This window comes from Streptopelia decaocto, assembly GCF_964273445.1.
Source record: "Streptopelia decaocto genome assembly, chromosome: 3".
Classification (NCBI taxonomy): domain Eukaryota; kingdom Metazoa; phylum Chordata; class Aves; order Columbiformes; family Columbidae; genus Streptopelia; species Streptopelia decaocto.
The window spans coordinates 47,247,115-47,391,293 of NC_138656.1; the positions used below are offsets into that span (position 1 = coordinate 47,247,115).

General features: G+C 39.6%; 2 protein-coding genes across 8 annotated transcripts; one reads left to right on the forward strand and one right to left on the reverse strand.

Moving 5' to 3' along the window:
* Nucleotides 1-1,459: 1,459 nt before the first annotated feature.
* CEP43 (centrosomal protein 43) lies at nucleotides 1,460-37,251 on the reverse strand. 3 transcript variants are annotated; one of them, XR_014183520.1, is made up of 13 exons: nucleotides 37,138-37,244; nucleotides 29,010-29,063; nucleotides 27,040-27,094; nucleotides 26,309-26,397; nucleotides 24,349-24,483; nucleotides 23,467-23,550; nucleotides 18,862-19,079; nucleotides 16,147-16,256; nucleotides 14,756-14,824; nucleotides 13,992-14,031; nucleotides 13,252-13,345; nucleotides 3,015-3,114; nucleotides 1,460-1,773 (listed from the first exon to the last, which is right to left on the reverse strand). XR_014183520.1 is itself a non-coding variant. In XM_082047475.1 (12 exons), exons 1-12 carry the CDS (start codon nucleotides 37,225-37,227, stop codon nucleotides 12,781-12,783), a joined length of 1,113 nt encoding a protein of 370 aa, XP_081903601.1. In that variant the 5' UTR covers nucleotides 37,228-37,251; the 3' UTR covers nucleotides 12,208-12,780. The 3 variants fall into 3 exon arrangements, 2 of the variants coding, with proteins under 2 accessions (XP_081903601.1, XP_081903600.1); XM_082047475.1 differs by lacking the exons at nucleotides 1,460-1,773; nucleotides 3,015-3,114 and adding an exon at nucleotides 12,208-12,855 and having other exon boundaries at nucleotides 37,138-37,251; XM_082047474.1 differs by lacking the exons at nucleotides 1,460-1,773; nucleotides 3,015-3,114; nucleotides 26,309-26,397 and adding an exon at nucleotides 12,208-12,855 and having other exon boundaries at nucleotides 27,080-27,094.
* Nucleotides 37,252-44,122: 6,871 nt separating this feature from the next.
* On the forward strand, nucleotides 44,123-71,477 carry RNASET2 (ribonuclease T2). 5 transcript variants are annotated; one of them, XM_082050110.1, is made up of 10 exons: nucleotides 44,123-44,415; nucleotides 49,135-49,239; nucleotides 51,756-51,822; nucleotides 57,642-57,697; nucleotides 58,620-58,677; nucleotides 59,458-59,528; nucleotides 63,544-63,657; nucleotides 65,540-65,585; nucleotides 65,731-65,805; nucleotides 68,245-71,477. In XM_082050110.1, exons 2-10 carry the CDS (start codon nucleotides 49,151-49,153, stop codon nucleotides 68,434-68,436), a joined length of 768 nt encoding a protein of 255 aa, XP_081906236.1. In that variant the 5' UTR covers nucleotides 44,123-44,415; nucleotides 49,135-49,150; the 3' UTR covers nucleotides 68,437-71,477. The 5 variants fall into 5 exon arrangements, with proteins under 5 accessions (XP_081906236.1, XP_081906238.1, XP_081906235.1 ...); XM_082050112.1 differs by lacking the exon at nucleotides 44,123-44,415 and adding an exon at nucleotides 44,515-44,659; XM_082050109.1 differs by lacking the exon at nucleotides 44,123-44,415 and adding an exon at nucleotides 44,634-44,768.
* Nucleotides 71,478-144,179: the final 72,702 nt, after the last annotated feature.

Below are 144,179 nucleotides of genomic sequence, written 5' to 3' on the forward strand. Positions count from 1 at the left end.
TTTCTGTGCCTGAGACTAGATACAAATTTGTGCTTGTGTAATTTTATCTAAACATGCAGTTTTCTGCAGGTAGAGGTTAACACAAGGCCATAGATGATGTCAGTGTCTCTGCACTTATCCACTTAGGTAGGTTTAACAATGCACTATTGAATTCCCCTCCCCTTGTGCAGCCTTGTCCACAGCGCAGGCACTGCCCCTTTCCAGCCAGAATGCATGGTGGGGACAGTACCCTCAGCTCCTCATGCTGATGGGCAGTACGTTAAGTGGCAAAACTTCCTGTTTCCCTGGGAAATTCTCCACTGTGTGAGATTTTTCTGCAGTGCTGCATCTTTGAGCTGGAGCATTAAATTCTATGAAATATTGTATTTGTTAAACTAATGAATTTAGCTTGCTAACAATCATTCCAAATAACTGTGTGCCCCTAGCTGGTAGCAAACAACAGACTACTGTGGTTTTAGATCAAACTCTCAGGTGTCCTGGTTTTGTTAAAAACAAGTTTCTCTTTCAGTGAATTTGCCTGTCAGCTAAAACTTTCTTATTAGCTGCATTTTCCTGGAGAACCAGATACATGTTTTGGTAAACATAGCAATGCAATGCGAAGTTATTGATAAGCATGGATGGACATCTCGCGAGAGGGGCAACGAGAAACAGGTGACCAAGAAACTGACAAACCGATTATAACATCCCATTCACATGAATACTTCATATAAAAGTGGGAGATCACGAGGACCGCGCCCCTTTCCCTTTTGCTTATGGCCGACATTAGGAGAGGACCTTGCTAGTCATCCCTGCAAAGTGAGGCCTAGTGACAGACTGAATCCAGTTCCGGTTGGCTGCAGAGTCCAATCCAGGACTTCAGGTGCCGGCTCTGCAGTTGCTGAGACTTTCAAGATTGGTTTTGTATATTTTGTGTTATTTTCTCTATTCTTATTAATAGCATTAGTAAAACATTTTTAATTTTTCCAACTCTCTTCTCTCTGTCCTTCTTTCCCTCCCAATCACCTGTCCTTAGTGGGAAGGGGGGAGAGGGAGGGGCCAAAGGGCAAAGGGTCGGGGAAGGGAGGTTAACAATACATCTGCCACGGTTTTATTGTCACCCCGCAATCAAAACCCTCAGCATCAGGTTAAAAACAGAAGCCAAGCGGGGAGAGGGGCAGCTGTTACTCAAGGAAGGACTCTGTCTTTAGCTATGCGGTTGGCTTATCACAGCTCAGCTTCTGGACTCCTGTACTGTTGGAACCAAGGAAGGAGAAAATAAGCTCCAATGGATTAAGTTTGCTTGGTCTGGATGATCTCTTTTATGTTCCTACCTGTTGAAAGTTTGTTTCATTTCACTTTCCCAACCCCTCAAGGCAGCACAGGGAGGACAAGCAGCAATGGAATGACTCCTTAGCAGAATTCAGCTCTATTGTGCAGGAAAAAAACAGTCAACCTGAGCAAAGCATGGTAGTGACAAGAAAATTTATAAATGCTGTTTATTACAAAGGACCATGCAACTGGACAGTCTTCAGTCTTCTTCCCATGACAAACAGATCCTTGGTGATCAGTAAGAGCATTGCAATACAACAGCATGAGTCAGGATGCATCCTTTTTTTTAAAAATTCAAAGACCACAGAGCAAACCACATTGGGAGACGAGCAAATGAAAAAGAAAAAGGCTGTTCTGCAAGATTTCCTGTTCCGTGATGCATGGGTAATTGGCCTATATTTGTGACCCCATTTTTCTTTCAGGTTTGTGGCTGTACTGCAGAGATTCGATCCTTTGGTACAAAACCTGCGCAGTGAAGGAGCAGGAATGGTCAATGCTGGGTGCCGAGTCTTGTATGAGGTTCATGACTCTGTAACTTGTATGCTTTCTGGCTTCCACACAGCCTTAAGCCTGAACCGAATCTTAAATGCTTCTCTTCAGCAAAGGGACAAAGGAAAACATAGAAAGAGACGATCAGCCCCCTCTCTCTCAGGCACCTCCTTCTACATTGCACCCAAACCTGAGCTGCTTGGCAGAGCCAAAGCCCAAGGTGGGCTGGGGCTGTTGCTGCATGTGCTGGTGAATGTGCTGCAGCGCGGGCAGAGGAGCTCTGTGCTCCGGCTCCAACCACTAACAAGGGAGACGGGAGGAAGTAACCTTTGTGGAGCTACTCCTAGAAATGGTGTGTTTCATAGGCAGAACAACTCCTTCCATGGTTTGCACTGCAAATAAGCCATGCCTGCTTTGTGCACTGCTAGAGCTGCTGGGTTGTACGTATTTCTGTTACACAAAAACCAGCAGGTCAGAGCTATGAGATCACATAGTCTACATGAGCTGCTAATTCATGTAATTCTTCATCTTGTCCCCAAAAGCATTTTTTCTAGCAAGTCCCCTACAAAACCAGGCCACAGCCAAAGTCAAAGTCCCCTTCTTTTTTTTTTTACAAATGGGATTCTGACTTTCTGCTTCGAAACCAGAGTGCTCCTCACAGTTAATCTCTAACGTGCTGCTGCTATTTCTTCAGTCTTTTTAATGTTTAACTCAAATTAATCCCCATATCTGCCGCTCCCTGCTCTAAAGTGCCCAAGCCAGTATCTGCTTCACTACACAGAGCATGGCGACCCAGCCCAGGGAAGGGAGCACAGCTTCAGCCACCCCTTTGGCAACAAGAAGGCAGTTTGCTGCGCCAAGCCACAGCTCTCATGCTGACTGAGGACACTCTCACCATTTCAATCAGTTTTGCATATCTTGCTCTCTGCTACCACCCATTGCTTTCTCAGCTTCACTGTTCTTTGGGCTACTTTCAGCTCATGGGTATGCACTTGATTTCTTTTCCTTTGTATAAACTGGATGGCTTTGGATTATTTCAAAGTGGTACTTGGCATTCATTTCTGCTCATATTTTTAGTACCTCTCTGAAATCCTTTGCATCTTTCCACAGTTTGGCTTAATTCATGTTGATATTTAATGCAAAATGGGCATCCATGCAAGGAAACAGTGCATAAAATTTACTGTGTGTTAACATCAGACTGGTTTATTCTACCTTACCTTCTCAGGTTAGACAAGACCTATGGCTCCAACGCATTCATTTTTTTGACTGGTACTTTCAACTCCTTCAAATTAAGTAGCATCAAATTAGCACATGAAACTAAGGGAAAAGAAAGTATTAATATTAACAAATTTTATTTTCTCTTTCATAGAAGAAGTCCACAAGAATTTATCTTATTTCTCTCTGGGAACACCAGATTTCCAATGTCCTCACCTTCCCACATCTGTAACCACTCCTTAAAGTGACCTGCAGTGCAAAAACCTGCTCTAAATTCAGACTTTCTCATAGTTTCATTAAACAGTTTCTGATTTAAGTGCCTAATTTAAAATTTCACTTAAGGCTTAATTAACTTAATCTATTAAGTGTAATGGAGGAACACCAGTTCGGCAGTGCTACATTTTACAATAGCTGAGGCAGGAGGCAGGGCTTGCTTTGTTATGGCAGCACCCATTACTTAAATCTACAATTCATTCCTTAAAGAATTTATCTAAATTTCGTATTTCACCTATTAATGTGTGTTAGACTATTAAGTTTAAGTGTAGATAATTCTCATCTCCAAGGTCCCTTTAGTATTTGAAAAATAAAACTAATATTTTGTAATCCCCTCTTGGTTTGCTTGGAATTTTTTTTTAACTACTTATCTTTCAGTTTTATCAGTTTCCTTTTAATAAATGGAGCACAGCCCTCCTACTTTGCAGTTGAAAGGAGATGAAGAAAACATCGGCCAAAATGTCAACCACTCATTTGAAACATTTAGCACTATAAGGGTACCTTTTCTCAAAAAGATTGGCAGACAAAATTTAGGTTAAAACCCAGCTCTGTAAAACTCTCCTTAGGTAGGAAAATACTACATTGATTTTAAGGAAATGCATGCTTCAAGATTTTGCCTAAATTCATCCCTAATTCATCTATAACCCACAATGATTTAGACTGTTTTAAGCACCTTTATTCATGTTTAGAAAGGGTTGGAAGCAGTGCTCAGGGTGGAGGCAGGACAGACGGCGCTGGGCAGTGACAGGCACGGCCAGATAAGCTGCTGCCCTGCAGCCTGTTTGCACACAACCTGCCCCTTATACCCCTTTTCCCTCTGTTGGCCCACACTTGCTCCATCAAACCACTGTGATCCCTCCCTTAGTTCCCTTTTGGTCCTGGCCCTAAATATCCTATGACAGGACTTCTCCACTCCCAAATGGTCCTCACTGGCATCCCACCATGAGTCCATGCCTCTGTAGGTGCCTCAGCACATAAGGTGTCCTAGGGACTTGCCTGGGTGACCGTGGGCTGGCTTCTCTCTTGTGACAGTCCAGGGAAGAGACAGGGCAGGGGGCTTTGGGGGCTCCAGCTGCGTATTGGGACCCGCTCACCGTACCACCCCTTCTCCTCGTTCAGCATTTCCCAGCCACGTTTCACCTCCTGGGAGGGCTGCACTCCCCAGGCAGGAGACCCAGTGCAGCTGCAGGTATCTTCTCAGGGGCTCGTGCCTGCGTGGCTGTGGCGTGCAGAGCCTCACAGCCGTGAGCGTCAGGACCAGAGCTGCAGCATCAGAGCTACCGAAGTTACCTTATTCCCCATCCTCCTTTCCGTTTGTGGAGACAGACAATCACATAACCTAACGAAAACCACCAGAATTATATGCCTAAAACATAACATGAACATGAGTTTACAAGTATTTCTGCCACAATCACCCAAGATAAAAATGTAACCGGAAACGCTGCTCTGCCACATGCCATCCCTTTCCCAATAGTGCACCTTGCAGTGTGCCCTGAAGGACATCTGCCAGCCAAAACGGACCACACTGTGAGCATGAGGTGGAAGTTTTTCCATTTCAGAGTAAAAAAAAAAAGCTGAAGCACCTTTCTTGCTATGAAGATGTATGTGATACCTTTGCAGGGGAACTGTGTGACTGACCTGATTTTAGTATCTCGTATTTGCTGTGGTTTCCCCAAAGCATAGAGCAATTGAAACAACAAAGCTGCTAAGAAACTGAAAAACAACTTTTAGAAACCTTATGACTTGTTTTTAAACACAGTTAGATCCAAGGGTAAGGATGAGCTGCAGTTACTCACACAGTGCTCTATCCACTTACGTTCTAAGTTCATATTTTTTAAGAGATTCCTTCAAGGACATATGGTTTAAAACTCCATAGTGGGGTCAATGTTAAACAAATTTGCAAATGCTGGCCTTTCTCTGTAGCACAGTTTGCATGTACATGAACATCTTCACCAATAAAACGTGACAAAACTGTTTCTACATGCAAACAAGGTAGTTTGCATGCAGACAGCCAGATTGAGTCTATCTGTCCTCATAATAACTGATCTTGCATATAAAGGCCCAATGCAGTAGAATCCTGGAATAATTTAGGTGGAAAGGACTCTCAGGAGGTCCACCCTCCTGCTCAAAGCAGATCTAACTTCAAAGCTATATCACATTGCTCTGTGTCTGTCCATTTGAGTTTTGAAAATTTCCAGGCACAGAGAATTGCCAACCTCTCCTTTTTGTTCTGTTTTGTTTTGGTTTTTCTGTTTGTTTTTTGTTGTTGTTGTTGTTTTTATTTGACATATGAAGCTGGAATTTCTCTTGATGCTATTTGACTGTTGTCCTTTTAGTGGGCACTCCCAGGAAGAGTCCAAGTCTTCTCCCTGTACACCCACCCATAAGTGTGGAAGACCACAGCTTAACCACACACTTTTACCTTCTTCTCTTCTACAGGCAGAACAGCCCCAGCTCTTCATAGGTCACTTGCTCCAGCCCCATCACCCTCCTCTAGTTCCTCCACTGGACTTTATTGGCATCTCCACTGGATTTTATTGGCATCTCTTGTACCAACAGAGCCAAAAATGTACACGGTGCTCCAGGTCTCGCAGAGAAATGGATATTAGGGAAAGAACTGCTTCCCTGTTGGCTACATGAGCACAGCCAGCAGGCTGACTGAACTCTTCAAAGCTTTCACCCTTCAGAGCTGTCCCCAGGACTTTTTCCGCAAAACTGCTTTTCACCTAGCTCATCTGTCCACAATTCGGCTACATAGATGCTTTGGGAGACTTTGGCTAAAGCCAAAGAAAATGACAACCACTATTGCCTGCAAAGCCAATTACTTCATGACAGGTGACCACATTGATGAGGCAGAATTTGCCCTTCATAAACCCATGTTGGCTGTTCTCACTCACTTTACTTTCTTTCACACACTTATAAGTGGCTGCCACAAGGATTTGCATCAGATGTCCCAGGGATTGAGGTCTGTAGCTTGCGGGAACCTCTTTCCCACCTTTTTAAAAGGTTGATGTAGCATTTTCCATTTTCAAGTCATCAGGAATGTCCCTTGATCACCATGACCTTTCAAAGAGGCTTGAGAGCAGACACTGCCAGCAAAGACAGAGATGAAGAAGGAACAGTACAAGTCTGTTTTCTTTACATTCATCACCTGGTCACCCACTTCATTCAGCAGCAGGTCCACATTTTCTTTCATCTTCCTTTTACTGATGTCCCAATTGCAGAAAACTTTCTTACTCCCTTCACATCCCTTGCTAGTTTCAGCTCCAGTCAGCTTTTGATGTCCCTTGTACCATTCCTGCACACCTGTGCAGTTCCATAGTCATCCCTAGTAGCCCACTCACACGTCTGCCAACCATACAGTTTTCCACATTTGAGCTCAGCCAGTAGTTTCTCAGTCAGCCAGTCTGTCCTCCTGCTATGCCGATGCATTGTTTCACATGTGGAAGGAATCCTTTTGAAAGACAACCAGCTCTGGCCCTTGTACCCCTCAGAGCAGCCTCCCACGGGCTCCTACCAAACAGAACCCTGAACAAGATAAGAGGTTCACTTCCCTGAAGTTCATGACCATTACTCTGCTATTTGTCTTCTTCTCTGCCCTCAGGGTTTTTAACTCTGTCATCTCATGGTCATTGTAGCCAGGGTTGCCACTGACTATTGCATCTGAGCACTTTTTCATTACTCCTGGATAACAGGTCTAAAGTAACCATCCCCCTTTTCCTGACCAGCACCCAAGTAAGAGATGATCCCTGACACACTCTAAGTCTCCCAGCTTGTGTTCTGCCATGTTGCTCTTCCTACAAAACAGAAGTGGTTAAAAAATCCCCATGAAAACCACAGCATGCAACCAGGAGACTTCTTCAAATCGTTTAAGGAAGGCTTCATTCTCTTCCTTTTCTTGATCTAGAGGTCCACTCCAGGTGCCTACCACAATATCCTCTTTGTTGGCCTCTCCTCTAGCCATGATGACAAACTCTTGGCAGGCCTGTCATCAGGGCTTTTTCTATGCTCTGCACATTCAGAGTACTCCTCTGTGGACCTCCAGCCCTCCATTTTTCTTCCATGCCTGCTTTTTAAGCCCATGTCCATCCACCGCAGCACTCCAGGAATGCAAGCTATTCCACCATGTTCCTGTCATCCCAGCAATGTCACAGCTTTGTGACTGCACAGACTTCCTCTTTCTCTTGGTTACTCTGTTGCACATTTGTTTGAGTAAAAGAACCTCAGCTGATCCCAGTCACACTGATTTCTTGCAGAGAGATGTCCCTCCCTTCTTCTCTTGTGTGTGCTCCCTTCAGCTCCCAGATACCCACAAGCTTTGGTCTCCACTGTGGGAACAGCAGGACATGTGGTTCCACACCAAGCAAACTGAGTTTAAACTCTTCACAAGGTTAGCAACCCTGTCAGCAAAGACAATCTTCATCAGGTGCATTCTGTCTTTTCCTAGCAGGCCTCATTCCTCAAAGAGGGTCCTATTGCCATACAAAAAACAAAGCCCTGCCCATGACAGCAGCAACATACTAGAGATGGGTTCAGGCAAGGAACAAACAAGTATGATGGGCAAGGAGGTGCCTTCATACCTTTGAAGAAGGAAGTCCCTGATTACTGTTACCTGTCACTTCCTCTCCACCTCCATGCCTTCAACAGCATGACTAGATGCATCCCCCAAACAAACTCACTCCCTTTCTTGTTGTCAGGGCTCTACAGATCTCTCAGTAAGCATCTGCAGCTGGAGAAGAAAAAAAAACCCAAACTTACTTTTTCCTCCATGGGAATCCCAGCCCTTCCCTGGTTAAACATTGCCTCTGGCCTTCCTCTCCTTCCATGCAATGGGGGATTTGGGTTCTTGCTTTTACAATAACCACAAAGTACCTTTGCCTTTCTGTCGGCATTCCTGATGCCACACAGCCTGCTTCACCTGGCAGCTCAGTGACCTGACCAGAGCACAGCTCCTGCAGGTGAGGCTACTGTCACCCTCAACCTCAGAGAAGCTCCAGGCACAGCCTGCAGCCTGCATCTGGACAGCCACATCCTTCCTAGGGTTATATTTGGGTTGAGGTCTCCAGTATGCTGTGGTAGTTGTTCCAGCTAGTGCTAAGGACTGTGGCTTGTGGCTGGTCACCATCACCACTGTGTGATCTACTGGTCTCAAGGGCTATCTGTGCCCTTGCTGTTCACCCTCTTCCACTGACTCCCTCCTATTCGCACAGGCTGGTCACAGTGGTCCTCAGGCATTAAGAAAGAAGATGAACACAAGACTGCTCTGCCCCTCCATACTCAGCAGACAGCTTCTCAGTCTCTGTTCTCAGCTGCATTTCTCCCACCCTCTAAGCCCCAGCACCTCCAGGCAGGCAGCTTCCTGAGGCACCAAACAGGACACAGACACCCAACACACACCTGCTTTGGCCCCTCTGGATGTCCTGCTCAGGATGCAACTCCTCATGCTGCTCCTTGTTCCCAGCTGCAGTTTATTCAGCTTGTAAACATCAAGTCCCTCTCCTGCACTGTGCTTAATAAAGCTTTAAAAAGCCTTTTCAAGTAGCTTACAAAGCATTCTATTCCCTTATGCTGAACAACAACATGCTTAGGCAAAAAAACCCTCAACTCTAAAAGCAAATGTTCAGTTCACTGAACAAAGCAAGTGTTTGCCAAAATAACCTTTTAATTATATGCTCAACTTCGATGCAATGTCTCTACTACTCCTCAACTACAGTACCACGACAATGCTGGAAGACTGCACTAGTAAAAACTAATGAAGTTCCATCCTCTTACTGTAGTTGAATACTCACTATTCAATTTATTGACTATTTTTCCCCAAAAGGTAAAAAGGACTTTGTTGACTGAGGCAATTGATTTCAAGGCTTAGGAGAGAATATTTTGCAGCACATCTCTGAACAGCAAGGTATATACTTATTTTGCCTTCTGAAATATTAAAAATAATAAATTATTGGAAAAAGTTACACAAGAAGTTTAGAACTGTGATTGACTTTAAAAGACATTATGGACATGTTTATAAGAAGTTATATATTGTACACGCAAGGGCAGTTAGATGTGCTTTTCCTGTTACCCTGTATTAGAGAGAGGGGAAAAAAAAAATTACAGCAGCAACAAATTTTAGTACTTCAGTAGCCCCAAACTAGAAATTGTACACTAGAGGTGATTGGGCTTTGGAGCTTCATATTTTCTGTTTTCTTTCTCATTTTTATTAGGACAATGTAGTACTCTTCATGATACATAAGCAAAAGAATTGACACTTTTTGATGTTCATTGCAGTTTCATCAGAGGTTCAGTCTGGACATTGAATAGCCCGGTTCTTTTTTTTTTTTTGTAGTAATCAAGACAGTCATGTTGCAAGTTATGTGTTTGTAATGAAAACGTCAAACCAAGACCAACCGAAAAACTGCATCTGGCATTTCCTGAAATGAACACAAAGCACTGTAGTCACCTTGCAGAGTTTTAATTCCTGCTCCATAGACAACACTAAAAGTTTGTTAGTTTTTATCTACAACTGAACTGAAACATCAATGGCTGCATTCTTTCCTGAAGAGACACCTGGGCTTCGTAGAATGTATTTCATCAGTGAAAATTACTATGCTAAAAAGCAAACAAAGAAGTAAAACACTTTGTTATCGTCATCACCCAATCACCATGTCAGTTACAGAAGTGTTTTAAGTTGCCCCAAGAGCTAGATACACTCTCTAAATAAGGACCATATTGTCAAAACAGTCTAGAGCTCAGAGTGTCTTTATTCTAGCTGGGGAAAACATCACTTACAAGGAAATACTGGATCAGATGTGCTGTGGTTTCTCACTTAGTTTAAAAAGGAAAAAAAAACCCAACAGGAGACAGGTATAGTTTTTGTAATCCATCCTTATTACCACAGCCATATTAATGATTAATGGCATGGAACTATCAGCCATACCTCAGTCCTTTTTTTTTTTTTTTTTTTTACTTACTTACTACTTTACTTACCATTTTCTTACTTCTGGAAATCACAGGATTTGTTAAACAAATTACAGGACCTAAGTGTTTAACAAAACAGCGTGTTCCTAACCAGACCTAGTTGGTACAGAACTGCACAGACCAGTCATAAGGAAATGCAAGATCCTTTGTGCCTAGAAGAACCCTGAGCACACACACATTCTCCACTGCGGACTGGACTAACTCCAAAAAAGACATCTTTCAAGAAAACCCCCCAAAACCCACAGGGCTTCCTGAACTTCCCAAATGTTAAGATTTTTGATTCAAGAAATTTCAAAAACACTATTTAGCCAGCACAGGAGCTTTATTTTGCAATTTGAATTATTATACACAATTCAGTAAGAGCCCACAGGAGGAACAGCGTGGAAACTTACCACCACTTTTTGGCTTTTTCTTAAATTAGAGCCAAACTGTGAGGTCTCCAATTAACCCCCAAGGTAAGAGAACAACACTTTGCTGTTAACAAGAGTCATGTTAACAAATAAAATATGTAATTAGATATTTAAAAGGCCACATCTTCAAATGCAATTAGAAATAATTTAATAAAGTTTTTGCTTCTTTTGGTATGATAAATTTCCACATATCCTACCACTAACAGAACATCATGTTTTCCTAAGACATGTAAAAAAGCAAACAACTCACTCTCTACATTATTCCATACTCCCTAAAAATGAATGCCAGAAAGCAATTGTTCCCAGGAATTCAAGTGGAACTTTATTTCCTTCATACATGGTGTTGCTCTTAAAAAAAAAAAAGTTCAAACTTGTCATACATAGTATCTTGAGGCACAGGTTCCCCCACACTTAAAGGATTTTTTTTCCCTACACAGGATGTATCATACGTTACATCATCGTTGCTATTCAAAGTCTATGGCACATGGATTTTCTTTTTGGGAGGTAAAAAAAAAATTCTCCTCTGTCTTTAGTTGCAACAGTATGGCACAAAGAACTCAACACCATTGCTAAATACTCTGACTTTTTTCTGCTGGCTATTTTGGGGTGCACATAAGTTAAAGGCACACTTTTCCCCTCTTCTCTCAAATTATTTATGTACTGTACAAGCCTAATTTTGCAGCACTTTACCATGCCTGCTGGCCCAGTGCAAAAGAAGATTTAAGTTAGCATCCAACACTAGTAGCAGCTCTATATGCTTAACCAATGGCTTTAGTCTAGCATGCTACTTCCACTGTGATGACCATTGATGACAGGCCAACAGCGCTCCAGATAAAAATTACAAAGCCTAAAAAAAAATTAAGTTATTTATATTCACTTACATGTATATTTTCCAAATGTGTTCACAATGTTCAAAAAGTGCACATTTTTAAGTCTTTTGTTTCAGTATTACAAATGTCCATGACCTATATCTTATAGCAGCGCCATGTACAACAGTATCATTAAAGAACTGACAATGATTCCGTTACTGACCCTGTTTTGCAAAAGTGTAATTGAAATCACAAGAATTTGCTCTTAGCTAGAACTTAGTGTCCATAATGTCTTCGGTGTGGTATTTTTAAATATTTGGATTTAATTCTGTACAGCAGTCAGAATCTGAAGAACAGAAGGTTAGTGGCTTCACTTTTTGGCGCTCATTTTTATGTAACAAGGATTTTCCAGAATGAAAGTGATTTTACAGCACATGAAGAGCCCTCGATCATAAAAGCTCCACAAACCATTACCATACTGTTAAATTATCAAAAAACAATAAGATTTAGTTAAAGATTTGTGGATTGTTACAAAATTACTTTTAGTGATTCAACAACAGATAACATTGATGAAACTATCACACACAAAAAACAGCTTAGGTCTTCACATCCGTCTGACAAACATATTTAAACAAGAATATTTGGACTTGAGACTAGTGCTAAATTTAGCTCCTAAATTTAGCTATATTTTTGAGAGCTTAGATACTCTCAACTTGATAGGCCTTTTTTTTTTAAAAAAAAAAAAAAAGTCCAACTTTCAGAAGAGTCTGAAAACAGCAGTTTCAAGTAAGTCTGGAGCAATTAGGTATTGTGGCTAGAGTGACTATAAATATGTACTACATGCTTGACAAAACTGTCTCAAGAGAAGTGCGAGGAGAACCACTACCTCTGAAAGTTATTGCTTTGGTTATCTTTGAAAAAAAATAAAATATCAGACTGTTACATTAACAGTGCAAGTTCAATACAGAGCCACAAGCCTCTCTGTAGATGCTCTCCATTAATTGTTTTTTTTTTTTTTTTTTTATTATGCCCACTGCCAGCAATGGACATTTTGCTTCGAAAATCTACTTCCTGCTGTAAAAGGTTTAGCTGGACCAAATGAGGAAAATAATTCCAATATTAGACTCAAATGGGAACACACTATTTCTTTTAGTTCTTGTTAAGAATATTTAAAAGCCTTCTCCAGCCACAGTCTTTTTGAAACACAAGGCACAAATAGGGAGTGGACATTTCAGCAAAAAGTGATTGTCTGAAATTAAGAGTCCACAGCAGTCTTCTAGTCCAGCACAATGAAACATTTTTGCTGTCCAACTCTATGCCACGTCTTCTAGATAGTCTGCAACATCACTTAACTGAGAAATGGTAAGGTCTTGCGTGATGCCTTCAAGCTAGAAAATAAATGAAATAAACTCAGAAGTCATAGAAAGAGTAAGTATTATTTCTTGTACAGTCCTTCATATAGCATCGCATCCTTTTGGCCTCAAGTTCTTTCAGTGAAATTTCAACTCCTTTAAGAGTTGTTCAGACAGATCTTGAGATAGAGGGATAAGACATCTCTATGCTGGATACTAAACCAGTCTTAAAAACAGTTTAAATGCTTAGACACAGGCAGTCAACTGTGCTACCAAACAATTGTGGGATTTTTGTTTTGTTTCTTTAATCAGCATAGTATCTATCTTGGTAGGAATACCAGGTGTAAAATGCCATGATAATGGCACATTCCTTCACGGAAGGAAAAAACAGAAAGTCAAGACAAGATCAGATGAATGTAAAGAAGAACATACTTTATCACTGGCATTTGACTCTTCCGTTTCCACAGAAATTTCATCTATTTCTTCACCAATACTGATATCACTTTTTTCTGAGCGATGACTAGTACTAAAAAGAAAACCATAAACATAGAAAATATAGAAAAGACTTTCTTTCCAAACATCCATGTATTACATTCACCTTCCCTTTATATCTCACATTTGATTTGTATTTCACTTCCTAGCAAGTTAAACATGAAGTTACTTAAAACCCTGTAACAACTAAAGGCTTTCTACCTAGACGAAGCCATAATAAATACTGATAAATACTTAGACCTCAATCCTGCAGCTTACAACACCAATACCTTCACATCCTAAGGATGAGGCTGTTAAATATTTATTACTGACTACTCATGATTTATTTCTATTTGAATACTTCAGTATACACCATATTAATTGCCTAATAGTATTAAAGTGTTGAAACATTGCTAAGTTCATGGTTCAAGAAAAAAACCTTCCACAGAAAAACTAACTTATCATCTAAAAGTTAGCACCAGGTTTTTAAGGAACTCATTAACCCTACATAAAAAGGATTTTTTAAAAAAGTTTGTAACTATATATAATAAAATATCAAACTGAAGTTTAAAGGTATTCAGAGATACTGACATATTCCAGCAAGTGACTAGTTGAAATGTTATGAAATAATTCAAATACGCCAGGGGATATGCTAATAATGTATTAAATACTGTGCTACTGCAATATCATCCTTCTCTTACCTGTTGAAGTCATCAGCATACTCATCGTCATCTCCATTTCCTAAATAATTTTTAAAAGGCATTAATCAAATAAGTTCTCTCTTCAGGAAATGCAGAAAATAATCTATTCCTTCACCAAAATACATGGTTTGAGAACCAGCAAAAGTGGGAGCAGGTTACATCACAGATTAGGAAGAAAAACTGAGTTTGCAATTAATCTCAGTCTCATTTACATAAACTGTTTTGAAACTGAACATACATTTTCAGGATGTTGACTACATTACTGAAGACAAAATTTATATACCTGGTAGCTCTATTTTGAGAGAGAGTTGATAATTCTTGTATCGCGTTATTTTCATATTGTTCCTAAAGCTTACAAGACAACTTTCAAAGGTGAAGAAGGCAAGTAAATATGCCACAGAAAAACAGTAAGACTTGTCTATCTTTTTCTGCAAATATAAACCTCCTCTTTTCTTAGAAATGTAGACCACAAAATTTATCACTTGACATTAGCAAAAAAACACACAGAATGAATGTAATTTTTGCTCATGTGTAATATACTAATCCACATACAAGACATCAGTTCTCTTTTCTGTATTCCCTTAGATCAGATCTTGCTCTTAACTCCAGTAAGATTCACAATGGTGTTAAAGAGAGTGACAGAAGTAAAAGCTGAAGATTTTACTTTAATACACGTATTTCAGTTTCTCAGATTCCTCTGAGAAGCTGAGCCAGAACTTAGAGTTAAAAACATCAGATCTTACTCATTTTTAACAGTTACTTGCCTAATTCTAGAGAACTGAGTTTTGCATTCGCCAACCGCAGGTCTTTCAAAACAGAGTTTCTATTCAAACCTGTGACAACACAAAAACCTTATATCAGAAATTTGACTTATGACTAATAAGATCCTACTTAAACATACCCATCAACAATTTATAATGAGTGTTCTTTTCATAGAACAGTTTGGGTTGGAATGGACCTTTAATGGTCATCTAGTCCACCCCCCTGCAGTGAGAAGGGACATCTTCAACTAGATCAGCCCCTTCCAGCCTGGCCTTGAATGTCTGCAGGGATGGTACATCTTCCACCCCTCTGGGCAACTTGTTCAAGTGTTTAACCACCCTCACTCTAAAAAAAACTTCTTATATCTAGTCTAGATCTCCCTTCTTTTAGTTTAAAATTATTACCCCTTGGTCCTATCACAACAGGCCCTTCTAAAATGTCTGTCCCCATCCTTCTTATAAGCCCCCTTTTAAGTATTGAAATGTCACAATAAGGTCTCCCCAGAGCCTTCTCTTCTCCAGGTTGAACCACCCCAACTGTCTCAGTCTGTGCTCACAGGAAAGGTATTCCAGTCCTCTGATCATTTTTGTGGCCTCCTCTGGACCCCCTCCAACAAGTCCATGTCTTTCCTGTACTAAAGGGCTTTAGAGCTGGACACAGTACTCCAGATGTGGTCTCACCAGAGCAGAGCAGAGGGGCAGAATCACCTCCCTCAAGCTGATAGACAAAGTTTCTTTTGATACAGACCAGAAAACAGTTGGCTTTCTTGGCTGTGAGTGCACATTGCTGGGTCATGTCCAGCTTTTGATCCACGAGTAGCCCCATGTCCTTCTCTGTAAGGCTGCTCTCAGTCCCTTCATCCCCAAGCTGATGATGCTGGGGGTTGCCCCAACCTAAGTACAATAACCTTACATAATTTTATAGTATTGTATGGTAATATTATATCCATTTTCATCTCTGAACTCTGTTAATACTTAAACTTTAGCAGCAAACAGGCACAATCTCCCAGTATTCAGGATCAGATTTTACAACATGAAAGCAAATATCTCTAAAGAATTTAAGCAAATAATGTAAGATAATAAAAATTAGTTAATTTAGGTTAAAAACTGAGCAATAGAATTTTATACTGCTATAAACTGCTTTACACACACACAAAAACAAGTGCAGTGAAGTATTCAGTGCTCTAAAACATAAGACGCCCCAATAGCAGCACAATATATCAAAACCTGTATGCAATCAGTGAAAAAAGCATCACTACGAAGCACATCACAACCAGGAGGGGGCCACATACAGTCTACTTAATCACATTTGCATCTGAACATGTACCTCATTAATTACCTTACAGGAAATATCTCCTACATTCATCAAAACACAAACACATGTGAAAACTTACTATCTGGCTCCTTTAGTGAAGGTGCGCCTGTCAGGGAGCTTAACCCACTTTTTAGAGGCGGTGCATCAGAAAGGGATGCTAGACCTCCTGCTTTATTAGCTTCAGTTTTCCTGAAACAAACCAAATAAATAAGTACTCCACAGAGCTGTAAAATGTGCACAGTGACTTTCTTTTCTGTTATTTATTAAATTGTCATAAAACTAAGCCAGCAATATTTACAGCAAAAAGAGCAAGGGGAAAGGACTATTCATTCTGCAATCTTAAAAACAGGAGGCAGTTTACTGGCACAAGCATCAAGCAAGACATTCAGTAAGAAAGTCACTTTCTCACCTATGCAAAGACTTCTGTCTGCCTTCTTTCACAGACAGAGCTCCTGCACCTTCAGCAGCATCACTATTTTTATCAAGGAGCCTTTTATTACCCCCACATGTAAATGCAGCCAAAAGAAGAAAGATTCAGATATAAATCAGTATTCAAATTGTTTGATTTAAAACTAAAAGAGAAACTATTCATACTAAGAGCAACCAGTTCACTGAGTGAAAACAACCCAGTCATTGCAAGATAGACCTTATCATTACAGGTAAAGTTTACTTGCCTAATATCTATTCCATTCATATATTTTAAGTGTTGAGTTCAAACACTACTTGCAAGTAAACGGTGAAGAAACGCTATTAAAAAACATCGAGATTTTCACATTTAGCATTACCAGAACTGTTTGTTACTATTCTATTGCTATCAGCAATGGACAACATTTGAATCATTCGTTATATTTATAGCATCATGCATATCATATATTAAAACACCTCAAAATTTTGAGCAATGGGTCAGAGATCTAGGGACAATGAAAGTATGCATCATCTCTTACTCTGTCCTTAGTAACTGCTTTCTCCCTTCTTTTCTAATGCACCCTTCTTACAGGAGTAGGCAAAGCTCCCATAAGGAATTTACCTTTTTGCAAACCAAGCAACCCTGGTGCCTCTCCTTACTCATCACCTGGGAGTCAGCACATCAGCACAACATACCACAAAGGGATTTCACCTGAACAATATGTTCTTTTTACTCCTCTAGAGGAGCTGCCAGGAGGGTAGAAGCAAGAGACTCAGAGACAGCTCAATTACAATTGGTTGCTAGCTCATTCATTAGTAACATACTCAACAAATCCTATTATGGAAAATTACTATATCTACATCACAATAACATTATGAGGTACAAATTGGTGGACTGTGGACTGTGACTCTACTACAGATGCATAATTTGAAAACAATAAGGAGTTTCTCTACTAGAAAAAAAATCCTTATTTTACTGAATAATTAAGTCTTTTTCTTGGACAACATGAGGGAAACTACTGTCAAACTGACTTGCAAATGCTTCTGCAACCTCTTCTGGTAATCTCCATTAAGCTGAAGAAATTCTCCAATTACTGGAGCACAATGAAAGAACACCATGAAATGGTCTTGCAGCATTTCTCAATAGAGATATTTAAGCTAAGCTTTGACGTAACTTGACATAACACAAAGATAGGTTTTACAGTTTTATAACAAAGATGTTGTATAGTTCAGTCACTAGTTCTTGTTTCAAATTGTATTTTTCAGTCACACTCCATAGATGAACAATAAAAAAATGCCCTTTAGAAGCATCTGCAAAATTGACATATACAGAAATAACATTTGACTGAAACCACAGAATTGCACACAAAAGATGCTGCGATGTGATGAGTAAACTCCCCACTGTGAGAAAACTTTTTGTACTCTCATGTCCTGGTTTCAGCTGGGATAGAGTTAATTTTCTTCCTAGTAGCTGGTATAGTGCTCTGTTTTACATTTTAGGATGAGAATAATGTTGATAACACATGGATGCGTTTGTTGTTGCTAGGTAGCAAAGGACTTTTCAGCTTCTCATGCTGTGCCAGGTGCACAAGAAGCCGGAAGCAGGCACAGCCAGGACAGCAGACCCCAACTGACCAAAGGGATATTCCTCACCATTTGACCTCATGTTCAGCATATAAAGCTGAGGGAAGAAGAAGTGGGGGACATTTGGAGTGATGGTGTTCGTCTTCCAAGTAATCGTTATGTGTGAAGGAGCTGTGCTTTCCAGGAGATGGCTGAACACCTGCCTGCCCATGGGAAGTAGTAAATGAATCCCTTTGTTTTGCTTTGCTGCATGTGCGGCTTTTGTTTTATGCATTAATTGATCTTTGTCTCAACCCACAAATTTTTACCCTTGTACTCTTCTGATTCTCTACGTCATCCCATCAGGGGAAGCAAGCGAGCAGCTGTGTGGTGCTAAATCACAACATCACAGTTTATGGGGACAGTTTACACATTCACCAGATTTTTTTATATTCCTTACAGGTACCTGAAGCTCTATCCCTGTCATTGTCCACTTCCTTTTGTGCTGATCACCACTGCAGCTCTGCTGCAAGAAGAAACACTGATGTCTGTGCCTCATACATGTTCATTCCAGCTGGGGACCTTACATAGTCTGATGCATCTTAAAGTGATACAGGTTTTTCCACTCATGGTACATCCAAGAGATGCCAGATGACATTTCAGAGACCAGAATCATAGAAATGCACATTTCAGAAATAAAATGTTACGGATCTCAGCACTCACATTTAGAAGTGCCAATAACCAAACATCAGCTAGCTCTCAGAGGCCTGTGAGCATATTGAGGACAAAATACACCCATATTAAGTAGAACATCCACATTACTTACCAGCCATAAGTTCTTTCTGGTTTGGGTATAGGATCATCAAAAAAAGAATCTCCCTCTACATCATCTTCATCCACACCTGGATCACTTTTTTCTTTGGTATTTATGTCTTTGTTTTCTAGTTGAGGATCTAGTTTTGTTTCATTAGGCAGAAAATGAATGCTGCTTTTGCTTGCTTCTCCTGATGAGACACTTCTATCGCTTTGAGTGGTTTCAGAAGCCTTGAAAGATAAAGAAAAAACTCTCACTGAAAGAAACAATTTATCTTGAAGAAAATCCATATAAACCGGGTTTATGTCTTGTAATACTGCAAGGTGCTAATACAAACACACAACATAAAATATACACCTACCAACACTTATAAAAATTTTTCTCAAATTAATAGTACTTCTTAGGAATGTATTAGTATCATCAGCAATCACACTAGAGAAAAATGTCATTTTATTACTTTAGAAAGTAAGTGCGCTTTATTGTTGCTGCCTTTAAAAAAATTCTTCCATCCTCTGCATTGCTTTACTATCTGGATCACCTTTATTATAAAAGCAACCAATTTTTAAAAATATTGGTCATCAAATAAAAAAGTCTACAAACAGACTGATTCTTACTTCCTAGCTTTGACTATAGGGAAGCTGGTTTGTTTTACAGCCTGAAAGATACATGATGCTTTATTGGTATTATCTTGCAACTGGTCTATGAAAAAAATGTTACAGCCACAATAAATCAATTTAAATCCATGCATATTTCTCTAACTTCCATAACAAATGGTAATCTCTGCAGTACAATATTAGGTTTTAAAGTAGCAAGTATAAGACGACTGCAGTTAGTGACACTTTGTCCCTCCAATATTTTATTTCCTATCTTTGAGAAACAGAACTGTTGTTGAAAAGCAAGCACTTAGTTGTACCCTTACTGGATTAAAAGAGAAATTACAGCTACTTTTCCGTTCCAGAGCATGAGAGAGTGAGTTGCTGCTATCTCATTTGAGAAATTAGAGGCACAACAGTTCGCCTTTGCTTGAATTCACATATTGTAAAGTTTTCCTGAAGTGAAATAACTACTTTCAAATTGTAGTGATATATTAACCATGACTAAGGATTCAAAAAGCAAGATGCCTACCTTGGGTTTCAGACTAATGGTGTTAATAAATCAGCCAGTGGTTTCACACTCGCACTTAAGTTTAATTCTTTGTAGCTGCCAAGAGCTGTGGTCTTGGTCTCTCCTAGCATGCTCCCTTCTACATTACATCTGTTGGTTGCCAAGTCACAGTCAAAGTCAGTTCAGCTCACAGGTTTGCTCAAAAAACACCAGAGAATCTCAAGTTTCAATCAGGAAGTCTAGACTGTTCAGGTAACTTCCACCTTGCTCCAGCCAGGACTGGCTAAAATTTCTTCCCTCTGCATTATTTTTACTCCATGTTGCATGGGCAGAATGTTGCCCCATCCTGCCTTTTCCAAGGAGAGAGAGGACCAGGAAAAAGAAAAACTAAACAAAACAAAACACTAATAATTATAGTCCTATTGAGATTTCCAGTACTTGTTCTTAGAGGCCTATGAAGTCCAAACACCAGCTGATGCTGTTTCTATCAGGAAACATCCATACAGAAACAATTTTCCCCTGTTTCTGAGAAAAGTGTATTTTTGTGGAGGATTCAGCAACACATTATGAAAAGCATTTCCAGAACATAAAATCATAGAATATTCTGAGTTGGAAGGGACCCACAAGGATCATTGAGTCCAACTCCTGGCCCCGCATATGACAACCCACAGTTCACACCATGTGTCTGAGGGCATTGTCCAGTCTCTTCTTGAACACCGTCAGGCTTGGGGCCGTGACCTCCTCCCTGGGGAGCCTGTCCCAGTGCTCCACCACCCTCTGGGTGAAGAACCTTTTCCTAATGTCCAACCCAAACCTCCCCTGGCACATCTTCCTGCCATTCCCTCACGTTCTGTTATTGGTCACTAAAGAGAAGAATTTGGTGCCTGCCCCTCCTCCTCCCCTTGTGAGGAAGCTGCAGCCACCATGAGGTCTCCTCTTCATGTTCATCTGTCTCTCACTGTAATGGAATTACCATTTGCTTGCCATTGAAAATGGGTATAAAGAATGCAAAAAGCCTGATCATAAATTGCAACTTATTGGAAATTATATTCTACTTGCAATCTTATAACATTAGAATGAGGACTTAAATAAAAGTGTTATCAATGCCTCAGCTGCTGCTGCATGCCCTAGGTATTTGACTCTTTAACAGTTGTGTTCTGACAATGCACAAAACTCTCCTTAAAAATAAAACAAAACCAAACAAACAAAAAACAAGCAAGCAGAAAACATGGTTCAGTGAATGATCTTTTACCACACTTCCAATACTTCTTACTCAGAATTAAATACTCCCATCTGGTAGTTTCTCTGAAACTTAGACCTTAAAATCACTTTCTTATATCCATATACTTATTGGGCATTAAGTCTATACACATTAAAAAAATGCCACTATTAACTGCACCAGTCAAAATCACTATTATTAAGCTAAAGTCAGTCAATAAGAGGAGCTTTGCATCTATGGACTAGTATATCTAAAAACAGTTGACGGCAGCCTGAAAAATAATTCTGAACGTCTGAACACAGAGAAGAATACAATGACGGGAACACAGTATCACTTCTGGAAAACAGCACTAATGTTTGGAAATCATTTTGACATTGTTTATTTTTATCTTCTGCCCAGCTTGGACAGCACTATTTGAGCTGGGTACAGGAATTCCTGTTTTGTACAGGCCCAAACAACTGTTATAAAAGGACTAAGACTGTTATTTATCCTTGTTATAACCTTAAACAACAGAAATGACTGTCACTGCTTTACTATATGGCCTCTATAGCTGAGTTTCCAGGCATGACTTAACACTCATTCTTATCAATCTAGTTTCCTAATGAAACAAGTCTTAAGCACTTCTCTGTGCTTATGTCTCTGCCTTCCTTTAACTAAGGTACTTCAGACTCGCTGGCCAAGTTCAACCACTACAAAAAGGGTAAAAGTTTAAATAAACAAACAAAACACAAAAAAACCCACACTTGCATAACTGGATTGCAAAAAGCTCTGTCAAGAACAGACTTCAAGGAATAAGATTCATAACAGAGATTAGACCAGCATTGAGACATGTGCATGCATATCCAGGAAAAAAAAAAAAAAGTATGAAAGCTGGTTCAATTTAAAAGCTACTAGAACTACTTTTTTCTTCCTCTAGACAAGTATTATTTTCCTGAGGAAAAGCCATGTAACAAACATTTAGTTCTTCTCTTTCTGACCTACTTATTTAAAATAAACTAACTTAAAACTCAAGATGAAAGGTAGTATATGCAAGGAAGAATGGAATATTTATGACTTCTAACTCATCATCAGTAGTTGTTCTTAGCTAATATAGAACCACTCTATGACAAAAGCAGGGGGTCAGGTATGAAGCAACAGTATTAGTAACAGTGATATTTAATCAGCATTCTGATCTTTTTAGTGTATTTGTTTTGTTTTAAAATCTGGTACCAAGCAAGAACTATCCTCTCCTAAAGCAGGTCTGAAATTATTAGACTTTCTATTCAAAGATCAGTTACAGAAATATTAGCTTTTAAGATACCATCAACAAGCACAGCAATTAATAAATTAACTTAATCTTGAAATGAAGCTTGCTTTCCAAATAGTACAGTTTTCTGGTTTTGCAATGGCAAAAAACTGAAGAATGAGAAGAAAATTAAGCAGATCCAAGCTGAGCTGTCATTTTATTTTCTTTTATCCTTACCACTTCTTCTCCCAAATGAATACATTAACAACAAAACCCATGCAATGTTATATTTCTCAACTTTCATTAGTGAGTTGGAAAGCTTTTAAGTTATTTCCAATAATCCTGAAAAAAAGCTGTTTTAACTTTGTGATCAGATTATATCAATAATTTGAACAAACTTTAGTATTTGAATCAAAGTTGTTTTGCTTTGGTGCTTCTGTTCTTTTTTTAATTTTGTTTTGGGTTTTTTTTGGTTTTGTTTCAAGGGGTATTTTGTTTAGGGGGAGGAATAGGTTTTTGTTGATTTTTGTGTGTTGTGGTGCTTTTTATTGTTTGTTTGGGGCTTTCGTTGTTTTTTTGTTTGTTTTTAATGGGTGCAGTGAGTAGCTGGTTTCTTCTGGAAGAGAGGCTCAAGTGATTATGCCCATTTCTGTGCCCTACACTTCTCCATAATTCTCAACCTGTTGATCAGATTGAGATCCTCTGGTCAAATGTAAAGGAGTTTTAAGAGGCCTGGAAGATGTTACTTAATACAGACTTTATGCTAACAGGAAGCAACAGTGAAAAGAAAGCCACAGGCCCCAACAAATTGACAGTTGTATCCTAACAACTTCTCAGTGCAAGCAGTAATCAGCCAGATGCCTGATAAACAGTCAGGTTATAACAACTCCAACCTGTCCATGTCTCACAGAGACTGTGTGTGCATTGTCACCTACCCAGTCAGAAATGTACTTTGCAGATCATTTAAATCAATGCAATCGTATCCACAGTTTCGTAGGACTTCTCTCTTTCACTTGTCTTGTTTCATGTATGTTATGTAGCATTTTCATTATATATAAAAAAATCCTACCTTATTTGGTATAGGGTGCGTACTTGATCTTCCATCAGATGATTTTGACGTGGGACACAGGCTGTCACTTAAAACCGGAGCCACCTAAGAAGTTTCATATAAACACTTATTAAAAATACATTGACTTGTGTCATAATACCATTCAACAACAAGGCTATTGTCCTCACTCACACAGTAGGCAAACTGTGACACCATAATGCTATTTTAGGAAGTCTATGACAACTACTTCTGAATTTAAGCTTTCTTTGGGGTACCAAATGCATGTTGGGTGCATAGAATTTTCTTTCAAGCCACAATCATGACAGAGACTAATCAAATGCTACTGGCCAGATTTCATTCATATAATTAACAACTATATTATATATTCCATTAAAATATTACTGTCATGACCTTCAGGTAATTCAATACTTCCATATATTTAGTTTTAAATGCATATGCTTTCATAAAAGCTTTCAAGCTCTTAACACAACCAATTCTAGGCTTTTCAGGTAATATTAAACTTAGAATCACACTAAAGAAAAGAGGTACAGCCAAAAGTGTTATCAAACTGCACTAGAAATCAGAAAATAAGAAACAGTGTTTTGTTGTTTTGTGTCATTTGTCTGAGTTCACTCTGTGTTACTATGTTGTAGCAGAATATTATTAAAGAGTACTACGGTAACATTAGAAGTAATAGAATAGTCACAATCTTTACCTTTCAGCATTGTTTTCCGCTAAGTTATGTCGAATGCATTTCCTATTATACTAACTATAGTAAAGACTTGAAACAGTGTAATACTACAACCACAGCCGAGTATTCTTAACTCCAGTTTAATTTTAATTATTGAAACAAAAAAGAAAAAAGAATTATGAAGAAAGAAACTACATGTTAACACTACTTACTTCTCCACTGCCTGAAATCTTTTTCTGCTGACATTTTTTAACAACTTCCAACAGAAGGGGACCACCCACAGTACCTTCTGCTTCTGTAATTCCCAAATCTCGGGCTAAGTTTTCTCGGCCATCAAGGCCATTTAGCTGGGGAAGGGAGGGAAGAAAAAAAAAAAAAAAAGAAAATCACAAGATAGAAATAACTGTCAGAAAACATATTTTGTAATGTAACTACTAATGATTTTTAGTCAAAATATTGCTATTTAATAAGACTAAACAGTGATTATTTAAGACTTCCTGTTGCATGCAGACTACAGTAATGATAACCAGTTGCATCATTTACTTCTCATCTGTACCTGAACTTATCAGACCAACCAAAGTAGTTTTAAATATGCAAATATTCATCACGAGCATGCTTCAGGATTTAAGGATTTACATGGGCCAGTTACTTTAGCCTATCACATTTAAAAGTGGATCTGAGGACACCTAGCCAGTGGTTCCAGCAAATTCATAAATGAAGGAGAATCTCCATTCCTCTGCACATGGAAGCATACCAACATAGGTCACCACTCAGTTTCACTTCAAAAAACCCCATGCATTTGGACATAAACAGCGATGAAAGTGATTCGATATCAGTCAAAAAAAAAAAAAAAAGAAAGAAAGAAAAAGACACTTTTAAAACCTGAACTTTACATTATAGCAAAAACAGAATGCTGCAGCAAACCCAGGTTAGTTGGCATAATCTCAAAATGGCAATACTGCAAAGAGTTAATCTTGAAGCCTTATGATTTAGAGGCACTTCAATATCAAACCACTGGTCAAGCAAATACTGAAGCAAGCCACCATGAGTCAAACACACTGAAACATGGAGGATAAAGAGACAATGCAACAGACTGCTTAGAGACAGGGGCTAGAGGAAGACAAAGTAAAAATCTTTTAGCACTATACACAGTAGTCTTGGCAAAGTTGCTTAACTTTGACCAAACTTCATATATGCACTGCAATAGGTGAAAAAGACACTTCTGGAAAAAGGAAGGGGACATTTCAAAGTGCATAAGATGCTTTACAATGCAAATGAAGCTCCCAAGAGTGAGTGGCAACATAACAGAAAGCATGACTGTTTCTATTTGGTAGCATGAACATGAATCTTTGTATAGACGTGTCCTAGTGCAGTAAAGGTAGCTAAGGCTATTTGGCAAAGGACAAGGGTGTATGAGACTTTCTTTGATTAAGTCCCTAAACAGAAACACAAACTTCTGAGGAACAGAAGATAATTAATTAACAAAGTTGGATTTTTAGTAAATTAACTATTTAAAATGAAATTGAGAAAAATGAGTATTTGAGGTGTAAAGATAAATTCTTCAGTTAAATTGAACTGTTTCAACCCCAAATTTATTGTTAAAACCTTTGTATCATAAAAAAACAGAGGGACAAACATGATGAAAAACCCTGACCCAATATCAAAAGCCTAAAATCAATCAGTTGGGTTACATGATCATCATAGGTCCCTTCCAACTGAATTATTCAATCACTTTTTGTCATGTGCATTTCCATGAAGTCCTTTGTTTCACTGAAATTTTTTTCTGAGTAGATTATTGATGTTATTTTAATTTTCATGTAACAATACTAACTTAATATCATTACATAGTAAAACTACTGGCAAAAAAATGTTGCAGGAATATTCTGTTGCATATACTATTACGTGATTTCACAAAAATTATTAATTTGTTAATTAAGAATTAACACATTATCAAGTATTGACTTTTCATAAAGGGAATTCTCACTTGTATTAACACACTTTCCTAGAGTAAGCGTCTTTATGGCAATAAGTACCTTTTACAGACTAAATACTTAAAAATACATAGAATAAACACAAGCCAATGGCTTAAACAAATCTACGATAGCTTCTGTATTCATTGCCATGCACACCAATCAAACAGCATAGCATACAAATAAAACCAGTATATCTTACTGTGCTTGATTCAGGCTGAAAAACAGCCAGTGTAAAATCAAGATTGAAAAAACGCAGAAATTCTGCAACAAGACCTGCTACCAAGCGACCTAAAAAGGAAATAAGAAGATTAAAAATATACCACCCAGAAATAATTCTTACTTCAAAGATTTAACATTAACATGGTTTCAGTATGAACATCTACATTGATTCAACACTCCTACAAACATAATTTGAACATTCAACAAATTACCACCCACATAGCTAACCTGTATACCAATTCTCTAATTCCTAACTCAGCCATCATTTCAAAATTATTTAAGTCAGCAATATTGCAGGAGCATAAATAGATACTGCTTGCCAAATTCAGGTGCAATAATATTTTTTAAACTATTCAGCTGTTTTAAAGACATCATTTTGGCATTTCTCCTATGTGTGCATTCACTACTGCACCACGACAGTAAGTTTTCACTGGTTACTGTTTTTATTGGTCTAGAATGGCTCTGAGTTAGCATAATCATAACTCAAGATGAAATACTCATTTAAAAGCATTAGCCACCTCAGTTAAAAACACAACTTCAGCAAAATTAACTTCAAAAATTATAGATTGACTTCTACTCTGAATGAATATTAATTATGACATTTAACAGGAACATGTCATGAAGATTGCACTGTTATTAAAAGATGCAAAGATTTAATCCTTTGTTCCCTATTTTTATTACTTTGAGAGGTATACTAAACAAAGAACTTACCATCTTTTGTACCCAAAAAACTTTTCAAGCTTTCATTTACCAGAGGTGTTTTGTTCTGTCAAAAAAGCAAAAACCAAGCAGTAATTAATATCATCCTCATACTCACAAGAAACTGAAAAGCACAGCAATTTGGTGTTTTGGTGTGCACTGTTCCACAGTGATGCATGGCACATGTCATTCACTTCTTTAAAAAAAAAAAAAAAAAAAAAAAATCTACCTTCATATTAATTCTACTACCTACCAGCAAAACCTGCAGAGCCATTTACTTAAGCAAATTAAAATTCTGTCAGTATTTCTACTATAAAAAAAGCTAGAGTATTTTCACAAAAATTATTAATAGCATGCTGATTTTTATTTACTTAATGATTGAAAAGGTGAATTAAGCAGTTACCTTTCCAAATTGCTCTTCTAATATAGTGCCAAGTTTGTTTAAGGAAATTCAGTCCCATGTTTTAAAAAACGGGAATTTATAAATGATCTAGAAAGAGCGTGGACCATGCTCATTGGTGGTTCACAAATCAATACTAATCTTCTATTAATTAAAAGACCTTCAAAGATATTATGAAAACGTTTTTTCTCCCTTGTTAGATTTGCTCTCCTCAACTTTGCTTTTTAAGCAGAGATAAGTCAATGTACTATATTTGGGTTTGCCAATATTGTTCAGGGATTTTTCAAAACAAATTCTAAATGCCATTCCTATCATATCAAAATATCCTGGGTAAAAACCTAACTCAAATAAAAGGTAATAGGTATTTATCATTATAGTAGTAAATGCTAACACACAGAAGAAAGCTGTGTGAAAAATAAATATATCTTGCTTAATACTTAGGAAGTCAGAGTACTGATAATACATTTTCAGTGTCTCTAGAATGTAAAATTAAAATACTGTGATATATTTAAGCCTTTTGAAAAAATAGTGAGCAGAGATCACCTGCAGCAAATCTCTCTTCAGCCCTATTACTTTCCAGATAGTCTGAGAGGTTGGTCTCTAGGTAATCTATAATATGCTGAAGCTTCCCCTAACACATGGCATTGTTCTGTTATATCACTCTTCCATTATATCTTTTCAGTAATCTTATGTTAGATTATGAATATGGAATATAGAATCTCACACCATAGAATAACTACTTCCCCTCCTTACTGAAGTCACAATAATGTCTGTTTCAGCTCTGCAATTTTCCAGTAAGAGCACAACCATCTAACAAATAGAGGAATAGGACAGTTTTCCATTCCTCTTTAGAAACAGAGCCTGGACATACAGCATTCTCTCCTTTCTAGTTCTAAAGAATGGAGAGACAAAGGCAACAAGGCAATGTCAGCAGTAGAAGGGGGTCAAAAACTAGTCTCTGTATACCACCCCAGTACTGTTACTTAAATCAAGTTAGTATCACATATCTTTAATATTATTATATTCTCAAGTATCAGTACATAGTCCATCTCTTAACACAATTCTTCCTTAAAAGTAAGCAAATTATCCTGAAGTAAGCCCACAATATCCTCATGAGAAATACCAAAACCATTAGTATACTTGGAAAGTTGCTGCATTATTTTTTTTTTAACAAGTGTATTGTGAAAGCAAAGACCTGCTAGAATATTTTACATTTCAAAAGATATTATGCCAATTCAATAAAATCTTGATCAGTCAACTAGATTTTTTAAAAAGTATTCAATGGAAAAGATATTTTGTTATTCTGATCAATTGGACAAAAGCAATATAAAACCAGCAGAGACAGTTAGTTAAAGCTACAGTTTCAAAAGGCTATGTAACAATTCCTATTTCTAAACATCAGAAAGCACCCTGATGGTCCTGTTTTGTGTTCTTTAAGCATGACACTCTTATGCAGCAGTACATAATTTTCTCTTGTTACATTTCACAAATATAAACTCTTAAAATCATTATATAAAATTCTACACAAAGAACTATCAGGATGCTGGGGTTTTTTTTAATTTACTTTAAAATGTTTTCTTACCTCTACTTTCTCTTGTTCTTCTAATGCCAGAAAAACAGCAGCTCGCAACTCTGCCTGCCAAACAAAAAAGAACAAAACAAAGAGCATTTCTACAAGCACAGTTTTCCCTATGCAAATAGCCAGCAAGTAGCTTAGTAGCTATTTGTTTCTCCTCAAGCAACTTGACACTGATCGTAATCTTACATCAATGCAACTAAGATATTTAAAATTACAGGCAATGTGACTTGAGGCCGAGAAATAAGAGTTTTAGTCTGAGAACAAGCTAGAGGAAGGGTGTTCAGCAAGAGGGGGTGCATTTGATACAAGACTTACTACATTATTTCTTTGTACACAAAAATATTCCAAATTACCTACATTAGCTCTTATTAGTTTCTTCTGAGTTAAAAATCCAGCCCCTTAGGGCAGCTTTGAAACACCTACCCTTCACATACAATTTGCTCAGGAAACATGAATAGGTTGTGATAATATATTTTTAAACTTAATGTTAAGATAATTAAATTCCTATGATTCCTTGTCAGATCACACTCAAAGAAACTGAATTTCTACAGGAAGAGAGCATAATTCCAGTAGCTCAAATATTCCTGAGGTGAGGCTTTACCTAATCAACTTCAAATATCTTAATATCAAGGATCAAAATGCTTTTAAAGACTATCTTGAATATTTAAGCTTAAGCCTCACCTAACCATTTTAAAGCTTTTTTTTTAAACCCTCCAGTTTCTCTGCTTCTTCATTGAACATATCAAAAGGACAACATATATTACATTTGACTAAGTAGTTTCTGAAGTAGCCCATAGATAACATGGCAGTAAAAAACTATAAAAGACAGTGCTACACCATATGCCAGTTTTCTCAAAAGCAAAGAAGAAATCAAGCTTTTAAAGGACTGATTTCCATAAGATTTTCTAAGAATAAGAACAATATGAAAAGTGTCTGGATTCTCTCATGTATATTACAAAAGGTAACTAAACATGTATTTCTCTGTAACTGTTCCTTCCCACGACCAACAAAAAAAATCCTTCATTGGAAAAAAAACAACTTCCTTTTTATGCATAACCCTCTTTGGGCACCTTTTTAAAGGATAGAAAGCAGTGCAAAGAAAGTTTAAAAGATTTCCCATCAAAAGAAGTGCAAAACACTTACCACAATTGTATGCAATGGTCATACTGACATCGCAGTTAGATTTTTTCAGGTGCTGGGGTACAGCATTTGATCAACAAATCTTCTTATAACTCATTAATTTAAATATTATTATTCTTGCAAAATCAGTTTACATTTAACTTTATGACCAAGAGCTGATAATGTGTTTATTTAGTCTAATGTCCCTATTTTCATATTCACTTCAAATTGATAGAGGGAACTAACTAACTAACACTTTAAGGGTGCCTAGTTGAGACCTTTATATAACCAATTATGTTAAGAAAAAACAGAACCTTGTCAAATGCCAAGATAAGAAGTTTTACAGCACCTAGATGTAAACTTAAGGCACCTAGCTGTAAACTTGAGAAGACGAGATAATGAAGATCTACAGCAAAAGCAGGGAACCAGTCTGGTTTCAATTGACTTGGCAGCTTGGATTCTGGTCAATTCAACATAATGAGCCAAAGGTAAAAAGTTCACTGTGACGAAGCTGAAGAAGCCTTCATCTAAAGACCCCCAAAGACCCCTCCTCAAGAACACCAGCTGGCACTGCGCAGGCATAACAGGGAGGGGTCAAGGAGGAGACTATGGAAATTATTACCTAGGACTCATGTAAATAAGAAGCGGGGAAAGTTTATGAATATATATATAGGCATTCCTGGGGCCATTATGAATATGTAACACCTTACTGTATTTAAACACACCTCATATTGTTAGAAGTTGCGCATGAATGGTGGAATGATCCCCCTTGCACCCAAAGTCGAAATAAACATATCTGCTTTATAACCTTGTGAGTTGTAAAGTTTTATGACCTTATAGGTTGTAAAGTTGTTTCTGCACGTCAAAATAACGGCAAGCCTGCTTTGTGTCCTGGTTTTGTTAAAAACAAGTTTCTCTTTCAGTGAATTTGCCTGTCAGCTAAAGCCTTCATATTAGCTACGTTTTCCTGGAGAACCAGATGCATGTTTTCATAAACATAGCAATGGAATGCAAAGTTATTGATAAGCATGGATGCACCTCTTGCAAGAGGGGCAATGAGAAACAGGTGACCAAGAAACTGACCAACAGAGCATAACATCCCATTCACGTGAATACTTCATATAAAAGAGGGAGGTCACGAGGATCGTGCCCCTTTCCCTTTTGCTTATGGCGAACATTAGGAGAGGACCTTGCTAGTCATCCCTGTGAACTGAGGCCTAGTGACAGACTGAATCCAGCTCCGGTTGGCTGCAGAGTCCAATCCAGGACTTCAGGTGCCGGCTCTGCAGTTGCTGAGACTTTCAAGATTGGTTTTGTATGTTTTGTATGATTTTTCTCTATTCTTATTAGTAGCATTAGTAAAACATTTTTAATTTTTCCAACTCTCTTCTCTCTCTCTCTCCTTCTTTCCCTCCTGATCACCTGTTCTTAGTGGGAAGGGGGGACAGGGAGGGGCTAAGGGATGAAGGAAGGGAAGACGGGGTTAACAATGCATCTGCCACAGTTTTATTGTCACCCCGCAATCAAACCCTCAACACCTTGCTTTCCACTGAAGCCACAGAAACCAAGTATACTTACCTAAGAACAATAACAAAGCATTTGTGAAACGGACTGGCTACTACAACTGTTCAAAACAAGATACCAGCCACTACATGTGGGTAGGGGTAAACTCCCTTAAGGGTCTTGATCATAAGATTGAAGAACAAAGTAATTGCCATTACATCAGCTGATCCAGAATCCGACCTGTTTGAGATTTTGGAACAATATCACAGCTGTCACTCCTTTTCACATAACTGTGATTGTTTGCCTGGTCCACTCCTCTAGGTCCAACTCAGTGGCTCTTAAATACAAACTGAGGTGCTTTTCTAACTCATCTATTTAATGACACACTGCCAATTTTTCCAAGATGTTGCTATTCCCCATTCATAGCAGGTTCACCTTCTATTTCCGTTAGTGCCCAATTAATATCCTTAAGGTCAGGACCTCATCACTACAAGATAATGCCCGTGGTATTTACTGCATGTCCCTTTGCCTACCTGCATCATCCAACTACCACCCTACAGCCTCTCCGCAGATGAACAACCCTCCAATTGGTCTTTCTGTGAGCATCGCTGTAAGTTTGAAGATAAACACTTCTGTGCTATCTCCATAAGGAAGGTTTACACCATTCCAGCACCCTGACCTTCATCCTTTGAGGTCAGATCATAGCAAGATATTCTCTAAATATCATCTCAATGAATTTAGACACAGAATCATGCACCTGAACCTGCATGAGATTAAAGCAGTAATTCTCAGATTCATAAGAAAGTAAAAAGCAACAATAACAAAGCTGAGGGCAAAGGAAAAATCACCCCAATACAAGCATACGAATCATAGTAGACAGTGGGATGGAAAATGCCATACAGGTTTTTCAGGACCTGAGACAAGTCACAGAGGATTTTAAATCCAGAGACAGAGACCACCATCACCAGGTAGGTCACAGAATCTTGTAAAGATTAATCCATTTACACAGTGTTGTTCTTCCCCCCTCCTTTGTCTTCGCCGTAGTACCCTTTAGCACCAGCCCAACCTGTGTTCTATACATGGTTACAAAACTGCTCCTGTCATTCATTTCCCTATTCCAACACACTGTCATTCTGCTAGGAGTTTTCAACCTGCATATGTAAAATTTTGTGGCACATGGGCACCTTTCCTGCACAACTTCCAGCATTTCCACTTCCTAACTCCAAGTGACTGCCATATAGCTTGGTAGATACAGAGCAAGACTAGCATAGCATTAAGCAGTCTAACCACTGGCAATCATCTCTGGCTAAACCCTGTGTGCATCAGGCTAACAGCCTGTACCGGTCTATATGCATTACAGATCCAAAGCTGGTGGAAAACCACAAAAAAGCAGCCTCACTACCAACATCACTCCCCCCACCACTCTCCATCTGTCAAGTTTGTGAGGTTCTCATTAAAGTGGGACCAGTAGTTTGTATAACCACTTTTTGTTCACTTCAGTGGAAAACTCTTCAACTTAGCATCCTTAACAGGCCAAGAAAGTTACATTTGGTGGTAATGCAATTGACATGATGAAGAACACTGGAAAAAACAAAAGAAAAAAAAAAAAAAAGAAGAATCCATACCACAAAGGAAGTAGAAAACACCTAAACCTCATAAGCTCTAAATAACTGCAGCTACATTTATCATGTGCTTATTCTGCCTGCCACAAGCAGTTCTCACTCTCACATTCCTAAAGGTAGGACACATCTACACCATTAAGAGGACCATACCAACATTTAAGTGCTGAACTTCGGTTAGTCTGAAACTATTATAAATGGTTATATTTTACTTAATTTCAAAACAATAAATAGATGTTACATTAAAGAAACTATTTCCCATGATTCCAAATTAGTTCACTTTCTGAGATGAACTGCTAAAAAATAAAAACAAAAAAACAAACTAAAATCCACAACATCCAGAAAACAGATTACACTGTAGTGTGCTGCATGTTCATCACAACAGTTAATAATTCAAAGACATTTAAAAGTAATGTTCATTATAATATACTGAATGAAGATAAAAAAGCAAACAGGACACTTTTAATTGACCCACACATATGCGGTTAACAAAAAGTATTTTTATTTTATCTAACAATACATTATTTGCCAATACATCTGCTGTCTAGCTTTGAACCAAATTAGCAAGAAATTAGCAAGAACAGTATCAGCTGGCCAAAAGCACTACTAGTCATATGTTATTAGTGATGCTAGCCTCCCTCATATTTGTAGCAACAGCAAGTTCCAGAGAAGATTCAAAATTCAGGTGGCATAAATTTATTTTTCCAGAAAGAAAGAGATTAAAAGATAGAAATCAAAACAAGATAACAAAGTAACACAGTAATAAGCATAATGGCTCTTCTTGCTCAGATGATGACAGCCTCCCTAGGAGAAAGATCACATTCTTTTCAAAACAGAAGAACTACTCTATTTTTACAGAATGTATCACACAGTATCAGTGATAATTTTCAATGAAGTACAAATATCCACAGTTACATTCTTTATGTCTACAGAATTCATCAGGAAGCAGTCTTATTCAGTTTAATTCCAATGGTTAACAAATTATATATACATACACACACTGCAGCTTAAAGACAGGAAATTTTCAACTGCAAGGGGCAAATATATTTACACATCTTCCAGTTTTCACAGACTTCATTAAACACTCCAGTGTTCAAAGTCTAAGGTAAATAGAAAAATCATGAACAGAATTTTTAAATGTCATACAAGTAATATTTTTTCAGCTCAGCAACTTGCATCAACACAAACACATCCAAGAAATTAATTTGGAAATAAGAATAAGAAAATAAACCACATCCCATTATAAAATCATGTAGTACTAGAGACCACCGGTGTCACCATAGATTTCTTTCTAAAAATTACTCAGTCATTATGTTATAAAACGTACAAGCTGACAGCCTGATACATTCTAGCCACTGAAATAATTCCACTTGAATTCTAATCCTTCCAGAGCTGTCTTCACCTGTAGTGCTTCATAACAACTCAGCTATACATTGATCATATAATTTTCTTTAATGTATCTACTTCAGTTAAACTCAAATACCTTTTATAGCTAGCTTTCTAGCCTCATCCATCTTGAAAAAAATGGTCAGTACTCATTTTGAAGTATAAAATCAAACAACTGTTTTGATAATATGTAATTGTTTTTTCAGGTCTACCACATAATAAAAAATACTGACACACAACAGATGAAGAAACACTATTGATCACAACTATAATTAATTTATTTTAATGACAGGATGATGGCAGTTGTTTTTTTAATGCAAGGTGTAATCTAAGTTAAATCAAAAGCCAACAGTTCAAGAAAACTGGTTCGACCTTAATTCTTCTGGAAGACAAAGAGTTATTTGTCAGGTACCACTACAACAAATTCTCTAAGTCATTAATGCTGTTAATTAACTGACAGCCAGCAAAGTTGTGTGCCAATTAAGGTTTATGGCTAAGAAAAAAAAAAAAAAGCCACCAAAAATTCCTGTGCAGACTTAACCATAAGCATACTAGTTATTAACTGGTATCTCCTAGTACTAAAGAGAGACATAACCAAACAACTAGGATGCAGTTTGTACTCCTGCAAGTTATTTGCTACTTTGCCTTACTGATACTTCATACCATATTCATTACTACACACTTTTACCATTATAGAACAGCAAAAATGACAAATACATTTACATAAAACTCAACAAACTGGCAACCATAGTACAAAAACTTGCATACTACACAAAAACAGGAATTCAGAAACTACAGCTCGCATGCTCAATATGACCCAATTGGCTTGTGATGTTCTAATTATAATTTTATTATCACCACACTTCTCTCGGTTAACACTACATGGGAGATTAACAGGTGGTCCAAAAGGCCTATTTCACACTTATCTCCCTACTCATGTTACAGCTACAAGAGCTAGAATCTTCATTGACTTCTGGAATTTAACAAAAGGATCATACACTTGAAATGTCACAACAACACATTTTTAATAATACTGCTTTGTTGAAAAGTATGACAACTAGCCCAAAATTCAGTGGACTTCATAGTACACACACAAAGATGCTCTCACATCCATTAACCACCTCAGTTGTTGAACTGCACCTGAAATATGAGCAATGATCATTCACCTCTTGAATACTTAAAACAGAATACTGTGGATAAATGTCACCATCCTTGATCTGAAATCCAAACTTCATTTCTCCTATAGCTTAGAAGGGAACCCAGCAGTTCTTACATTTCCATATCTGTATAGCTCTCTACAATAGACAAAAGTTATTCCTAGAAGCTTCTAACTTGAACAAGAATCCACGGAACAAATTTTTATATTCTTTCTGACATGAGCTCACCCTACATCACAGGCTTAGAAGTAGTGAAATCCCCACTACAACACTATCTTGCCCAAATTTTCTTAATGTAGCATAGAATCACAGAATCATTTCAGTTTGAAAAGACCCTTAGGATCATCGAGTCCAACCATAACCTAACTCAACTCTAGCACTAAATCATGTCCACAAGAACCTCTTCTAAACACCTTTTAAACACCTCCAGAGATGGTGACTGCACCACTTCCCTGGGCAGCCTGTTTCATTGCCTGACAACCCTTTCTGTGAAGAATTTTTTCTAATATCCAATCTAAACCTTCCCTGGCGCAAGTTGAGGCCATTTCCTCTTGTGCTATCACTTGCTAGTTGGGAAAAGAGACCAACCCCCTCCATGCTACAACATCCTTTTAGGTAGTTGTAGTCAGCAATAATTAGCATGTAGATAGCATGATTTGTTCCCTCTAAGGAGGCAGTATCTCCAGGGTTCCCAGGTTTAGCAAACCTCCAAAACAGCTCAAGCAACCCGTGTTCAAAAAGAACGTTTAAACAGAGATCCTCAAGGACATCTGCTTGAATTTTTCAATAGGTGCTTTTTTGTACGGGATAGAAACTCTGCCCACCCTATCTCACACCACGAGGTGGCTGAATGTCTCCAACAGGTTTGGCGGCAGCAAGAGAAATCTTGCGGCCACACGGTATCTACGGCGGGCGAAACCGCACAGCCGGGCGCCGAGCTCCCTGTGGCGGCCCGGAGCTGCCCATCCGCTTCCCGCCTGGGCGGCCTTGCCAGTCCCGCGGCCGCCGGGCAGCCCGCGGGGGGCGGTCAGGCCTCGGGCCCTTGGCTCCACCTCAAACACGCACCGGCTCTACCGAGCAAGGCAGGCGCCGGACCCGGCACCTCGCCGAGCCCCAGGCCGAGCAGCCGGGAAGCACCACAGGGAAGGCAGGCGCCACCGCCAGGCCGCGACGCCGAGAGAGGGCCCCAACCGGGAACCCTGGCTGGAAACAGCAGAGAGAGAGGACGAAGCCCGGAAAGTCTCAGCCCGCCCTCCCCGCCCCGGGTTCGGCGGGGCCGTTAACCGCCGCCAACCGGCGCTCCCCCCATCCTCGTGTGCGCGGACGAGAGGCTCTCCTTCCCCTCACCTTAATCTTATTAAGCACCCCGCTGCTCTCCAGCGTCTGCACCAGCAGGTCCCGCAGTTCTGTGTCCTCCTCCGTCGCCGCGGCCGCCATCTTGTTTCTCCCTGACAACCGCCCAAACTGCGCTAGCGGTAGGATGAAGCCGGCAGATTCGCCTCAGCCACAGGGAGAGGCATCAGCCCAACACCAGACCCGACCAAAGGAGGCGCGATAGACCGGCAGCGACTCTCGGTAGCGAACCCAAAGAGGACGCAGCGAGTCCGCGGCCGCCGGGCGCATTTGCCCTCTGCGGCGCCTCGAAAGTGCTGCAGCAAACCGACAGCACGGGCGCTGTAAGTAGAGGGCGGGAAATTTAAAGCGGTGTTGGTGTTAATGGCTGAACGGCACGGCCGTTCGCCCCCATAAGATGCTCCTCAGCCCCTTCGTTCTTTATTTCTCTCTCCTCCCCGCTTAGTGCTTCCATCGTCCATACCTAGTGGCCACAGCTGCTCTTTATTGCCGCTCTTTTGCCCTAAAGTGTGAGGGCAGAAGCACTGAAATGGGTTTAAGGAGCAAACAACCTCCTCTCCGGGGCTGAGCTCGCTCCGGCAGCGAGGAAAACGCAGCCCTGGTCCCTGAGGGGGAGCAAGCCGGTATCCAAGAGTATTAAGGGGGCTTCAAGAGTCCTTGGTTTATAATAAGCATGTTTGTTACGCTAAAAGTGTTGAACAGTGTCATAGGTGTGTGAGGCTCCAACATTATTGTGCCTTAGAAAAAAGAAAAAAATAATATATAGCTTTGTAAGTTATAATACTTAATTTGCAAGCCTACGTGTTCCTTTCCGGCCTTTTTTTTTTTTTTTCCCACACTGAACTTTCTATGACTTTTCTTGAAGACAATTCACGTGATAAAGAATATCAGAAGCTACGAATATTCAAAGTGAGCAAGGAAGTCTGTCTCTTGGATGGGGTGAGACGTTGCTGGACCTTCATTCTCAAAAACGCACAGTAGGTGGCACTAATTCTTCAATGATGCCCGCACGACCATATGTCAACCCTGGGAAGGCAGGTGACATTCCTACCGCTCTTTTATGCCGAACCCACTGAAGATACTGCTGGATGGCTGAGCCTGTTTCTCTACCTGCCCAAAAAATACAGCACTGTATTTTGAAGTCCTGGAGTTTAGAAACGTTAGCAGTCTTTCACTTCAATACAAAATTGTGTTAAAATAAACCCACAACACTGGACTTCTTAAACAAGATCAATAGTTTCCATCTTATTTTTCAGAACCCTATCAGAAACAAATCATAAATGCAGAAACATAATGTCTGGTATTACAGTTACCATTTTTATTTGTCCACCAAATCTCCAAACTTAATGGAAAGATCTAGAAGGCACTCAGGCTTGCAACAAGATCATTAATAACTAGGCTTCAATCTTGGTATTCAAGTACAATTTTAAAATCTCTGTAAAACACAGTTAACCATTATTTGCAGTAATCATATGAGCTTTCTCTTGTTATTAGGACCAAAAGAACCACCCTATCCCAGGTTACAAGCCTCTATGTGCTATCACATGTCTGACAAAAGGAATAATGAAAGTTTCTTTGTTTTGCTGAAGCCTGATGGCACTTACCTTGATACAGGGAGTCTTAAGTGATCAAAGGGATCGGTACTCTTAAGAGTCTAAGCTGGTAAATAAGTTTTAGGCTAAGAAGGGGAAGGGAAGAACAAAGACCGGAAAATAAACAGCAAAATAAAGGTGATATTCTTCTATCAGTCATACAAGCCTTGAAAAGGGGATGGCATAAGAGAGCTCTCCTACACGAATAGATTGGGGTCCTGTTGTAGTAACCAAAAATGGTCATTTTTTTGTCAGTCGCCCAGAGGAAATGCATTTTGTGCCAGCTCTACAGTTGATAGACACTATTTTCCCCTCCAAGCTCAGTGGCACAAGGACCTAGACCCAAAGGTCTGTTTGATTACTTACACACATTCAGCAGTTTTGGGAAGTTTTTACTGGAACCTCATAGATTATTTTCTCTCCCAAACTGCCACATATCTCTTCATGGTGTCATGGGAAACCCTGCTGCTCTTCCTGCTTGTCCAGGTCTAAATTATCACCAGGTTAGCAATTTATAGGTATTTCAAGCTGTGAATAATTGAGATGGAGGGAAATTAGTAGCAAAGTGGATAGATAGATAGATAGATAGATAGATAGATAGATAGATAGATAGATAGATAGATAAATAGTTGGTATCAAAAGTAGCAAAATAATTGGCTGAATAACAGGGTGAGCAATCCTCATATCAGTCCACAAAGCTAAATACCTATTTGCACAATGGTTTTCTCTGGGATTAAATTAAATGAAATGTGTACTTTGCATTCCTTTGAAGAACAATAAAACCCTTCTAAACTTTTAAAACTCAAGTTTTGAACCACTGATACTTTGTGGATGACAAGCTCAGCTTCTGAGCTATATGTTTATTTGAGAGTATTTATTAATTTTGTCAGCTGGTTCAAATCAGGCAGAAAAATGTTGTTTCTTTAATTTGATCTAGCTGGCTTCTTTTCACAGTACAAGTTCATTCACTCCTTTAGTTACCTTCCCAGCTATATCACTGGTACCTTCAGGAAGGCTACTGTCATGGAGCCACAGCAAGGGTGGCATCAATGGGGATTCCTGTGATACCACCATGCATGGGGAGATGGGGGCACAACAGCACCCACTTTCAAATTTTCACAATTCTATATAGTATCCAAAGGCACGGGAAATGTTTGTTTAAGCCAGCAGCCATATTGTGGAATCTGGCATTAGGTCTGTACTTTCTAGTATATATTTGACAGATATAAATCCCCCCACCCCCCTCAAATGTTTTGGAATATACCAGCATTCAAATATGAATGTGACTTAGATATTGGCCTTCTGTGTCACTATCCTGACAAAACCCACTCGTGAAAGTGCTGGATAGAGATTGCAAAGCAAAGGAGAAAAAGAGGAAAAAAAAAGTTAGTAGACTTAGAAGTTAGTTCATCAGTGGAAAAACATTTGTGTTCTTGTAAAATTCATTTCAGCATTTCCGTTAACGTTGGCTTCCTGCTCTCCCATACATGTAGAATATTTCAAATCCACTCTGCAGATAACCCTTTTTGAGTTCTGCAAAATGCCAGGGTATTACTTAGATAAATATTTGTTGCCTAGAGGGCAGCAAATCATTCTAATTGTCCAACTTCCTATCCAGCACACAATGTGCTCTGTCAACCTGTCTCATGTTTGAAGATGTTGCCATTTTGAATGTATGTAATCCCCAAGTCTACCTTTATGGAAATCATAGAAACTCATTGCAAAAGAGAAACCAAAATTATTTTTACTGTTTGTACAGCAATGTAAATGTGACTAACATGTTACCACAGAAAGAAGGAGAAGAATTTTTCATGGGAAACTCAGTACAGCTTTTAAAAGATCCTGTAAAATTAACACTGTACTGTTAAAAAAAAAAAAGCTCTGGTGGCATTGCTGCAAGCTGTTAACACAATTTAAATAACATTTAAGCTTTCAAAATCATGCATGGACCAAGTCTATTGACTTAACATTAGGACACAGGAATATAAATACATTCCAAAATTTTGCTTCTGCTCAGAGTATTGTAAATGACTGCCTTGTCAACATGCAATTAAGAATAAAGTCTATCTAGATTTGTTTGTTCTACTTGTGCAATGAGAATAATTAAAGCAAAACAACGCTTTATGGAGTCAAAACTGGAAAGTCTGTATCTTGACTCTTAAATTGTAATCTGAATGTAAACTGCTGGAAGCTGGATGAATGTATTCTTCTGACGTGTTTCATATAAAATCTTCAAAGAAGATTAATCATGCCAACCTCATTTTTTAGTTTCTTTGTTTATTTTGTTTTCAGGCAACACGTTCCAGCATGTAAACATAAAAACCTAAGATATGACTACATGTTTTCAGAAATTCTTGAGGAAAATATTTTCATGAAAATTTTAAAATAAACTTTTCAAATGTTTTGACATTCCCTCAGTTTTCCACCAAGTTCTAGTCATAGTGTGATCAGTGTTAAGGGGGAGCAATCAGGAGAGAAAAGTCAATATTGAAATAACAGATCATAGCAATTTTAATAAGAAACTCCCCAAATTAGGTCTATTATTTTTCACTACAATGCTTCTCAGATTTAGGAGACCAACCTGTTCTCAGAATTAATTATATAGTTATAAAAAATTCAGTTTAACCCAGCTCATGACTGAGATTTTAGTTCAGGAAAGCACTTCAGTACTTTTTAGTTTATCCCAGTTCAGAAGCGTATTCTAAGCTTGTTGGTATGTGCTCGTGTCCTAGGACTCGAGTGTGTGTAAGTCTGTGGAGAAACATCCCCATAATGCAGGACACAGCCATGGGTGATGTACTGAGTTTCAAACTGGACAGCCAGTCTGTTGACTGGGGAAATGGCTGCAGCAGATCTTATATCTGAGCATGCTGCCACACTTCAGGAAAAGCCAAAGGTCCCAACAGCTTCCATGGCCTCTGAGCAGATATTCACACACACTAATTTCTTCTCCTTTCATTTTGACTTATGTGGTAAATTCTTTCTGCCTTACTCCTAATGAACAGTCTCTTATCTTATGAGCAATTCCACCAAAGTCAGTGGAGGCTACCAGTGGCATAAAGTACAGCTCAAACTGCCCAAACTGTCGGAACATAGAAGAAATACTAAATTCCAGGCAGTAATTTCTAAATGAAGTCTTAGCACCACTTTACATCTTATAAATCTGGATATTTACATATGCTTGCCAACAATCCCCAGTATTCTGCGTTGTATTGAGATGGCCTATCTACCAACTATTGATGAAAGATGAATGTGTTTTTGTTTCCCAAATGATTATTTGAGGAAGCAGTCTTATTATGATTGGTTTTATTTTTCAAACAGGTTGCAACAACAGCTGTTCACATTACTGAAGTAATGAACTTCTTAAGAGTGGAACATTTTCTAATCTGTGCTGCTTTGGCTGAACAGAGGTAATTTTCCATCAAATTGGTTAATTTTCTTGTTGATAGTTAGCATGATCCTCTGTTTTTTTGAATGTAGTTCAAGAATAAGACAGCACCTTGGGACTGAGTTAATGCTTTCTTCCAGAAACTTCCCAGTGTTTGAGACTTAGCATGAAAGAATGTAAGAACTCACTGATGTTGATACTTATCGATAGGGAAGTTAAGGCTGTCCCTCAGTTTCTCATGTTTTGCAAGTAAGCAGGTGTATAATGTGGGGAGAAGCAGATTCAGGACAGCTGACTCAAGCTGGCCAACAGAAGTATTCTATATCATGAAAGTCATGTTCCATATTTAAGCGGGAAGTTGCTGGGAAGGGCCCTCTTTCTTTGATGGCTGCTATCCCTGAGAAGGTCCTGCTCCTGGGGCCTGGTTCCAGTACCTTCCCTGTGCCCAGCTGCTACTCTCCACGCCCTTACTGGACATGCTGTGCTCACAGTGTCTGTTTCTGCCATTCATTACTGGGAGCACATTCTAGTGGCTACATGTTTGCTATGTATCGTTTTTCCTTCACTATTCTTTTATTAAATCTGTTTCTGTTTGAGGCACAAGTCTTTCCTCCTCTTTCCCTTCCCTCCAGAGAAGGAAAGGTGAGTGACCAACTGTTTTGCTGTTTAGCCACCAGCCCATCACTAAAAGGCAACATAATCTTAACGTAAAAGGGTTGAAAACAATGAAAGTAGAACTTGGCTTTCTCATTATAGGTGTCTGCATCTGACACAATGTTTGATTTAAAATTATTGGTTTGTTATCAATTCTCTTGTTTCCAGTATGTAGAAAAATATTAAATGGAAAGTCTTAAGGTAGTTATCCAGCGTAGGTCTCCATTGTCTTTCTCATGTTCCTCAAAAACATTCTCTTTAATAATAGTGTCCATTAACATGCACATTAATATTACATTAACATTGTAATGATATTCTGACATAAAAATATGGCTTCCTTGTCCTAATATCTTAAGAGCCTACATCATTTTAGAGATGCTTTGGCTCTCTCTTTAAAACCACCTTAATGGGAAACTTGCCTTTGGGCTTCATTGTCAGAGAGCGATAAGGGTAAATTCAGCAGCCTTGGAATGTAAATCCCTATTGCACCTGAAAACAGGACTAACATTGGAGCATATGACCTTGCAAGACACGGGCAGTACAGCTCACTTTTTTCATCCCTAGTCTGCAGACAAAGATAAAATCCAAGGCTGAGAATAACTTAGTGTCCATGTCTCCTGACTCCTCACGAGCAGTGACGACTTCAGTGCCAGATGGAGCAGCGATGCCCTCAGCAGCAGGAGGAGGAAAAGCAGTACTGAATACAAGAATGTGGAGAACTTCACTATTTTTAACTCTTCAACAAAATTTCTGAAGCTTTTGATACGTCTCAGACACTGTCAGAGACAACAGCAGATGGATCAGTCATTCCATCCGACAGGACATTTTCATGTTTCCACAGAAAGGTGGGCAAAGAGATAAGTTTTGCTTCATCCTCCTTCTTCACATGTAAATATGTAAACATAACTACATTTTACCAGTGAATAATACTGTAACTTTGAACAAAACCTTATTACACAGACTGCAATTAATCTGTTCAAAACAAATGTTGTTTTGCTTGTGGAAGTAGATCTGCCCACATATTTCTCAAGTGCGTTAAAGGAGGATGGTTATGACATATCCCTTCTAGTTCAAAACTATACAATAGTAATTAATAATCACGCTTTTTATTTGTGATTCATGCATCAGCAGAGAAAAAGAGGTTGGAATCTGTTTCAGGGTTTACTGCACCACTAAGAACACATGATCTAAGTCTCACCTGGGATGTTTGTGATTCACCCCTTTGGGTTGCTTCTCCCTCAGAAACTTCCTACTGTTGCCAAACACGAGTGTTACCATTTCAAACTTCCCTCATTATTTTGGAGAAGTACACCAAAGACGCATGTGTCAGCACTCCTCTGTTCCCCTTACTGGACTTGCTTTAGTCAACAGTCTCCTATTTGAATAGGTTACTTAAAATACGGACTGTCCTTATTGCACTCCTGAAGACCTCTGTGCTGCACAAGTTTTCAACAGGAATTCCAAGTAATTAAAACCTACAGTATGCTAAAGAAGAACCAACCAAATCATTAGGATGAGCAAAACCATGCACGTCAATGGTTTCCTCTGCGGTCACCCAGCGTTTCTGCCTTACCCCCGCACACCCGGGCCTGCTCCCCGGGGGAACGTGTCTCCAGCGGCGTCCGGCCTCGACTAGGGGTAAGCCGAGGAGCGCCGTTGCCCCCCGAGCCCATGGGGCAGGGGATCCGTGGCGGCGGCGAGGCGCCGGGCAGGCCGCGGGACACCGCCGGGCAGGCCGCGGGACACCGCCGCGCAGCCGCTACCGGAGGGAGGCGGGACCGGCGCCTTACAACCTTGCGGGAAGGCGGCCCTGCCGCGCTGGGTCACGACGCTGCTCCGCCCCTCCTGCCCGCAGGTTCCTCCGAGGCGGGGGCTGTGCGAGGTCAGGTCTGCCGGGAGCCTGTCGGTGCTCGGTGCTGCGCCCGGCCCTGGAGAGGGGCCCGGGCCCCGGGGGAACCCCTGTGGGGCAGGCCGGGAGGCGTGGGCGGAAGGTAACGCGGGGCCGGCGGGTGCCGGTCCGGGCCCGGTCGGGTCCAGCAGCGGCGGGCTGAGTCGAGGCGAGGTCTCGAGTCCAGGGCAGCGGAGGTCAGGTCTGAAAGTCTCTGCTCCCGCGTCCCGGCTGTTCCCTCTTCCACCTCCTGACCCGCCGGTGGCTGAGCTGCGCTGGCAGCTGCCGCGCAGGAGGAAGCCAGCGCTCGGCCTGTCTGAGGTGTTTCTGTGTTAAGCTTTGTTGCCTGTTGCCTCCAGTGAGATTCCTGCCTTGCACAAAGCTAGGTGGGATTTGCAGGACTGGTAAAGGCTCAAATAGTATCGTTTTCATTTATTATGCCTTAAATTCCCTGTGAAGCAAATCAAAAGTCAGCCAAACAAATTGCAGCATTTCTCAGAGCTGGAAAAACTCTGTTTACAGTTTGTATGCCTGTCATCAGCTTTTGCATCCTCTTGTCATTTACAGGCATTCCACTTAGGTTCTCTGCTCTGTTGCATTCTTTATGGTTTATAAGAGTACCCTTGTAATATACTGTGATGATTGTGTATCTGGAGCAAGCAACTTATATTGTCAGGAAGTTAAATCTTACAACACTGTGCTAAAAGTAGAGCAGCACAGTGGGGTGTGTGTGAGGAAAGTGAGGTGCCGCCTTGCCCAAGACTTCCCCAGGAAAGCAGTGCAAGGACAGCTTGTAGCACAGCACCGAGCTCCTGCCAGGCTTGCCCTAAAACCGCTGCTGGGCAAGTTCTGCTTTGAGTTGTACTTTGTGAGAGAAGTTGTGAGAAAGCTCAGCTAAAAAACTTGCTGTGTCAGTGGACGTGAGTATTGCATCTGAAAATCTTGAAGGTCCTTTTTGTAGTTTATTCAGCACTCAGGCATGAAACGAATGGGTTAGCTGGGAGCCGGCTGTGGAGATAGAAGTTGCTGAAGCTAAGAACATTGTTATGAATTAAACTAATGCTTCTGGCCCACGGTTTTGTAACTTGGCTGTCTAACTCGTTGTGGCAGAGGTAGAGTGCACTGTTTTGTGTGAGATGGCACCTAAACCCGGGTGTTTGGTTTTTTTGTGCTTTTAGATGCCAGGCCGGCTGCCCAAAGTCTCATCTCTGGCTATTGTTGCCAACACTTAAGTGCGTGTAGGCTGTGCTGGTAGCAGTGGGAGTCCTCTCTCTAATGTTTAAGTGCTGTTCTGCACCCTCTTTCTGTTCTCCTAGTCTATGAACTAATATGTAAGCCAGGAAATTTTATATAAATTTATATAAGTGTGGGGTTTATTAGTGAAGATAGTTGTTAAAAGCAAAAAATTAAAATAAGGCAGTAAAATACAGTTAACTAATTGCTAGTGTCCAAAAGAAGCATGTGCTATGTCAGCAGCCCTCGCAAGATGGTACATTAGAATTCAAATAATAGTAAATGTGTTAAAGATTACATCACTATTTTTTACAAGTTCTCCGTAGTGCTTTATAAGCCTGGGCAAGTAGTTTTGATACCAACATTGAACTGTCTTAACACAGCTGAAAGGGACCTTGTCCTGACTTGGTTACTGGGACACACATGTGTTGTGCATTTGCATCCAGGCATAGTAAACCAAGAGTCATCCCAAACCTATTTGTATTCTTCGGAATTATATCTCTGAGAATGAGTTGATAGCCTAGTTTCAAGTAATTATGATGTACCTGTACTGGTTTCATGTAAGTTTTCTTCATGATGAAGTCTTTTGGAACAAATGACTTTATTTATAACCAACTTTCATAATATTAAATTCCCATTTCTTCTTACTGGAGTACAATTGGTGTAAAATTTGTTAATATCTTCTTTCTCATATTTGTAGAATTAGTAATCCAGTGTAATTTTTAGTAAATGGAAGCATTTTTAAATTTAAAATTAGATGTGTTTCATACGTCTTAGTTGTTAATGCAGTTTTAATTTGGATGTGTATTTTCTCAAATGTGCATCACTGGGATGCTTTTCAGGTGAGACTGATGCACTTTTTACCTCCCACCATCAGCGTCACAGATGAATTAAAGGTCAGCTTGAGTAAATCCGTGAGTCTGTCATTATAGTGCCATGATAGCTGCAATTTTGGCTTCTAAGCTAGATCTTACAGAGAGTTTATGTATTGTTTATCCACGGAAAAAATGTAATTTGTTACAGATCGGAGGCTTTTAGATCTGCTCACTGTCTCTGTTGTCCCTATGTCCTGGTTCCGTGGTGCAAAGCAATATGCAGAATAAATCAGTACATTACGCTGTTCCAATCGGAGCATTTTTTGCAGTCTCCCTCTGTCTCTGGTCATTATTTGATCAAATGTAGGAGTCCATTGAGAACGGGAGATAATTGCCTTTATGTTTTTTTGCAACTTAGTCACTGGAAGAAAACTGTTTCTTTTTGCCTGTCATCTTAAGCCATACCAGTTTGCAAAATAAATACCATAATGCTTGCTGGCTTATTTTCCTTCCATAACCTACTTCCTTTAGAGATTTTTTTTCCAGACCCTTGTACAGTATAGCCTTTTTTTTTGGTGATGTGTGACATTATTGTCTCTTAAGTGGTACTTTGTCCTCTCTGGAAAAATGTGCTTTTTACAGGTAGGGAAGAATCTTACAGTAAGACTTCTTACATCTCAGTGTTTATCTTGGGTAGATAGTTTATCATTGCAGAAAAATAAAGTCTTGCTTGGTTGGTTCTCAGTTGAAAACAACAGTAGACGCAATCATAAGCACATCTAAAAGGCAGAACTCCTGGGATAATTTGGTGCCCAACAGTTTATTATTTATTTGTGTTTTTTATGTTTTGTATGTTACATGAAAATATCAATTTCTTTAATACTGAAGATACACATCTTGCTTTAGCTAGCTTTTGATAAGGATTTGTTCTACATTATCAATTGCTTTTGTGTACAAGTAGCACGCTCCAAATTATTTGAAATTTTTTGTGCTCATCTTGCCCTGTGAGTGAAAATGCTTGAGGCCTTTTTTAAGGAGCAAGATCAGAAAATTAACAGTTGCCAACCAAGTAATATCTTCTGTTAGGCCAAGCTGTTTACCTTGGGAATATATCCATTATGAATTAGGGAGACATTAACATATGAAATAGAAGGATAGCTTAAAGCCTACAGTTTCTTCACAACTCAGCCAAACCCTGCGATAAATGTAGCTGGTTAACTGCTACTGTTGTTGCCCAAACCTCTCACCAGTTTAGAAATTTTGACGGGTTTTGCGGCTGGGAGGCTACCTCCTGTGTACGTCAGCTCTGCCGCTGCATTTGTGGGACTGAGGGTACAGTTTCTGGAGGGGCTGCGAGTGGAGCCCAGAGCCACACCACGGTGGTGGGAAAGTGGGCTCTTGTTTATAACGAGCTATAGATCAGTATGGCACTGAATTTGCTGAAGTTAGCCTTTGTGGCTGAATCAGCAGCGTCTTTGCTGGTCTCAAAACAGGCTGTTGTAAGAAAGGATTAATTTTAAAACCTTCACAGAGAAAAGGACATGACTTGTGTAGTGAGCGATCTTAGAAGAGGCACACAGGTTACATGCAGCGCCTCTACTTGCAGTGCTTGTTTTAGGGTTCTCAAAGTGAGAATGTTGGAAAGTAGGTTTATTGAGGCATTAATAATTGCATGCAAATACATGCCTATGCATCTATTTCTGACATCTAGGAGGTACTGTTTGAAAAGCTGTGGTGTGGCTGGTGGGTACAGGAGGCAGCTGGGGTTTTTTGACCTGTGCCAACTGAAAGTCCTGTTGGTGAAAGTTAAGTTTATTTGTTTTATTTCTCTCCCTTGCTTTCTAGGGTTCACGGGGTAGTAGGCAGACTGTGCATGGTTTTGTAGGGGCGGTCACAGGTTTATAACAAGAACAGAAACTAATCTGGTTTTAGCAGCTATTTTTTTTAATGTCAGTTTAGTAGTCAGCTGGCATTTACAGAGAATTTCATCCTTGGACATCATAATTCACTTCCAGTGAGTTTCTAATATCAGCCTTGGTGAATCCTTGTTAAGCTCAAAGTTTCTTTAATTAATCACTTTGAGCACTTAAACTGAACACAAGCAGAGTGTTACAGTACATAAGGTATGGCTGTATAGAAAGTTCATGTATTTATTGGAGAGTGGCTCTGTTGGGACTGTGTGCAAGTAAAGAAAAAAAAGAAAGTCATCCTTGTTGCCTTTAGTTTATGAAAATTAGCATACAAGCTGTGGAATCAGACACAGCTGAGAAAGAGATCCTCATTTTACCCACAGTTGTAAATCTAGTCTGGAGCTGATACTAGCTGCTGGTTTTGAGATAGTTGTGTTTTTCTGCATTTTAACGCTTGTAATTTAGTACATTGGATAAGTAACAGATTTCTTCTTTTGACACCTTTTTACAGCTCTTTGATTAACAAAATGAAGCCTGCGAAGCTGCAGTACTGGATTCTGGGCTGGTTTTCTATGGCATTATGTTGCTGGTGTATTTCAGATAAATTCCCTCAAGGGTAAGTGATGCTTTAAAAAGAAATCTCTGACAGTTATTTCTTACATGCAGAGCATAATAGTTTAACTTCTAATGAGTGTAAATTTTCTTATTTTATTATGTACTATTTTTAATATGTTATTCTTCCCTGAGGTGGTTGGTAAAATGAGGCGTCTACATTAACAGGAGTGGAGGTCATGCCTAAGAAAAGCTTTCCATTGATTAATATGACAGCATGAAAAAAAAGGGAAAACTAACATTCATTGCACTTAAAAACTTTGCAGTCTTGCTTTAAATGAATCATTTAGACTTTTGATGCAGTAATGACAAAAATCAGAAATAATTCTGGGATCTATAATAAAAAAACTGGCATCATCCCTAAGGCATGAACTGCACCATTAACACTGTGTACCTCTTTTTATACCCTTTTTTTTTTTTCCTTGATATTTTCTCAGCTCAAATAATTTCAAATTCCCTTTCTTATAGAATCCCGACTGGGGCTGGATCAGTGCCACGTGGCCTTTTGGTGGTTGTTGCCCTTGGCAAAATCTGGGTTTGAATACCAATGGGCCATGGGGCAGCCCATACCCCAAATCACAGCCTTCTGTGGTAAAGGCATAAATTCTGATTGCATTATATTAGGAAATAAAGTTTTCTCCTCCCTTTCAGTGTTTTGGCAAGAGGATGGTTAAGGGTGCTCAGTTCAGTGCTGAACTTCATATAATGGCTACATTGCAGCTTTTCTGGAGCCCCCAGGTCTTGGGCTGTGCATTGGTTGTCTTGGCAGTGGAGGCAGCTCTAGAGGCACAGTGCCCAACTGCACAGGGCAGGGTAACTGAGATCCAAAAAGGGGTACTTCAGTATAGGTATTGAAAATGGCTTTCCTTGGATTCCAGTTCTGAGTTGAAGTTTCTAAAACTTGCTGTATTTAATAAGCAAAATTTTCTGACCTGTCCTTAGCCAAAAAGTGTGTTTTAGGAGAACTTGTTTTGGCATGATTGTTGTTGCAGAAGTTCAGCTGCTCTTTCAGATACAGATGAAAGATGGTATTTTTCTAAGCAAAGTGGGCTTGTTTGTTTGTTTTTAAGCAAGGAATCTAACTGCTTTACAATATTGGGCAATTCTTCTATTCAGGTTTCCACAGCAGCAGTAAAGACCAGATAGAACTGTTAATATTTTTCACTGTGGCTATACCTGATCTGTACCAGAGGTATTCTGCTAAATTATTTTAAAACCACAGAGAGAGGTGAATGTTTAAGAGAAAATGTGCCCATTGCAAACTAGCAAAACTAGAGGAAAAAACTGGGAAGTGGTGTAACATGGGAGTATCCGTACTTCCTCAAGTTGAGAAGAATTAGCCTTCTCATATATTTTTTAATATAACCTCTGGCAAGCAGTAACAAAGGACATGTGGCTATTAACTTCCAGAGAATAACAATTTATTTTGACAGTACTACGTACAGTGGTGTCAGTTGGAACAATTTACGGTTCTGTTTCTTTTTATTAGGTTTTTCCCACTTGCTGTTCTATTTATTTACTCAGTGCAGTTGCTTAATAGCTAAACATATCTGCTATAGTGTCTGAACCAACAGTTTTTTTATCTCCTTCTAGTTTATCCAGAGCAAGCCTGTTACAAATTGTTGGAAAATGCCTCTGTAAAAGTGGCAAAGACGTGGTATAGGCTTCCAACACTTTTTGAACAAATTTGTTAAGCTTTTATTTTTCTCCTCTGCACAGGAATAAGATAGGACTGATCCCTCTGTTAGTTATAGATCTCTTTATTCTAAGACTTTGAAACACAGGTGCTTTTATAAAATATGGAATATTCTTTTTTTAGTTCTTCCTTAGGTAACCTTAAAACTGTATCACAGTTTACTTGTTAAATGTTTACAAATGACTTAATTTATAGTAAGCATTTTAAAAATATGGTGTTTGAATTACATGTCTGTAAAATGATAAAATCAGCATTTTTGAGATTTATGGTGTTTACTTTTTATTCTAAAATGTTGGAGACGCTTGGAAGATCAAATTGCATCTCCTGCAGTGTCAACTACACTGCTTGTGGTTGGTTGTAGTCTTTCTTTTTAGAAGAGTAATTACAGTTTCAAGAATGTTGTATATTTTCTTTTCAGTTAATATACCCATCAGGTAGAATTAGAAGATTCTTAACATCCTAAACAAATATTTTGGTTTTTTATTATTGTTGTAAAAGCTTGCTAGCAAGCGCTATCCTAAACATAAATCAGAACATGTTTCTTCCATATTTAAGAAATGGAAAGCATAGGGAGATAGGATGCCAGGAATTGTGTTTGTTTAACAGTAGGGGAGGTATTGGCAGGTTTCTAAATATGTTATTTCTATGTGAGTTGTTAGTTTGGTCCTGCTGTGTGTGGAGTTCTCAAGTACTGTGATAGAAGCTATAAACAACCACCAGCTCTAAAATCAATGTGTTATACCAGTAAGCATTGTGCTGTTGGCTGAAGGTGTTGCACTTTTTAAAATGCCTGAGGAAAAATAGATTTGTCTGTCTTTCTTCAGTGACAACCAGCCTCATACCTGGAAGAAGCTGTTTCTTGCTCATCACTGGCCAGTGACTGTATGCAAGGTGAGATTTTTGTGGTTTTTTTCTCTTTTATCCTGACAAAAGTAACCTTGGACAAAAAATGTTTTAAAACAGAATGAACAAAGCCCATCAAGCATTTAATCTTGCTAATGCCCTTATATCTTTGTAAAGGCTTTTGCTGATCTTGGTGCAATTCTTGCCTCTTCCCTGTGCTTCAGAGTAGCAGTAAACAAGACAGGGTTGTGGTGTGTTACAGATATAATAGTCAGTGTAGAACATACTGTACACTAACCCTTAATTGCTTGTTATATATTTTCTGACGTCTTGTTAGTTGTAAATTTAATCCTAGACTTTCACCAGACTGTAAGGAGACTTGCCTGCCTTGTCTGACTGAAGACAGCAGATTAGTACTTCAACATCTGCTGTACAACAGATTTTAGCTTTGTAATGTTGGCACCAATGTTTTAACAAGTCATCAAATACAGATTCAGTCAGGAAAAAAAGAGCCATAAAGCTTTTATGGCAGGTATCTCTGAGCATTTCTGGTTGGAGGGGTGGGAACCAAAACTGAACCGGAACTTCCAACGTATGCCTGTCAAAAGCACAGCTAAGAGATGTACAACTTATGCCTGTTTTGCTATTAAATACTTACTACCATCTGATAAGTAGAACATTTTTCTTGTGCTGAAAATACTCCAAGGCCTCTTAGTATACAGCCAAGTTAAAAATATTATGTGCTTCAAAATGGAACATGTGATCAGATTTACGGACACAAGGATAAAGAAATCTGTGGGTAATAAAGAAGCTTCAGTTTCAGGCAAATGTCTTTGGAGCCAGAAAGGTCCCAATTCTGGTTACAATATTAGAGTCTCTTTTTTGTATGCTTTAGGTACTTTTTGTATTTCTCATTACTTCTTTTTCTGGAAATACATATAAAAGCAGTAGCAGCAAAAGTCACATACTGCCTGATTTTTGAGGAAATGTAGATGTACTTTAGTTAGTTAAATGTGGAGGGGAAGTATCAGTAACAAAACTCAGGTGTGGTTGATGAACTGAGACCAAAGAGTGGCAACAGTTATGTTTTTTATTCATTTGCCTGATTTTGAAGGGAAATAAGGGTAGATTTGATGCAATTTGTGTCTGATTTTCTGTGGAGCAAACATCACTGTTAGTGACTTCAAGCAGAGATGTTTGTGTTCAGGAGTTTGTAGTGCTTGGCAGGAGCGGGTGTTCATAGTCAGCAGCCATGAAAACCCCTGCTTACATGTATGAGTTGCAAACAATTAAAAAACCAAACCAAAACAAAACCAAAACCACAGACACACAAACCAACCAACCAAAAAAACCCTACCAACCAGTTTTCCTACTGTATATTCATACTGGCTACTACTTTTAATTCCAGGGCAGTGAAACTGGCAGTAAACTGACAAATTACATTTATAGCTTTAATTATTACCTTAAATAACCTTTATAAACTTACAGTGAAATTGTAATGAATAATTGATGATATTAAGCATCAGAAAATTTAGGCTTTCTTAAACTTGTGATCTTCTGTATTAAGATGTGGAAAGAAGCATTCCAAAGGAGTAAAGAAAAAGTGAAATGAAAATCACATTAAGTGACTTTTTGCCCAGTTTCACATTACTGAGTCATATGAAGAAACAGAATCTCAACAGTACTCCCGTAACAGCTTTCTTTTTGCTAATGTTAGTGTAAGAAGAGTTCCCAAATTCAGCTGTGGGCTTTTTTTAGATTCTTCTTCATGTTCAGTGTATTTATATATGATTGCTATGTTATTTCAGTGAGGAAATGTTTTTGATGTCATTCTTCAGTTTAAAACTGTGGATATGGTGTTGAAAGGAAAAATAACTAGGTGAAGGAAACTGCAAATCTCATTATATCATTTATGTAAAAAAAGTTTGAGACACTACTTTGTGCAAGTCCTTACTAGTTTATGCTTCCTATGTAAAGGAACCTGATTATATTAATAGGCTAATTTGCTACATGCTGTGTTCTTGTTAGGTGTGTGGATGACCTACATCTTAATTTGCCTATCTATGTGCAAAACTTTTTTCAGGCTTTTGAAGGCCTGAAGGGCCTTTGTTAAAATGTAGTGGGCACAGTTCAGCATGCCAGAAATTTGAGAATACACATCTCCCAGCTCTTCCTGTGCTTTCAACTGTATGTGTTGAGCTGGTGCTTTTTAATACTGAGTGTGATCAGCACAATTAAACTGGGAAGTGTTTTGTAATCATACCTTCTAAACTAACTTATTGAAATAAACCAGTGAGTATCATGGAAGCAATAATAACCCCATGGCTTAACTACTGGCTGCTGCAGTGTAAGGAGGAAGAGAGATCTTTTTCTTCATCATATGATTAGAAATTCCGGTGCTGTATAATTGACCTACAGTGACTATGTCTTCTGCAAAGATATCCAAGCTAAATTCACAGACCTCAAGTGATTATATGAATGTTCCCATAATAAATTTTTCCTGCAGTGCAATTTATTTAACTCAATATGGCTGATTCATGTCACACTTTAACTTTCTGGTCACAAATTGATGTGTGTCCTGTTAGGTGGAAATAAGAGCAACTTAAGGGCAAGAAGAGGGACTTTCCCCCTCCCTTTTTATGGAGTTGTGAAGATCTTTATTTCAAGAACTTAAAAAGGGAAATAACATTGCAGTTTTTGCAATACTAAGATTGCAAAAAGATAGTCTTCTGTGGGTGTTTCCTGGTGAAAGGGGGAAAACCTGATGCAAGTTGGTAGGCTGTTCAGTTCCTTCTCTGTTGAGAATGGGAAGGATGATAAAGAAGTGGGTACTAAACACTGCTGTGATCTGCCTTTTACTGCACATACATGCTGATCAAATAAAAGAATTGAAGAAAGGACAACAGAATAGGCTGACGAACAGGGCAACCTGAATTGAAGTTTGAATATGGTGTTAAGCAACAGGTCTTTTTTTTTTTTTTTTTTTTTTAAATATGAGATAAAAGGTTTTCCTAATTTCAGGCTTTTGCAATAAGTTCATAGCAAAGGCTTAAGGAGTAATAGAAACACTTTTTCTTTTGGTAAAAATAGAAGTAGTCACATAATACAGAAGGAATTCAAGTGACTTAGGTGAGGGCAGTACACTGTTATGATCTAGCATTAGATCAGAAAGTTCCTTAGATAAAGGGATGCCTTTATTTCTTCGTTTGTATGTTAAGCCAGGTGTGTCAAAGTGAGTCCATCTCTTGACATATGCTATTTTGGAACAAGATAAAGTTGTTTCCTAAATGCCCATGTAACTCATAACTCTTAATCTATGCCTCTAACTTCTCTGTGAATAAGGTCTGATTTAGATGGTTTTGTGAGTCTTCTGTAAGAATAAACACATGAAAGGTTTTAGCTTATCAGCTCATGGTAGAGAGGTGTTCAACAAGTAAATTTATTTTATTTCCCTCCTCCCAGATTTTTTCAGCAGCCTTATAAATTTGTTTCGTTCATTGATTGGTTTTACCCCAGGGCAGAGGGGGAAGGAGAAAGGAATAATTGCAGACGGTTTGGGAGAGAGAAACTGAAGAGGTGAACACTCTCCACAGTTGTTATATATTTTTTAAAAAGAACACTGAAATTTTATATGAATTAAACAGATGGCCTACTTAAACATTGTGGTTGAAAGGGAGAGAAGGATTAAATTGAAGCTGACCTTTTATTTAAACTTGGGGTATATCTGTGTGATCCAGTAGCACCGCTCTCTCCTATGCACAAGCTGCTGCACCAGGGGATTTGTAACGCGGGCAGCTCTGCAGGTGATGCTTCTGTGACAGTTAGATGGCGTTTCACTTTCGGCATGTCAGAGGTAAAAGAGCTCCCGTGCTTCTAGCAGCCCTGTTTGTCCCATGTATCGCTGTTAAAAACATGCTCCTATCTCAGCATGGTGGGCACTGTAAAGGTTCAGTGGTGCTTTTCTCAGTGATGTAGATCATGTGTGGTTAATTTGGATTGGTTTGATTATCAGATTGCTTTAAAATGTGAGAAAACAATGTTATTTTTTCAAATTAGTAGAGATATAGAAGGCTTTCTGGGTTGCAATGCCTACTTACAAAAAAGCATTTGTAAGTGTTTCAAGTCAAGGTTGCCTGAGGTTGAATTAATCCTCCAGCAATCAGTATATGACAAACAGGAAGGCTGACAAGTGTTTTTGCAGAAGCAGCAGGGGTACCCAGCTTCTCAGGCTAGTGTTTGCTCATTTTATGATATTGATTTAAAATCGACATTGGAAAAATACTATGGCTAGAACTAAATCAGAGGATGGATGAAGCTGGCCATAGCATGCACAGAGTGAGCTACTGCGTTACAGGTTCCATTGAACTCGCATTTGTGCCAGCACACAGCAAAACACCGAGAGCCTGATGAAATGTGTAGAAGAAACTGCTCATAAGGTTAGTGCCATGATAGGGGAGAACTGATCCCAGATTTAAACGACTCTGGGCTTTCTTTGCTTGTGTCTGAGAGCTGCAGTGAAAGATTGGGTAAGGAGCACAGTTCCACTGTTGTGATCGTCCTCGGTTGAGCAAGCAGGTTAGTTGTCAGATTGTTTTCCAGGGGATGATGCATTAGCTGCTGGCTATTCATTTGCTGTAGTTCAGATAGATAGCTGAACCCTTTCAGCTCTACAAAGCCTGTGCCATGACAGGAGCAATATTGTTTAGTTGTTTGCAGTGTGTGTTTGTTGAAAATATTCCCTTCAGGAAAAAAGCTGTCGCTGGGTTTAATTGCTTCTATTATTGGTGGCAAGAGGGGAGAGGAAGGAAATGGGCAGAGAACTAGAAAGCCTTGCAGAGTTTGCAGTTTTGCTGCCACTGGCCTCTGGCACGTGAAAGGCAATTAGTGGGATTAAAGCTCTCTCTCTGCTCTTGTCTATGCTTTACGCTTGCTCTAGCATCCCATAAAGGCATGCTGGCATAATTAAGACTGGATGCAGAACCGAAAAGGAAAGCTATTATTATGGAGAAAGAAAGTCTGAGGAGCTTGTTATTTAATGGCGAAAAGTGTGTGTTAAAGAGAGCCATAATTATTAAGCAGAATAATCAGGGAAAATACAGTAATAGTATTCTGTGATTTGCGAATATGGATTTTTTCTGTTTTCTTCAGGAATATGTACTCTGCTCCAAGCAATAATTGTGTAGACTATTTCTCTTGCACTATCAAAAGTTTTGACTGTAGGTTTTTTTGTTGTTGTTGTAGGAATGTGTATAGTTTTTCTTCTTCTCTCCATTCCCTTGTATCTCAAGTCAAAATATTTAAAAATATATATTCTAACAATTTTACTTGGAATAAATAACCTATTGCATTTCTTTGTATTTTTCCCTTTTAATACAACAACAAAACTACTCCTGGATCCTTAAAGATGATTGTGTTCTTGTCTCATATTATAGATTATTTTGATAGTTTTTGCTTTAGTGGCTTTATACTCCTTGAAACAATCTGATGCTGAGAAAAAGAGAGCTGCCACTTGGAATATGATAAATGCATATTTAGCTCTATTCATTTAGCATGGGTCAGGTTACTTTCTGTTACCTCATAACCTGTTGTCTTCTTTTTACACTGCCTGTTCAAGATGCCCCCTGATAGTCACTTGATCTGCTTCAAAATTATAATGCCAATTGATCTCTGCTAAGTGGCACAATACATGACAGCTTCAAGTAACTGCAGTTCACCAGTTTCTGATTTGGGCAAGCAAAACTTCTCATGTCTCACTAGAACCTTGGACTACCAGTGAATGAGCTTTTATGTTTTCCTCTAAACCATTATAGCTGGACCCATATAACAAATATTCTGTAATTTTATTATTTTTTTTTTTTTTTCCACAGATGAGTGCTAATGATTGTCAAGACCCTCCAGACTACTGGACAATCCATGGACTGTGGTATGGTCATAGAATAATTGTATTTCAGCCTGGAACGGAAAATCAAGCTCTGTAGCAGGATGTTTAGTGCCTTCCTTTGAGGGTTTAATCTGTCTGTTTTTATGATTCCTTGAAGTGAAAGCCCTCATTTTGTTGGAAATGAAAACCCTATGGTTTGTTATAAAACTGAAATATACTTCTGTATCTCATGACTCACTGAACTCCTGAAATCTTCTTGCCACATGAGCATTTTATTTATAAATCTCCCTATAAGATCAGTTATGTTCTCAAACAGAAAGGGAAGTGTAATTGCCTCTCCTTTTTTGTCCCTGAGTACACAGAGTTTTTTAATGTCATGTGATTGCTTGTGGCTTTAAGGATCTTAACTCAGCACAAATATTGCAAAAGTACAGGAAAAACTTACTTTCTTCAAAGGAATCAGTTCACTGGAATTGGTGCTAGTGGTAGCAATTCAAAGATTTTCCTGACAAATGCAGGGAAAAATTCAGTACAGGAGTTTGCCAAGCTATGCATCCTGGAAAGATGAACAGCATTATGTCTACGTTTCCAGTGACTGTCTTGGTGATACTTGCAGAATCATCACCTGGTGCAGTGGTTCAGGAGGTCAGTGTCATTAGTGAGATCATATGCAAGACCCTTCCATATAATTTACTCCCCCAGTATGTCTTTCACAGAGAGTGGGAAGGACTGGAGGGCTTAATGAAGGGCCTCTGCATTGGAAATGTTTTGGCCATAATTAATGTCTTGAGTTTTTACTTATAAAATGCTGTAGATGCTGATGAGTTACTTGCATTTTTAAACAAATCCTCTAGCTATAATCTTGCATATTTAAAATTCAGACTAATGATATAAAATAGGTGCTGTTAGTTAGCATTAGTGAGTTAGGAGACATTTTTTTTTCACTCTTATTTTGCTTCCCTAGGCCTGACAAAGGTGAAGACTGTAACAGGACGTGGCATTTCAATGTCACCGAGATTAAGGTATTTATTTAAAACAAAAACGGTTGTACCAATCAGAGCTGAGTGCAATTACTTTTGCACATGCTATACACACAATTTGTAGTTTATAATGTATCAATATTAAAGTTTGCTGAGTGGTATGTTCTTTTAAGAACCCCACAAATTCATTAGGTGCTTCTGGTACTACTTGAAGTTGCAGTGCTTGTGATCATTAGCAGCTGTTACTGCTTGATTTTGTTGACATGTGGTTTGGCACATTCAGCCACATCCTCCTTAAAAAAGCCACAGTGGCAAAAAGTGCCTGTGAAAAAGAAGTTACAGTCAGTTGATGTTCTCTCTTCCATTTTCTACTGCAAAACCAGAACACTGAAAGTAAAATTGTTCAGAGTAGGTTTTTCTGTGTTTTCTCCCAGGCCATTAGTCCTTTATTATTATTATTATTTTCAATTAAAAATTTTTCCTTATTTCATTCAAATGTGTTGTAAGTGGGTATTGGAGGCTTGAACCAACAGATATGGAAAGCTACGTGGTTGAACCACTTCTGCAGGGACAGTTGAAAGAAAATCTTACTTTGAGGCGGTATTGGTACGTTGATATTTAGATAGTTGTACCCACCTATTACCTCTGACAACAGCATTTTCAGAATATCGGGGAAAGAGACCTTTTTCTGTGAGTAAATGTTTCAGTTGGGGATGTTTAAAGATGAGGCTTCTGTTCTAGAAAGTGTATCAATGTATGTAGATTGTGTAAGAAATAGCTTTTCGCCCCTGTAGGTGCATTTTTTAATTGTGGTATTTTTAGGATCTTATGTCAGACATGAGACACTATTGGCCTGATGTGCTTCATTCATCTCTGAATCGCACTCAATTCTGGTGAGTACAAAAAAACCTAAGTAGTATTTTGGATATTGCTTTATTAAAAATCTGAGTTAGTGATTCCTCAGGTGAGATGTTGTGCATGAGAAGCAGTGTTTAGGAGGCCATTGAAAGCAGTGTACCTTGTCAGTCTCACAAAATAAATCTGTTTTCTTGTTAGAACAACTGCCAAATGCAGCTGTTGAAGAGAGGCAGAGGTTCTGGAGAAATGAAACTTGCTGAAAGAGAGAGGGAGAGTGTGTCTCCTCCCTTTGCCCCCAGGGAGGAGAAGCAGCTGCTGTTGACACATGAAATCTGAATATCAGCAGCACTCCCAGGATGTCACAGCTCACTGCAGGAGCCACTCGCAGGCCTCATTTCCTCGCTAGATTCACTGTGTTGCTGGCTGTCAGGGGCTGTTCCTTTTGAGCTTCCTCACAGAGGAGGAAATGGAAAAATAGGATGCATTGGGTCATCCTAGCCACTTCTCTGCAGAATTCTCTCTTTTTACTTGTTTTCCTAACAGCCTAAAATTAGATCTGGAGATTTTAGATATCAATCTACTTGGCTTCTGGGAAAGGAAAAGGAGATTTTGATCTCTCCTGACAACAGTACTCTCTTCCTTCTCCATTTTTCTCTTTGCTTCTGAATAATCAGATATGTGGACCAAAGAGTTTGCACAGGCTTCAGTTCAAGTGCATTATTTTTAGCTAAAATCAGTGGCCATTCAAATTGATTTGCTGAGCCCTGAGTTGCATCAGCCAAGTTATGAATATGCAGTTTGTTCCTCCAGATCTTCAGTGAAAGTGGTAACACCAGGTAGGAAGCAGAGGACATAGCCAGAGGCTATGACATTTAAAGACATGTCAACTATAAGTGCCCATAAGTTTTCCTTTGGATTGGATGACTGTTTCCTCCCTGTGCCACTAAGGAAAAGCTTTGAAGGGAATGCACATCTCTTTTAGTCTTGTCCTTGCTCTACAGAAGACACTTGTCCTCAGAGTCTTAAACCGGTTCTACAAGTGTCTGATGGCAACCTAAACTTCAATTGTCCAAAGTGGTGGTTCTCACTTTTTCCACCTTCCACTCCTGTCTTTTTGTGCTGTGCCAGGGAGAGCATGACTGCTTCTTTCTGCGGTAGCACAACTTATGCCACCTGAAAACTGTACTTGGAATTAGAATAAGAAAAATACGTTGCAAATCTAGCACCTGCCATACCTTGACCACATACCTGTTCATAAAAAAAGGTGCATACCACTCCTTACCTACTAACAGGTATTTTGGTAGGCAGCAGGTACGAACAGATATGATCAAAACTTTTTCCCTTTTAGTTCAAGCCTAAGAAATAGGACTTTTTTCAGTACCTGGAAATATAATTGCAAATATTGTAAAAGCAATACAAAAGTCAGGGTATAACACTGTAACTAATATTTTGATTGACAGAGTAATTCACTCCCTTTCAGTGAGTTGACAAGTGCACTGTAACTGGCAGGTCTAACTGCAAGTTTTGTAAATGCAAAGTTTTAAGCCAACTGAAAGCCAGTACGATCCTGTTGTATGTCTCCCTTTAGTTAAAATACTGTACTTCAAAATTTGAAAAAAAAAAATCCCTATATTGTAAAATTCTGATACAGCAGAAATAAGAATTTGAAAGTAAAACTGACTATTTACAGTTTTCATTGTTGTAGCCTAGAGGCATCTTAATTGGTTAAAGAGTATGAGCAGTGACAAACAAAATGCATATAGAATATTGCATTGGGGTTTTTCCTAGATTACTATTGATGTATATTATGTTTCTTCCTGGTTTTACCTCTAATTGTGGCCCTGGCTTAAAAGGACAGGTAAGGAATCTTCCTGGTAATTTTAGCATGACTGCAGGTGCTTCTGTAAAGATAACTGCATATCTCTGCTCACCTTGTTAACTTAGGAACTGTGACAATTGCCACCCAAGAGCTTGAATTGGACAGGATAGACCACGTTAGTACCAGACAAAGGATTATGGATGCTTTGTATCTCAACATTTATTAACTGAAACCATCCCTTTTACAGTAGTTAATGTTTTGCACCAAATAGAAATTTCTAGACAAAGATACTTCCCTTCAGGATCAGTTTATATATGTGATACAGAAGGAACCAGGGTTTGGTCTGTGGGACAGCTGGGTGTCCCTAATCTTCTATATTTTGTGGGCAGCACCTGCAGCTGTGCTTTACAGACCTTCTTTGTTCCTACCCTAATAATAAGCTAGTTTGCAAGCTGGGTGGTTTCTATAATCCTTGAACCCACCTGATATGCTCCTGATGTTGTCTGTGACATGTCGCGGTTGAGACAGACAAACGACATAGACCAAATTCTTCCAGGATGAAAGTAGTAGATGCCATTTATTGTCACAAGTGCATTTTTATATAGTTTTACCCATTCATGTGTCTCTTTGCTATTGGTTACAAGTTACAGCAGTAACATCTCATTGGCTAATTTGGCTATCATCAACGTTAATCTTCTACTCCCTTCTCTCTCACGGGTATGCCTTAATATCTCTGGATACTGCTTTACTCCCATCTTTCTCACGGGTAGGCCTTAATATCTTTAAGGCTAATTTCTGTTCCCATGCCCTCCATCAGGGAATCCACGGACCCACTGTAGTCCCCCACAGTGACATCTGTGTGACTTTGTGGTTGGGGGAACTCTGTCCTTGTTGTATTTAACAGGAAGCAAAATCTCTTTGAGGTTCAGCTTCCTTTCCACATGGCTGTGTTGTACCAGTCTCGTTCCTTTGCATTTCTGCAGCCCCTTAAGACTTCATTTGTGGGACTTAGCTTTGAGGGTTGCAAGGGTAACATTTATTCATAACACCATAGAGAAGATGGTGAAGGACAAGTTGTATAGTGGAACCCAATCTAGTGCTGTAAGCCCCACTCCTGTGTGCCTGACAAAGTACTTGTGTCCTACAAGGAGGAAAAAATGTTCATCAAAGTTCTTGACAAGCAGCATGTGTGCTGGGTATGGGAGGTGCAGAAGGATGGGTGGCATTGATCAAAACAGGCAGCTGTGTTCTGTATCCCCATGCAACCCAGCTGTGAGCTGAGGCTCAAGTGGAATTACCTTGTCTTATTGTGGTCTAGGTGAAGAATAATGTGTCTCAGTGAATAACACTGAGGCATTAATTCTTTTGATTTCCAAACAGTTTCTGTTTTTTTCCCTGGTACCCGCAGCTCCATTATTTCCTAACTGCTTCAGTTTGCATTTAAATGGAAGAGGTGAAGTTTCATATGCCTGTGCTGAATGGTCAGGATTAGCTGTGTCTGCATCATTTTATTTTTTTTCATGTGGCTCTGCTGCAAAACCAAGTAGCACTGTCAAGAGTGTCATCTTAAAGTTTCAGTAATTGTTTTGTAGTGACTTTAAAGGAGTTCTTCATTCTGGAAGCTCACAGGACTGATTAAAAAAACTTAGGCCTGGTGTATTCTTGGCTTGGTGCAGCTGATGGTGCGTGGGCGCTGTCTGTGGGTAGCTTGGTGTATTTTCACGTGGGATCCCCACAGCCCCATTGCCTGGGCCCTGTGATCAGTGTGAACTGAATCAAACCACTCCAATGGCAGTTCCATATTAGGAAGAATACTTTTCTTGAGCACTACCAGATCTTTGGCCGTCTATTTCTGCCTTCTTTCTGGAAACAGCAGGACATTTAAATACAAGTACTACTGAAACCTTTAAAAGACACAGACAATGCTTACCGTTAGTTTTATACACATGTATGCATATACTCTCTGAAGAAAAGCTGTCATTCATTACTCTCCTGATAGGTCCAAAATCTCTTGGTAAATGAAAAAAACCTATAGCTGTGCTGTACTTGAAATGGTGGGAATGATCTTTCTTGGTTTTGCTTTTTGCATATGCAATATTATTTGAGTGTGTTGTTCTACTTCACACGTGTAGACTTTAAGATACTTCGTTCAAGTATATTGGCTAGCTTGTACAGCACATATATATGAAAATAATGTTTTCTAAAACTTAAATTTTGCTTTCATCCTATAGGAAACATGAGTGGGACAAACATGGCACTTGTGCAACCACACTTCAGGCTCTTAATTCTCAGAAGAAATACTTTGGTAAAGCTTTAGAACTCTACAAGCACATTGATCTTAACAGGTACATAAATTAACTTGGTGGTCTGCCTCTTAATTCGAACAGTTTCTCAAAGTTTCAAATCTAGCCTAAAAATAAAAGTCTAAAAATCTGATGGCAGAGGGGAAAATAATATTAGTATAAATTAGCTTTAGTACTGGAGTTCAGAAGAAGGGTTGTCTACTCTGAGAAGCATGTCTTGTCACTTCAGAGTCTGGTAAGCCAGCAGCATTCTTCACAGCATCATTTTATACAATGTGAGCCAGTAAATTTGGAGAAGCTGTATCAGCTATATCTCCCTACCAAAAGCTGTAGTACCTTTAAACTTCTAAATCAAGTGACAAAAACCCCCAACCTTTTAAGTCATACGGAAGCCCAGACTCTTGTTTTTTATAAAAAAGAAACAGTGCTCTGCTCAGAGAAAAGGACAAGGTCAGGCATAATTGTGCAGAACATCCTGGGAAGAGGCTGAGAGGGAACAGCAAGAAAAGATTTCCTGAAGGATGGTGTTCAGTCACTGGAGGCAACCCTCTGTTGTCCATTCAGACAACCCCGATGTGACACATTTGCTTTGTCCTAGGGGCCGATTCCTCCTCATGGTTCCAAAGCCCTGGCCTTTCCAGATACAAAATCATGTTGGGAATGTTGTGGCTTGTCTGAGCACTGTGTGTACACATGCTGGCTGCAGGTGAAGGCCAGAAGGTCAGAGTCCTTTCCTGATCAGTGCATGGTGTGGGTGGGAGAATGTTTGACTCAGATTTGTTGACCGTGAAACATCTCCCTGTATAAGACAACAGTATCTGAGAGAGAAAATAAATTCTTTGGTATCTAGAAACATATAAAAAAAAAAAAGAACAGGATTTTTAATTTTTTTTTGTTTATGTTCTATGAGTGTCTTGCCCAAGCAATGAAGTCTCATTCACTTTGCATATGCACAAAGGAAATAGGTCATTCTCCCATCCCACTTCCTATTTCTGTAGGTGTCTTGTAAAACTTAGTCAGATTTTTCAAGACACAGTCCTACATGTCATATGTAGTGTTAAAATTAATAATGTCTGATAAGTCAATTGCCTAAGTAACTGTGATGGTGTGACTAAAACATCTTACAGATGGCACAGTGACCCATTATGTGACTCTATATCAGTGTGTGTAACACTGAAAAAGAATAGAGACTGAAACACATTGAAATTAATTGCTCAGAGCATAATCTCCATTGTAAAAATGAACATAATTAAATTAATTTTTACTGAAAAGAATTAAGACGGATAATGTTCTCATTGTACTTCATTTATACTTGAATGAGAAAAAGTACTTAGTGATTAAAAGATTGTTTCCCAAAAGGAAATTATTAAAAAGAGGACATTATGCAGGCTTCTGTAAGAATGACAGAACATCATCTATTTTATTAACTTCTTTATATCGAGTCTCAATTGACTATGACAAACAGCTGGACATTTAGTCAACTGGGTTTAATCTCCCCTGTGCAGAACCTGACCTCAGAATGGCTGAGCAGAATTAGCACTTGTGGATTAAATCCTGCAAGATGCTGAACATTCCCACTCCTTACAGAAGAAATGGGGACTTAAGAGACTCAGCACCTCTTAGGTCCTGAGTCTTGTTGTCAACTTAGAAGTGTGGCCTTCCCTCAGGAAGACTTTAAAGACTCAGCTCCCTCATCTGCTCTAGAGGCGTTGGAAAGGGTTCTTCCTGACCCTGCTGAGCTAGATGGGAAGTGGCCTTTCAGAAAAAGGGAACTTCTCCTACGCCTGGCAGAGGATGGAACACAAGTTTCCCTTGCTCCCCATTGCTGTAATGCTCGCCAGGTTCTCACTGTCAGTTTAACTAATGATTATGCAGTTATGCCTGCATATAGGAAACATGGAAAAATGTTTTATCTTTGTTTCAGCTGTCTCCTGAAAGCTGGGATAAAACCAAGCAGTTCCTATTACCGGGTAAGTGGCAGTCTTTTATAAAATGAATCATGTGCGTGTACTTAAGGTTGTGCTTTATGTAAAAGTTTTAGTGAACTTAAGTGTGGGAGCTGTTGGAACGTTTGCTAGTGACTTACCAATTTATGTAAGCTTTTTAATTTTTCAGATGACTGACATAAAGGAAGCTCTTACAAAATTTTATGGCGTAACACCAAAGATCCAATGTCTTCTTCCAGAAGAGGTAAAAACCCCGCAACAAACACACATTCCCTAACCCCAAAAAATCGAAATACAAACAAAATATCAACTGAACAAAAAAAAATTCAAAAAGAGCACTTTTTTATCAAAAAACAAAAGCAAAAGTAGAGTGAAAAATCTTCAGCATGGTGAAACTTAAGTCTGGGTATTCCTTGTGTATACAGCTCTTTGCAGATTAGATTTTGCTCAGTTCTTGGAGCTGAGTTCATAAAAACATTGCTAACACACTGGCACTACTAAGTTCAGCTTATGCTAGTTACTATTGCCACAGCCTTTACTTAATGTAGAAATATTGGTAGTGGGGGAGGTGTCCATTTTATACCTAATAACTTTACTGTTATTACACTTACCTAGAAAGTGGGAGCACTGGGTTTTAAAGGTCTCTTTGTGTTAAAAGATTTGGACCTGCATCTCTTGCATGAATGCTGCAACCACCACACCGGAGGCATTGCTGTAGCTGAGTACTTTTCCCTGCTTCTGCCAAAGCTTAATTGCCATATAGCAAATTGCTAGAGCAAAGGAGAGTGAGCTGAATGGAGCCGGTGACTGTTGGCCTTGACAAGCGTACTGCCTGTCAACAGCCATCTTCTCTTCACTGGGCACAGCTTGTGTGTTCTGCATGAAGTTACTCAGTGGGCAGAATCCTTCAGAAATACAGCAGGTCAGAGGCTTGTCTCTAAGGTTGTTCTCAAAACCCTCTACCTAAAGAGGTACAGAAAGGCATTTTGAGCTTCACTGTAGTTCAAGATAACTATAGTCCTTCATTTTGAGCCAACAGTGTCTAAAATCTCCATTTCTTTCAGTTTTTCATTGCCAACAATTGTACTGTGAATCATGATGCAATGAAGAATGTGGTACACAGAGATGGTGTGTTATAGCATAAAATACAGGTCACCGTAGTGTTCTAAACAATTACATGGGTAGGCTGCATAGCTGGTTTTCCTTTTTCAGCTAGGTTACTCTGCTTTTATTCAAAAATAAACCAAAAAAAACAAAGCCACAAGATAGCTTTCCCTCTTACTAGTGGTTCCTTATTATCTCAGCTTGATAAAAGTGGTTTGTTACAAAACACTTGACGGAGTTATTGCCCATACACAGATGACAATTTTATGAAAACTTGCCAAGATACAGTTGCTGTTGGAGTTTAATAGTTTGTGTGTTATCAGCTCATTTGCTTTAGTAGTGCTCTGAGATTTTTATACTCAGATGTTTCTTCATGTGAAAAAGAATTCTAGGTTACAATTATTTTTGAAATGTTTTTACATTACTGTAAGCAACAAGGGAATATGAGTTGAATGTGGGTTGCACACTCACCCACCTCTTCATGTTGAAGAAGTACAGAGCTAACACAAACCCCAACTTCTGGCTCTGTTTGCTGTAGTTCTGCCATTGCTTTTAGTACAATTGGGATGCTGCTCAAATTAGGTGAAAGTAATATACAGTTTGAGTCTCCTGTGCTTAACGGCTGAAGCTAATAGAAAGGAAAAAGTACACCCCAGTTACTCAAAGCCTCATTGATGCCTGAAGTGCATTATGGGGATACTTTGCTGCTTAAAACATATTACATTCTTGCTGTGTTCTTAGAGTTCTTTGAAATAAAAAACACAAAAAAACCCCACCAAAAAAATGCAAAAAAAAAAAAAAAAAGGACCAAAAACCAAACCAAAAGCTGAGTCAAAAAAACCGAAACAACCAACCAAACCAAAACAGAAAAACTCCACCACAGTTACTTCTGTCCTGTACATGTATTTTTGTCCCGTTTAGTGGTTTTTCCATCTGCACTTCGTCACACCTGAGCATTTTGGGAAATATTTGTATAATGTTCTTACCCACATGAAAGGCTTCCATGCCTGCCTGCCTTACATGGCCAATATTTTTCTTCCTAGTTTGTCCTGTAGTCTGAAAGTGACATTTTTGCTACTTTTGACAGCTTACTTCTGTATTCTTTTCAGTAAAAGCTATTATAAAACCGAATTCCTTTTCTCCTTTTTCAAGAATTTTCTTTCCCTCAGTTCTTGTCCTACTACAAAAGAGTTGGTGAAAGGTGCTTTCGGGTCACACACACCTGTCAATATTCACAGAGTTCAGCCAGTGCTCATCATTAAGGTGAACAGCTTCTGTGTACTGTGCAGATTTGGTATATGCTAAAATAATCTGTATCACAGCATTCCATAATGAAACTTAGTATTTGGGCAGATTCCCCAAATTGTTACTGAATTACATTGTTAGAATGTGTTTCCTTGTCTGCTTGCTCCCTAAAGTATGTGCTGTAAGGTGTTCAGAATGGATGCCTCTGGTACCCGTCTCCTTCATATTTTTTAAGTGGCAAATATACAAATAAACACTACTGTATTCTATAGCTATATCAGTTTTTCAGATATATTTCCGTATTTTCTTCTGATCTCTTCCCTCATGTTTCTAGGGTGAAAAAGCACAAACAATTGGTCAGATTGAATTCTGCTTCACCAAAGAGTTTCAGCTGAGAAACTGCACGACGCTGAAGGGTGAATCTGACCCAATGCAGCATGCTATGAAGCTTGGAACCAAGGAGTTGTCTGTCTGCAGTGATACCCTCCCAACATATTATCCTTCAGAGGTCCAGGATCACAAATGAAGTCATAAGAGTTTGAAAAACTTTTTAAACAGCAGCAAAAAAAAAAAACAACCTTAAACATTATACCTTGGAAGGCAGTTTCAACTTCGGAATATGACAAAGCTCTGTATATTACAGGCATGCTGTGAAGATTTCTGCTGGAAAACACACTTCTTTTGCCATTCAAGAAGAATGGTCCTCATTGTAATATTAAATAGACAGGCTGAAGTATTGAATTATTGCATCAATATTGATAGGATCAGAATGTGATTTACAGTTTTGTCTGGACTTTTTGGCATGCTTGTAGTTTGAATCAATGTTCAAAGGAGAACTGTGACTTCTTAGTTTCACTTGCAGCTAGGTTTGCCACTTAAAACACTGGTTTTGGCCAGCAAGTCAGGGAAATTAAGTAATTCTTTGTTTTGAAAGGATGCCTGTCTCTGTTAGATGAGATGACAATTTCTTGAGAAGAAAATACTGTAAACAAAAACAACTTAGAGAACCACCTGGGGGTCCTTTCCCAGAAGTAATACCCATTGCTCTCCAGAAGTGTTGAACAGAGGCCCCATCCTCTGAAGCATTAAACCTTTCTTTACTCAGAGATCACGGTGGGCCAAGGATGGCAACTTTTGCATAACTTCTTAGTGAATGAAATAACATTCACCAGATTTTGGTACTTCTGCTAAAAGGACCCCAGAAAGACTGTATTTATAGCCTTACCTATTCTTTGATTTTGTTAGAGTAGCTGCATACAGTCTTGAAGAACAACCAGTCTTAGAATTTACTTGCTAGTATAGGAAAATGCTAGGCCCTAGAAATATGTTACTATTTTTTTGTTGTATTTGAACATTTAGCATTACCACACAAGTGTGACTCCACTTGTATTTAAAAATGAGATTGTCACATAATCACTTTGTTCAAAGAAACAGCTTTTTATAGGTGAAACAGTAATACTACAGGATTTTCAGTGAAAAGTACAAATGCTAGCAATAGTGCACATAGCCACAAAGCTGGATGTTTCTAAGGGGGACCAAATTTGGATGATGTCCTCTACACAGTGCTGTGTTGATATGTCTCAAATTGACTTTCAAAAATTAAGACAATTATGGCTCAAAGAACCATCTGTTAGAATAATATTACTGTGAAAACATGAAATGTGGTGTGAGGAACAAATTTGTTATGTCTTTTGGGGTTTAGAAACCATCCACATTTACTCTAATTTTTTACTTTCCCTGATTCTCTACTACCTTTCATTTAAGGCTGCATTACCTTGCCATTCCAGAATGCTGTCAGTTTTCTAGTCCTTTCCTTAGAATCTCAGATATGTATTTATTTTCACAGCTAAGAAATTAGTATGATCTACACTCTGTTGTATCTGTATTTCAGTAGAGCAAGGGCTTCTCTTTCAAAATTTGTCTTCTTCCCAAGGCAGGGAATATACTAATACTATACTAGAATATTAGTGGTAATCAGATACAGTGTTTTTATACTAGCCATGGCATGTTCAGTTCATGTTGAACATGACCAGAGGCATGACCAGAAGAATCACAGTTCTTCATTCCCCTATTTCTGCCATATTTTTCTAAGCAAGAAAAAGTAGGGAGACTGAATTAAAATGCATGAAAAGACTAGAATGTACTTGTCTTTTTGTGGAATCTTTTTGAGATCAGTAATATTTTTTTTTTTACTTGTAGTTACAAAAATTGTCTTAGCCTAAAGAAAACATTTCTCTGTAAAGGAGCAGCCCAAGGCTTACGTACTTTTTTAAACTCTCTCTCCTGCTCTTTCAAATAGTACTTAGATGGTGCATAGGTTTTGGGTGGACTACTTACATGAAAACAACTTAGAATGAATGTTAATTTACAATTCCCATCAGACTTCTTTTTTTTTTTAAAGAAGGAAGACTCACCTTTTTCTCAAAATTGTGCTAATTTTTTAATGGTTTGGATTTTTTTGTCCTGTGAAGTTGCTTGTTCTCCCTTCCAAAGTTCTGAGTGTGGTGCCATATTTTTGCTTGTTAAGCTAATCAGCAGTGAGGGAAGTGGAAACAGAGGTTGGTAAATACTATCAGAATGTCTCTCAGACATCTTGCTCAGTGCTTTTCAGTCACCAGTTTGGTAAAGAACACAGTCCTTAATTAGAACACTGGGTTTCCCAAAATCTCCCTATAAATTTTGCCACCTTGGATGAGCAGGTGCACTGTTAAAAATCCTGTGAAATCCACGGTGCTGTACTGCCAAATGAGTGAGTGTTGGGTTTGCCTGTTTCTCTGCAGTTGTTTTGTTTCCTTGGTCCTCTTCACAATTAGAAGAAAAGCTCAAAGTTGGAAGCAACGGTGGCTTTGAGACTTGCACAGACATGTGCTTAATGGAAGCTCAAATCAATAGCCTGCTTGTTTGTTTGGTTTTTTTTCTAATTGCACTATAAATTATATTTTCTTTTATAATGCCAAGTGATGCTTAGGGAAACAAATATACCGTATGAGTTCCTTTCAGTCCAAGTGTAATGCATTAATTTAAGCAAAGCCAACAACTGCAGATATGTACTTTACAAGAAGTGCCACAGACACTAAGAGCCTTCACAGTGTGAGGCTCAAAGGCAAAGCTGACTCTTGCCAGAGAGAGACTCAGCAGAGGCAGACAGGAGTCAGAACAGCCAGCCGCTGCAGTGGAGTAGATAGTGTGGCTTCCAGGTGTTTTTCAGCCTCATTTTCAAATGCAAGAAATGTGGGGGAGCTGATAAGTTTTAAAACTTTGATGAGAAAACTGGTGTAATCTGAAAAGAGAGGAAGGGAGGGAGACAGCAAAGGCAGCAGCATGCTGAACAATGGGCAACAACATGCTGCCCAGTAGAAAATGGCTGATGAATGTTAAGTCAAGGTTGACTAAAAATAATGTTACAGACTTTGAGGTCTTGCTTAAAGGGATACACCTGAGGTACTGCATTTACCTTAACAAAACCACACCTACATTCTTTTGATTTTGGCTACATTATCAGACATTAAATATTTTAATTTGCTATGATTAATTGATTAGTAGTAACAATAAAACACTATATATGACTGCTGTTGCTTGGTTTTTGACAATCTCACCTTCCCAGTTTCCTTGAATAGGCAAATGTCTTTTAAAAGGTCCTGACTGATCTTTATGCAGAGAAGTCTTAAGTGATAGATTGAAGCGATGCTTTAAGGACTATGTCTGGATGTGGGCAACCAGGAGAGCAGATGAATGAATGATAACACCACTTCAGATCAGGATCAAATCCAGCCCTTTATGTTCTCTCCAGCAATGGCTCACAGCCAGTTACCAGCCTTGGCAATTGCTTTCCATCAGAATGTATGTAATTTCAAGAGCTGGATTAACACAAGTGAAATACAAGAGGTAAGCAAATGTATATTGGGAGCCTTAAAAATCGCTTCAGTTCTGAAGTGTCACTTGTTTTCTTAAGCAAAATAAAATCTATCAGCCTTGAAGATTCACACAGCCTGGGGAAGATGGGGACTATATTCTTTTCTGCATCATTAAATAAATTAAGTAAATCCCAGCAGGGGAGTTGTTTGTGCAGTCTCTGTGCTTTAAAACAATAGTCAGCTCCACAAAGGAACTTGGCTTGTTTATACCCTGTGTTGGTGTGCTCTCTCATGTGAACTGCATAAGCATCACTTGCCTTATCGGTGAGGGCACAGGCTGGCTGTCCCCTTTCCAAGGAGAGCCCCTCTTCCCAGACCATAGGCAGGTTTTCTCTGTTATTCACTCGCTCTCTTCCTGCTCTGCCCTAGGACTTTCTCAGCTGCACAGGAGCCCAGATTCAGCCAATTTTACGGTAGGAGGAAATACAATATTGAAAAAAAGCAGCTTCTACTCAGTTTCTTTAGGTAGCTACCTATGTGCATGCACATTGTGCTTAAGGTCACGTCTGTCTCCCTACCAGCAGCCAGGGACGGGAGATGGGAGAGTCTGACGGGACATTTCACCATCGGTCCTGTTCATACTGGGGGCAGTGACCGGTTGCTGTTGCCCAGCTGACAGCCAAAGCCACCTCTGTGGGCTGAGATGCAGGTGGCACAGGCTTCTGTTGTGTCCCCACTCTGCACCCTCAGCGGCTGGCGAGCACTGGGCTGTGCTGCTGGCCCCAGACACTGCCCGTCAGAAGGCAAAAAGCGGCAGGATGGCAATTCCCACATGGGAGATCAATACACGGCAAGTCATGTCCCACAGATGTGGGCAGCCTGGATATCTACAGCAACAAGCAGCAGGTGCTGGCTCTTAGAGTGGGGAAGGGGGGGTTTTCACAGGGATGTGTTCATGAATCTGGGCACCTCAGTTCTAGTGTGGTTGTGCTTCCCGCAGCTGTGCTCTCCTTTGATCTGGCTCTCAGCACCATCAAACCAAGGCCATAGAAGATCAGTGGCACTGCTAACAGTGTTATTGATGCCTAGTGATGGTAATGATGATACAGTTGGAAAATGCCAGGAGTTTGCAAGTACTTTCCCAGGAATGGAGCAATCGATGATGAGGATGTTGTATGCATTTGTAAATTTAGTTTTGCTTCATAGGCAGCTTCCTTCACAAGGCTCACTTCACGTCTTCCCTTCCTGTGTGTAAGTATTCCCTGCTTCACAGAGTTGCTGTAGATCACCAAGGATTGATATTAATAATTCATTTTAGAAGGGATTTCAATTTCTTGTGCTTTGAAGAAAAAGAGCTTTAGTATACAGGCTAAGTGAGACTCAATGTGGGAGATGGGCAAAGTATTTTATGTTTGTATGCTGTGGTCTTCATTGTTCCTTAGCCCAAAGTACACTGGACCATCACAGATTGGGTGAGGATTAGATAAGCCTCAAGAGCAACCGAGCCCAACTGTGGTATGAATCCTATGAATAAATTCAGCATGAAAATCACAGGGCTGACATTCAGATGTAGTGTTGAGTTTGAAGGACTGATGTTTCAGTAATCTTTTATAAAAAAGAAGCTAAAATGACTGTATTTTATAAGAAAATTCTTAATCAGGTGGTTGAAAATTCTTAAGCAAGCTGAAGAATGCCATTGTGCTAAGTCCAGCCTCAGCAGAAAACAGGCTGTTCACTTAATATTTTTCTGTAACTCACACAACTGTTATTTGTGTTAGAGACCCATGTTCTGCATGTAAATCAGAGAAGACGAGCCAAAACAACATTAGCAAGAACTAAGAGCACAGCAGTTGCCCTGTAATAATTACGATCTTTATAAACAAGTGTGATGCATCCCAGCAGGTACTTGCCATTAGATCACTTACTTCTGCTTGGTGTTGTTGAGTCGTTAGTGTTGACTTGCCACTGTCAGCTTTGGAGAGGGGCTTCTCTCTTTACAAAGTGCTCAGTTGAGGATAGAGAAGCTGTGCATACTTCCAGCAGAGGCTGGAAGAGCTGTTGCCTCATCTGAGTGCTGTCAATTTAGCCCATCATCCTTAGATTATGCTCCTGAAGGCTACTTGTGTCCAGATGACTTGCCCTACCAGTTCCCAGTGCCAGCTGTTGCAGGTTCTGTTCAAAATAATATTCTGCAGGGACTGTTTCTCCTCAGAAACCCTGTTTTGCAGGTATCTGCCAAATGCCCGGGCCATGCATTTGTCAAGGATTTATTCACGAGGAGGCTGGCTGGCTGACGGGTGAAGTGGGAACCACTTTCTCGTCTCCTGGTCTCTCAGGTGATTGAGGCTTATGATGCTGTTATTCGACTGAGGTAGTTGTTCCACACAGAACAGCCAGCCCTGCCTTATTTATCCTCCAGCCCCTGGATGTCTTAAGAGATTTCAGTGTCTCAGTTTCTGTGGGATTCAGTGAGCAGCTTGTCATTTTTGAAGCCCGCTGCAGGATGATCACTAACAAAATAGCTCTGGGACACAAATGACCCTCTAATTTGCAATGCCTCATGTTGTATTCTCCTCAGTTCCCTTCATTATCCTCAGTGACTTGAGGGATGAACGGATCACACTCTTTGATCTCGCAGAGTAACCAAACCATTCATGAAGGCAAAAATATTGTAGCAGAGAAAAATCTCCTAAATCTCATGAACAAAATAGACTCCAAATAAACACCACTTTCCCCCTGTTTTTCACCCCTCTGTTACTGGCTTGAGAGATTCTGACTGCAAGGATCACTGGAGGCCTGGAGGAAGGTAGGCATGGTGATGGATAGTTTTTAATCCTCTATTTGTTATCCCTTTGGCACCTGCTTTTTGGCATATCTGACTGATTAGCAGGCTTGCAGTTACACTCACACTTGACCAAGAACAATGTATCAAAAAGTTAATTAAAAGAGATGGTGAAAATGGATATTAATTAAATCAGTTAACAGTCTGGGACCTCCATAATTACTTAAACAGAAATAAGGTGTTGGTAGCCTGGTCTGTCTGGGCAGATGGGAGAACAGGGAAATTGGAGTATTGTGTTTTCTTTCTCAGCTCTGCCACTATTCCCTGCAAGTGAAATTCAGCTTGAAATCTGATGAGAATTAAGTCCCACAACCAAGCAAGACTTCCATGCACTTGCTGTCTGCAAAGGGGCATTTCATCCTCCCTGCCCTGGTGTCGAGGGTTAAGATTGCGGGGTGACAATAAAACCCTGGCAGATGTATTGTTAACCTCCTCTCCCCCCCACTTCCCCCTTTTTGCCCCTCCCTCTCCCCCCTTCCACTCAGCACAGGCGATCGGGAGGGAAAGAAGGACAGAGAGAAGAGAGTTGGAAAAATTAAAGATGTTTTACTAATGCTACTAATAAGAATAGAGAAAATAATACAAAATATACAAAACCAATCTTGAAAGTCTCAGCAACTGCAGAGCCGGCCACCAAAGTCCTGGATTAGACTCTGCAGCCAACCGGAGCTGGATTCAGTCTCTCACTAGGCCTCAGTTCTCAGGGACGACCAGCAAGATCCTCTCCTAAGGTCGGCCATAAGCAGAAGGGAAAAAGGGACGAGATCCTTGTGATCTCCCACTTTTATATGAAGTATTCACGTGAATGGAATGTTATACACAATTGGTCAGTTTCTTAGTCACTTGTTTCTCGTCGCCCCTCTCACGAGATGTCCATCCATGCTTATCAATAAGTTTGCATTCCATTGCTAGGTTTACCAAAACATGTGTCTGGTTCTCCAGGAAAATGCAGTTAATATGAAGGCTTTAGCTGACAGGCAAAATTCACTGAAAGAGAAACTTGTTTTTAACAAAACCAGGACACCTGGACAAGTAATTAAAGTCAAAATACTTAAAAATATCATGGCTCTGGAAGACAATTAGAACATCTGGTCCCTACAGTGGAATTAAAACCGTGGTTTAAGCAGCTGTGCTTCTTGTGCTTACATGGTGGGAACTATGTGGTGCTGCGGAGGGATGACTACTGCAATAGTTGGGCTGGGTCTTCAATCTGGCTCCTTCCCAGGGTGAAAGGTCTGGCGATTAGAAACGACGCATACCAGGACGCAGACAGAAATTCACGCAGATGCAGAGGTCTTGTTCAGGAAGGGGCGCAGAGCCTGGCCAAGCAGAGAGCTGACCTAGGCCTAGGCTGCTTTCTTTATTCGCCATTGACAATTTATAGGATTTACAGGTACAGGCCTGGACTAAGATGTTTACAAAAGGTGTTTTTCCACTAATTTTTATTAAAAACACACTAAACTCATGTGATGTTTGTCTCACTTGTTTTTCCACTCATTCACAGACCAGGCCCAAGGACGTTCACACATCCCATGCACTTGGGGGCGGTTATCTGGCCCGAGATACCATTCTCAAGAGTCTGGGCTATAACTTTTTACAATTATGAGAAACATACTTCAAAGTAATCTGTCCAAGGCCCGTTATATATTATTATGTTAGTATTATGTCTTTGACCATCCAGATGGTCGTGTTAGTATTGATCTTCCTTTATCATCCAGGTGGCTGGAACCGCACATCTTGCTTTCCCACATTTTACTTTCCATCAGACAGGGGGACATGTCCTGCTGCTCTAGGGCAGCCCCCCTAACCCTCTTGGTATTAAACCAGGTATGGCATTCCTGACAGGAGGCCAAATAGCACTGGTTTGTGTAAATATGCACCACTGAGCTATATGGCACAACCACACTCTGCCAGGGACCCGCAAGAGGTTTCTGCTGCTACAAATGGCCTCTGGAGGAAATGCACAAGCAGGTTTTGGAGCAGGTGTAAGAACCCAGGGCTTCTCCCTGCTTCAAGCAATTGCAGCCCATTTTCTTCACAGCTTCACAGGGAGAGACTTGGAGGAGGCCCTGTGCAAAACAGCCCCCAGTCTGGTGGTTTGGATGCTCAATGTTTAAAAAGAAGTCTTTGTCCTTGTTTTACCCTGCCAAGGGGAGAGTACAAGGGACCTCATCTTCTCTGGCTGGGACCACTGCTTCACTTGCTGGTGGGTCCTACAAAGAGCACCGTGACTTTCACCTCTGTGTTAAACACAATGGTTGTTGTCTTTTGCAAAGAAGTTCCTCCTGTCAGTATAAGTGACACGGGCTCTTAGGAAGCCATTCCAAGGGACTGGCAGGTGAAGGAATATCCTGGCCAGGCAGGAGTGCATTGGGTGCTGATCTCCTCCTCACCAGACAGGCCACCCTCAGCAGCACATCTCCAAGTGCCTGGGGAACGTCAGAATAAAGTGGTGGGAGTGAGGACCTTGCAGGACTAGGTGCCCTGCAAACCACAGTTGCCCAATATTAGATTTTATTATTTGCATGCCTCAGTTCCCCCAAAGCTCACAAGAAGCACACAGGCTTTTTCACATCCATCTCTTAAAATCTGATAAGCAGTGTTTCTGATCACTCATCTTCTCCAGCCTAATTCTGCTGGAAGCCACCCGTGGTCAGTGGTAGAAATTTTAATTACTGGCAGCTTGTTTTATAAGCCACTGAGGTCCAGATGTAGCCAGTTCCATAATCCTGAAATATAAATAATGCATTATTTAATACAGATTCTGAAGTCCCTTCAGGCTTGCAAATTAGCCAGTTAATAGCTTTTTGGGTTAGACGTATTGAACACTGTAATAACCTGATGTCATTTTGAACACAGTGATTAAGTATTCAGTTTACAAGACAAATGGAGGCTCATTACAATCAATCAGGGAGGAATTACATGAACCTAAATTGCAGGTATTTATCACAGTTTCTCAAAAGAATATTTTACTAGTTATTTGGAAAGAAAAAGCTGCTGCTTTGTTATTCTGTGAAAGTACTGCCTCCTTTATAAAAAAATTCTTAGGCAATCTTTTTCCAATCCTAATGTTTTATGGTAATCCAACTGCACTGTATTATCATACGTCATTGTGAAATTAGATAGCAAGTGTGACAAATGTATATTCTACTGACAAGTTCTTAGCAATCTGTTTTAAGTTTTTGCCTTTGTGGTGACTAGAATGAGAGAAAGCTTTACTTTAATAATGCAATGGCAATGGTAATGCAATAGGAACGGATTCAACAGCCAGTGAATTTCACTACACTGGCCAAAAAAAAAGAAAAAAAAATACAGCAAGACAAAGTAATATCTGATATGCTTAGTTTGTTGTGTTTGCTTAATGTGGAAAAGATTGGAAATTTGCCACTAATTTAGAACTCAGTGATATAAGTAATACAAAGTACACTTAGCTAAATGCACCCAGATTCAGTTTTTTATTATAGCAATTCTTAATCATTTCAATTCCACCCATATATTTTATACTATAGTTTTGCACTATGGTTATCTTTTTTATGAGATTGCCTAAGCTGTAACAAGGCTGCCAAAAGTCAATTACCTATATTGGGGTTATACTAATACATTGTAGTAGATGAACTGGAATAAAATAATACCCATTTAGTCAAGGATTTCAGAGTGATATATGAAGTAGCATTATTACTAGATTTAGAGAAAGGAAGCCAGGCTGAGGCTGCCTTTCATAAGCTTGTTTAACATTTTTTTCCTGTGAAATTCTTTACAGAACATGAGCCAAATGCTACCAGCTCCAGTTATAGCACTGGGGGCTCCTTTTGCTTTAAGATAAAGTTTTATTACCGGTTGAACGAAACACAGTCCAGCTCTGCTAATCAATAACCTTTGCATCACAAATGGATTACAGTAAAGCTCCTGTTTTAGCTCCCTGTTTTCAGTAACAGCATGTTTCTCTTCTAGATTATTTGGCATTATCCATATTTAGACTGAGAGGCTGTGTTTTGTACTCACTCCTTATGCAGATATAATTTATATGAGCATTTCCTGAAATGTCACAGTCAACTTCAATTTCATTAAGAGACGTTGGTAGTTCAAGACAACTGGAATTTGTGTTCAAGCAACAGAGCAGAAATGTTGGCAGAGAAAAGCATGTTCATTGAGTAGTTTTACCTTTAAAAGGTAGTTACATTTCCATAGGAAGAAGGATCCAGTTTTGTCTTCATTTTCTTTATTCCACACAGTAAACCAGATATAAAGTCTCTGAGATAGTGAACATGCCTTGATGCAGCCTGACTGTGCCAGACAGTGTATTACTAAATTATTTTTCTGGGTTTTACATGTTCACTTGAATTAACTACCATGTGGCCTGCTCTCAGAAGCATTTCAGAATAGTTTAAAGTAGAGAAAATTATATAGTAGGTGTAATTCCTGTGAGACAATAAGCAGTTCTATTATAATAGATTCTGCTAGTTGTGATTATTTTGGGGAAACATTTTAGTTTTGGGAAACCTTTTCCAGTTTGTTAGGCAAAAAAGTGACATTTGGTCAGAAGAAGAGACCATCAAACAAGCTGACATGCCGTCCAGGTTGGACGAACAGCCAATTTGTTCCAAGATTCATTCAGAACATTTCTGAATCTCAGTTGCTTACACGGAGATAATTTGCTACATTTTCATTTCCGTCCTGCAAAAACAACTTCTCAAGCCAACCATTTTCTGCAAGTCAGGATTTTATTTCCCAGCGAGCCTTTTCTAGACTTCAGCAACCACCAGAAAACATTCCTAGTGCAGCCAAGATACTTGCAGTTCCAAGAGTATCACAATGCAGAGCTGTGCTTTATTCTGTAGCTGGATCAAAGCATCAGCAGTTCAGACAATTCAGTTCTGGAATCGTGGAACTCCTTGTACTTCTAATTTGAACTTCTGCCCTGTTTACATTAGCCACCTTGTTCTGGTTTGTATAGAAGAGAGGAAGAAACCAAAGAATAAAGTGACTTGCTGCAGTAAAACCAGCTGTGACCAGAACCTCATTTAGTCCCACATGTACTAGGTAAAATTAGATTTGTAGCATTGGTTGCTCTGTTTTGCTGCATAGTATTGTAAGGGATTTGGCAGAAGGATGGTTTATGTGACAGAGAGCCAAGTTATAAATGATAATGGTTTGTTCCTACAGGTGGTGGTTTACAAATAAAATGACTGCAGGAGAAATAGAGTCTGAAAATAAAGTACTACATATCTGAGTTCAAAATGTAGTAATTTATAACATTAAGGCAAATCAGCACGCATCTTGAAATGCTTCTTAGAAGACTTGAATTTCCCCCAGACAATGTTCATTGCCCATGTGGGAATGAATTGTCACTGTCCTTGAAAACCTTGAAAAGTGGAGCTGGTGGAAAGCTGTGCTGTCGGTCCTCCCGAAGAGCACATTTCTCTGAAGTGTCCACCAACTAAGAACACTGGCCCATCAGAAAACTTTCCTAAACTTCATGAAGGGCACTGCCCTGTGGGAGACACTGCTGCAAATTTCTGTTCTGCTTGATTTGGGTTATTCAGGAGTGAAAAGCTTTCCTACTTAGCAAGCAGAATAAGCTCTTGTATTGAGCTCTCCCAAAAACTGAGATCCCACCTAGAGGCTGTAAAGCCTGATGCACACATGGGCCATTTCCCATAGAGCTTTGACAGAGGTTTGAGGTTTTCTTTGAAATAAACTCTGCACCTTGAGAGCTGCTGTGAGACAGGAGAGTGTTTTGCAACTGGGAGGGATGGATCAGAAACTGCTGGTCTTCCTGGTGGATATTGTACTTCTAATTCTGGGTCTTTGAGTGTCAGAGTTTCAAAAACAGGTAGCAGATTCACAGGTATTCATCCAGTCAATTAGATCCAGAGATAAAGAAGTAAACAAACTGAGGAACTTTTTGATAGCTATTTGCTTATTCTGTGAAAGCAGCATGAGCACGATGAGTCGGCTGAGCCAAACCTGAGGTAGTTATTTGACTCCACTGATGATCTGTGATGGAGTTTGTATATTTTGATCAGGAATGTATTCCTCTGGCTGGAACTAAGCAGAGCAGGAGCCAGAGGAGAAAAATTGTCTCTCTTAACACTGTTTGGAGGATACTGTCTGAGAGTTCTAGTAATTAGATATACATTTAAGCCAGGGCAGCTGTTTGCATGGCTTTTGTTTGTTTTGTTTTTTTTGTTTTTTTGCTAAGTGACTCTTGGCTTCTTGGTCATGTTCTATTGTAAAATAACACAGCCACAGAAATGGTTTAATTGCTTTATGTAAGAAACTTTAGTCAACCATGTCACAGTAATCTCTCGAGGCAAATTGCAGTAAAACTTGTAAAAATGTTTTGCAAACTATTTAGGATGTCATAAACAACATTTATCTGGCTTTAGTGATACTGAGATATAATTATTCAGGTAAGCCTTTGCCTCTCCAGTGATAATAGACAGCTGATTAAGACACTTTGAAAATAATACTATGTTTCATATGCCTTCTTCTCATATGCTTCTCAGCAAGGATAATATGTTTTTTTCTTTCAACAGGCTATTGTGAGGCTTTATTATTGCTTATAATGAGGTTGGTGATATTAAAGTGGAAATTGTACCAGTAATTACTCAAGTCAGAATATCCTGACATGAGAAAATAACATTTTCCAAACCCCAATTAACTGAGCTAAATGAAGATTCAGAGATACATACAGGACTTATTCTTTGTGACCTATAGAAATGATAGGTGTATAATTATTTCTAGAACATTTAAGCCGGCAGTTCAGCAGTTATTTTAGCCATTTAAGCAGCGGAAGCATTTACAGGAACACTTTCAGTTGGAGAAGTAAAAGAAAGTAAAAAGACCATGTTTTAACTATGAAGTAGGAACCTAGGGGTTTGGAAAATAGTGAATTCTGAGATAAAACTACTTTTTACAAACAATTTAAAAGCTGAAATGATGCAAATTTACCATTAAAGTAGCTACAGCAAGTGTAATTTTTTCTACATTAGACAATACACAGTTCAGCCATCATTATGGTATTAAAATCAGAGGATAAATTAGAGGTATTTAATAACCACATATGTATCAACGTTATTGAACAAGGTGCCTAAGAACATGTATCCAAATATTAAGCACTGCAGAATTTTTGTAGAAAACATTGCAACATAACATTTGCATATAATTAACTATAGGACAGTGGTCAAAATAGTAATCATATCCTTTATGAAATGGGAGGACAATAGACAGACAGAAATACCCAGCACAAAGTAGGCTCCAGACTTGTAGTGGCTGTGAATGATATTGAACTCATTTGAATTCTTATTCTTTGCCTAATTTCCATCCACATACATCCCAAACAATCATCCCCAATCACGATAAAAAAACCCCAAAACATTAAGTGGAATACTTTTTAAGGACCTTTGGGAAAATGAGACAAAATCAATTTCTGAGAAACTGGTTGTGCCCTTCTTTAGAAGAGGAAAAGGGCTGGATTTCACTCCCTGCTGTATCTATGCAATTACAGGAGAACAGAATGTGCCCAGTAATTTTATAATTGGGTTTATGCCATCTGCAAAGTAATTCTGATCCCTCCAATATTGTCTTCTCCTATAGTTTTATGGGCTAGAAATGATATATGTAGCAGATTTTATTAATAGTTGCTAGCACAAAGTATTTGTCAATTTGGTTTTACAGAAGTGCATGAACTGCTGAAACATTTGAAGGTTGTTGGTTTGACCCATTCTGTTCAGCTGCAAATCTACAATTCTTGTTCACTACACAAGACTAGTTTACTAGAGAGCTTTGATTTCTCTTTCTCCACTTTTAAGTGCAAGGGGTTAAACTGGCTCAGATGGTCCAGGCTGTACAGATGACCCCTGAGGTCACTTGTATTAATCATGAGGCCATCATATGCAGGAGGTTATCCAGGAGGACTAATGGTTATCTTGGCAAAAGAATAAATTTTGAAGCATCTCAGCAAGAATGCAGGGCTTCCTGCTTTTTTCAGTGGTTGGCACAGAGTATCAGGTACAACAGGAAGGAAGTAGAATACGAGTTTCTCATTTAGTAGCACTTATTTTTCAAGCCAAAATTTAATTATCAAAAAAAGTCTCTAAGACAATATGAATCTGTACCTAAATGGATTTCTAGAAGTAAAGATTCATACATCTGAACAGTCCCTCCAGCCCATACATGAGCCTCCGTTCCTATTTTGAAAACTTCTAGAATGTAGAAAGACTTTTCAACAAGTCTGTTTTTTTTTTCTGTAATGATACAAAATATTTATACTAATATATTGCAGCATTTGAGGGAATCTATGCCAGATAAATATAAATAGTTTTCTAATTGCAGTGATGTTTGGGTCTGTATGAAGTCAAGCAAGTCATTAACACTAACTGCATTTTCCTTGCTGTATTTCTGGATGATGCTGAAATTGCTAAATCTGATAAAGGAACTTCTGACCCTCAGTTTCAAGTCCTGTTTGTAGAGTCCTCAGGCAAGTCATTAAATCTGAAATTTTGTTAGGATCTCTAAGCATCATTTTCCTTTGTCGTATCTTAGTGCTACTAGGAAAGGCCTAAGAAAGGTTGCACGTGTGTAAAACAGCCCACATCCTAAGAACATTGACACTGATTTCAGTTTGGACAAAGATGACTTACATAGCAGCTTCACTTGATTGGCATTGAACAGTGGATTTAAGAGTCCTTCTTTACTTGGGAGAAATTCCCGCTTACCTTCTGTGCGGTTAACATCATTTTGCAGCCTTCTAGATGCAATATGCTCTGATCCTATGATCTTATTTGGTCTTAAAGCTCATTTTCAAGGCCAAGATAGGTAGGATTTAATCCTACCTTTACCATAAAGCATAATAATATTGTGTAATACTATTCCCTGAAGACTACTTAGGAGAGTTAAACAAAGGCTTAATTTGGGACAACTTTGGTAGGAAGTCTGAGGATGTGTGAGACAAAGCAGTACCTCTGATGTGGAGAGGTGGAAAAATACTTCAGTTAATGCCGAATGGAAGCATGAGATCCCAATTACTTTGGAAAGTAAAAATACTCTTATAAAGATTGATATAAGTAAATAATATGTAAAAAAAAGCAACACAAGTACTAAGAAATCCCCTGTGAAGGGACACTTTGTTTTAATAAAGAGGCTACGTGCTCAGTCAGGATGGAGGGATCCTTCCTTTAGCTCCCTTTTTTGCCTCAAAGGATCCATATTTCCCACCACTCATAAGAGTCCCTCACGTGGCAGAACAGTCTGGTTTGGATTACATTGGCTGTTTGTATGGCTGTTTCCCTTTGAACAAGATCAAGTCTTTGCTGACAGGGCTGGGTCTCAGGACTTGTATCCATCTGTTGAACATCTGAGACACTAAACACAGTCATGAATGGCCTCTTCTCTACTTCTTGGTTAATTTTTAAATGTTTTATGAGAGGTTAGGCAGCTTTTTCAGCAAGACTGAGGTGTTTCTCCATCCAGACAATAACAATTAAGTACACTTGTCAGGGTGTGGAGAGTAGGAAGTGTGGGTTAAAGTGTCTCCAGGGCAACGAGGTGGCAGCAGATCTGCATTGCCAAAAAGGAAAAGCAAATCCTGCAATCCACTTTTTTGTTTGCTTCCTAGATTACATTTTTATATAAAAGAAAGAGGTATGAAGTAAAAAGGTGCTGGAACTAAGCACTGTAGATAAGGTAGGAAGTACATATCAACTAATCTGGACACTCATTGTTTCATAAATGTATTGTTATAGGTGAACATTATTTTTCTGTCTTCCTGTGCTTTTGTTTTTTTAATCTTAAAAGGGATATCATTCTGCAATGCAAATAATTTAGAATCCAGTTCCCCTTCACTGAACTTGATAAATGCCTCCAGAAAACTTAAAAATGCTTTAGAGTTGGAAGGATGGAAAGAGACTCAACTCATCATACTGAAAAACTTCACAGTGATAGGCTCCATGGCCTTGTCATTGCGCACGTGTTACAGGAGGTATCAGGCAGCCCATGCCAGGCAGCAGCCAAGGAAGCGTGAAGGTGAGAGCAGGTTCCTGTGATGTCCTTTAAGATGCTGGTCCAATGTGCACAGCCTGTAGAGGTGGACAATAGGAGCTCACTCCACTCAAAGGCTGTATTCAAAAGGGACCAGTGCAGCCTGATGCTGGAGAAGGCCCCGTGGAGAAGAGTAGATTGAATGTGATAAGGTGCACAGGAATTCTGCTATCATTATAAAAGCTCTAAAGTCCTTTCCAGTGGCATTTGTGTGGATAGCCCAGGTTCGCTGAATGGTTAAACATTTGGGGTTGATTCCCAACATTACCCTCAAAAAATCAGTTGAAGGCAATCATTCTTTATAGGAGTTAATTAAACCCTGAAGATCCAGGTAGGTGTAATGAAGATAGAGTAGGGAAATACTATATCTTTGAGCTAATCAGTTTGACTGTGGACATGTTAAATGAAGCTGGGGAACAAAGGGGGAATTATCCTTTGTATTTTGTTTTACTTCTTATTGAGGATAGATTGAGGATAGAAATGCTGTGAGGGACTTTTACCAAACTGTTCAGGATTTGAACTGACTGAGAGCCTGTGCAATCCACCTAAACTTGAACCTTTTGTGTTTATATTGCAGTTCTAGTGGGTAACAGCAGTTCTGAGCCTGCAACATATGCCGTGTGTCTGTTTGAATGGCTCTAATGAGGCCAAGGGAGCTTTGTTTTGAAAACTAAAAGCATGACTGCTCTTGCAGAATTCTGCTCTTTGCAAGGAAAATTGTGCCTCATTTGCACAAAGCTGAGACCTTTGTTTTGCCTCTGGTCGCCATCGACCATTGCCCTGCATTCTCTGGTTGAGCACTGCTATGGAAGTGCTAAACTCTGGTCTAATTTCTGGCTCTTTCTGTTAAGCCTTTGGCCAGCTGATGGTCAGGCTCATTTGGTCACCTTGAAATTTTCTTGGAAGTGACCTCAAAAGTAATTTATGATAATAAATTCTGCTATTCTTGCAGAACAACTGTGTTTCTTTTCTAATACAAGTAAGTTGTTATTGATCAGTACTCATACAGCAACTTTGGCAGGCTTTTGCTTTTCATGCCTTGCTTCACAAATTGTGCTTTGAATATTATTTTGAGAAATACAAAAGCAAGCTAGTGACATGGTTCTTGAAGCAGAATGTGGAAATTATCATTTATAAGGGGACATAAAACCTAAGCCAAATATAAAAATCTACTCCAGGCTTAATTTTATTTACAGTCAAGAAAAAAAAATTGGAACACATTTATTAAACTATACTTGCTCCAGAGCTTTTCAAAATCTATAGATAGTGAGATAGCAAATGGATGATAAAGGAAAACTGAGGAAATCAGTAACACAGAACATCAGATTGTTTTATTAGCTGTGATTAATTCTATTGTATCCTTTTTTCAATAATTACCGTTAGCAACACACCACCACTTTAAGTTACTATTACTATAATTTAACACCCATCTGAATAAAAATAGCAATGAGCTAGTGCACATCTGACTGACACCCCCACATGCCAGATGTGAGACTACATGGGTGCCTGCACTCTGTTTCTTCCCTTACAAACACTCTATACCCTTGCTCAGGGGGAGGATGTGTGCCTGACCCATAGAAAGCAGGACCATGAGAAGTCCAGCCTGGTGATGCAACAGGGAAACAACTACTCTAGTCTTCCCAGGAAACTTCATTCCTGGAAAACTCCAGCCCAGAAAGCATTCCCAGCACTAACACCACAAAGTACTTTCCCTCTGGAGCCCAGGAGCAGGTGGGCCTTATGCAGGTGTCCCTCACTACACTAACAAGGGGATATACATTAGTGCAGCTGGGGCTGCTAGACCTTTTTCTGCTTCTCTAGCTGTGGTCTCTGTTGTAGCTTCTACTGTTTTTGTGCGTGAAGGCAGTATCCTGGGGCAGCAACTTTGCTGATTCAGTGGACGTGGAAGTGTGACATCAGTGTGAGCTCCTGTACCGCTGCAAGTGACATGTGAGTAAGGAGGTTTTGAACAGCCCCATTTCCTTACTGCTTCTCAGGTGGGGGAAGGAGGGCACTTAGCATAGGAAAGTATGTGCTACCAACCTGGCTTATTCATCTTGAAAAGCAGTAACTGGTGTGGAAAACATGTGCCTTGTGCAAGCAGGCTTGCTGTTTCTTTCTGGGTTGTCTTGCTGTTGTGCTGGTGGGGAGGGAGACTGGCTTGTGTGCCATGGTTGCCCCACCTCTGGGTACCCCTGTTCCAGTCTGTGCCTGTCCTGCTGGTAGGTAGGAATCCTGGTTTGAGCATGTAACTCTTTTTGGTGATACTGCTGTGGGAAGTGTTTGCTTGACCTGGAATGTCTATTTTGGAAAGAGACGCTATATTGCAACTGGTATCTCTTTCTGCTAGTGAGCAGTGCAAACGATAAATGGTTTGGTCCCTTTTGTAGTGTGCATCTAGCTTGCTATCAAGCTTTTTTTTTTTTTTTTTCTTTTTCTTTTTTCCCAGAAGAAACACAAAATGTGTGTTATGTGGTGGTGGTACACTGCTGTGCTGTGTAGCCTGGTTTTCTGTTCACTCTCACAGCACAACAAGATAGTAGCTCTGGCCTGTGGCTTATCTGTTCTCTTCTCTCCCCCTGCTCTTGCTTTTGCCAATAGCAACTGCGGTAGAATCACACAGCTGATGGGTGCAGCTTGGGCTGCAATCTAAAAAGCCTTCAATCATTATCCATAATATACTTCATTTCTTGAGCTCAGATATTCAAATTCAAGGCTGTACCTCAATCATCATATATACTTGTCTGTAAAAATAAGTGGCTACTGTGGTATTCATTTGGAAAAAATAATCAAAATACAGCATGTAACACATTAAAAAAAAAACCCACAAAAACTGTTCTGTGTGTTTAAAATTAAAAACAATGAAGAAATTCACTCAAAAAAAGAAGCTGGTTTTAGTAGGGTGGGGGTTTTTTGTGTGTTATGAGGTTTTTGTTGTTGTTGTGTGTGGGGAGTTTGTGTGTGTAGTGGTTTTGTTTGTTGTTTTTGTTGTTGTTTGCTGTGTGTTGTTGTTTTTTTTTCCTTCAGAACTGGACACACAGCACCAGCAATGTTTAGTAACTCTATTTTGTTTTCTCATCTTCAAGCTAAGCTCATCTTTAAAAAAAACAAACAAATGCTAACTGGTTGAAGGAGAAGAAATCTTACTATGTATTTGTATTTGGGTTAGAAATTCTTGATTTCCTATTTATTTTGTGTATGCTTTCTGCAGCCTTTATTGATTTGAATGTCGTGACTTCTGTTTGAGAGGTAATAAATCCCTTAGAAACTAAGGACACTTGATGTTACAAAGCTTCTGTAATAATAGAGCGTTAGTTCTACTCAGTTTGAATAGACTTTATTAGTTTCCTGACTGTAGATTAGATCACTTGAAAAGGAATTTGTATGGTGAAGTATGTCACCATTACTTCAGTCAGTGCTGCCTTTGCTCCTGTTTTGAGTGGGTGAGATCATGATTTACTGAGTGAAAACCAACCAGCGTGCACAAGCCTTCAAAGTAAACTGAGAACAAAACTCTCTGATGTCTTGGTTCCTTCCCTCCGCTCAAGGGAGCAGCTCCCTCAACTCTGCCAACACCAGAAGCGTTCTGTGTGAATCTTTTGAACAGGTTTCCCACTGTTTCTGCAAATATCATTGCTGAAAACTTCAGTATCTGTCAAAGAATGGATGAGTTTATTTTGTCTGAGTAGACATACTAAAAGGAAAATTAAAATCTACAGTTAATTTGTCTTAATGTGTTTAAGTAGGTCCATCTTTAGCAGGATCTAAATGAAAGTGTGCCCAAAAGTGAACTGGTACACTTGTCCTCGGTCACCCATAGTGTCTGTGTCACAGTTATTAGCTGAATTATTGTGTGGATTTCTATGACTCAGTGTATAATCTACTGTCACAGTAATGTAACCCTTGTTGATTTATGCTTGAAGAGTATTGTTTGCAGTCTCCTGATATCTCTCTGCGTATTTCTGGGCAAATCTGCCTCTGTGCTATCACAATGTTTCCTAGGCTACTTATTCAATTTTGTTTCTGTAATGTAAGCTTTTAGTTGTCAAATCATTTTTTTGAATTTTGAAAGCTTATATGGAAAATTTAGTTCTTGAGCGTTCTGTCACCAGAATAATGTTGTTCTGTATCTGAAATAATAACTTCATATATAGTTAGCTTGATGATTCGCTTGTACTTCTAAATGTAACTACTAACAGCAATGGTGACCTGTGCAAGAGTAGTCTGTTCCATAAGTGAAGGCTAACCAAGACCTAAATTTATTTTTTGGGCTCAATTCCCTGTGGATATGCTGGAGTAGGACAGATGATCTTACCTTGTTTCAGTGTAACCACATCCACACTGGTGAGGTGAGCCTTGCTGCCTTATTATCTTCTTGGTGTTTCTGCCCAAAATTGATCTTTGCTTCCTTTCTGCATGGTCTAATTGAGGCAGCAAAGCTTTTCCTGCTCCTTTCAGAAAGGGAGAGTTTAAGCGGTTGGTGGTGGAAGCTGACTTCAGAGAAGCAGTGGGTTTGCAGCTACCATCTCTCTCTCTTGTGCTTTTACAATGGTCTTGTGGTCCTTGTGGTCCTTACAATGTACTCCACTGCTTTGGCATTGAGGGGGCAGGCCTGAGGCTTCCCTTGGTTCTTGGGGAGCAAAGGAGAGTATTTTTGGGTGGTGATGTCTCAGCATGGTGTGAGCATGGAAGAGAGGGTAAGTAAAGCGAGGCCCTGGCTCACACTTTATTCTTGCGTCACCGGAATTACTCTATTGCTTCCAAATCAGTCTTCCTGACCCCAAATTGAGGGCAACGCAATTGCCCTTTTCCCCTCTCACCCCTCATTTTGGCTGCAGCAAATGTTCAAGCTATGCTGCTGCTGCTGAGAAGCTTTGATCCAGCCTGACTTGAGCTACTGTGTTCAGCTCTCCTGCCTCTGACAGAAGGGGCTGTGTGCAGCAAGCAAACAGAAGCCTCTTTGTTCAGCCAAGGTGCTGCTGCTGCAACAGTAACTGGCAGAGTCCTCAGCTTCCCTGCCCTACTGTACTGTGAGCTGCTCTTTGAAGACTTATGCAATGTACTTTGGGGAAAACATATCCTCTTCTGTGCTTGTTACCTGAAAACATGCAGTCACAAAATTTACTGTGGCCTTGTGCAACAGGAAAGCTTTCACTCAGCTCATTTTATTTGAACTTGTTTAACTGGTGTTTTTTAGTGTAATGGGGAATTACTATTCTAGTTGGGGATATCCCAGAAGCTTGCACAGGGGATTGCTCTGTAAGACACTACTTGACTGAATGCCTCTGAAAGTCAGCATCTTTGCCACAAGAGTCCCTTAATTGCCTATTAGGTGCAGGGGGTAGCAGGTAAGACTATCCTATGTTGGTAGCTCAGCCCTGTGGTTAATGTCTCACATGGCAAGGAGGCTAACAAGGTTTGGGTGTTGGGCAAACTGTGAGCAAGTCAACTCAGGTGTTCCAACTGTGCAGCCCACCCAGTGCAAGCATGATGCAAAAATCAGATTGCTTTCAGAAGAAACCAGTCACCACCTGGTTTAACGTAGGTGGCAAAATTGGAGTATCTAGCTGAAACAGATCTTGGCTGATGCCATATGATGCCACTTTGTGCAGTTTTCTGCACTGGCTTACGAGCCTCAGATCACACAGACTGTGAAGCCAGGCCCGACATTGTACCTCAACTACATGTAGAGCACAGTGCTGGAACACAGTGGGACTCCTGCTGTACTGGCCAACTAGACCTGCTGGGAACACCAGCTAAGCCATGTACTGAACATTGGCCTACTCCAGATATCTGACCTATGCAATTCCTCCAGTATTTAACTATTCAGTGACATAAAGAACTGATTAATGTAGGATGTATCAAGTACCTGCAGCCTTAATGCAGATAATTAACAAGGATTGATGTGAAAAGTGTTCCTTTTGCTAAAGTTCTGAGTAGCCTTTGTCCCTGTTCTGCAGGGCCACCAGGTTGGTTGGTAGTACTGAGGCATGGAATCACCTTACAACTCTTGAGGTTATAAAGAAGGTATGTATTTATTTACAACGCTGGACACACGGGGAATCATTTCACCTAATACGTATGTAAAATTACAGTAGCTGTGTGTTGGAGAATGGCTAAAAGAGAAAGGGCATGGGCCCAGAGACCCTCTCTACGAAGAAAGTCTCTTCTAGTTAACATGAGTAGGCCTCAGTTAGCATGAGCTGAGCAAGGGTAAGTGGGAAGGTACTGACCGAGAGAGGCCTCGGTCACACTCAGTCAAAAGAGAGCCTCAGTGAACAAGTTTAGGAGGCAGCTCCGAGATAACGAGGGAGTCACATACCAGAGAAACCACAGAAGGGGATGGGCTCATTATGTATGCTGGGATGGGCTCATTATGTATGCTATCAAATCGGTGTCTGACGAGTAGGCATAATTAATAGAATTGCTTTATAAAGGTCTGCTATAAATAGAATTGCTATAAATAGAACTGCTATAAAGGTCTGTGCTCTGCATTGCTATAAAAGTCGGTGCTTTGCATCAATAAACTGAAGTATGCTTATCACCCACATTGGGTCAGCTGCATTTCTTCCTCTGTCGCCGCAGGCCAGAACCCATGCCGGGGTCTCGATCCCCGACAGCTGTGAGCTTGGTTAATGCAGTACAGTGTTACATATTCATGAAAGGTTTAGGAACACCTATACATATTCATAACCTGTCCCCGAGAAGGCAGTTCTTATTACAATGAGTTCCGGGAAACCATTTCCATGATCTCCACCTCCTCCTGGTTGCAGCTGCACAGTGATCGTGAACCTGGGTCCTCTTTCTCTGTACGTGGTCACCTTTGGTCCAGTGTGATGAGTTGGTCAGGTCTCAGACTGCTGAGCTTGTTAAAACTGACGTATCTCCTGTCCTGTGCCCAGGTTTCTGTTATCTAGTTCACCCAAAGATGCACCCGAGGATTATTATTTTTTGCAAGGTGTCAGTGAAGTCCTGTTTTTCATACAATAAATTACACAGAGTTAAGCAAGGCTAGGCAATAGTGATGTGGGTTAAAGGGTTAGCTCTCTTAGTGTCTTTAGTGATGTGGGGAAGGGTTAGTTCTCAAATGTCAGTTCTTTAAGTGCTAATTAGTTAATTGTCAATTCCCTGTATCATTCCCCCCTTTTCTAAGAGGTTAGTAAATTCTTTTACTAATGTGATGATTCTTTATTTGTGTTTTATCTGGCCACAGGTAAGAAGGCTACTTCTATCTGAGAAAACCCATCTCTATCCTTAAACAGATTTTTAATGTTAATGCAAAAGTCAGGCTCCTGGTGTTTGTCTACTGCGCTGCTGAGCTCTTTTGGGGCAGCTGACAACCATATGGCTGGTGCTCCGGCAGAAATGGCATCTTCTGGGCTGCAACAGGAGCTTACATTCTTTGGCGTGGTGACCCCGCTCACTGCAGCTGTAGCATTTTTCTTCTCTTTTGGGTTTCTTCTTGGTGAGGTAGTAAGTGCCGCTCGGGACGGTTACCCAGAAGGACCAAAAGGTTACCCAGAAGGACCAAAACATGTCAAGGTGCACATAACCTAATTTCTTTGGTAGAATTTCAGAAAGGTTTTGGTTAATTACTACAAATTTAAAGCTCTCTACTGCAGAAGTGGGCAATGTAATATATATACTCTGATTGTTTTGATTCCAAAGTACCAGTTTAAAGCGTCCCCCCATGGTTTGATTCAGATCTTGCTCATGCCAGTTTTTGTCCCACTTGTGTGCTAAGGTTATGACTGTAAGAAACACCATTTTCCAGGTTGTGCCTGGGTTACGCTCCATGGTGCTTTGCAGGCTTTCTTCACTCTAGAATGATGGATCCTGGCATTCCGTTCTTTAATCTTGATAGCAGTGAAGTATGTCGGGAGGACTTGAAATGGACCTTCCTATTGTGGTTCCAAAGTCCTTTTCTGCAAGAGACTTCACATACACATAACCTCCCAATTGGATGTTAGGTACTGGCCCATCCAGACCCCTACTCCAAGTTCCCAACATGTTTCCCAATTTTGTGAAGTTGTTTACCCAATACTACCATATAAAAGTCATCATTTTATCCCCTTCTTGTGCAGACATCCCCTTCTGTATACTATAGGGTCTCCCATACAGGATTTCAAAAGGATTTAGCCCTTCCTTTGCCCTTGGCCATGTTCATGTGCAAGAGGGCCAAAGGTAAAGATTGAGACCAAGCCAAATTATCCTCCTGCCTCAATTTTACAATTTGTTGTTTAATTAGATGGTTCATTTCATTTCTTTTTTTTTTTTTCTACCTGGCCATTGGATTAAGAATGATAAGAGGTATGTAGTTGCCAGTCTATTCCCAAGTGCTGACTGATTTGCTGTACAATTTTTGAAATAAAATGTGGTCCTTTATCAGAGGATCACAGTATCACAGTATGTTTGGGATTGGAAGGGACCTCAGAAGATCATCTAGTCCAATCCCCCTGCCAGAGCAGGAACACCTAGATGAGGTAACACAGGAACATGTCCAGGTGGGTTTTGAATGTCTCTAGGGAAGGAGACTTCACAACCCCCCTGGGCAGCCTCTTCCAGTGCTCCGTCACCCTCACTAAGAAGAAGTTTCTTCTCAAATTTAAGTGGAACCTCTTGTGTTCCAGCTTGATCCCCTTACCCCTTGTCCTATCATTGTTTGCCACCGAGAAGAGCCTGGCTCCATTCTCATGGCACTCACCTTTTATATACTTATAGACATTAATAAGGTCCCCCCTTAGTCTCCTCTTCTCCAAACTAAAAAGACCCAGCTCCCTCAGCCTTTCTTCATAAGGGAGATGCTCACTCCCTTAATCATCTTTGTTGCCCTACGCTGGACCCTCTCCAGCGGTTCCCTGTCCTTCTTGAACTGAGGGGTCCAGAACTGGGCACAATACTCCAGATGGGGTCTCATCTACTAACCACCCCCCTTCTATTACACCCCAGGATGCCATTGGCCTTCCTGGGGTGTATTAGAAGGGGGGTGGTTAGTAGTAGGATATATCAGCTGGAACTCCAAACCTTGGTATTATTTCTTGTACTAATGTTTTAGTTACTTCCCGAGCTTTTTCTGTTCTGGCAGGGATTACTTCTGGCCAACCTGAAAAGGTATCAGTACCAACCAATATCAGCACCCCCGTTTTCTTGGGAGTTCAGAAAAATCAATTTGCCATTATTGCCCAGGTCCATTTCCTTTCCGAATTTGACCCATTTCTGGCTTAGGTATATTCTTAGGATTAGTCTGGAGGCAAAGATTGCATTGCTGTGTCACCTCTCTTACAGTAGTATACAAATTTGTAACTACTATTTTTTATCAAATGTTTATATAATGCTTCTGCTACTAAAGGCCAAACTAAATAGGGGATAACAGTAAGTTTTCCCTTGTGGAGTGTGAGCCCACCCTTCCTCATTATATGATTTCTCTAAATCTATAACAAGTTTTCAGTCTTCCTTAGTATATTCTGGCTTACCTTCTAAAATAACCTGCCCGTCAGGGACTAGGGCACTTTCTACTTTTACCTTTTGCTTAGGCACCAGTTTTGCCTCTCTGTCCACCAGCTCATTTCCTTTTTCCGATTCTGAGCTCACTTTCTGGTGCGCCTTGATATGCATGATTGCCACCTACTTAGGAAGTTTCTTATTTCTTCTGCATGTTTGATATGTTTGCCTTGAGAGTTCAAGAGTCCTTTTTCTTTCCAAATTGTTCCATGCACATGCACGACCCTGAAAGCATACTTAGAGTCCATATAAAAGTTCACAGTTTTACCTTCAACTAGTTCTAGAACACAAGTAAGGGTAATTATTTCTGCCTTTTGTGCTGAAGTACTTTTAGGCAGAGGTCCAGATTCCATCACTTCATGGCTAGTAGTTATAGCATAACCAGCATGCCTTTCACTGTTCAGGATATTGCTGCTTTCATCCATAAAACAGTTCTCAGTGTTCTCCATAGGATTGTCCTTTAGATCTGGTTGGCTGGAGTATGTTGCTTCAATGGTTTCCAGGCAATTATGATGAACTGGTTTTCCAATGTTACCACTGAGGAAAGAAGCTGAATTGACAATGTTAGTGACGATGATGTAGCCTGATATTTGAGAAATCTTTGTGGGAAAGCCAATGTCCCCTTTTTCTTTTAGAACTGTAGACAGTGTGTGGGATACTAGCACAGTCATTTTCTGACCCATAGTAAATTTCTGGGCCTCCTGTATGTTCAGTACCACTGTTGCAACTGCCCACAGGCATCCAGGCCACCCTTTTGCAGTTGCATCTAATTGTTTGGAGAAATAGGCTGCTGCTTTTCGGTACGGGCCAATATCCTGTGCCAGTATACCTAAGACTATTCCCTGCTTCTTGTGAGAGAATAGAAAAAAATGGTTTACTCACATCTGGGAGTCCTAAAGCAGGTGCTGTCATCAAAGCTTTATCAAATTCTTCAAAGGCTCATGTAGCTCCTTTATTCCATTGCAGGTGTTCCTAATATGTGGCTGGTAGTACATACAATGGCTTGACAAACAACCCATAATTATAAATCCACAACCGGCACCACCTTGTCATGCCCAGAAAGGGTCCGTAATTCTTTTACAGTTTGAGGCTTTGGAGTTTGGCATACAGCCTCCTTTGGAGCCTGTCCCCAGAGTCCTCTGCCCTGCACTAATTTCATAGCCAAAACAAGTTACTTGTGCTGTATCATCTGGGCTTTCTTCTGTGATACCCAGTGTCCTTGGAGCCCCAAAAAATTCAATGACCTTACAGTTCAGCTTATGCATGTCTTCTGTGTCCTGCTAGTGATCATCCACATATTGTTGCATCTGTCCTTCATCAGATGGGTCTTCCCAAGATTCAAGATCTTTAGTGAGCTGATTTAAAAACAGCCTGATCATATTTGGAAATCCTTGTGGCAACACTGTCCATGTGAGCTGGGTTTTACATAAATATTGTCTGGCTGGCTTCACAGAGGGAGAGGAAAAAAGGCATCTTTTAAATCTAAAACAGTAAAATAAAACAAATTAGAATTAATACAGTCAGAAAGGTGTTTGCTACCACTGGGTAGAGGTCCTCTGTTATTCTGTTTATAACCTGATTTGTATGAATTTCTCTACTACTGGCCAAATTCCTTCCCTGTCCTCCCTTTTCTAAGGGCATTGTTTTATCCTTACCAGCTTTTCTCCTTTGATTTTTAACTTGATGGGTACAGCATTTTTGCCCTTCCAGGTACATCAGTAGTCTATATCCCGGGATACACTTGGTGCACGTCTTCTTCATTAATCTTGTCTTCTGTGGGAACAGTTGCTAAAAGCAAGCTCATTATTTTCATATATTGCTGATCATTTACCTCCAGAGTAATTTCTCCTTTTTTGAATCTGATTACAGCATCCATTTGTTCCAACAAATTTCTCCCAAAAAGGTTTCAAGGAATTGGGCATATATAGAAATTTATCAATACCTACTTGTTTACCCAATTTGTATTTCAAAGGTTCACAAAAATATGCCCTTTCACTTTGGCCAGTAACTCCCTTTACCTACTATGTAATTGTTACTTATTGTCAATCCACCAAAAATTCCACTTGTTTCTGTTCATTCCAGGTTCCCATCAGTCTTTTTCAAAACTTGCTACTGTCTGTTTCTCTCTCTGCCTACTTCCTCTGTACCTTCCCCAACATTCATTTTCCCGATATACACTGATCTCTCTCTAAAGGCTTTCAAAGCCTTCCAACCTCTTCAGTTCCAGTTTCTTATCCTTTCAACAATCTTCCCTGTTACTGAATACTTTGCAAGCTTCATCTAACAACATTTCCAAATTTCTACTTTCTGTTGCCCTCAGTTTCTATTACTTCTCTCGGGGAGGTCGCACCATTTCAGGTGTCAGGCTACCCTGAGAGGCATACGGCTTGACATCCCCCTGGCTCCTTCCCCCTCCGCCGCTTCTAGCAGTGTCTTTTTCTATTTTTCTCTCTGTCCTTGCTGCAGTTTAGACACAGGCAAGGCCACATGGACAGGGGAGGCTGAGTTTATCTTACAGCTTGGCACAGGCTTGTAATTTATGTTACAACACAGGCCTGGGATATTTTGCTTTCTTGTTTTTCCATTTAATTCCAGTCATAATACACTTCATATGCAATTCCAATTAGCTCGGCGATAGTTACGTTCCCTTGTCCCATTTACCTTTTGCAGATGTCAGAAAAACAGCATATTAAACAAAAGTCCATTATTTCTATTTTCCTAGATCCACTTCAGTTCATATTCTAGCCACTTACAAACTACTTTTAAATACAATCTCCCAAACTCACATCCATCTCACATTTAGTTTGTTGTTTTTCCATATCTCCGACTAGCATATAAATTCAATACAGATCAGAGTAGGTAAGGTTAGTTCTCAAGTGTCAGCCCTTTAAGTGTTAATTAGTTAATTTTCAATTCCCTGTATCAGTACCAGTATATTTTTCCCTTTAAACTGAAGGAGCCCAATTACCATTGTTGATCTCTAAGCATTGATTTTCAATATTCAGTCTAGACCTTTTCATTAAATACAGATGGGGAAGCCAGGGCATTGCAGAGGTTAAGAATTAAGCTGACCTCTCTGGTGCTGAGCATTTTGTATTTCAGGACACAGTAGACATGATTTTGATTTGAAAAACATTAAGCTATGAGCTTTGCAGGGGAGAGATACATGCTAATTTGATCCTGAATGCCTTCTTTTATCTGCCATTATTTCCTTTTGTGTTTCTTGAGGATGTCTAGGCATGTACCTCACAACTAAAGAGCAAATTGTTTTAACAGCAGTAGGGACACCTCATATGTTGGAGTAAGCAATATTTTCCCTGTGCCTTATGCACTTAGCAATGTGTAGGTGGTGTTTTGTGCTTCTTTCCATGTTCTGCACAAGTGATGAACATCCAAGTGCTGAACTTGAAGTAGTTAATGCTAAGGCACTGAACAAACACAGCTTCTGCTGAGGAAATGTAGTCGTCTTGTTTTAGTAATGAGCTTAAAGCATTTCAACATCTGTTTTTAGGGAGGCAAAAGCAGTGTGGGGGATTTTGTTTGCTTGCTTGCTTTCAATCAGGAAGAGGAGCTTTTGATGACTTTAGTATAAAATCAAAAGAGCACAAGCAACTGAGACTTCTATCAAAGAGTGAAGCATGGTTTCTATGCAGTTTAAAACCTGCCCTACTATTACTAGTTCACTTCTAACATTTGACACTTACCCATCCACTTCAGATCTCATCTATCTAATACAGGCCTGATCGTACAGATTATAGGAAACTGCTCATGGACAACATGTTTTTATTGATACTTGAGACAGTGTAGTGACAGATTGAGGCTAATGTGGGACTATGGTCTTGCTTTCTACTTCCCTGCCAGAAGGCTATATTTTATGGTAAGCTAGAGAGACTGTAGATAGATCTACACGTGACAGTGGGCTGTATGAATCTAACGTGGTCACTGGGATGTGCTCAGACACCTCCACTTGCTGTTGAGATTCTGCCTGTGCATGCGTTGCCTTCTGCCATTGTACACCAACAGCAGCATTGCCTTCCTCACAGGATGTAACCAGTCCTTCAGCTGAAAGGTCTTCATCAGCAGGTCTTCTGTGTTGTTTTCTTCCAGTTTATGCCAACCATTTACTGTCAAATTATGTATTTTGAAGTGTTGTTGAAGTGTGCTTCAGTCTTTCTATATACCTCCCAAATCTATGCCTGTATGTTGGAGAGGACAATATATGTGTGTATTCTGTAAGCATAAGTATCCTACAGAACAAGAAGGCTAAAAGTCAGCTGCTTGCTTGAAACCTGTGTGTGTATGTGCTGCAGGGTAGAGTTCTTTCTGCCCCAGGAGGTCCATCTTTTCTGAATGAAGTATGCAGCAGGAAATACTGGGAAGGACCAGATAAACTCTTTTTTTGTACCTCAGGAGACTGAAGTAATCTACAGGAAATTTTGCTAATTCTCTGCTGATATTGTTCTTCTCTCTTAGGCAATCTTTGGGCAAACTTCACACATTCCATTGTGCATTCTTATTGCTTTGTAGATTAAAGGATGATCAGTGGTTGAGCCTCTTGTAGTTGAGCATTCAAGGCTTTCCAGGGGCCCTTTGGCAACGAAAAATGTCTTTGGACAGGTGGCTTGATACTCTGTAGTGCAACATCTGAAAAGGATGGGGAAGTGTTGCTACTTTGCCCCTAGCAATTTTTTTTTGCTCTCCCTTCTGTTAGTGCTCTTAACACTTCAGAGACATGACCTTTTCTCAGTGCTGCCACTTGGGGTAATCTGTTCTTTAAGAAAACATTACTTGTAGTTGTGTGCCTGGGAAGTGCTGAATATGAAGTTTTACTGACATGGTGCTGCAGCTGAACAGACAAGGTGTCAGCCTTGACCCAAAAAGTGAAAGGAGGCTTTACTTGGGTCACGACTTGATTGAAATGTAAAAAAGAAAAAAAAAAAAAGTGAGGCAGATGGTGCTGGTGTGGCCAGCCTAATAACAGGTGATGTTTACACTGTGGTAAGCAGGAAGAAGAGGGGAACCTTGGGAATGCCCATGAGGGAGGAAGGATTTTTTTACTGGCTTCTATGACAGTAGTACAAGTTTTGGTCATATTCTAGGTACAACTAGCCTGGCAGAAAAGGTTATCTAGCTTAAGCTTTGGGTGAACATGAGTGTGTGCAAATGAATGTATGAGTTTTGACACAGAGTGATTACATTAAATTTAACACTGAAGTCATGAACCTAGAAGTGTGAGCTACTGACAGAAAATGTTTCTCTGCACCTCTTCCCTTCCATATATCAAATGAGAAATAGTACTTTCCTTTTTCACAAAGAAGTGGAGGTGTAAGTTATTAGTGTAAAATATCTCCATACAATTTATAGACAATGTTCTTAAGAAATTTTCTTCTACACGTATGTACTGCCTGCTGGCGTAGGAGTTACCATAAAACAAAGCAGAATATTGATGTGTTTAATCCTGAACTCTGCATCTAGCAGCAGCCATTAGCTAGTACTCGTGAGACAGGGGGAAATAGATTAAAAGTCACCATGTAAGTAGTCCAGTGCTTTGTTACACAGGAGATAAAAATACTTTTATGCTCTTGAAGCAAGCTGAACTAAACTTGCAATTCTTGGCCTAGTTAGCATATCTGTAAATATTACTTCTGCTAAACCATGAATGTTGTTACCTAATACTGCCTTATGATAAGCTCCATAGCTACTTCTTGTTCTGACCAGGTTTCTTGTGTGTCCTCAGAGACCAATTGCTTTGAACTTCTGTCTGCTCCCTTGCTTGTTTTCTGTCTCTATGTTCCACATAGGCCATTCTACCTTTCCCTTCTGTTTCTTTATCCTACTCCTAATGTGGTATTTTTGGAAGTGGACTGTTCCAAATTTTGTGATATTCAGTCCTTTTTCTGACTCAATGTCTTTGTAAGATGATCATAGGGAGGTCTGAGAAGGGCAGCATGGATTTTTCTGCTACTCCATTCATACAAAACAATGTCAGTTCTGGTTGTCATATATTACTATAATGGAAATGACTGATCACTTTGTAGTGACATGATTATTTATATCATTGCATGATTAATATTTCGTTTCAAATTCTTCCTAATTACATCAAATATGCCAGTTTCTAATATGGGAGAACTTAGTTTGTCAAATACTTAGGAATCTGAAGCTTGTGGACATCTAAAGATGCTTTTCTCCATGAATGAAGATTCAAGCAGAATACTTGAGTCACTAAGAAGAAAATTGGTAATTTTATTTATGAAGGAGACCCGGTTCTTGCAAAATCTCTTTTCAAAATAGTTCTGGAGAGTTCAGTGGGATTACTCTGAGTAAATGCAGCAAAATGAAGGGAAATATATGACTGAAAACAATGTTACTTGAATTTCTTTATAGCTGAGGTTGAAAAATTCTGCTTTTTTTAGATAGGAATAAGGGATGGGATATGAAATGCATGCTTTAGTTAGTCAGACTTGAACTCTTAATATAGATCCAGTTCATATCTTGGTGCTGAAAGAGTGCAGTAAGTCTGCTTCAGGATACATGCGTTATGCTTATGACAGAAGTATATACACTAAAGCAATAACAAGATATCATCACTTGGTTTTCTTTTTGTTTCTGCCTTAAGTGTGTTTAGACTGACCAAACAGACCTGGAAATATGCTGTGAGGTGTGTTGTGTTTTTTGTTTGTTTGTTTGTTTTTGTTTTGTTTTGTGGTTTGGTTTTTTTTTAATATCCCAGTTTGGTAATAAATTAATACCGAAGGAAACATGTAACTACATGTCTCAAGAATTAAGTTCTTAGAAAAAAGATGTTAAAACACAAGATTTGTATGCATGTGCTTTTATCTTGAGTGCAGATGCAATGATTCCAAACCTATTACCTTGATTCACCCCCTCTAGGACTACCTGGGCATATCGCACTTCCCCAGTTCACTGCTCTTACAGATGTTCTGCTATTGCTCTCAGCCTGTGGCATCCACGCTTTGTCCCCCAAAGGCTAAAATGCAATCTTGTAAGTTTGAGCTAAACAGAGTTATTAAAAATCAAGATGACATGCACAATATGATCATGTACAACCTTCATATATCTTTTCTGGGAACATGTGTCTGGTTGATGAAGGTCTCTGGGTTTTGTAAAGCAAGCGTGGTTTGTGCTCTGAATTTGTTGCCCTTGATGTTGGCTCTGGCCTCGCAGGTGTTGGCACTATGAAGCTTTTCGGAAGATCCTGTCTGTCGAGTTACAGGCAATAAGCCCGTCTGTTTCTGCCATGTATTCCTGGGGGTGGAGCAGAGGCAGAACACAAGAACCAGGGACTATGTAGCAGCCAGATACTGTAGCTTCTGATTTCAGGTATATGTCTTACATGACTGACATCACTCCCACTACACTTTTTTTGTGAGCAGTGAATAAAGCCAGTAATCTAGATATTTAATTGCTCAATCTGTAAAGCAGATGAAGCTGCATAATTGATGTTAAAGCTGTTAGCTCAATGTTGACACAGATGTCAAGAAAAGTGTTACTAGTCTACCACAGAAGTAAAAGACTGAGTTCTTGCAGCAGTATCTGAATGCACAGCTCTATTTGTGGCTCTGGTTGAGGTCTGATTTTTTTTTTTTTCCTTCTCTTTATTATGACCAGAGAATTTGAATCTCTCCTAACCCTACTTGACATTTAGACTTACAGGGCAGCTTATTAACGTTAAACAGACTTTGAGGGAGCTGAGATGAGACTGGAGGAGGAACATTGCTTGAATGTTCTGTTGTAAACTGGCAGAAGAGTCTTTGTTTTTCACTAAAACTTGCTCTGAATTTGTACAACACTGATGCTATGGAAATAAACAGACTTTTTGAGCATGGAACAGAAGAAAAATGCACTTTACACACTGACTATTTGTTCTGAAATGTTTGTGTGTGTTTTTTTTTTTTTTTTGAAGAGCAGTGATTTATTTAGCAATAACGCCTTTCAGAACATTATAATAAAGTTGCCCGAACAAGGTAATGTGCTTGTTTTGACTTCAGTTTGAGGAAAATCTAAATCAACATCTGCGTAAATCATGGTCTCTACAGCTGCATATTGGGTGTAATGTGTCACACATGTTATAGTAAGGTTGTAATAGGCTGTGAGAGCTAATGGAGGAGGAAATGGCATCTGAATAAATAAGCTTTCTACATGCTTCATAGTGAAAAGAAAAAAAAGATGAAGCAAATGATAAGACAAATGTTTTTAAGACTGGAATGGTATCAGGCTTTGGTGAACTTTAGATATCCTTCTGTTAGCTGTGCTCTGTATTCAGATACCAGCGCTTTGAATTAGGAGGAAAAAAATTGCCAGTTTAGTGGTGTGGGGTTTTTTGTTTTTTTTTTTTTTTTTTTTTGTTTATTTTTTTGTTTGTTTGCTTCCTCCTTCGCCCTCCCTCCCCCCCCTCCCGCCAGGTGCCCAGCGGGGTCACTCGGGCGGTGCCGGGCGGGGGGACCGCGCTGCCGTTGCCATAGCAGCGCCCGCCGCCGCCGCAGCATCCTCGGCATCAACTTTCGCCCCTCACTTAAAAGCAAGCCGGGGCGGCGGCGGGCGGGGGTGCGGGCCGGGGCTGCGGGGCGGCTGCCATCGCTTTGCCCAGCCTCCGCGCCTGCGGAGCGGCCGCGCCCAGCCTGCGGGCTCCCCCGAGGCGCGGCGGCCGCGGGCAGGCGCGGAGCCATATTGCCGAGCGGGCAGGGGGTCCCGAGCCGGGCTCCGCCGGGTGACCGGGCGCTGGCTGACACTTCTCTCCTGCTTCCCTCGGCGGCGGCCGCGCTTTCCTTCAGCTTCATCCCGGCTTCTAGCAACCGCAGGGCAGCATGCCGATCGCCCACTTACTGGAGCTATGGAAAGGGATAGAGGTGGAGCCCATGGAGACAGAGGTGAGCGCGGCGGGGGATGCGGACGGCCGCAGCGGGGCTGCCAGCCCCCGCCATGCCCTTCCCGCCGGGAAACCACCTCGGTGCTGCACCGAATCTCTTAAGTAGGGATGTGTTGAGGATCCCTTGCCTCCTCTGCTCGCTCCTGGGGACGGGGAGAGAGGCTCGACTCTGTTGCCCCACCTGTTGCCCCACAGCCAGAGCGGTTTGGAGCAGAGGGGAGCGGGGCTGGCCGGCGGCCGGCGCGGGCTGCCCTCCTGCCTGCTCCTGCACCCAGATTGGGTCGGGTCCATCCTCTGGGGGATTGGGGTGTCTGTAAGGGAAGGGTCGTGTAAAACAGATAGAAACCTGCAAGGTGGGCTGAGTAGGACTTAGGCTCACCTTTAAACATGAAGTATATGATCTCTAATTTGAGGCTAGGATAGCTCCGTGGTCCTTGCTTCTGTTTTGCCTCTTGAGCTTTCTTGTGTTTTAGCATCAGCACAAAATTGCCAGACCCCCTCCCGTTACCTCTAAGCACAAGGCTGTGCTTTCAGGATCATACTGGAAACACAACACTGTAGTAACAACTGGCTGCCGTGTTGCCCATGCTCACAATTCGTCCCTTAGAATGTTTGCTACCTGCAATTTTAGACTCTCTTGTGTCAAAGGCAGAGCGGATTCCTGAGTATTTTGGGGAGTTCTTGAGCAGTGCAATAAAAACCAAGTATTTCTGGTCAACTCTTTCCAGCACAAGATGAGTGAAACTTGTGAGGTGTGACGGTTTTGTGTTTATTTTTTAACGTTCACACATGCCCCATCTCCAACCCTGGCTCTTCGATCAAACTACTGTAGCAGTGTTTTGGGGAGAGAGGCAGAGGGAAGTGTAACTTAAGCAGCCAGGTTACAGGGAACACAAAACACTTTTCTCAAAAGAGGAGTTGCTAAACTGTGGAAGAGGTTTCATGCGGAGTGTTTGTTTATATATTTAAGTGATATGGCAGAAGTGATACTATAATGTGTTATAGCAGCATAGCTCATTCTTGAGTCTGTAGGTTAAGAATGAGTTTGCAGGGCTTGCAGAGATTAATATCAGTCAGAAAACACTTCAGTCATTGCCTAGATGGCTTTTTCTGCCATCAACTTCTCGGAAAAACTTCTTAGATCATCGGGTAAGCTTCTGCACTGAGACCAGATGTCCATTGTTTGAGATGACAGGTTTCTGTTGTTGCCTCTTCTGTTGGTAAAGGACCACTTAGACCTTTCTTCCAGAAGAGACCATGTGAGTCTCCTTGCCAAGTGTAACCAACCCATTACAAAGCTGGTTAATCAGATCTTTGTTTTTGTTTGTCTACTCCATGTGTTTTCTGTTTGTTTTTTCCTGCTTTAAGCAATACCATAACTATGAGCTATACTGTTCTATTACTCCTGTTCAGAGGGTTAAGGAATTACAGGCATAAACTTTTGCAGTTTAGATAAGAACAAAAGATAGAGCACCGTTTATTGTCTTATTGCCATCTCTGAGCACATTAAAGATATGGTATAGCTTATAACCCTTTTAAAATCATGCTGTAGTTAGAATTCCTAATGTACTGTTTGCTCACATCTAGTTAAGGTACATAGAAATTTTGTCTCTTGTGGGCTATTGTCCAAGAAGACCGGTCTTTTTTTCAAACAGTGGTGACATTTGGTCTTTAATGAGCTGAACGTGGCTTAAATATTAGTGACTGGGCTGCTTTGAGGGAGCTGTCATGGGCTCTGAATCTGTGTGGGATAAAATGTTTTCATGATTGTCTGCAAGTTGTTCTTTTTCACAGAAGCCTTTTGCAGTTAGTAGACAAGGAGGGAGACAGTTGCATTTTGTTTTTGTTTTTTTTTGTGCATATGGACCTCTTTCTCCTCCCCTTCCTTAATGCCAAAGAACTTTTTAAAATAGAGTCATTTATGAGTGCCTGTGCATGACTTGGGTGAATGACTTGCAGATATTAAAGACAGTGTTTATAGTAAATCAATCACTTGATAAGGAAGAGTGCATTGAGGGCATGTTCTATATTCTGTTTATATAAAGGAAGATTAGAACAAAATCCTGCTTCTTCCACCTGTTGACTCAGGAGGTCATTAACTGTGTCTGACAAGTAAGCAAGAAAACTGGAATATTTGCTGACTCTAGAATTTCTTTGTGGGTAGGCAAAGTTATTGATCCCTCTCAAGCTGAATGGATGAGGTAGTGAACTACAGCCTTGGGAATATTTTCCTGAGGAAGGGCTGTGTGATCAAGCTCCGTGTAGTCTTCTGACCTAAAATGTTTTCCAAAGGGATCATCACTTAATAGATTTCAACTGAGCACCCATTAAATGCTTAGAAATCTTGGTCCTGTGTATATATATTCTCTCTTCTCAGCAATAAATACTGTTCCAGTTCTTTAGTTTATCCAGTAATAACCTTGTTCAGTTATTTGTTCTTGTGCAATTTCTATGACAAGTCTGGCTTTGAGCAATTTTAATAGCACCACTGTGCTCTTGCTTTCTCCTGTATCTCTTAGCATTTTATATATCTTGGAGAAAGCAGCTCCTTATGGATTCAAAGGTTAATTACCTGTGCTGAGTGTGAAGAACTGAACATGCCTGCCACAGTACTGTCAATTTGGACTTAACTGACTAAAAGTAAACTGACTAATTGTGCTAGAACTTGGCTTAGAACTGTGTCTTTCTCAGTAATATATGTATTATAAGACTTTTTTCCTCTCTCTTCTCCTTCTTGTTCACTAGCCTGTGGCAGAAGATGCTGCCCCGGATGATGAACCTGTAAAAGAGGTAAATATGTTTATTCATGGATCACACAAATGTAAGGAAATGATCATTGTATAATCTTCTGCCTTCATGGGAGCAAATTGTCTCTGGTACTTCTTCTCTACATGCTTCTAGCCCTGAAGATGCAAAACCAACCTGTTTTTTGGTCTCTAATAAAAGGTCAAGTGAAAAAAGGAAGAACAGATTTGTTCTACTACAGGTTACAGAGTTTTATTTTCCAGGTATTATCTTTGTGATCGTTTTCTAAGAATGAACCCAAAACTTCTTGAGGCATATGGATCCCCTGCAGAGAAGATTTTGTAATGACCTCAAAAAGAGTAGCTATCATAACAGTGCTTGCGAATTATGCTTGATGAGTTAATTGCAAATACTATTAAATTTTGAATTCATTCCTGTTTGTCCATTAGGCTGGTTCTTCATCTGGAGTAAAATTGAACTCTTTCCTTCAAGTCAATCTATTGTTTGCATTATTGTAGCATTGTATTATTGTGATAATTCTGCCCTCCCCCCCGCCCCCCCCCCCAAAAAAAAAAAAAAAAAACAAAAAACAAACAAAAAAAACAAACCAAAACCACAAAAACCCCACAAAAACCACAAACCAAAAAAACAAAACAAACCTGAAAACCAGCCAACCAAAACACACACCAAAAAACCTATACCTGCTCAAAACCACAAGTCTTGCCTCAGAGTGTTTAACTGCCAAATAGAAGAGATGAGTGATATGAAGATAGAAAATGGGTGAGAACAAATTAGCATTCGCTAGTATGATCAGCTGAGGACAAAGCCTGACTGTAAAACTGGCTGCTGCTGGTCCCAGATGTCAGTACAAGGTGCTGCTCGTTACTGTAGAGTAAACCAATGTGTGCCTGAAAGATTGTCAGTCTCCTGAACTTAAAAAGTGAAGGAGACTGAATTCTTCAGACCTGAGGGGAGACTGAAGACACTTGTCTAAACAGCCACTTATGAACATGCCAAGCTTCCAAGTATCTGTTATTCCTTGAAACTCCAAACTTACCTTTGATGTTTAGTTTTCAGCGCAGGGGTATATTTTTGTTACTTTCTGCTATGTTAAAGGGATATTTTTAATCCCTCTGATAGAAAGGAAGAATTCTTCTTCATTTTGAGCTCTGTGAAATGGATGCACATTCCAAATGTAATTTCTTCTTTTCCATTTCTTAAAAAGAACTTAATTACTCTTGAAAGAGCTTGGGGCTGAAATAAATTGCAGGTAACTGGGCTCATCACGTTATTTTTGAGGAGATTGTTGAAGATTAAATTTCTGGTTTGTGGGTTTGGGTTTTAAGATTTTATTTATTTTTTTTTTTCTTTTTAAGATAGACTTAATTTCCTAAATGAATTTAAACCTAGTTGATTTTCATTAGAGATGCATCTTATAATTCTCAAGTTGTAAATTTGGCAGAAAAAAATTGCATGTAATAACAACTTGTATAGAAATCCCTGTGTTCACTCATTTCCTAATGTGTTTATTGCTGTATTACAATTTGCAGTTTGGTATCTGTAATTGCATTTACCTCTCTGTATGTCTACTTCTGCCTCAGTAAGGCAATTGCAGCATCTGTATGCTGTATGGGAGTGTGCACTTGTGCATTATAAAACATGTACATGGTGATCGCTAACAACTCATTGATAGTGAAATATCACTGTCCAGTATAGAAGTACTCTCAGCCTTCACTTTTCTTTATATGCCTTCATTATGCAGTTGTGCAGAAAAATACAATAAGAAAAACTGACTTTTCCACCTTTGCTCTGCTGCTGTCATGTTATTTGAGCACTTTATGGGCTTAGTCTGAAAGCCTGTTCTGTTTCTATGAAGCTTTCATTCTGCTGTAGTGGTATTGTAGGGAAGAATGGTCTACCATTCTGGTGACTTACTGATAGCTGTACTGTACCCAAGCCCAAAGCCATTTTTTTCAGGTAACATTAAAGCATGACTTCAGGGATGAATTTAAGTCGTGTAATGCAATGGATCACATTTGCTCAAAGGATGTTCTTGTAAATAATCTGCTTTAGGCTATGTTGGCCTCCTCCTGTTTTTCCTGTCCTGTGTATAGTATAGACAAATGAGATGGTGGCAAAATGCATTATAAAAATGACACTTTTTTTTTTCTGAGGTGTCACTTTGCTGTTGACAGACAAGTTCTTTAAATGTCTTGGAGGTCATAAATCAACAGGATTGTTGGATAAAGCAAGTGTTTCCAAAGCACATATTTGTCTCAGAGCAGTGTGTGTCAGCTCTGCTCTAGAGTTGTCACCTAGATTACTCAGGATTGCTATCATCAAGGTGTTCCCCTAGAAGGTCTTCCCAATGCTATGAACCCTGTTTGTCCTGCCACAAATGTGAGCAAGTTAGCTGATGGGAATATCCTTAAATGATCCTCATAGAATCATAGAAGCTGATTTTGGAAGGTGCCTCTGGAGATCCTCTAGTCCAACCCCAGACATCAGCACAACTACCTGGTGTATCAGCTACTCATCCTTGTTTTGTAACATTTACAAACTTGTAGTGTGTGTACTCTGTCCAGTCATACAGGCCATTAGTGAAGATGTTGAACAATACTGGACCCAGTATTGACCACTGGGGTGTGCCACTCGTGATTGGTTTCCAGCTGGTCTTCATGCTGACCACAACCCTTTGAGTACGGCAGTTAAGTTTTTGATTCATTTTGCTGTTTGCTTATCTAGTCAATACTTCATCCATTTGTCTGAGATGATGATCTGAGAGACAATTTTGAAAGCCTTACTTAAGTTCAAAGCACTCACTACTCTGCCCTCATCCACCAAAATAGTTATCTCTTCATAGAAGTCTGCCAGGTCGTTTAACCACAGCTTTCTTGTTAACAAATCTATGCTGACTACTCCCAATCATCTGCTTGTTATTCATATGTTTGGGACTTCTTTCCAGAAGGATTTGCTTCCCTTTCCAGGGATCAAGGTGAGGCTGACTGGCTTGCGATTCCCTGGTTCCTACTTCTTAAAGTTAGGAGTTATATTTTGCGTTCTTCTCTCCTAATTGCCATGAGTCTTCAGAGTATTGAGAGTGGCCTCACAATGACATCAGCCAGCTCCCTCACCCCTCATGGATGTATCTCATCAGGTCCATAGGTTTGTGTTTTGTTCTGTTTGTGGTTTTTTGTTAGTTTTGTTTTGTTTGGTTGTTGTTTGTGTGTGGGGTTTTGTTTTGTTTGGGTTTTTTGTGTGTGTGTGTGTGTTGTGTTTTTGTTTTTTTTTTTTTATGTCCAATTTGCTTACATGTTCCCTAACTTGATTCTTCTCCACTGAGGACAAATTTTTCTCACCTGTCTCGTGGGGTTGGGATTCCCAAAGGCCTGTGTTACCAGAAAAGGCCAAGGCAAAGGTGGCATTTGGTACTTTGATCTTCTTGTATCCTTTATCATCACATCCCCTTCCCCACTCAGCAGCAGGACCAAAGGTATTCCTTTTGGGGCTTATGTATGTGTAGCAACCTTTCTTGTTGCCTTCCACGTCACTCGTCAGATTCAACTGCAGATGGTCTTTGTCTCCTCTGACACCATCACAACATGCTTGGATAGTCTCTGTATTCTTCCTTGTAACTTCTCTGTGATTTCTCCTCTCAGATGCTTCACTTTCATATCTGAGTTATATCAGAGGCTCCTTGTTCATCCATGCAGGTCTCCTGCTGCCTTTGTGTGATTTCCTATTGGTCACGGTGGCCAAAACTTTGAGCTTGATGAAGCTGATCCTTGAAAATTAACCAACTTACCTGGACGCCTCTTCCTTTTGGGGTCATCTTCCATGGGATTTTTCCAAGCAGGTGCCTGAAGAGCACAAAGTATGAATGACTGAAGTCCAGGGTTCTGATTCTGCATTTTGCTTTGTTCTTTCCTCTCAGGATCTTGAGCTCCTCCTTTTTGTTGTAACTGCAACCAAGATTACCCTTGAACTTCATATTCGTGACCAGTTGTTCCTTGTTTGTAAGGATCAGGTCTAGCAGAACAACTTCACTCATCAGCTCCAGGATCACCCTGTGTCAGGAAGTGCATTCATCAGTGCAGAAATCTCCTGGATTGCTTGCACACTCAGAAGATAACAGGGTGAATAAAGTGGATCCTTTAAGGATCAGGGCCTGTACACGTAAGGGTTCTTCCAGTTGTCTGAAGGAGGCCTTTGCTTCTTGATCAAATTGTCTGTAACAGGTGCCTACCACAGCACTGAGGCACATCTATGCTGGTGTAATGCTGAACCACCAGTAATGGTCTCTCTTTCAAAGGTGTTAGAGTAGTATTCAACTGCAGTGACAATGGAGAATGTTTCCAGGCTGTTTGTTGTGATCATCACTAGGATTATCCCAAAACAGCTTAACCGGTGTATGCAAGTACTAGAATTGCTGGTATATCACTTCATTTCTCTGACAAAAAAAAAAAAAAGGCAGCTAACTTAAGGCAGGTCAGAATGTTCTGGTTTGCCATTCAGAAAGTTGCTTTGGTTGAAATATTTGAGAGGTGGTGGTTGGTTTGTGGGGGATCTTTTTCTTTCTTTTTTTCAGTAGTACCTGGCAAATTTTCCCTTGTGCCTCCATCTTCAGTTGATCAGAGGTCTTGAGACACCTGTTGGACTGTTCAATCCATTATAAAACTAAATGTATGTTGTAGATTATTTTTCATGGTAATCATAATAACTGTGTAGAAAAGCAAAAATGTCTACACCTCAGTGGTTAAGCTTACAGGTCACAGATTTAGTATGTGTACTGAGGATCTACAGAACAGAACAACTGTAAATTTCTCTGCTGTTTCATGAGTTGTGTTTTGGTTGTTGGCAGTGACCACAGAATACATGCTTTTCCTGGGACAGGATATTATTAAAAAGAATGACTGTAGTTTCCCAGTTATTTGGATCTGTATATGTGCCTTTCTTTATTTTTTTTTTATAGATACACACACAAAAATCTGTCCTCTATAAAAGCTTTCCTCTAAAATAAACCCAAAAAACAACAACAAAAAAACACACTGTCAGAAATAAGGAACCATGTTTAAAAAACAAAATTCAAAATAATGAAAAATTATCTTTTTACGAAGCAATGCATTGTCATTACAATAAATGAGTAATTATGAGTCCAGATATTATGCTACACAGTTATCTAAATCAGATGCATACAAATCTCTCCAGGGTGACTTGTTTCTTGCTATAAAGATACTGAGGGAGCTCAAATGTAGGTCCTTACCTGATTACCAGAAAATTATGACCTTGAATAGATCCTTACAAAATTATGCTGGCGATGTATTTAAGAAACAAATTATAGGTGTTTTCTCCTTCCCGCAGTTCTTTGAAAACAGGTTATACTACCTATGTAATGTTCTACCTTAAGTAAGTTTTAAAAATTGTAAATGTCAAGTACTTAGCTCTTTTGATAGATTTGGTAGGTAATAACTTTGTAAATTGACTTTTAAGAAATTGATATTTTTTGATATTTGGTGAGTTAATCCACAGTGCCTATCTTCTAACACTTCTTGTGTTTTTTTTTTTTTTTTTTTTTTAAACTAAATAACTGCCATTTGTTTTGGAATGAAATTGATCAGGCAACCAACAGAATATCAGTTTCTGCTGAACTTCATGCAAAATAGTGTGTATAAAAGTGTGTCCTCGATGCAGATGAAGGATTATTCCACCATTGACTTTGTGGGGATAGAATGTGAGAGGGGACAGCTGAGGTGATGGAATGAGATGTCTCCTCCTCCTATTGCACCTCAGAGCCTCTGAGCACTGGAGAGAAAGCTGACAGGACAACAGCTGTGCTGCCCTCTTTGAAAGGTTTTTTGTTACTTCAGATTCTTCATAAATTGACTTCCTGTTGTAACTGTCCTCATCAACTGAATGAGGACAGACATAGGGGAGATAACAATATAAAAAGAAAAGCTGGTTTATTTGTTACTTTGATATTTTTCCTTCTCTTTCCCCTTCAATTCATACAGAAAACTACAAGTGGTGTAGGCAGTATGTAGAAAAAGTTATTACACAAACTGAAAGAATTGTGACATTCGAATAAGATATCATTAAACTCAATGTTTATGTTTAGCTTTGGTTTCTAGCTATTTTCACTGCACAATCTCTGCTACTTGTTTGAATTACTGCTTTCAGACAGTGTGGTGGTATGGCTCAGGTGCAACAGAAACAGGATAACAGCATTTAAAAAAAACTACTGAAAAAGTCTGTAAACCTTGTTCAGGGTTTCTTAGCCCCTCTGGCTTTATGCAGCCATTGCTAAGATGCTGATCATCTATGGTGAGTGGCAACCTGCATGGAAACTATTTTCTCCATGGCCAAAGGTTGACAGATCCTGTTTCTCAGGAACCTTGGTCTTTAAGAACCAAACGTTAACTTGGGTTCAACATCTATTGAGACCCTAGTTGAGGAGGTGATGGGTTTTTAGCTGGTAGAGAAGGTAGGTGACAATTACAATGGATAGCAGAGATTTCCTTAATAAAGATAACAACTGATCCTCACTCCCAGTGAAGTGACTCTTACATGTGTTGGCCATGATAATCTTGAGCACTTAGTGAATGAGGACTTTGCTGTGGTGGTGATCACACCTCTGCTCCTGAGGTAGTACTGATGTGGTGGGGTGGTGGTGCAACTTGCAGAGTTTGGGGACAATGCATGACAGGACTTTGTTTGCTGATTTTTTTTTTTTTTTTTTTTTTTCTGGTTGTATCTGTTGGATTTTTAAGTTTCTAGTGCTTAGCTATAGAACAAACAACTAACCAAGCAAAAAAAACCAACAGTTGCTACTGAGCAAATATCATACTGAATGGGCAAAAGAAGTTCTGACAAAGTATATCAAAGATGTAAAATACCTCACAAATTTAGGTTGCTTGATTTTGAACAAGGGTTATGAAGAAAAATGAAATTTTATCCGGGGAAAACTGTTCCTTCATGAAAATGAACTTGTTCCATAATGGCAGTTGGTGCCCAAGAGTGTGCTGGCTGTGAGTGAATTGTGTCATCAGGAGATATGAGTCACTTGGCAGACAGTAAAGTCAAGGATAAATTGTTTCCGTGATGAGTATGGTGTCTCCTAGAGAACTGTTTTTGTTTTTAAGTGGAAACAAACCACAATTTACATATGATTACAACTCTAGGGTGAGACTATCCATTTTTTTCCTCATAGCTATGAGCTGAAAGTAAATTGTTTTCTCTTTTCCCTAGCTTATTCTAGTTTTCTTGGTCAGTCTAGTGTTGTGGGTTTTTTTTTTTTTTCCTCTCCTAAGAACACAGTATTTCTTGTAGAAATAAGACTTCTTCCTTTGAATCCTCTTATCTCCTTTTGCACTACTTCCAAGGTTTATAAATAACTTTCCCTAAAGAAAAAGTGATGTGGCAAAGAAGCAAGATGAGCAGTGTTGCTTCTCTGGAAAGAAAAAGCCTTCCTCTGACTGCATTCTTTCAAAGATTTGATGGCAAAAATCAGAAGGTAGCTCTGCCATCTATGACCAAAATAAATAAAAATATATTCTCAAATGGATGTGATGAGATGCAGAAGAATTATGTTGTCATTGTAGATGTCAAGAATTAAGCTTCCATTTAGAAGTAGTTATGTGCTTCAGGGTGCAATTTACTTTATCCAAGACCTGACTAGTTTTCCCTGTTGACTGAAAAGGGAGCTTTCAGTGATAAATTAGTCTGGCTGTGTTTGAACAAATGAGTAAAACCCAGGACCTCTACAAGTTTGTAGGACATCTGAACAGTATGTGTGTATGCTTATTATGCTCAAGGTTTTACAAAAATTATGTTGAAAATGAAAATGGTGTGAGAAATATGTAGTATGTTTTTTTTGTTCCTGCTCTAAATATTCTTTGGAACGTAAGGGGGAAGGCCAATTATGCTGTAAGTACCCGTATGCTTAAAAACCAGCAGGTGTTTTGTTTCATTTGGCCAGTTATTTTTGACAGGTGGCCAGGAAATCTGTGTTGTATAAATACCTCTATGGAAGACAGAGGGTTGCATCAATATCAAAGAAGTATGGGACTGAGTATAAACGTCTGATGTCAAACATTGCAGGTGGGTGTTTGTACTGTATTTTCTATGTGAAGCTAACTGCAAGTTCCTGGCTTCAATATAGAATTTCTTGAATACCTAAGTTGCTTGAAGTGTAGGTATCATGATCAAATGACCTCTTCGTAATTATATGAAGATAAAACCTTATGTCTTCTAAATATTTTTATTCTGCATGTGAGTGAGTAGCCTAGTAGATAATAAATTCTGACTCTGTTTAGACCTGTCTCGTCCAAAATGGGCTTGGATTTCTTGATTGCTATTTTGTCTATATATTGTAGCTGTATTCTCTCCCTTTTAATTGCTATGTTGGTGTGAAGTCAGTAATTAGAATGATTACTAGGTTCTAGTCTGGTCTGGGATTCTTCTTTTTGTTACCAGACTCTGAAAAGAAAAGGAAAAGGAAAGCATAGCATGTGCTAATGGAAAATCATGTGTATGATGGATGATTGAATTACAGTCCATCCCTTTCATTGATGCCTTGTGTTATTCATAGTGCTTTGTGTTTTAAATGTGGTGCTTAAGCAAGTTTAGTCAAATTTAGACACTTCAATAAATAGCCTGATCCTTTTGTACATGGTACCAATCACAGTTCTCACCTCCAGTAATAGGGAACTGGGGCGTTCTTAACAGTTAGTAATGTAAAACTTTTTAACCTTTTTAGTCCAATTCTCAGTTCTAATACATTTAGTTGTATGTTTTATGGAAGAAAATATTCCAAACAGAACAATAAGTAATACAGTACTGCTAAAATGCTGATACATTCTTGTACATGAGATGATGTTTTTTTAAGGGAGTGGATTGCTTGCAGGTATGTGCATTTTCCTCTATAAAGTCTTGTGAGAGACCTTTCTTGTACAGCAGCTTTTAACACAATTTGCTTTATTAATCTATTTTTTTTTTCTTAAGGAGACTAAAGGTTATAAGGGAGCTGATACAAAGGAATTAAACTGTGAAAGTCATGTCATGGTTATGTCAGTGAGCCTCCTCTCAGTGTCTGTCATCTCAAAACTGTTTCTGACTTATACAGAAGTGTACCTGTGAATTTCCACATCCCATAATGTGCCTGAGGGCTGTGTTACAGGCTATGGTGCTGGTAGCCAAATGTGCAGAGCACCCTGCTTGGAATGCTGCAGCTGTGGTCTTGAAAAATACTCTGAGCATTCTGCCCAGCTGAATGGGAAAAGAACAGTAAGGGGTGTGTGTTTATATATGTGTGTGTGTATATATATATATATATTTTTTTTTTATGTACACCCACATGTACTTACTTATGCTTTTAGCTAAAAAATATGCCTTTGAAATATTTGGTCTATTCATCTCCTTTCAAGAAATTTTGGGATGTTCCTTAGAAGGGGGAGAGTAAAAGGAGAAGGAGGGTTAACTTCTGTTCCTAAAATCAAAGCTAGTGATAGGTATTGCTTACTACTCCCCAGCCTCTGAAACGCAGGATTCCTGACTGCATCTGTGACACTCGGATCTCTGAGGTGACACCTATCTAAAGCCTGTCTAGCAGCACTGCAGAGGAGCTGGTTTCAGAGATGGGGATCATGGAGTCAATCCAGAGGGAAGTTTTCCTTCAGCAGCCTCCTTTGGTCTGTCCTGCATGTCAGCATGCAGCATGATCCAGAAGTAGCCTTGGTTCCTTGGCCCTGCAGGTTCCAAGCGAGGACAGAGCTCCATCCCAGTATGGCTGGTTGCTGGGTGGTTTGATTCACAGATAGGTGTGTTTGGGAGTTCTTTCACAAACAACTGTCTAGGTTCTACACAGATGCCTAAATGATCTCTTGCATGGTTAACAACCAAATACTTGGAGAAGATAATGGCAAAGCTGAATACCTAAGCCTGATATGTATAATGATGTTAACTTTTAGGGGAAAACTGAAGGAGTACTGGTTTCCTTTAAATTTGATAGAGTTGCTGTAGACTAGTACTAGGTGTACAAAGCACTTCTGACCCATAGAAAGGAGTCAGAAGATCAGTCAGGGAAGGAGAATGTAGTGTGTGTGTCTGGGTTTACTTCTATATCTAATTACTTTATCTTCTTGAATTTCCTGGTGTCAGTTTCCCCAGCATGGCATGTAGTTTTATCACACTCGTGCAGGAAGGTGACCCTGAAAGTCCACAACATGCCTCTGGGAAAAATTTCTTCTTCTGGAAACAGTGTTTGAGAAACAATCTTTTTGCAGATATCGACAGGTTTCTGTGAGTGACAGTCCTGTTGAGTGAATGGGAGATTAACAAGGATTAGAGATCTGAATAGTGTTTGTCACTTTGCAGTATATAACTAGCTATTTACAGAAGCAAACTAAGATAAGTGATCAAATCCTTTAAACAACTGAATCTGATAGGCAACAAATATTTAATCAGACAAGCACAATGCCAAAATAAGATGACTTGTTATCCAGGCTGGATGCATATCTCATGTAAGATCTTATTGTGGATGAAAAGATGTGACATGATGACAGTCTTTCTCTTATTTACTGTTTTGAATCAGGCTTGGTTTAAGATTGTGTGGGAAGTTTTGGTATCTGATAGCTGTGCTGAAGTTTGGTGTTATTATATTCGAAGTGTGGCTGAAGAACTATTTTTTTTTTTTTTTCTACAGAGCAGGTGTTGCTGCTGGAAGCTTGAAGTGCATTAGAGGGACTGATCTTGAAAGTCAATGTAGCCTCTGCCACAAGTGTCTGTCTTCTGGGCCACGTGTTTAACAGTAGTGCTCTTTGACTAAGGGAGGAGAGTAAACTGCATCTGCCAGGGCATTTCATAGTGGCTTCAAGCTGACAAAGAAAGCAACTCCAAGCATGCCTGTGAAAGACCTAATCCCATGCTGTAAGGGGCATGTCTAAACTTCTCTTGTCTTCGTTCTGTGGAACGTATGCCCTCAGTTGTGTGACTTGGTGCAGGTTGAAATAACAAGTGGTAGATCCTCACTCTTTGCATGAACATCATGTTTATGGTGTGTTTTAAGAGAGAGGAGGAGAAAAGCCTTTGCCCTGGATGCTGTCATCCAGTAGCTAAAAAATGGCTGGTCTCTGGAGTAAACAAAGCTGCTGTATGCTTTGGTGACAGGGAAGAGGATTATAATTCCATCTTCAGGACAGCTAAATGGAGCTTCAATCCCAGTTGAATAGTAGGAACAGACACACTGAGAAGATGCTGGAGCTATTGTTGGACACCATATACATGATGTAGAGGCTGGTGTTGCCGGTGGCAGGACTTCAGCACACTGAGTTTCTGAGCAACTGTTCTCCAAGGTCCTGAAAGAAGATAAGACTAAAAAAAAAAGGTAGCTACTCTTCAGCACTAGTGGCAATGCACTCTATCATTTCCCAGTGTTAGCAAGAGATTTTGACAATGTAAGGCTTGCTGGCTAAGGGCAAAGTGTGTAGAGCTACTTGCCTCTTTCCCAATCATCGTTTTGCTGTTATGTTGGCAAGAAAGATACAGTTCTATGTTGCAGCTTTGCTGTCACTTCTGTAACTGTATTAATTCCTTATTTGTGATAGCAGTCTTACTAGCAGTGCAATGGAAAAGAAATAGGAAAAATGTGAGAAATGTTATTGTTCTATACTAACAACGTGTGAATATTGCCTTTACTGCACCAACCTTGTAACTTGAGCGTGGATGCAAGTAGTAAGTGGAAGTAATTCAGTTTGCATCTTCTGGTGTTTGACAGTGCCCCTGAACTTGGGGCCTTGTTGTCAACATGGAAAGCTAGGCAATCTGCAGATACACACAATGATGACAGAAGAGCTGCACAAATAGCACTGCAGCTACTTCAGACATTTCAAACTGTGAGAAAGCAAAGGACAATGACTGTACTTCTGTTTCCTTGCAACAAACTAGTGGTGCGTATACATGGGGTTTTTTAACTTGCTATTGCTCTTAAGTTTTCTAGGGCATGATGGCAAATGATTTGTAGCTCAGCATGTTATGGATGTTCTTTGGATCCTTCTAAACTAAATGTCCATTGCACAGTTTCCTGTGGTCTTGTAGGATCTCAGATGCCAGAGGTCTCTCTTCTGTGTTCTTGTTTACTTCAGCTGATTGTCACCAGCAGTTGGAATGGGCAACCCATGAACAACAGCACAGTGTACACATTTGCTTTTTTTGTTTGTTTTTCGTTTTAGCACCAGGACTATGCTGTGTAAATTTGATCTCGTTTTACTAGTACTTTAGCTCAGCACTGCATCTTCAGGTATATTCTTGTTATGTAAAGCAGTTCAGGATACTGCCATGTCTTGTGGCATGTAAAAGAGGGTCACAAATAACAATAAATATGGTAACCACTGAGTAAATGCAGACATGTGCACAATGATGATGCAAAACTTCATGCTAAAGACATAAACCACAACCTCTTCCTGGTAGTCTTTTGGCCTTGATGTGCCATCCCTTCTTGGAGATCCCTTTGTAGAAAACACTAAAGGGAGAGCAGTAGGTAAGTGTTGCAGCATCAGTTGACAACATACTGGGGATTAGAAATACCTCTACTAGCACTGGTTAGTTTAGCATCTGTGCTTCAATTTATGGCAATTTTTTTTTTCTTCCTATCCACAGTATGCTTGCCTATGAAGCAGGATGTTTTCTTCTGAATTCCCGCTATAGTAATTTTTCAGATGTAGGAGTAAGCAGTTAAGTTTTTGCTTTGCTTTTGAGTTTGCTCCTGTGATCTAGCTTCCATGATTCATACTCCTGCTTGCCAACTGGAGTTAGTGTAAGGCTTAATTAAATGTGTAAAACATTTTGAACTTACTGAGTCATTTTCCTGAAATATGGTTTGTCATGCTGTGTGTAGCTGGCAGACTTGCACACCTTTTGGGTTCTCGGAGCCAGCTTTAAATAAATAATTGGCTTTGAGTGTGGAGGTGGGTGGGATATTTGGTGTACATGCTGTCAGCCTTGAAGTAACTGTGTAAAAATAATAATTTAAAAGTGCCCAAGACTAATGGATGTTTACTTAGTGTGCAAATAAAACTTGTTCTTTTGTTTACTTTGTGCTTATCATAGGATTTGAAAACCCCAGAGGCTTTGATGTCAAGGTGAAGCTTATACAATCCTGTTGATGAAGAAGCTAGGCAGAATCCAGCTGCTTTCCCTGGAACCATGCAACTTCCCTGGATTTGAAGCAGGAATTTGAAATCTTATCTTCTGTTCAGACAGGCAGGCAGTTGTTCTAATGCAAATCAGGAGATCACCCAGGAGTCTCTCCAACTGACTTCTGGATCCTCACTTCAACTTCTCTAACTCTCTGGTTCTGCAGTAAACATTTTTTTGGTAAATGTAGCTTTAAGAACTTGAATATTTTAAGCTCTTTACTGTAGCAAAGAATAGAAAACTAGCTAGAATGTCTGAGTTACAACAAAAGACATTTTAAGTTTGGCTTCTGTATAGAATAACTGTTTATCTCTTAAGTTGCTGATGATTCTCTGTTGTAACTGATTAGATCAGCAGGAAACTATTCTTCATTCTTTTTCTTACAGGTTTTACCAGGTTCTACTAGTCTTTCTTTTAAGTTCTCTTAAAGCAGGCTACCTTGTCCCATCAACTTTGGGAGAAAATTTGACCTAGTTTCTTTGAAAAGCCTGAAATAAACACTTCCAAATCTTGCAGACTGGCAATATACTGTAGGGAGCTGAGTTTTTCATCTTTTCCGGAAGTATAGGTGCTAATTAGTAATTGTACACTGAGCTCTGATTACAGGTGCAGAGTGGGTTGGTATGGCAACACATTGCTGATCTTGCCCATGAAATGTTTATCTTCGCACCACAGTTCACTTTTAGAATATCTAGAGATATGGAAAGTGCTTGCTACATGTTTGAAATGGTGGCTGACTTCCTTGGTTTGCCAGGTTTGATGCTGGGACTGTGGTGGTTCTTGCAAGGTGGTGTAAGGGAACAGGAAACCAGAAATGCCATCTGTATTTCTTTTATGTTGTTGTTTTTTTGTGGGGTGTGTTTGTTTGTTCTTTTTGTTTGGTTGTTTGATTGTTTTGTTGTTGTTGTTGTGTGGTTTTGTTTGTTTGTTTTTGTTTTTATAGTGGCCTATAAAGTGGTACCTGTTCTTTAAATATTGCTACATAATTGTATTTGTGTTGCCTTCAAGGCATTACAACTGTTTCATTGTATTTATGTTAGTATTTTTGTGACCTTGAAAAGTGGGTTGCAAGCACACTTAAGGGCAACAAGTGGACAAAATGGATGTTACCATCTGATGACTTAGACAACTGTGAATATCAGTGAACACTTGTGAGCCTTCTTTCCAGCTGCTTTTGCTTGTGATTCAGTTACAAATGTGAAGTAAAGGTGCTTCTGGATGAGGTCAGTCCCAGGCCCTGGGAGAGAAATGGACCATGAAAACACTGCTCTGCCTAGCTTGATCTTTCTGCCTTCTTTTGTTCTCTAACCAATGTAGATGCACCCTGCGTAAACAAATAGAAGATCTTTCTGTGGGATGCAGCAGCTCTGTATCCCTGGCTGACAGCTGGGGGAAGCATGTAAGGACACCATAAGCACTGTACAGGGTGGATGCTGACTACAGAAGACACAGTGTAGGACTATTTTCCTTAGCTGTCCAGATACAATCGCTTCTTCAATTTTGAAGGGGAAACCTAACTTGGATTAGTGTGTTCCTTTCACTGTGATGAAACACCTTACAGAGCATGGAGGATAATCCTGCAAATCTTGTTCACTTGGTTGCAGTGGAGAATACAGGTGCTGGATGCCTCCCCTGTGGCAGCTGTGGGGTGATTAATATCTGAATTTCTATCTGCAGCTGACAGAGGGAGCTTGGGCTTTGTCTTTGTCACACTGGACAGAGAAACCCTCTCAAAGTCTGTGCTGCTGTTGACTTGCTACCAGGTTGTATGGAAAGATGTCTTGGGAAAAGCAGGGTAGCTCTTCCTGCACTGTTTCTCTTTGTTCTTGTTTTCTCTGCAGTTATTACTTGTGGACCATTCAATGTGCAAACATACTGTTCTTGGTCACTAACTTGCATTGTTAAAACTGTCTTTCATTTCTCTGTAGAAGTAAAGGAAAAGTAAGATCATATACTGAAATACTGATAACTTTTTTTCTCTTGGGCTTTTTACAACCAAACAACTAAAATGTTTTTAGAAAATATAATGAAAACTGGAGTTTCACCTGATCTCATGACTCTGGAATTTTAAAATGTAGGTAAAAGATATGAAATGGTGGAAGACTTGCTTATGTGTTGCGAGTGTATAGATTTTTGTACAGAAATGTCTCCTTGCGCATGGTAAAACCCTTTAACCTTTCATTATCTAGCCTATGGACTCTTCCAAGTCCAAATATCTGATTTGCTGATGAAGATTGTGGCTGAAGACTGTATGTGTGCTGCAGCTTATTAGGGGACATATTGCTGTCCTCTGTACGAAGAGACTTGCTTTGGAGCTGAGGGGCTTTACATGTAGATTCGAAGAAAAATAAGTTTTTTAATCTGGTGAGAAAAGTATTGTCCTTATGAGGCTAGAAAAAATCAAGAGTTTGGCATGCTGTTTACAGAAAGTCAGATAACTGCTGATCTGGGCACCCAAATCTGTTTCCGTGTTGCAGATGGCAACATATTACAACAAAAAAATATCATCTTCAAGACTGAAATGAATAACTTGTTTTTCCTTGTTCAGAAACATTTTGACTTTGTGTATGCAATATAAATAGTAGATTAAATCTGTTAAAGGAGAAGCAAAAGAGCTCCCTGTGTGACTTCTCCAGTTTTTCACAAGAATGCAGATATGGGAGATGAGGAGCAGCTTTCCTTGCTGCTTGAAGACATGAAACTGGTATAACTCACTCCCCAGGGGGCTGAGTGTTTTTTGCTGCTGGGATGCAGTTCAGCCTGTGTGTATTAGTGGAAATATTCAGTGACTGAAGATGGTACTAGCTGTAGACAAAGGTGTTTTGATGCATCTACCTGTGTGTGTTTTGTTTTGGTTGTGGTGTGATTTGTGTATGGTTTCCCACTCCCCCTCTGGTCTTCTGACTAATTTGAAGAATAAGGCTGAGACAGCTTAAACCCCAGAGGTTTAGGTGCTCATGGGAAAAATTAGATTTAGATCATTTTCCTCTTATGTTACTGTGGCATAATATGGAATTTCACAGGGCTACCATACTGAGCATTTTGATAGATATTCTTGAATATTAGTCTGAGATTGATTCTGGCGTGCTCTTACTCAGGCTAATGTGCATTTTAGCATAACATGATACTGGAAATATCCATAGGCAAAAGGGCCAACTGAAGTAAAAGTCTGTTGGGTATCTCCATCTGTGGATACAGTAAGTGTTACCCGTGTCTTCGTTAGTTCCAAATATGAGTGTTGTTTTGGGTTGTTTTTTTTTTTTTGTGGGGGTGTGTGGGTGGGGCAGACACACAATGTATGCCTTATGTCTTTTAAAGTTATTTGAATACATTATGCTTTTGCAAAATGCACACTGAAATAATTTCAGGTAACATGATGTAAGCTTCTTACCAGGTGCTGCTCTGTAGCTGCTTGTTATTTTTCTGCACCTGTGCGAGGGAAAGGTTCAGTACCGGGAACAGCTGAGGGATGGCAGCATGAGCTTTAGCTAATGAGTGTGCGCTCAGTGACCAAAGATCCTAACCCCACATACTCCTTTGGGTGTATTGTTATATTTTCTTGAACCTACTGAGGAAAAGCTAGCAAATAAACTGCAGGCACATCTTCTACCTGCACTGTGGACATGCCCGCAGTCTGTTGCCATGGGGATGAAGATAAGTCTCGTTTTAAAGAATTGTACTGAAAACTTCCCTACTCTTAGACTGCATGACCTGTAAGCAAGAAATTGTGCATCAGTTTGTTGTTGAAAGATGCTAAGGTTGATAGTCTTGAGTAGATCTTTAGCCTGTTCCTAGGGAAGCAATGCTTACAATTCCACTGATAGTAAATCCCTGATAGGAAACTTTTAAATACTATGGCCAGCTTCAGTCAGACTTGAAAGAAGGGTGGGTACTTACACCTCTGTTCTCAAAGGTTTTGTGAAAGTTGACAGATTAGCAGAGATGAGACTCAAAGCAGTGCACTACCAAGGAAAGAAAAAGCAGAACTGTACTTGTCTGCAAGCCAGTATGTACTATTCAATGAGGTAAGCAGGCTAGGAAACCTGTATGCTATGTCCCTGTCCAAAAAGGCGAGAGGAAGAGGAGACCAAGGAACAATAGCCATAAATCTGTTGAGAAACAAGTTCTGTTAGTTCTGCTTCTTGCAAAACAGCTTTGACTTACCTTTTTTTCTGGGAAATTTTATATTCTCAAAAATAAGTAGTCTGCCAGTTTCTTTGTTTGACTACAGAAACAAGATTATACTTACTGCAGCTACATGTTGACATGTTGTTTAATCTTCCTGTGATCTAGTTACAAGACTAGCTCAGCTTTGAGAGGCTACATTTTAAAGACAAAACATGTAGTTTCTTAATTTTTATCTGTCAGAACAAAAAGCAATTTTTGTTCTTGTTAATTGTTATGCAAACATGAACCCTATTAGCCTAGAAGGGAAGCCCTGTGCAGCTCTTCAGAAATGCCTGGTTTTAGCACATGCCTGGGCCAGCTGAGCCCAGCTCTACTGCAGCCAATGCTGACATCTAGTGCAGGTTCAGTAAAACTGATCATTCAGCTTCTGAAGCTTCTACAAAATTCAGTAAAATGTACCTCTAAACTTATAATGTCACAAAGCTTTTGATATTTAGCAAGTTTTCAGTTCAGTCATCAGACAGCTCACTTTGACTTGCTTCCTTGACTGGCTGAGTTTAGGCCATTGAAGACATATTTCCACATTTTAAGGCAGGCATTCACCCTGTTTTCTACAGATGGAAGTGCCTCAGTCATGTTACTGTCACACATTGGGCAGGATAATGATGCCTGTACTACTGAGACTATTGTGGCTTTTAATTTGTGGTAACTGAGTGCCTTTTCTTGAAAACACGTGTTGGAGAGTTGAAACAAACCCCCAAAGCAGGGTGAAACTTAACCAGGGCAACTAAGTATTTCTAGTCTTGAAGTTAAGTTATTGCAGAGCTCCCAGATAAATTTTGTATATCTGTGTTTTAAACTACTTTGTGATGTGTCTTGTATCTTTATACCCTGAAGAAGTGGATGTAGTGTAAATCTGTTGCAGATGAAAACAATGAGGTGCATCTTGCAGAATAAGTACCATAAATACAATTATTTACTTTGTTGTAGTGAGATTTTATCTTAATTTTCTGCACAGCCATAGCCCAGCCTACTACTAAAAGTAAAAACTCGCCCTCACCACAAATCCTGCCCTCAAAACAAACCACAACCCATAACTATCCCACTTCTGCCACAGAGTCCAAGTCTGAGAGCAGCTTCTGCATCGAGCACAAAGTTGGCCTATATGAGCTCTAGAGGTTGCTTCCAGTCTAAGAATCAAGATTTTGGCTTCTGTTTGCCCCCTGTTCTGGTTTTAAAGAGTGAGGTAGGATTCATTCTGTGTTTTTTCTTAAATCATAGTCTGCCATTGGAATGGAAGGTGCAAGGGAAGTGCTCGTTGTTTCTTAACCAAATAAATAATGACGTTGTCAACTTCTGCATGGTGCTGGGATATAGCAGTGCTGAACACCACAGTAACTGTGGTGCAGTGTAGGGGATCTGACAGGATGACCAGCATTAGGCAACCTGGGTACAGTTGTCACTTGAACTTTGACAGGGTTGGAATGCTGTTTGAGATGCTGCACCCAACAGGGTGACACATACTAGTCCCAGTGTGATGGAGCTCAGTTCAGTGTCTATCTAAAGCAGGGCTGCAATGGCATCAAGTTGCACCAGGAGAGGTTTAGATTGCATATTTGAAAAAAAATTCTTTATGGAAGGGGTTGTCAGGCTTTGGAACAGGCTGCCCATGGAAGTGATGAAGTCACCATCCCTGGAGGTGTTTAAAAGGCTCTTAAGAACCTCATCTTAGGTGCCTTAGGGACATGATTTAGTGCTAGACATAGGTTAGGTTATGGCTGGACTTGATGATCCTGAGGGTCTCTTCCAAATGAAATGATTCTATGATTCTGTGATATTTGCAGTATGTGCATTTGTCTTAATTCAGATTTCTTAGTTTTAGCTATTCCATCTTTTAACCCTGTTGCTTATATCTACAACATCTTATTTTAAGCAGCAACAACAGTGCTGTGAAGGATAGCTTATTGTGAGGTTCTGAGCATGTTTGTTTCTAACAGATAGCCCCATAAGAAGAAATGCATTAGTGGGGAGGCACTCCCCACCTCATCTCCTTGTGCATGGCTACCTCTGCTATCAACCCACCTCGGCTGTATCCTGCCACTATGCTGTGATGAGAGCCTTAACTTGCAGTGCGTAGTTTTAACCTAAAACTAGAGCGATGGATTACTCTGGGGTAATGAGTACACTTGTCAAGGCTGCAGTAAGTTTGTCCAACAGTAGAGGTCTGTCTTGTTTGGAAAAAGGATTTTCATCAGTTAGGTATGAATTGCTGTGGGAGAACTGAAGTAGCTCTTCAGTCATTTTAGGGTGGGGTTTTCTTTTCATTTCTTTGAATGTTAATTTAAACGCTTTTGTAGCAGAAACTGGTCTGAAAGGTTGCATGTAGTTTGGTGAATCAAATTTGCCAGTAGTTGGGAAACACTTGCAGTCACAGAGCTGGTGTGAGAAGCCACAACTGGAAGCTTAAGCCTATATCCCCTCCCCAGCCACGGTAGTTGAGAACAAAACTATAAAGCACTACCAGTTTTTAGTGCGGATGGCTAGTCACTGCGACAAACCACATCTGGGAAGTGAGCTTGTCCTTCTGGTGAAGCTTTCAAGTCAGAAATGAATTCCTTTCCAGAAAATAACCTTTAGCCAAACTCCGGTTATTGGCTTCAGATAGGCACAAGTGGATGAAAGTACATGGCTAACACTAGACAGGAATTGTTATAATAGATTATAATTTTTGTTTCTCCTAATGTTAACTTGCAAAATTACAAAGCTTCTGCCAGAAATTTTATCTTTCAACCCAAATGAGCTTTAAGTATTTTCTATATCCAGTTATGTGTTAGGTCTATGAATGGAGGGACATTGTACAGCATAGAAATTATTTTGCAATCTTCTAAAAAGCACAGGTCTCTAGCGTGGGGTTTCTGTGTTACTTTAGACTCAAACCGCCTCTAGTTCTGGCATCACTATATATCAAAGTATGTGATCTTACATTCTTTCAGCCCTTGGTTGCACTGTCCTGGAATGATATCTCCCTTTTAAGGTGTGATGCTGTATTGTGTTGAGCTATTGGAAGCTATTTTTTGTTTTATTGAAGTTGAGTGACCTCAGCCTGAACACAGAATCTGCCACTTATGAGTCAAAATTATGACAGTTCTTGCTAATCCTGTTACCAGTAAAGCATCCTACAACTTGGCTAACTATACAATGCACAGATGGTTCTCTTGCTCCCTCCATCCAAACAATGCATGTTTGCTATTAATCAATATAGATTTCAAAATCTTGTTCCATATTACTTATTAATCTTGCATACAAGCATTTGTGAGTTGCAGAATTTCTTCTGTAACTTTGTGGCCATAGATGAACTGGTCTGTCACACTAAAACTTAGCAAATTTGCTTTGTAACAATAGTTCTTCAGCTACTTGTCTATACGTAAATTTTGAAAGGTAAGCACACTGCAAAAGTCTGGTATAAATTAATTTAATATCTGAAAATATATCAAACGTAGCTAAGGTTACTGTTTGCTTGCTGTTCAATGTGAATACAGTTCAGCATTAGCTAATCCTGTTGTGGTTTTGATTGCGGGGTGACAATAAAACCATGGCACATGTATTGTTAACCCCTCTCCCTCCTATTCCCCTTTTAGCCCTTCCCTCCCCCCCCTTCCCACTCAGGACAGGCGACTGGGAGGGAAAGAAGGACAGAGAGAAGAGAGTTGGAAAAATTTAAAATGTTTTACTAATGCTACTAATAAGAATAGAAAAAATAAGACAAAATATACAAAGTCAATTTTGAAAGTCTCAGCAACTGCAGAACTGGCACCCAAAGTCCTGGATTGGACTCTGCAGCCAACCGGAGCCGGATTCAGTCTGTCACTAGGCCTCAGTTCACAGGGACGACTAGCAAGGTCCTCTCCTAATGTTCGCCATAAGCAAAAGGGACGAGATCCTCGTGATCTCTCAATTTTATATGAAGTATTCATGTGAACGGGTTGGTATACTCCGTTGGTCAGTTTTTTGGTCACCTGTTTCTCGTTGCCCCTCTTGCGAAATGTGCATCAGTCCTTATCAATGACCTCGCATTCCATTGCTGTGTTTACCAAAACATGTATCTGGTTCTCCGGGAAAATGCAGCTACTATGAAGGCTTCAACTGACAGGCAAATTCACTGAAAGAGAAATTTGCTTTTAACAAAACCAGGACAAATCCTTAAACAGATCTGGCAGATGCCTGAATAAAGCTGAAACTTATTTTATTGCTGTTTTTCTGATTTTGGTTTAGCGGTATGTTGTAAAGATAAGTTCAGAGTTGTCTGGTGTTGAATGGTGTTTCTGCTGCCTTCTTGCTTTTGAAATTCTGCAACCCTTGCTACTCCTGAAAGATGAAACACCTAGGACAAGCTGTGAATTTTCCAAGCATTACTCTCCTTGCACATTGTTTCAGATGACGTTGTTTATTTGGTAGGGTTTGTTTTACTGTAGGCTATGATCCTCTGCCAAAATTACCAGAATACAAAGACTATAATTGCACCACCTTATGTGAGATGATAACAAAGGTGATGGGAGGGTTTTGTTTTTTTTTTTTTTTTATCTGTGAGCAAAGAACTTGTATGTTGTCATTGTGACATTACGTTCTGTGTTCACATTTGTGGTACATCCACATGATGTCACAATAGAAAAATAATGGTACCTTTAATCACAAGAGAAAAAAAGCACTGAAGGTGAATAGAAGAAGCTTTAAAAAATTAGTAGCATAGCTATTTCTAGAAATCTCTTTCAAAATGCTGAACAGGATGCAGGTACAGCCTTGTTGCACCGCTACTTGTGCCACTGTGTGTACCTGTGGGAGGTGTGAAATACAGGCTTTGGAGCCTCAACCCTCTTTCTGCTTGTGAAGTATGCAGGAGGTACTGCAGGCAGGAGGAGGTGAATAGGCTGTAATAGCAGAGCTGTACCACTGATTTTTCATATTTGGAACCCTGTGTTCAAATCCAGTCATTTCACCTTTGAAAATGCGTAATGAAATGTGTGGTTGAGGCCAAATAGTTGTTGAAAATTATTAGAGGAATGGAGGGAAACTTATATGAGAAGATGGGAAGAATATTAAACCTCTTTAAAGGTGAAACAAATAAGAGACAATTCTTTGCTTTGTGTGTGTAGGTTGTGGGGTTTTCTGTTTTTTTTTGTTTGGTTGTTTTGTGTGTGTGGTTTGTTGTGGGTTTTTTTTTGTGGATGAGTGAAGACAAACCAATTTAATAGGCAATTTCAAACTTTTTTTTCTTTCCTATATGTATGCATATAATGTGCCAGAATCACAAGTAAAATTAAAATATAAAGGGATTGAAATGAATCCTAATAAACAAAGAGAACAAAACTAAGTATGTATTATCTTAAAGGAAAAATGTGACATATTTCCAGTTGTGGGCTCTGTTTTCTCTGAAGTCTCTGGCTGAAGCCATGTATTACTTCTGTTTCTATATCCTGTATAGCTATAATAAGGTATAAGGGTCACTGATACATAATAAAATATTTGTAACTGAAAAGATATGCTTTTAGAACATCTGCAAATTTAGAACAATTAGACTGTCCAAAAAAATGTCTGAGAGAGACACTTGTTAGAGCAGATGCGATGTTAGATGAGATTAGATGTAAGTCTGAATCTGAGGCATTCACTTTAAGAAACAGGCTTTCCTGTTTCACTGTGATAACAAATTACCCACAATATGAATTAATCTTTACAGTGATTATTGTAATAAGAACAATATATGGTATAAAAGCTTATCCATTCTTATGCCAGCTTAGCCACCTGGATTATTCACATAGATCTACTCTGCCTATTGTAAAGGTCAGGAGAAGTTAAGAATCTGTGTTCAAAATCTGACCTTCCACAGCTGTTGAAAGTGTTAGTTTGTAGGCCAATAATTCACTGATGTGGCATATTTTCAGTATATCTGTCAGTTATGTATCTTCCATAAAGATATGACAAAAAGGCCCGAAGCATAGAAAACCTGTGCAATTCCAGGTTGCGCCAGGGCTGAATAATCAGTTACACGTCCTGCTTGAAATAGGTGTTAAAGTTGTTGAATTGCAACTTCCATTGTCTTTCAAAAAAATCTTTAGAGAAAAGAGGTTATATCATACTCAGGACTGACCTTAAAAGTAAAAAACAAAACACAAAGCAAAAAAGCCACACACAAACAAGCAAACAGAAACCACGAAAAACCTGCTTGTTAAGGGACCATTGTGTCCTTTGTATTTCCCCAATGCTGAGAGTCTGCTAACCTAGGGTCTGGCACTTGCCTAGTAAACATGGTGCATCACTATGTTGATAAAGCAGTTAATTTCAGAAGAACACTTTTGTGGCACCTCAGAGCTGGGTCATCAGGAAAGCAAAACCCATCAAAGACTGATCTGAGCTTCAGATCTGGCAGCTTCCCCTTGGGGTGCTGCTGGCTGGATTCTTTAGAGTTTAGCCATCTGCACGCAGCCTCATCTGGAAAGCACAGCCATTTATTTTGGTGCTTCTGTGGAACTGGAACCTTTGTTACAGTCCCATCACTGGGGATGAGGACTGAAAGTCCTTTAAAATGTTGACTGCTTCCATAATCTGCTTTATGTATGTGGAAAGGTTAAGTGTCTTTGGGTCTCATTTCTGCTCTGAGACTGTTATTTAAATGTCGGGGTCCTAGGTGCAAGTATTTGTAAGGTATTCACTTCTCAAAAATTTAATTTCCTTGAAAGTTTGGGTGTGTGATCCTGTCCATGAGTGGCTTCCCTGAAGGGCCTTCACTGGAGCATCATCCCATGACTTGCACTGGACCTCTACAAGGAAGCCCTGATTCAATTTTCAGGGTTGAAAAGTCAAGGTGCAGTCCAGACTGGGCTAACACAGCATGGGTGGCTGTGTCCTGCTGCCTAAATTACACTGGAGGTTCTGAGGCATGTTGTGATCATACTTTTTAACAAAACTTCTTTGGTTTTGACATATTTGAAAGCACAGTACTTCATTTATAGGAACCAATTTCTGACTCTCTGGTTATTCTGTAAGAGGACTCCTGAATGAGAACAACACTTGTTTGGGGCACTGAATTAGGTTTCCAAATAAGTAATTTCTACTCTAGTGAACAGTGTTACAAACCTATCTAATCAGTAGTAATATCTGATTGCTACAGAATATGTAGTGACACTTCTGAAACAACAACGTGATTACAAATTCTGACAGTTTTCTCAGTGTATTCTAATGTAGCAATTTCCTTTGTTTTCACCAGTGTATGCAGTAGAAAGTACAGAATAAAACGTGATATGGAATTGACTTGTGATGAACTTCAAACACAGGTGTGTGGCTTTTGGTGATTGGAGAAACTGCACAGAAGTATGGAGAAGGATGGTATTAAGGATATATTTATAACCTGTGGCCTTTTGTTAACCTATTTCTCTGTTCATAACTTCCATTCTCTCGCCCTGGCTCCTGCAAGGGATGTTTCTAGTAGTATATATGTTAAGCTATAGAGAGACTGTGAATCATAATGCATCTCTTGAGGATAACCTGATTTTTGTGTTCTGAGTAAAGTAGTATGAGTCAATTATTGTGAGTTAATGTGAGTATAAAGCTGTTGGAAGGACTTGCAAATGGCTAAACTAAGGATCATCTTTCAATACCTGTTGTATATTGATGTTGTTTAAAAAGGCTTGTAAATAGAAACTAACTTCAAGGTTGTTTGCATTTATAATACAGATTTAAATAAACTATTTGGAGCTGTTTTAACCCTCACAAATCTCTAATAGAGAAAAGAAACAAAAGCGTGCATCAAACCTCAAACACAGTGCCAGAATTCACAGCAGAACGTGCAGTGAATCCTTTAAAACCTTGGCCATAAGTATCCTTAAGCTTTGGGGTAGAAAAAGTTTCATTAAAAAAAAACCAAAAAGCTGTTCCTCTTCCTTTACAGTACTTCTACATCTAGAAGTTTTCCAACTGTGATGGAAAACTGCTGTGTTTTCCTCTTTTTAATTGTAGAGGTCTGTTTGGTGTGTGTGGGGGGGGTTTGTTCATTTGTTTGTTTATATCTATATTTCTGGTGTAAAGGTGGTGCAATCATCTGATTGAGAGTGTCCCAAACTTGGAGATACTTAGGGCAGCAAGGAGACAAAGCAGTTTTGTGGAGAACCTCATTCATTTACTTGCTTCTTCTATTGCAGGAATCCTTGCTATCAGTCCCCCAGGAAACTGCCTTTTTAGTTTGGTGTTTGGGAAGGTGTAAGGAACAGGGGGGTTACGTTAGAGTTGTTTTAAGAGCTTGAGCAGGATCTGCCAGACAGGGATGCTCACTAATTAAAACAGGAGGGAAAAATCACCTGCAAACACTGTAATGGGCACAGGCAAGTCCAAACTGGTGTGGATTTTGGCACTGGTGGTTTCTGGAAGGGAAGTGAGGTTCTGTTTTTCAAGGTTAATGCTTTTGATTCTCAATCACATATTTCATGCTATTTGGAAAGTGGGCAGCATCCCCTGCATTTTGCTTCCTTGTTTCTCCCTCAAGGTGGCTCTTGAGGAGAAGGAATTGATGCAGATGAAGAAGAGGAAAAGAAAATGATGTCTCATACTTCCAGACTTCTTGAGGTGGGAGAAGAGAAAAAAAAGTTTCTGCAATCCAAGCTTCCTGATCAAATATACTCTAGTTGGCACTTTTTTTTTTTGCATACCTGTTCCAAAAACAGCCATAAAATGGACAACAAGAAAGATCATAGAATCATTTAAATTGGAAGAGAACCTCCAGTTCAAGTTCAACCGTAACCTAACTCTAGCACTAAACCACGTCCCTAAGAACTTCATCAATGTGTCTTTTAAACACATCCAGGGGTGGTGATTCCACCACTTCCCTGGGCAGCTTCTTCCAGTCCTTCACAACCCTTTCTGTGAAGAAATTTTTCCTAATATCCAATCTGAACCTCCCCGGAGCAACTTGAGGCCATTTCCTCTTGTCCCGTCACTTGCTGCTTGGCAGAAGAGACCAATACCGACCATGCTACAACTTCCTTTCAGGTAGTTGTAGAGAGTGAGATACCAGCATGACTAAGTCATTAATGATCTATAAGAAAGTACAGTCAGTCCTTTTCTATATAGCCCTCATTATCTTGAATACATTTGCACTAGCCAGTTGTATGGATGGTAAAAATAAATCCTTTTTGTACCACAAAGGAAAAAATTCATCCTCTGTGTATTAACCTCAAATATTTGAGGAGAAAGACTTGATAAAAACACAAGGTTGAATGTTGTGGTGGAGGTTTTTTGGTGGTTTTGTTTGTTTGTGGGTTGTTGTGGGTTTTGTTGTTGTTTGTTTGTTTGTTTTTAATGCAGATCAATAGGACCATGAGCAAAGACCTTTGGACCTCAATGTCTGTGTGTATATTCAGAGCTGCCATGCTGCCCTCGCTATGGGTTTGCTGGTAGTGCTGTAAGAAATGGAACTTGAGTCCTAAAGCAGCAATTTTTGTTACTATTGTCATGGCTCGGTCCAGTGGCCAGACATTGAGGAAAATTCCTTTTCTTGCTCCTAAGGGCTTTGTATCAGGAACTAGGTGTCCGTCCGTCCAATGGGGAGTTTGTGATTGATAATGGAGCTGGTGAACCTTCCCTCTGCAAACCAGGGCCTGAGTATATGTTCCCAGTATAGATGTGCAGTGTTAGAATAACCAGGAGTTGCATGTCAGAAGTTGCTGCTCTTAAAGGTAACACTTATCATTTTGGATGTCCAGCTTAATCTTGAGAAATAGTTCAGAGTCCCGTTTCTAAGCACAAACAAATATTGCTGGATTTGATCCAATATTTATCAATTTATTGAAATGCATTGAGTGATTTTTGCAATGGGTCAGCTAACCAGGGAAGAAACTGGCTTGTATTAAGCAAGTCTGACATTTTGTAAGTTTGTGAATTTGTAAATCAAAACAAGATGGTAAAATGGAGAACTGTCAGCTACAGGGACTGACATTTGGTTAGAATTACTGATAAAATAGTTTAGCATTATTTTTTCAATTTGTGCTTACACTTACAGTGATTTTTACCAGTGCAAGTAAAAGTAGGAAAGGTGCTTTATCTCTTCAAATTTGAGTTACCAAGGAAAGTGGAAAGGCAACTTAAATAGATGTGGTAAAGATTATCTGCAATATCACCTGTCTTTGTGTGAAACTCTTTCATATTGGTTTCAGTGAAGAGTAACACTACAAATAAAGAAAAAGAGCTATATTTTTCTTTTATATTGAATACTGTAATAGATGCTAATATGCAAAACTAAACACAGCCACAAAATGTTTTATTCCTCCTTAGTCTTGCAAACTTTACTTATGGCTAGCTAGCTTCTTCTGGGATGCTAATGCCATCTCTCACATGAGAGTTAGTATTAGATGGGAGCAGGCTTGTTAAGAATGGCGTAGTTCATAAACAATAATTAAAAAATACTTCACTAAAAAAATGCAGTGTTTCTTCTCTATCAGCAAGATGATATAGGCATTCATCAATGAATGAATTATCTTTCATTTAAATTACCTAAGCAAAGGTATGTTAAGGTATATATTCAGTCCTCAATGCTCTTCTTGATTTAAAACAAAAACACCACGCTGTACCTCCAAAAAACTCCCAGAAATTCACAATTATAGCTGAGAGTCTACCTGTACCTTTTCTGTAATTTTTTCAAAAACTGGTTATATATTAAAAGACATAAAAGAATGTCTTTGATACTCCCAACTTTAATCCAGTTGTTTAGCTTGAGCTACACTTTGAAGAAGTGGGTGAATGTAAGCCTTGGGATGATGATGTGTTATCTCAAAGGAAGGAAGTCTTTTCAATATATTTAAGAATCTCTTCAAATTATTTTAATTTGCAGATATCAGGGAAAACCTTGTGTCCTTTATGGATGCAAATGCAGAAATAAAAATGCTGCCAAATTGTTGTAGTAGGAAGAACTGAAGTTCTAAGTCAATGCTATTTGATTCTGGTAAGTTCCCAGGTAGAAGCTGAGATCCTAAGAAATTGTGCAAATCCTGGAGAAATGAAGTAGTAATTGTAAGTTTTAAGTTAAGTTATGTGCTTCTTGGTAATGCATACCCCTAAATTACAGGGTTTTTAACTGTAAAAGTTGAAGACCTCTAATTTTCAAAACCAAGCTCACCCTTTTCTAGCTGAAACTAAGGAGAAAGCTACTAGGGTTGCAGCTTGTATTCCTGCTAGGTGGTTTTTATAGTGTTTTTACAGGTGTCTTGGCTACTTCTCCACCTTACACAGTGCATAGTGAGACTCTTCTAAGAACCTTTTGTTATATACTTTATCAAAATTGCACCCAAATTCTTAAAGCATATAACACACCAAAGAAATAGTCTCTGTCTCATTGCTTAGGTTCCCCAGTTGCCAGTTTGGAACCATTTCCTGAAATGGGACTCGGAATCATCATCTTGGCATTCTCCTGCTATTCTCCTGGTGCAGGATGCTTCTCAGAAAACCTGTCTGTAGTTCTCCCCCATCAGGCTGAAAATCTGATGGCCAGAATGTCTTCTAAATGCTTTCACCAGGTCTTCTGCTTACCTTCAGCTGTTGGTTTTTCTTGGTGGCTGTCGTGGGTCTGTATTTTTCCCATGACCACATTCCCATTGACACAGCTTGTGCTTATGTTCTGTAGTGTCTGCATGCATTTTTGGTAGGGCTAGGACTTTCTCACTGGTGCATAGTGGTGTCGGTTCTCAGAGTTTGGTTCTGTGCTTTGCTGCAGCTGTGATTTGCCCGTCATGTTTGGCCCTCCCTTAAATCTAAACTTTGCAGTTAAGTGTGTGCTTAACTTCAAACTTCTGGTTTCTTTGGCTCACTCTAGACCTTGCCACTTGCTGAAGGCTGAGTGTGCACATCTCCATAGGAGTGGAACTTAGCAGTGACATTGAGAGTGTTTGTGGTATTTTAGCTCCTAAAGAACAGGACAGCAAGAAAACAGAGGACCAAATGTAGCTGTTATGGTAAGGGAATTATACAAATGTCAGAAATGTGATACAGGTAGAGATGAACTACTACAGATTTGAGCTGGGCTTTTTCAACTGCAGCTTGTGTGAAATAATATGTGTAGTATAAAAACAAGAGATGAATATTTTTGAATGAATGACATAGTGTTTGAATTAATTTCCATCATAATGCATTTATGTGTATCCTCACACACACACTGACTCTTCAAGCACCTTGGTACTGGCCAGGGAGGTAGCTTGATCATAAAGTGATTTTTAAACTGATTTAACTAGTTTTTTTCAGTGTATGCCAAATTCTTAAATACAGGGATTTATCCCATGTGCGTAATTGGGAGCACGCACTGTGTTTCAGATCAGCATCCTGCTGGTTTAGGACACTAGCAACCTGAGCGATACAGCATCACTGGTGTGCTGCTGAACCCTGTCCTTCCAAATCTGGAGCGGAACTTTGACTGCAGATTCCCAAAAGGAAGGTAGCAATGCCCATGATCTCTGGTTCCTATGGCATTGAATCAAACTCAGCATTGGTACACTCTATAAATACCTCTCTGTGTATCTGTATATAGTATCTTTGTGTGTAGCCTTTTTCTTTGTAGAGATTTTTCTGAAAACTATTCAAAGGAAATAAGACTCCAAGTGATTTAAAGAAAACATAAATGACAGGTTCTTTCCTGTGCTTGGCTGAGTCACATACAATGTGCAAAATTAACAGGTGCACGGTGGCAAACTGCACTCAGCAGGGTAGGATTCAGAGTCCTGAATGTTGAACGAGTATTTTCTGTAGCGCAGGGCTTGAAAGGATCAGCAAGATACACTGAGCATCTCAGTACTGCTTTATTTTCCTGTAAATTTTTGCCTATGGATAAGCACTTTTTTTAACTTTGCAGGTTGTCTAGGGCGAGATGCAGATCTTGTACCTGTTCTCTTTATCCTCTTGCTGACAACACAGCCGTAGGCTTTGGCTGGAGTGTCTGTATATAGCTTCCTTGTTTGAGTCAAAGATGAGATCCAGCCTAGCTCTTGCCTTTTAATCTGTTGCTGGGCTGGGCTGGCGTCTGGTGACGCGTTGAGCTAAGCTGGCTGCAGTGAGTTAATAGAGAAGACGAAAGGTGTCAAACCCCTGCAGAATGGCTCAAGTACTTGTGGTGTCTGCCCCATATCCTGAATGCTGAAAAAAAGATGATAAAGCTGCCTCACAAGAAATTACAGAAATTTTTCCTCAAAAAGGTAAAATACTTTTTCGCTTGCTGCTTTGCTTGCTTTAATTACGTTGATGACCAAGTTTGCCAATTGCATTGTTTTTGTGCAGTCAGCTTTGTGATTTCTTTGCATTGAGATGCCTCAAACTGTTCTCTTGATGTAATATTCTTCTTGGCTTGTGGTTTGGGACACAATGGAAATAGTCAAAACTGTACTGGGGTAGCATGCTACATGAGTTAGTTTTATTACAGCTGCAGTTTACAGGTTTTGTCACCCTGTTGTGTTATGCTGCCTTGTAATTTTGATTCTTGACTCAGTGGCACTGTATGTTCTGAATCTGTCAAGTTGAATTTTAGTGCTCTTGGACGTGTTTTTCAGTGAGAGAGAGAGAGAGAGAGAGAGAATGCTGCCTTGTGACTGGTGCTCATTTTTAAAAGTTGATATCAAAATAATATTTGTATATTGTGTAGGCTGTACATTCATACTGTCTTCAAATATAACCATGTAATGTAGTAGAGATATGGAGACATCTAATAAAGACCCTATGCTTTCAGGTAGAACTGAAAACTACCTGCATTTTAGTTTAAAACTGCCCCTAGATAATATTTTTCTATTGAGTGCTATATCTACCTATATATTGAGTGCTGTGGTAATCAGCTATCCGAAATCACGTTCTCTAATGTCTGCATTATCTATGGATCCTGTTTTGGCAACACATAAACACTTATACTGCAGGTTTTGAAAAACAAAATATATCTATGCTGGTTTGTTGTTTGTTTGTTTGTTTTTTTTTTCCCCCCTCCTTCTCATCTTGGCTACTCATACACACAGTTTATTAGCGGATGATCAGAAGTGCAGTCTGCTTATTCTGTAGAGCATCTCAATTTTAGTGCAGGGTTCTCTTAGTTATAGTCAGTTGGAGATTTGCATTTTCACCATGTGGCATCATTTAACATGTACTGATATCTGTTATATGCTGCTTCAAAATAAAATATTCAACTTGGTTGTGTTTTAACTTAAACAATTTTAAAGCTGTACAAGGGAAGACAGGAGTTGCATTTTGGTGCAAGTTAGAATGTGGTGTATAATTCACTGAGTGGGGTTTTTTGGCACAATCACAGGTGCAGATGATTGGTTGTCTGGGGTAAATTTCCAGCATTTTGAATGTTGACAACATGTTTATTCTGTTGAACTGTACTCCTGGGGTTTCTTACGTTCACTGAAAAAACAACAACAAAAAAAATCCCTTTTACTAGAGTGCGTACTACTTCCTGCTCGCAATATCTAATCAAATGATCATAATTCCACTGGGGTATAATAATAACTGTGGATCCCCTGTTACACTCTTGCAGATTAGAACTGAAAGTCCCAGTTGATTAATATAGGTTAAAGTTCAAGAGAAAGATGAATTATGCTAAATTTGAATTTAATGTAGTTGCTCAAAATGCATTTCATTGAGCTACTGGTTTGAAGTGATAAAATGAAAGTGGGTGCAACCAAGAAAGTGGTGAGCATAATTTCACCTGAAAATACCAGTGGGGCACTGATAGTCTTGGGAGTCTTATAGAAACTTGTTTTCTCGTAAAAAGCTGTCTGTCTGGTACCACACAACAAAGAGACTGAATAGGATTAATGTATTTGTCTGTGTTGGTTCGTTATTACTCCAGAGGTGGATGGAGTATTTTCAACAAACTATGCTTTTATTTGTGGTAATGTGTGAAACAAAATTGGTGGAAACATCTTCAGTTCTCATAGACTTATATGCCTGTTCAGTGTGTAGAGGCCTTTTTCTAAATGCTTGGGAAGGGAGGCATCACAAAACAAGTATCTAGACCCTGCCCTGTGTTACGCTTGAACTCAAGTGAGGGCATGAACATATTAGGACAGAAACTTGACTCAGACTGGTCTTGTGCATTGATTTAAAACACAGAAATCAACACCCTATGTGATCCCAGATAACCTGATTATACCATAGCTAGTTAGTGTTGAGAATTTAGTTTCCCTTCCTTCTTCATGACTGTTACGTGTGAGCAGGCAGTGTTGTAGTTTAAAAACCAACCAACCAAACAAACAAAACAACAACAACAAAAAACCCTCGAATAATTGGAGGATGAATTAGGTGAACTGTGTCTTTGAGTGGTGGCTGGGGAGAATTAATGGATACTTTCTGGATTTTTTTTGCTGTGATAGTCAGGTATGGACTTCAGCTAACAACTGTTTTATTTACTGATGATGCCACTGTCATAGAAATATCTTCTTGAAGTGAATTTTGAAAAGGATCCATAGGTCCCTTCTTTTGTGAACATAATGTTACAATGGTCTACCTGAATGGCTAGCATACCTGAATATTGTTCAGATGTTGGTGCAGTTAAGTAGCTAAAAGAACATGATTGTAATTTTGCATACAAAAGAATGCTCCAAATTGACTATTTCCTTAAAAATACCTTAGGATGGTCCCGTATTTTCTGGGAAAAATGTATTTACTGAAGAATGCTGTCAAATTTGATTATTACAGTAAACATCTCCTTCAAAGCTTGTTCTTCAATATTATGTACAGAAGCACCAGTCTGACGTCTTATCAGATGTCACACAGCTTGCTATTTGCATAGGTACCAGCAGATCTTAGACAAGTGAATGGTTCTTTTTATGTACATGAGGAGTGGTGTCAGTGTTAAAACTTCAATGGCCATGTTGAAAACATGACTGCCCTGAAGAGTGATTTAAACTGGCATGTTGTTATTCAAGCTCAAGGTATTACTTAATGGTAATTCCTAAAAGAATTTTTTTTTCAGGACCAGCAAAATATTAATTGATTAACAGTACATTTAACAAACTTGTTGCCTACTGAACTTGGAAAGAACTGTTGTCTTTCCACAGAAAGGACAGCCACTTAACACATGTGAGTGTACTTCCATGTAAATTTATCTGAAATAAACATGCAAGGGCAGAGAGTTGTTCCTCCTGTAGCGTAATAATACTTCATTACCATGTTTTATGAAATCGGTATGCATAGAAAATTCAACATCTCATAAGGTGTCTGATATGAGGAATGGATAGGAAAATCATTGCTTGTAGTAAACTGTAATTCAGTAATTGAGTCAGCAGGAAAATAAAAGCTAGTGAAAAACATTTTGATTTGAATGGCATTGTGGTAGAAAAGAAGAGTTTTATTAAAAACGGGTATTTTAGAGTTTCACTGTTTAAGACCAAGATGTCATCTCTGTTAATAGGAGAAAAGCACTTAAGCAAAACAAATTAAGACTTCAGATGATGCGTGCTTTTATAGGGGTCTGGTGCTGTAAATGCTGATTACATGATTTATGGAAATGTGTTCTCTGTAGCATTAAAAGGGAGGATCTTTAATTTTTTTCAGTGCTGTGAAAAATGATTTGGTACTGACTACAGTATTGGCAGAATATTGCTCTGTTATAGCTTGTGATAAATGTCTCTGCCTCTTCCCCATCACCACCAATAGATGTTTCTGTCCTTAGAGAATATATGACTGACTCACTGATACAAAGGAGAGCAGGATGAAAGGATACATCGCATTAAAGAATCTGACAGTGCAGACCTCTTAAATGTCTTTCTGTACATTTGCACATATGCAAGTCATACGTATGGGCAAGGTATTTTGTGATCTTTCTGAAGTTTCTGGTGTTATTTTCATGTTTTATATAAAGCAATGTATTTCATCCACACGTCTATGTGATTAGCTTTGCCATATGCATGCTTGTTGTCTATCGTGTTTTGAGGGACCTAGGCAGCTTGTTGAGTTGAGGGACTGCTCTATCTTGGAGATGCTGCTTATCTGGTTTGGGTGAGGGGCTGGAACCCTTCCGAATTGAAGGGTTTTCAAGGCATCTTCCCTCATGTGCACATCCTCCCTGTAGTTTTCAGTGTCACAGTTGCTGTCCTTAGTGATGACACTGGTCAGTATGGGGTCAGCTCTCAGGACTGTGGGGAATTTTAGTGGTGTTTAGCTGACTTGTATGTGATTGTTGCAGGGCCTGTGTGTTAAGGTATTGAAATGTGCCTGATCTGGTAAACAGTCTGTTTCTATCATGATTAGGACATTGTTGGAGAAAGACAGGGACAGTCTTCTGCAAATACATTGGACAGTGTGGAAAGCACAAGAGTCCATTTGTGGACCTGCTCTGAATGAGTGTGTGGAGTTTCTCTTGTATTTTGTTTTCTAAATATCCTACTAATTGTGTGTGTGTGTGTATATATAGAAGGTTTTCCCTATATTTGGAGTACAAAAGGTGCATGCTTGGCTCAGTTGTCAGCTGGAGCCAACCTCCTTGGCTCAGTCTGCAAAGACCTGGATGTTTGGTTCATAAGGCCTCTGATTTTGCATGTGATGTTGGCCCATCATTGCCACTTTGATGTTGCTTTGTCTCATAAGCAGATGCTAATAAATCTTCGTTTCACTGTTGTGAAGACTAGGATAGAAAAGCAAAAGTACTTCAGCTTGGCAGCTGTAGGGGTGCTGTTGAAGCTAGGTATGAGAAAGGAGTCTTTCTGGTATTCTTAGCCTACGATGCCTTGGACTGTTAAGCTGCTCAGAGTTGTGGCCTGGAGATAGCAAAGGTCCTGACCAGGTATGAGGATCACGGAACCATAGAATGTCATGAGTTGGAAGGGACCCACAAGGATCATTGAGTCCAACTCCTGTCCCTGCGTATGACAACCCCAAAATTCACACCGTGTGTCTGATTCTAAGCATGAAGACCTGGGGCTAGCCAAGCCAGCCGTCTTCCCCACCTGTCAAGGGAAAGATAAAACATTTGCACTGGGACACCAAGTCAGGACAGAGCTCTGAAATGCCAGCTTTGTGTTACTGCTGCAGCTTCTGGGAAACTCAGGGGACTGGGCAGGCTGGAGAGTGCTCTGTTTGTCACTTCTGCACACGTGGGGCTGGCTGCTGCCCTGCAGTCCCTATCCTGCATATTTTGCAGCAACATCCATCTTGCTTCTCGCTGGGGCTGTGGTATAGGCAAGATTGGAAGGGAGAGAGGGCGAAAGATTGTTTTGCCACATATGTCAGTCTGTTTCTATAGGCAACTTTGCTTATATGTGGAGCTGGCTTCAATACTGCATTGTCTTCCAGCTGTAAATTGGTGTTAAGGAATAACTGTAATCAGTTGAACATGCATTGTGAACTGCAAGTCCATGGATGTCTTGACAAGGAACCTTGCTGCAAATTGTACTCTAGAAAGTATGTAATTATTTATAATGATCTAGATCCCTTGAAGTCCAGACAGGTGATAGCTGGGCATGTCCCTTTGAGCAAGTGATTGCACACAGAGAAACCACTGTCGTACAGACTTGTGACCAGCTGTTTTCTGATGAGAGGAATGCAGAAACAACTGGATGTTGTTTCTGACTGGGCTGAAAAGGTGCAAGCAGGAGCAGTCTGGGCCTCTCACTCTTGGTCACTCCAGGTCACTTAAATAGACTTATCTACTGCAGTTTTGCAAGGCAAGTCCTGGACTTGCCTATGTGACAGTGGCAGGAATTAAGGCTCTTTGAACTTTTGGCTCCTGTGCTGTTACTGCACTGTAAGTGACAGAGGATGCAACTGTGTGATTTTTTTTTTTTCGGTAGTTCGTTTTAAAAGGTTGCACGGGAAGATTTCTAAAGCATAAAAATCTCCTAAGTTTAACAAGACATTAACAAAACAAACATACTTTTGAACACATGTTTCCTGTAGGTTAAGTACTGTGTGTTCAGTTCTTAGTAAGTGTCAACATGGAATGAAGTAAACTCACACAAAGAGGGAACTTCCCTTCAGGTCAAGGCAAAGGCTTTTGAACAAAAGCAATAAAATTAGGAGTTAAGCAATGGCGATATTTGGGCAATGCATGTTAATAGTGACATTCAATAATGTATAAAACACTATGAATATTTTTGCAAGTTACAACCAGAAAATTGTATTCCCATATAAAAGGAGTATTAAGGCTAAATTTAAAGCACTTATTAACTTAAATTGCTTGATGATAATCTTCAAAGCTACACTGGCTAATCTTTACATTTACAGGATTATACTCTGTTCTTCCCCCATGCTACAAGACTTGTATGTATTTCTGTGCTCTGTGTTGGGGTTGCAAAGGAGTTTTTTGTTTGGGGGAAGGGTTTATTTGGGCTGAGCAACATATGTATTTTTCTTCTCACTTTATTCTCAGAAATAGCTAAACCAGACGTGCTTGAAAGTTTGCAAAAGAACAGAGCCCAAGGCAGTTTTCTGGCATGGAAAACTTCAGCTTAAATAGATTTGATTTGACAGAAATAGGAGCAACTGAAGCGTAATTATGTGATGGGGGTGTGTCAACAGATTCAACAGAAGGTGGTGCAGGAGCCACAATACTGAAGGAGAACATAATTTAGCTCTTGGGGGACTGTGTCTTCACACACACACTCCTCCCTTGCCAAACTTGAATGTCTTGAGCAATGCCATGCCCAACCCTGTGAGCCCAACTCAAAAATGTCTTTTTACACACGATCTACTGTGTCAGTGGGACAGCTACTGCTGCTCTTCATGGGTTGTGTAACTGGACTGCAGGTGTCATGCAAATGAATATTAAGACCAATGTGAGAATTTGTTGTATGTGGTGGATGTGCGTCAATGCAGCCTGGGTGGAGTTGTGTTGGCATGTCGCTTGCTACGTGTGATATGGCAATCATTTCAAGGTCTAGCAACAATAGGGATGCGTATGGACAAGAAACATTTTATTCTTGTTCTTGAAGTGGAGGAGAAAATGGGTTACTTTTAAACAGACACGATGCCCTTAATGAAAGATTTGGATGGAATAGCAGTAGTTATGTGTAACAGATTTATATGTAATGTGAAAACTCCCTGAATTTCTGATATGCATTAGGGAAATAAAATAGCAGCTCTATTTTCCTGAGCCCAGATACTGGATGGGGCAGATCTATGGCTCTTTACTGGCAGGCTTCCTCCTTCTTCTTCTTCTTTCTGTTTAAAAAAAAAAAAAAAACAAAAAACAAACAAAAACAAACAAAAAAAAACAAACAAACACAAACAAACAAAAAAAAAAACCAACAAAAAAAAAACCCAACAAAAAAAACCCGACAAAAAATCCCAACAAAACAGAGAAACAAGTGAGGGAGGATGGGACACCACACCAAAAAATAACCCACCAAAACAAAATCAGCAACAACAAACCACACAAAAACCCAGCTGAAACCTGACAGCAATGCAGAAGGACCTGTGGAAGTGACAGCAAATTCCCACCTTCTGGATGTACCTCTTGACCTCCTATAAAATTGCTTATGTGGAGCCTGATACTGTCTTAACACTTCAATAAGCTGTTGATCAAGCGTGAGACAGACCTTGGTAACGCTTTGAGAAAAGTTGTATTGTTTTGGCTGAGAAAACACCCTGGGGGACTCTAGCAGCAACCAGGAGATCTCTGCTTTCAGCCTGCTGCAACCACTCAATGTTCCTTGCTCATAGCGCAGCTTGGGCTGTGCCGCCAGCTTGTTGTCTCCCTTGCCTTGCTCCACAAGGCATCTCTCCTGGTCATGGCCCACCACCAGCTTCCCAGGAGTGCTGGGGGAGATACTAGGGAGAGCAGAACCTGGTTGTGTGTGGACCTGGGTATGTTCTCAGTAGACAGTGCTTTTGCTTCTCTGGCTGAGGATGAAGGACCGCTTGATTTGTCTCCTGAAGATTATGTGTCTACAGTGGTAGGTGACTTTTCACTGACAGTCTCTCATTCTGGTAGGACTGGGAAGGCTGTGGAATGGGCTGGGGCTCCAAGACAGGAAGAAGCACTGACAAAGGGTGAAGAAAGGAATGGGGATTTTGACACTAACCTTTGTAAAATTGCTGTGAATCTACTTGCTGCTGTTAGTCTAGTATGTATGTTA

Excerpts from the sequence above, each read along its gene's own strand:
- CEP43 (XM_082047475.1), bottom strand. The coding sequence starts at position 37,227 with ATGGCGGCCGCGGCGACGGAGGAGGACACAGAACTGCGGGACCTGCTG. Across the intron at positions 26,398-27,039 it reads TTTTTTGGGTACAAAAGATG|GTCGCTTGGTAGCAGGTCTT; the intron begins GTAAGTTCTTTG and ends TTTCCTTTTTAG. Across the intron at positions 23,551-24,348 it reads AGATTTCAGGCAGTGGAGAA|GTGGCTCCGGTTTTAAGTGA; the intron begins GTAAGTAGTGTT and ends GAAACTTCTTAG.
- RNASET2 (XM_082050110.1), top strand. The coding sequence starts at position 49,151 with ATGAAGCCTGCGAAGCTGCAGTACTGGATTCTGGGCTGGTTTTCTATG. Across the intron at positions 51,823-57,641 it reads GGCCAGTGACTGTATGCAAG|ATGAGTGCTAATGATTGTCA; the intron begins GTGAGATTTTTG and ends TTTTTTCCACAG. Across the intron at positions 63,658-65,539 it reads AAGCACATTGATCTTAACAG|CTGTCTCCTGAAAGCTGGGA; the intron begins GTACATAAATTA and ends TCTTTGTTTCAG.